The sequence below is a fragment of the Oncorhynchus nerka genome, linkage group LG27, assembly GCF_034236695.1.
Source record: "Oncorhynchus nerka isolate Pitt River linkage group LG27, Oner_Uvic_2.0, whole genome shotgun sequence".
NCBI lineage: Eukaryota > Metazoa > Chordata > Actinopteri > Salmoniformes > Salmonidae > Oncorhynchus > Oncorhynchus nerka.
Genome location: NC_088422.1, coordinates 23636683 through 23780861, shown reverse-complemented (window position 1 = coordinate 23780861; position 144179 = coordinate 23636683). Strand labels below are relative to the sequence as shown.

Here is a 144179-nt window from a genome sequence, read left to right as displayed (position 1 = left end):
GTGGGGAGGTTAAAGTCGCCCAGAACTGTGAGAGGTGAGCCGTCCTCAGGAAAGGAGCTTATCAAGGCATCAAGCTCATTGATGAACTCTCCGAGGGAACCTGGAGGGCGATAAATGATAAGGATGTTAAGCTTGAAAGGGCTGGTAACTGTGACAGCATGGAATTCAAAGGAGGCGATAGACAGATGGGTAAGGGGAGAAAGAGAGAATGACCACTTGGGAGAGATGAGGATCCCGGTGCCACCACCCCGCTGACCAGAAGCTCTCGGGGTGAGCGAGAACACGTGGGCGGACGAAGAGAGAGCAGTAGGAGTAGCGGTGTTGTCTGTGGTGATCCATGTTTCCGTCAGAGCCAAGAAGTCGAGGGACTGGAGGGAGGCATAGGCTGAGATGAACTCTGCCTTGTTGGCCGCAGATCGGCAGTTCCAGAGGCTACCGGAGACCTGGAACTCCACGTGGGTCGTGCGCGCTGGGACCACCAGATTAGGGTGGCTGCGGCCATGCGGTGTGGAGCGTTTGTGCAGAGAGGAGAGAACAGGGATAGACAGACACATAGTTGACAGGCTAGAGAAGAGGCTACGCTAATGCAGAGGAGATTGGAATGACAAGTGGACTACACGTCTCGAATGTTCAGAAAGTTAAGCTTACGTAGCAAGAATCTAATTGACTAAAATGATTAAAATGATAGAGTACTGCTGGGGTAGGCTAGCTGCGTTGTTGACACTACCCTAATCAAGTCGTACCGTTGAGTGTGAAGTTTCTACAATGCTGCTTATCGGGAGCTAGCTGGCTAGCTAGCAGTGTTGGTTACGTTACGTTGCGTTAGGAGAACGACAATAGCTGGCTAGCTAACCTAGAAAATCGCTCTAGACTACACAATTATCTTTGAAACAAAGACGGCTATGTAGCTAGCTATGTAGCTAGCTACGATCAAACAAATCACACCGTTGGGACTGTAATGAAATGAAATGAAAAAGTGATACTACCTGTGGAGCGACGCGGAATGCGACCGGAATGCGAAAGTTCTATTCAGTAGACGTTGGCTGGCTATTGGCTAGCTAGGAGTGTCTCCTACGTTAAGGACGACAAAATAGCTGGCTAGCTAACCTCGGTGAATTAAGATAATCACTCTAAGACTACACACTCTAAACTACACAATTATCTTGGATACGAAGACAGCAAAGACAACTATGTAGCTATCTAATACTACACTAATCAAGTCGTTCGGTTGAGTGTGATAGTTACTACAGTGCTATGGTAGACGGTGAACGTGTTGGACAGATAGGAGACGACAGATAGGAGACGACGAAATACGATAATTACGCAATTATCTTTGATACAACGACGACTATGTAGCTAGCTAAGAGGAAATTGCTAAGATTAGACAAGTCAGACCGTTGTACTATAATGAAATGTAATGAAATGTGATGAAAAAGTTATACAACCTGCAGACCGAAGCGCGGATGCGACCAGATCGCTCCAACCCGGAGGTTATTTCGCTGAACACTAGATGGTTTCATTTTATTTTTGGCAGTAAAATGAGGCTACTCAGGCAAGAAAAAAAACTCAACAAATGTATAGGCCCGTTGGAAAATTGTTGAATTTATTATGGATTTATTATGGATAAATGAATAAACAATATCCCCATTTTAAATAGAATTGTATCTAGGTAAACTTATACTCTGTATGTTTGATAGACAATATGAGTTTATAAGAGGGTTGTGGACTGTGTAAACACATAAGGTCGTTAGCCTATGGTTGACCCAACTCTAACTTAGCTCTGGGGTTTTTAGATAAGGCAGTGAGTGCATTCCTAGGGTTTCTGTTAATTAAAACTGTCAGTTCAGTGGTGATCGATAATGTTGAGGGGTCAAAAGTTATCTGGGAGTGTGTTAGTAAGTTAGTAAGTTGAAAAGTTCATTCTTTGTCCCAGGGGGTTCGGTTAAGGCAGTGAAATGACATCATGATCTGTATTTAAACTGATGCACGTGTTTGAGTGGTAGCGCGCTCCGAGAATAAATTCTATTACCTATTATTTAAAGACTGGTCTGCGTCTATTTTATGCAAACAAGAAATCTTACAAATTCTCATAAAATAGATGAAGGGCTTTCAATTGATGAAAGCACATTGGCATAATTAAATTATACTAACAAAAATATAAATGGAATGTTTTTAAATGTGAATCACATTTTTATTTGGCGTACCTCCGATGGCATTGCGCGTACCCCAGTTTGGGAATACCTGCCATAGGAGAACCGTTTTCGGTGCCAGGTAGAAACATTTTTGGTTTGATGTAGAACTCTCTGTGGAAAGGGATCTACGTGGAACCAAAAAGGGTTATTCAAATGGTTCTCCTATGGAGACAGCCAAAGAACCCATTTAGGTTTTAGATAGCACCTTTTTTCTAAGAGTGTGCAGCAGTGGCCCTGGGTCTGACTCATACACCAACAGACACAACCCAGCATTTTCAGCACTGGCTGTACCCAGTATATTATGGAGTGTGGGAAATGGCTGATATACACTGGCCCTGACTACTGTTTAAGAATAAACACAAGTCAATATTTGTGTGTGAGATGTACCAGAGCTAGCATAATGTGTGATGTGATTTCAGATAGCATTTTGTTTGTGGTTGTGTTTGTGCACTATGAAACCCTAGGGGATTGCAACCACTTGGAACATTATGTCTCAAAACGGACAATGTGTTTAAAGTGTGACATCTTATAATCTATTCTCATCTCTGGATGTTTGTTTGCTTGTGTTTGAGACCACTACATTCCCAGCTTGGCATATCCCCTGTTCTAATCATTGTTTTTTGTTGTTGAGCATTTTACCATGATTAATATGATGAGATTGCATCCATACAGGAGAGGGTATGACAAGGACAATCAGTGATACAGTCGTGCACCATGTTTACCAGCAATACTGCACAGCCAGCTGTTTTTCAGTGTGGTCCAACCCATCATTTCACATCTTGTTTTGATTTCACATTTTAAATAATGAATTGTTGCCACTTAGTAAAGTTTCTTAAACTATGGGTCAGGACCCAAAGTGGGCCTGTGAGAGGTTGGTTGAGAGTTATTATAATACATCGAAAATCACACGCTATTTCTTCTTCATTTGGGTCGTTTGAGTACAATTTGGTTCACAGGAGGACGGTGCATTTCTCATTCGAGTCTCGAGCTGAAAAAGTTTAAGAAAGCAATCAACTTGTCACTCCTTCCTCCTGTTACTCTGTGGCTGCTGCTGGGTTGGACTCCCATCACATGTGGGGTCACTGTTCCTCTTGACTGAACATTACTGCCCCAGTCCCTCTCGGGGGAAGGAGAGGGTGTGTGTGTGTTTGTGTGTGTGCGCGTACACGCGCAAGGACACCGAGACACTAAGTGACGATGACAGGCAATGACTTAGCATTACCCAAATGAAGCAACTCTGTGCTGTCTCCCCAGAACAAGCTGATGATTCCATTCCTGCCTTCATCTTATTGTATAATAATGAGAATGAAGAATCAGCATGAGCTTGTCATTTAGTTCATGTCTGTGCTGTGTGGACGGTCTGAATTCATGACAGCAACTGAAGATACAGCAATTGAATGGGAGAGTCAGTTGTCTTGCCGATGATATGGCTGTGTGTGTGTGTGTGTGTGTGTGTGTGTGTGTGTGTGTGTGTGTGTGTGTGTGTGAGTGTGTGTGTGTGTGTGTGTGTGTGTGTGTGTGTGTTTTTATCAGAGGGATTGTTGAAGGAAATTATAGATGAAATGATTAATAATGTATACATTTCAATTAAAACCATTTATTCTGAGACTATATGTTATGTTATGAAAATGTGCGGGCTCTTGGTTAAGCTGTTACTGAAAATGTAAGTAAAAACAAATTAATTGTCTGTACTTTGCAGAGTTTAAGGGGGAGAGATGAGATAGCTTTTCAGACAGATAAGAATGTTTTGGTTGGATTCCATTAGTGGAGAGAAGTATATCTTTTAGACAGGTTGGAATGTAGTTGTATGAGGGGAGTAGAAGATCTCCAGAACTGAATACTACGCTATTGTGAGGATGGGAGAGGGTGTGAAACTGATGACGTCATTTTATGTTCTCTTTCTTTAAAATGTAATGTTCTTTGTATTTTGGGGCAGTACTCTCTGGAATTAAACATTATTACCTTGGCTTTTAAGACTGGTCTCAATCTACTTCATGCATAATTAATGAACTTACAAATCATTAATGAATTAGAATTGAGTGCGAATTTGTTTTTGGCTACAAAACACATAGGAATTATAGAAATTCCACTATCAGGGATGCAGCAGAGTTCAACTCAGTGTTACTAAAGTAAACAGACAACCTAAAATAATATGTACACTGTTCACTCTTCCTGTATGTCTTCTGATCCATGAAGCATAAACCCTTGTGGTCAAACGCGCAAAGCTTTAATAAGGTCAAATATAAGGATGATTGATCATCTGATTTACTAAACCTATAGAATCAAAAAAGTGAACCTCTGTAACTAGCACTGTAGCTATAAACTATAAGCTATAACTACAGTACATACAAGCAATATTTGAGTGCCCCAACAGGCTTTACTTTTCTCCACCCTGCAGCCATCTCTGTAATGTTATATAGTATTACTGGTAGTACTACAGCTGTAGCTAGTGAATGAGTATGTGGTACAGCAAAGCAGATTAATCAAAAAGAAATTGACTGAGAATGTGTGTCATACAGTGCAATATCCCCTAACCCTAACTCTCCTCTCCTCTCCTCTCCTCTCCTCTCCTCTCCTCTCCTCTCCTCTCCTCTCCTCTCCTCTCCTCTCCCTCTTCTCTCCCCTCGCCTTTCCTCCCCTCCCCTCTCCCCCTCTTCTCTTCTCACCTCCCTCTCTCCTCCCTTCTCCGTCATCTCTCTTCTACTCTCCTCCCCCTCTTCTCTCCTCTCCTCCCCCTCTCTCCTTCTCCTCTCCTCTCCTTCCCCTCTCCTCTACCCCTCTCTCTCCTCTACTCTCATCCCCCTCCCCTCCCCTCCCCCTCTCTCCTCTCCTCTCCTCTCCTCTCCTCTCCTCTCTCCCTCTCCTCTCCTCTCCTCTCCTCTCCTCTCCTCTCCTCTCCTCTCCTCTCCACTCCTGCTATCCTCTCATTTTCATAAATACTTTTAATTCTCTTCTCATTTTACACTTCTATCCCACTCTCTTCCCTCCCCTGTCCGACACTACTCTCTTTCACTGTGACATCCTCCTCTTCTCTCATTCTCTGTTCCTTCCCTGTCTTCACTCATTCTCTGTTCCTTCCCTGCTGGGAACTTCAAAGGGGAGGAGGGGTTAGGGACTGGAGCGTAGTGAAGTGGAGGAGCCGTGGGATTGGCTGAGAGGCGGTTACTTTCTCAGCTCATTGGCTGAGAGTCTGAGCACTCTCTGAGTTGAGTTCCATCCTTGTTCCAGGCAGCATAAGCAGTGTGGGACTGCTCTGGTTAACGACCAACTGCTCAGGAGAACAGAAGCACAGAGTGGACACTTTTCTGTTTGTTTGGGGTTTTTTAGATTGCCAATTTCACAGTGAGGAAAATACATCGTGATGCAGCCAGCTGTAGAGTGACTTGCTCTATCACTCCCTCTCTCTTCCTCTCCAAAGGAAAAAAAGTATGTTGCTGTTTTGCCTTTTCTCTTTCCTCTTCCTTGTTCCCAAAGTGATGTATAGATGCATGCTGCCCATGCTGTGAGAGGGACAACTAGTGATTTGGAAACTACGCAATCATGTGCAATTCCTATCAATATTGATGTGTCATCTGTGATTGTGTTCTTGTGTGTGAGGTTGTGTGTATGTTTGTGTGTGTGTGTGTGTGTGTGTGTGCACGTGCGTTCGTCCATGTGGAAAGGACATATAGAATGCAGGTACTCTAGGGAAGGAAGAGATGCAGTGCGACTTCACATTGACCAAGCTCATCAGCAAACTAATCACTGCATCGAATTGCATTGACAGAGTAGCTGAAGGTCTCCCTCCCAAAATATCCTGATGTGACTTTCAGGCTGCAGGATGGCAAACACTATTAAAAAGTGTGTTGCAGTTATACTTTTATCCAGACAAACAGAAATGGACAGAGTTCTGTTTTGATTTAAAACACTTTGATATTTTCCAGAGCTGGAATTTCTTTAACGCAAACATCACCACCATGTTGTTAGTAATACATAAATACAGCTTACGGTCTAATAATGACTTTGGTGTTTATTCCTGTGTAGGAATAAACACTTTAGGTCACTTATACAGCAGGGTTTTAGGAAAGAGCTAGTGTGTTATAATTTTTCCTCAGTGTGTGTGTGTGTGTGTATATATATATAAATGTGTGTGTGTGTGTGTGTGTGTGTGTGTGAGAGAGAGAGTTACCCTTATTAAACTGAGCCATGTGTATGGAGTGATTTCAGTGCCGACATAAATTGTATTTGAATGACGTAATTTTGAATTTGTATTAGGATTTTGAATTTGAATGTAATATTTTAGATTTTTTTATGTACAAATTGAATCATTGAATTCATGATTTGAAATTGAATTGATTGAATATTGCATTCAGCTTAAAAGTTACATTTCTATTTAATTGAATATTCCAATTGAATATTTATATATTCAGTTTCAATATTGGAGATATTGCATTCATTTTCTGTTTGTCAAGTTTATAAACTGTAATTTCAAGTTAATCAAAGTTTCATATATTCAAACTCTCAGATGCTTTCAGATTCTGTTTCCCTCTATGATGATCAGAGGCTGCGTTAAGGCATCAGCATGCTTCAGTCCGGCAGGCACCTAGCCGAACTTGGCTAGCCAAACCAAACGAGTGTGCTTGCATGGAGTCTTAGCTTTCAGGAATTTGCGTAATTTATCCTCTAACTAAGATGTTTGGTGCAATATTTTTTAATAAACTAAATTGCATGGAAACGAGTCGTCTTTCATTGAATGACAAAAAAATACAAATTCCTACTGTTGACCAATCACCGACGAAGGGGCGTAGACTTCGGTTCCGAACTTTGGCCTGCCTCCAGAAAAAAATATATGTGCCCGAACACCCAGAAAAACCCTCACCGACGTCCAAAACGAACAAAAACATCACAAAATGTCATCATAATATATGCACAAACTCTACCAAACTGTTTCGGCTGAGAAGCATGCCAATTTGGCCCACATAAAAATATAGTTGAATAGCCCTGTCATAGCCCTTCTAAGGATAGCCGTTCCACTTCCTGTTTAATCTTGCTCTTGTGACTGACTGGGTTCGAACCAGATCTCCCGCATGTCACAAGATTGTGGTAGTAGAGCTGGGACGATAGACCGAAAACGATCCATACCGACCATACTTATAGCAGGCATTCTGCTAATATCATTCATATACAATAAGTAGCCTATACAAGAGAAAAGTTTGAAATTAAATAATTTTGCTAATATGGATGACTGTTAATGGGACAATTGATGGCTGCAACCATCAAACTAGTAATGGTAATTTAAAGGATAATACCAAAAACTGTGGTGCACATTAATGTTATAAACTTATCGTTCTATTTATCGTTATCGCATCAATTCAGGCAATTTATCGCAATATGGATTTTTGTCCATATCACCCTGCTCTTTGTGTTAGCCCACTTAGCTAATGTAACGGCGTTCGTCTGTTGAAAGAGAGTCGGACCGAAATGCAGCGTGGTGGTTACTCATGATCTTTAATAAAGGAAACAGCGATACATGAAATAACTGAGAGAAACAAAACAACAAACGGAACGTGAAACTATACAGCCTATCTGGTGAATACACAAAGACAGGTACAATCACCCACGAAATACAACGTGAACTCAGGCTACCTAAATACGGTTCCCAATCCGAGACAACGAGAAGCACCTGACTCTTAATTGAGAACCGCCTCAGGCAGCCAAGCCTAACAACACCCCTACTCAACCACAATCCCAATAATACAAAACCCCAATACGAAATACAACACATAAACCCATGTCACACCCTGGCCTGACCAACTATATAACAAAAACACAAAATATAATGACCAAGGCGTGACAGCTAAAACCAACCTATATAGATAAGTTCAGGAAGTTCATGTAAGGGATGACACATTGCTTGCTTAACGAGTACAGCTTCCCCCTGATTAACCCAGTCATGTTAACCTTATAATGACTACCCTTGCCAGAGACTTGAAACTAACACGTCTAACACAAACTAAAACATGTCAAACTAACACGTCTTCAGGTCTCAGGCAAGGTTCTCATCACATAAGCATGGATCACCAAACCACATTATTTTGATAAATAACCTTCCTGGATCTTGAAGACTTGTATTAGTGTAGCAGATAGGGATCTGTGAAACTCACTCCTCAGCCTGAAGGTCGCCCCTTTCGCAATTAAAGAAGGCCTTTTTTAAAAGGACGATGGGTTGGAATGCTTCAGGAGGGCGATCACGTGTGTTTTGGAGGCAGAAGTGCATATAAGTCTGCATATTATTCATGTATTATCCACAACATGGTGGTGATGTCTGCGTTAAAGAAATTCCAGCTCGGGAAAAGAGGAAAGTGTTTTGATTCAAAACAGAACTCTGTCCCTTTCTGTTCGTCTGGATAAACGTATAACTGCAACACACTTTTTAATAGCGTTTGCCATCCTGCAGCCTGAAAGTCACATCAGGATATTTTGGGAGGGAGACCTTCAGCTACTCTGTCAATGCAATTCAATGCAGTGATTAGTTTGCTGATGAGCTTGGTCAATGTGAAGTCGCACTGCACTTCTTCCTTCCCTAGAGTACCTACATTCTATATGTCCTTTCCACACGGACATACGCACGTGCACATAGACGTGTTCGTTTCAAGTCTCTGGCAAGGTTAGTCATTATATGTGTCTGACTGGGTTAAGGCTATGTTAGCCTGTTGAGCTAAAGCCTAGTCATTGGTCCTGTGACTTGGATTGATCTCTTCAAGGAGGCCAAAAGGGTGACCATGCTCATGTGATGAGTAACTCGTCTGAGACCTGAAAAGTTGCATTGTCTGGTGCACAGAAGACCTATGTTTAGAACCCCCATCACTCAAACTAGCACGTCTTCAGGTCTCAGGCAAGGTTGCTCATCACGCTAGCGTCCCACCTGGCCAACATCCAGTGAGATTGCAGAGTGACAAATTCAAATACAGAAATACTCATTATAATAATTCAGAAAATATACAACTATTTTACATAGGTTTAAAGATTCACTTCTTGTGAATCCAACCACTCTGTCAGATTTAAAAAATGTTTTACGGTGAAAGCATACCCTACGATTATTTGAGAACATAGCCCAGCAGACAAATCATTACAAACAGTAACCAGCCAAGTAGAAGAGTTACACAAGTCAGAAATGGAGATCAAATTAATAACAACCGGACAATAACGTTGTCAATATAAAAGGTAAACAGGTCTCAAGCATTAAAAAGCTCTGTGACACGGCAGGGTCCACTCATTCAGACTGCTCTTACTCCCTCATTTTTCAGAATACAAGCCTGAATCAATTTCTAAAGACTGTTGACATCTAGTGGAAGGCATAGGAACTGCAATTTGAGTTCTAAGTCAATGGATACTGTAATGTCATTGAATAGAAAACTACAACAACAACAAAAAATCCTCCTTCCTGAATGGATTTTTCTCAGATTTTCGCCTGTCAAATCAGTTCTGCTATACTCACAGACACAATTGAAACAGTTTTGGAAACCTTAGAGTGTTTTCTATCCAAATCTATCAATTATGCATCTGCTATCTTCTGGGCCTGAGTAGAAGGCAGTTTAATTTGGGCACGCTTTTCATAAAAAATTCCAAATACTGCCCACAACCCTAGAGAAGTTAAAGAACACCCTCTGTGTTCTGTTAGACAGGTAACTATTTATCGAAAGTACAGCAGTGGGGGTAACACATCAGTTTTTTCAGAAGCAGGCTGTGATCGACAATGTCAAAAGCCGCACTGAAGTCTAACAAAACAGCTCTTACAATCTTTTTATCATCAATTTCTCTCAGCCAATAGTCAGTCATTTGTGTAAGTGCCATGCTTGTTCAATGCCATCTGATTCAATAAATTATGGAGATGAGTTTGCCTATTTGCCCAAAATGTCATTTAAGGTGCTCCGAAGCTTTTACTGTTATTCTTTATATAATTTTTACTTTTCTTCATAGTATAGTATCTTTTTCTTTTTATTCAGTTTAGTCATGTGATTTCTCAATTTGCAGTACATTTGCCAATATATTGTGCAGTCAGACTTATTTGCCATTCCGTTTGCCTCATCCCACTCAACCATACAATTTTGACAGTCATTTTCTTAATGTGTCCATGCTCATTAGTAACTGGAATAATCCATTTAATAAATGTTTCAAGTGCAGCATCTGGTTGTTCCTCATTACACACCACAGACCAACAAATATTCTTTACATCAACAACATAGGAATCACTACAAAACGTGTTGTTTGGCCTCTGAAACACTATATTAGGCTGCTATATTGTGATCACTACAGCTGATGGATTTGGATACCGCTTTAACGATAATGTCTGCAGTATTAGTAAAGATGTGATCAATACATATTGATGATTCCATTTCTGTGCTGTTTGTAACTACCCTGGTAGGTTGACTGATAACCCGAACCTGGTTGCAGGCACTGGTTACAATTTGAAGCTTTTTCTTGAGTGGGCAGCTTGATGAAAACCAGTAAATATTTAAATCACCCAGAAAATATACCTCTCTGTTGATATCACATATATTATCAAGCATGTTATCTAGATAATGACTCTCAGCACTTGGTGGTCTTTTGCAGCTTCCTACAAGAATGGGCTATAGGTGAGGCAGATGAACCTGTAGCCATATTACTTCAACAGTATTTAACATGAGATCCTCTCTAAGCTTTACAGGAATGTGTTTCTGAATATAAACAGCAACACCTCCACCATTGACATTTCTGTGTTTTCTGTTGATGTTATAACCATGTATTGCACCCACTGCATCATCGAAGGTATTATCTAACACAATTTCTGTTGGCACTGAAATCGCTCCATACATGTGGAGCAGAGTATTGACCCTACTTTCATCGCATGGAGAAACAGCTCAGCAGCTATATTCTGGAATTACTCCCTGGAATTCCATGGGTGCTTGTTGAATAAGTATGCTTACATAGTAATTATTGCCTCGATTGTCTTGCTTGCCTTGCATTGCTTTTAGTGTTGGTGAGAACAGTGTATTAACATGGAAAAACATTGTGTGCTTTACAGGTCATATTCTCCACAACAAGTAGAAAGAGACTTTGTATGAATTGGCAATATTAAAAGTCAATCTATACTGTAGATGTAGATACCGTGGAGTCGTTTCCTAGTGTCTAGTCACTTCAGTGATGGAATGATTCCATGTTTCATTCAGCCGTAATCCTGTCCCTTTCTTTCTATACTTCTCTATTTTTGTGTTAAAAAATATATATAATATAGATCTGTCATTGTCACAGAGACAGGGTTAGGTGCCACATCCAGCAGATAAAATAATATATCAACTGTCAAAGACCCATAGCTGTGAAAATATGACTACACAACCCATATGAAGGTCTGAAAATCTCTGGTTCTCTCCCCTCTTTGTTTCTTTCTGTCCCCTCCATCCCTCTCTGACTTCTCTGCCCTCTCTGTCCTTCTGGGTCACCTCTTTCCCTCTCTGTCCTCTCTGTCCCCCCTTTCCCTCTCTGACTTCTCTGCCCTCTCTGTCCTTCTGGGTCACCTCTTTCCCTCTCTGTCCTCTCTGTCCCCCCTTTCCCTCTCTGTCCTCTGTCCTCTCTGTCCCCTCTATCCCTCTCTGTCCCCTCTATCACTCTCTGTTCTCTCCATCCCTCTCTGTCCTCTCTGTCCTCGCTGTCCTCTCCATCCCTCTCTGTCCCCTCTATCACTCTCTGTTCCCTCCATCCCCCTCTGACCTCTCTGTCCCCCTTTCACTCTCTCTGTCCTCTCTGTCCTCTCTGTGTGCAAACGCATGAGGAGGTAGGCAATAAATAGGCCATTGTAGCGAAGAATTACAATTTAGCAGATTAACACGAGTGATAAATGAGCAGATGATGATGTGCAAGTGGAGATACTGGTGTGCAAAAGAACCGAAAAATAAATAAAAACAGTATGGGGATGAGGTAGGTAGATTGGGTGGGCAATTTACAGATGGACTGTGTACAGCTGCAGCGATCAGTTAGCTGCTCAGATAGCTGATGTTTCAATTTGGTGAGGAAAATATAAGTCTCCAGCTTCAGCAATTTTTGCAATTCGTTCCTGTCACTGGCAGCAGAGAACTGGAAGGAAAGGCGGCCAAATGAGGTGTTGGCTTTGGGGATGATCAGTGAGATATACCTGCTGGAACGTGTGCTACGGGAGGGTGTTGTTATTGTGACCAGAGAGCTGAGATAAGGCGGAGCTTTACCTAGCACAGACTTATAGATGACCTAGAGCCAGTGGGTCTGGCGACGAATATGTAGCGAGAGCCAGCTGACTAGAGCATACAGGTCGCAGTGGTGGGTGGTATAAGGTGATTTGGTAATAAAACGGATGGCACTGTGATAGACTGCATCCAGTTTGCTGAGTAGAGTGTTGGAGGCTATTTTGTAAATGACATCGCCGAAGTCGAGGATCGGTAGGATAGACAGTTTTACTAGGGTAAGTTTGGCGGCGTGAGTGAAGGAGGCTTTGTTGCGAAATAGAAAGCCGATTCTAGAATTTATTTTGTATTGGAGATGTTTAATATGAGTCTGAAAGGAGAGATAACAGTCTAACCAGACACCTAGGTATTTATAGTTGTCCACATATTCTAGGTCAGAACCGTCCAGGGTGGTGATGCTAGTCGGGCGGGCAGGTGCGGGCAGCGAACGGTTGAAAAGCATGCATTTGGTTTTACTAGCATTTAAGAGCAGTTGGAGGCCACGGAAGGAGTGTTGTATGGCATTGAAGCTCGTTTGGAGGTTAGTTAGCACAATGTCCAAGGAGGGGCCAGAAGTATACAGAATGGTGTTGTCTACGTAGAGGTGGATCAGGGAATCACCCGCAGCAAGAGCAACATCATTGCTATATACAGAGAAAAGAGTTGGCCCGAGAATTTAACCCTGTGGTACCCCCACAGTGACTGCCAAAGGTCCGGACAACAGGCTCTCCGATTTGACACACTGAACTCTGTCTGCAAAGTAGTTGGTGAACCAGGCGAGGTAGTCATTAGAGAAACCAAGGCTATTGAGTCTGCCGATAAGAATACGGTGATTGACAGAGTCGAAAGCCTTGGCCAGGTCGATGAAGACGGCTGCACAGTACTGTCTTTTATCGATGGAGGTTACGATATCGTTTAGTACCTTTAGTGTGGCGGAGCTGCACCCGTGACCGGCTCAGAAACCGGATTGCACTGTGGAGAAGGTACGATTGAATGTACTGCATATTGTTTTTATCATTGTTCATGCCCTGTTGTCCTTGGGTCTACCGAGTCCAGGTTTAATGGCATTGACCATGGAATGAATCAATCCTGCTAGGTATAATTTGTAATAGTCACCTGTCGTACCCTCTCAAGGTCAAAAATGGGGTGCTTATATTTGTCATGTTTCACACGTGTAACCTGCACAAGTGTGTTGTATTCAATGGAAATGTGTTTTTTGCGTATCCCACTTCCCCTTAGACACCCTCGGAGAGTGGGGTCATGGCCAGGGATCAGCTATTATTGATGGTGACCCTGGAGCAATTAGGGTGAAGTGCCATGCTCAGATCTTTCACCTAGTTGGCTTGGGGATTTGTTTACTGGCTCAACACTCTAACCGCTATGCTACCTGCCGCCCCATTGTTGTGTGGAACACAGGCAGCCTTGTATGGTACTGACCTCTAGCATGCAAATGTCCCCCAGCCTTCTAGAACCCACTCAGATTACACACACAGGCAGGTGAGAGCACACAGTGTCTATTGTCTCACCGGAGATGACCAACTCACAGGGCCGACAGAGAATCAAGGCTTATCCACTACCGCACATATCACCTATTTCCCCTGAATAGGGATGTCCTTTCTCCCCTGTTTTACACTGGCTATCACAGGTTATGACGCACAGGCAGTATCTATAATACATGATAAAACATAATGCCCTCACAGCAGAGCAAGCCAGATAGCCTACATGAATGAATGTCTGTATTGACTCAAAGACTTCCCACTGGGCACATACACACTGGTTGAATCAACGTTGCTTCCACTCCATTTCAATGAAATTCTGTTGAACCAAAGTGGAATAGGAGTGCGTATACTATAGGAAGTGTGTATAATGTAGGAAGTGTGTATAATGTAGGAAGTGTGTATACAGTAGGAAGTGTGTATACTGTAGGAAGTCAGTTTACTGGAGGAAGTGTGTGTACTGTAGGAAGTATGTTTACTGTAGGAAGTGTGTATACTGTAAGACAGTAGTTCTCGACTGATTTTGCCTCGGGACCCAAATTGTACCAGGTTGTCTCAGTTGCGACCCAATATTCACAATGTGAAAAATAATTGCCAAAATACAATCTGGAAAACTATTTTTAATGCTATATAGATAGTAAATGTATCAATTAATTGACAAGGGAACAACATGCCCACCTATTTCATTGTCAATAACAACATTTCGCCCTTAATATTGATTAAAACACTCACTCGTTTGAGACCACAAAATCAATACTGTGATTTAAGAAATACATTTAAGGTATTAAATGATATATATTTTTTTTTACATAGTATTAACCTCTCTCAGTGTAGCCTTTCTCAGCAGATGTTTTATTAGAGTGTTAACTGGACTATGTTACTTTAAACCGACCCACTAGGAGGATTAACAACACTGGAGCTCAGAGGTAAAGGGCAGAGGGTGTACTTAGCTACAGCTTTGACGGAAGGAACTAATCGCTAATCATTGGTTCTTGACTTCCTGTTATGTTACTATCGCCAGCACTGGTTGACGCTAAAGGTAGTTGTTTCTGAGGATTATCTAATCCATACATAACCCTTTGTAGGTTGAGTCCCATCCTGAAGGATATAGCTTCCCTGTTGGAGATTAGCATACAGATGTAACTTCTGATGCTTCATGGGGACATCTTTGTCATCCGTTAAAGGCTGTTGTTGACAAGCCCTCCCCCTAAAGTTGAAACTATCCCATGAAGACACATAACGAGATCCACAGACACACGCATCCAGCACACAGCAGGCCAGCTGCAGGGGAAATGCACACAACTTCAAATACCTATTATGTACTGAGGAAACACTCCTAAACACATTGTGAACTTCAGCACAGATGGACACTATCATGGGGACAGCAACTTCTTACAGAGTATTACAATAAAGCAACAGGGATGCTCTTCATTGCGCCGCTAATTGTTTACATATATAGAAATAAACTGGGATGATATGCTTTGCTGATTCCGGTTGTAATTGATATATGGGACAATAGTCAGTTGGTTAAAGGAGCACAAACTGATCTGGGACCAGGCTAGAGATGAACAGGAATAGTATATTGATTACACTCCTAATGTATGACAGATATAGTAATAAACCGTGTATGATACTTGTCTGTGGTTCAGCAGCTGTGAGAGATGACAGTGTATGAGGGGCCGCAGTGATGTCATGCAGGAAGAATGACCTCTGAGGGGGTTGTCTCTAGTTACTACAGCCTCAAAGTCATAAACCCTGCCCATTTCTTCATTTTCTTTTCCTAAAATGTGATTTTAAATCTCACCCTAATCTTACATTTAACTCTAACCTTAATCACACTGCTAAATGTATGCCTAACTTTAACCTAACCTTAACCTTCATCCAATGGCATTGAGGAGTATACCACCTCAGTCACCGGCTTCATCAATAAGTGCATCGATGGCGTCCCCCCCACAGTGACCGTACGCACATATCCCAACCAGAAGCCATGGATTACAAGCAACATTCGCACCGCGCTAAAGGCTAGAGCTGCCGCTTTCAAGGAGCGGAACACTAATCTGGACGCTTATAAGAAATCTTGCTACGCCTTCTGATGAACCATCAAACAGGGAAAGCATCAATACAGGACTAAGATTGAATCCTACTACACCGGCTCTGACACTCGTCGGATGTGTTTGGGAAATATTACGGATTACAAAGGGAAACCCAGCAGCGAGCTTCCCAGTGACGCGAGCCTACCAGACAAGCTAAAGGCCTTTTATGCTCGCTTCGAGGCAAGCAACACTGAAACATTCATGAGAGCACCAGCTGTTCCAGACAACTGTGTGACCAAGCTCTCCGTAGCCGATGTGAGCAAGACCTTTAAACAGGTCAACATTCACAAGGCCGCGGGGCTAGACGGATTACCAGGACGTGTACTCAAATCATGCACAGACCAACTGGCAAGTGTCTTCACTGACATGTTCAACCTCCCCCTGACCGAGTCTTTAATACCTACATGTTTCAAACAGACCACCATAGTCCCTGTGCCCAAGAAAGCAAAGCTAACCTGCCTAAATGATTACCGCCCGTAGCACTCATGTTGGTAACTATAAAGTGCTTTGAAAGGCTGGTCACGACTCACATCATCCCCATCATGCCGGAAACCCTAGACCCACTCCAATCCGCATACAGGAGGGGACTAAACACCTCCCTCTGCAATTGGATCCTGGACTTCCTGAGGGGCCACCCACAGGTGGTGAGGGCAGGCAACAACACACCTGCCATGCTGATCCTCAACACACGGGCCCCTCAGGGGTGCGTGCTTAGTCCCCTCCTGTACTCCCTGTTCACCCATGACTGTGTGGCCAAGCACGACTTCAACACCATCATTAAGTTTGCAGAGGACACAGCAGTGGTAGGCCTGATCACCGACATCGATGAGACAACCTATAGGGAGGAGGTCAGAGCCATGGCAGTGTGGTGCCAGGACAACAAACTTTCCCTCAATGTGAGCAAGACAAAGGATCTGATCATGGACTATTGGAAAAGGAAGGCTGAACAGGCCCCCATTAACATTGGCGGGGCTGATGTTGAGCGGGTCAAGAGTTTCAAGTTCGTTGGTGTCCACATCACCAACAAACGATCATGGTCCATATACACCAAGGCAGTTGTGAAGAGGGCACCACAACACCTTTTCCCCTTCAGGAGACTGAAAATACTTGGCATGGGTCCCCAGATCCTCAAAAAGTTCTACAGCTGCACCATCAAGAGCATCCTGACCGGTTGCATCACCGCCTGGTATAGCAACTGCTCGGCATCAGACCGTAAAGCGCTACAGAGGGTAGTGCATATGGCCCTGTACATCACTGGGGCCAAGCTTCCTGCCATCCAGGACCTATATACTAGGCAGTGTCAGAAGAAGGCCCAAATAATTTTCAAAGACTCCAGTCACCCAAGTCATGGACTGTTCTCTCTGCTACCGCAAGGCAAGCGGTACCGGAGTGCCAAGTCTAGGACCAAAAGGCTCCTTAACAGCTTATTGCCATAAGACTGCTGAACAATTAATCAAATGGCCACCCAGACTATTTACGTTGACCCCCCATATAAAGCCTAGTTATTGTTATGTAATTTTCTTGTGTTACTTTTTTGATTACATTTTTATTTTTTATTTTTTCACTTTAGTTTATTTAGTAAATATTTGCTGAACTCTATTTACTGAACTGCATTGTTGGTTAAAGGCTTGTAAGCGAATGTGACAAATTCAGCGCATGTGACAAATCAAATTTGATTTGATAGACAAAAAGGTAATATTTTAATTGGATTTCTGTGGAAACCCTCTAAGGAGGAGAAACCAAGCTGGGGCTCCACTTCCCTTTCCTCTGAACTGGAACTCTTGTCATTTTCTCCTGTAATGAAGCTACAAAGGATTCGAGTGTTGTCTTTCTCGTTGTTGTCTTGAGTGTGCTGTATGGTATTCTCTGGATTGGGCATCCCCTCTTTCCCTCCCTGTTCTCTCTGTATAACAAATACAAAACTCATTGTTTTCTTAAACTTTAGAAACTTTGCGTATTAACTGTTGACATGTTCTATGTTTAAGATAGGGTTGCAGCACGTTGCTCTGAAAAACATTAGCTAGCTCTGGGACAAAATTATTCACTCTTCATATTGGGAATATTTTCCTGGTAACATGATGCTCTCTCGCTCTGACTGTCCTGAATTGCCCAAAACAAATCCTCTGTGCCCCACAACAGAGCTACTGCAATAGAGAAAACACAAGACTAAACATCAAACCAAAGACTGCCTCATTGATGAACACATTGATTGACACACATTGATGAACACACCCCAGTATCTCTACTTGCACATCATCATCTGCACATCTATCACTCCAGTGTTAATGCTAACTTGTAATTATTTAGCCTCTATGGCCTATTTATTGCCTTACCTCCCTACTCTTCTACATTTACACACACTGTACATAGATTTTTCTGTTGTGTTATTGACTGTACGTTTGTTTATGTGTAACTCTGTGTTGTTGTTTTTGTCGCACTGCTTTGATTTATCTTGGCCAGGTCCCAGTTGTTGATGAGAACTTGTTCTCAACTGACCTACCTGGTTAAATAAAGGTGAAATATATATATTTTTAAACTAGTCTATCCTATCCTATCCTAACCCTAACCTAACCCTAACCCTAACCTAACCCTAACTCATAAATATGTGTTTCTTTATTTAGACGAAGCATCTATTAGCCACAGTTTGTGGTAACATTTAAAAAATTAAAAAATAAATACGGTGTAGCTGGACTGTTTATAGAAGCATACGGTGCACGACTGTATTCACAGAGACTAATGTTCCCTTGTAATTATTTGGCTTCTTGACCCTCTGACTGTGCCAATTGGCCACTATAAGGTTTGCCGTCATCTTTCTTCAGTTTGTCTCTCTCTCTTTCTCTCACTCACTCTCACTCTCTCAGTTGTCACTAGTTACCACAGCTACAAAGTCAAAATTGGCTATCTCATGAAAAAAATTCATGAAAACAAAAAAATGCTTTTTGGTCCTAAGGTTAACAGTGTGGTTAAGGTTAAGGTTAGGATTAGCCACTTTGTGATTGTGGTAACTAGTGACACACAAAAACACACACACCACTTGCCAGTTGGCTTAATTCGAATTGAAGGCAGTGATTTGAACTTCAAATTCAGAAATGTAAAAACTTTTAACAGAATTAGCTTCTACCTTTCAGTTTATTGAGAAGTCATTAATAATAAAATCCCTTTTTTCTATTATTGAATTGTAATTTTAGTTAACTTCTTGAATTCACTGCCTAATTCAGAGGGGTTGGGTTAGATGTTGCAGACACACTTCAGTTGAATTCTCTCTCTCTCTCTCATTCTCTCTCTCTCTCTCTCTATTGACTGGTGGTAGGGGTAGCCGCTGAGACCTCTTAGCCTTATTCCATATGACCTTGTAGGGAAGTGCACTGAATGACCCCATTTAATATCTCATAACATTTTGATGCTCAACACAGAGATCCGTTTGCACTTGGTTGGAGATCATGAATCAGTCTTGCAGATGTTTGTGATAGTTGTTTCTGGGCCTCTGTTTATTGAAGGATAATACAGTCTCTTTGTGTTGAATAAAGATGGGAATAAAGATGGGATTATAATGCTGTAGGAGGCACACATTTGGATCTATTATCCACACTGTGTAGTAGGCAGAATAGTTCCATGTGATTAAGTCTGCGTTCCAAATAACACCCTATTCATATATAGCAGTGTTTCCCAACCTGGTCCTTGAGTACCCCCAACAGTACACATTTTCATTGTAACCCTGGACAAACACACCTCATTCAACTGATTGAGGGCTTGATGATTAATTTACAAGTTGATTCAGGTGTGCTTGTCCAGCGTTACAATAAATATGTGTACTATTGGGGGTACTGGAGGACAAGGGTTGGGAAACACTGCTATATAGTGTACTACTTTTGACCAGTGCCTATTCCCTATATAGTGCATTGCTTTTGACCAGAGCCCTATTGGCCACTGTCAAAGTAGTTCAATATTTAGTGAATAGATTACCATTTGGGGCGAATCCTAAGTAAGTTACAGTATTTGAAACACACTGCGGTCACAATGTTGACAGTTAACATTAGGAAATGTACATGTCCATGAAGTGTACATTCCCCTCTATTGCATAATCTAGAAATGTAAATGTGACTTGATCAGATCTGTTCCGGCCTGTCCTAGCCCTAGCATGGTGAGTCATGTTTGATATAGATTGGCTGTTCTGTCCTCCTCTGAGCTGACTGCTCAGTAAGGGTACACACTGTGTTATTATGCTGTGAATGGGAACCATGCTGGTTAGGGAGTCTACAACTGAACCCACATGGCCTCTATCATGTGGATATGCTTTTCTCTGTCCATCATAAAGGTGATCACTGATTAGAAGGGAAGGATAGAAACCATTGGTACTGCAGTGCAGATCTTGAGGCTCGGGTATTTGAATACGTGGCCGGTTCTAGAACTTTGTTTTGCTCTTGTGGTAGTTGATCAACGTTCCATTCCATTTCAGTCAGTCAAACCACTTGGCTGTTCCCTTCACTATGCTCCACCATGGTTCCACCTGAGCCAGCAGTGTGCATAGTCTCTTCTCTCTTCAGAGTATGTGTTCCTTTCTGTTCTGTTCAGGTGAGTTGAGGTCAAGCAGACCCTCCGTTGGGGCATTATTATATAACATGACAATAGGAAAACAATGGGGCGTAACCTCAGAGCAGAGTTTTGTTTGTTTACTTCCCTTGGTTGATATAGTTTGTCTCTGCTTGTTACCTCACACACTGACTGCCTAGGGAAGGGGCTCTGTGGGGAGTTCTCCTGAGGTAGGAATAGCTGCAGGACAAATACTCCACAGTCATTTTAGCATACAATATGTTTCAGGGCATGTATTTGGTATTTGGATTTTTACAAAACATGAAACAATACAGAATGACATAATACAGAACACCAATAGACAAGAACAGCTCAAAGACAGAACTACATACATTTTTTAAAGGTACACATAGCCTACATATCAATGCATACACACAAACTATCTAGCTCAAATAGGGGAGAGGCATTGTGACGCGAGGTCTTGCTTTATCTGTTTTTTTAAACCAGGTTTGCTGTTTATTTTAGAAATATGAGATGGAAGGAAGTTCCATGCAATTAGTGCTCCATATAATACTGTACGCTTTCTTGAATTTGTTCTGGATTTGGGGACTGTGAAAAGACCCCTGGTGGCATGTCTGGTGGGATAAGTATGTGTCTCAGAGCTGTGTGTGAGTTGACTGTGCAAACAATTTGGAATTTTTAACACATTGTGTCTTATAAAAATAACAAGTGATGCAGTCAGTCTCTTAGTCTCCTCAACTTGTTCAACAACCACACCATTCATTACCAGATTCAGAATAGTTAAGGAATGATTTGTACCAAATACAATGCCCTTAGTTGTAGAGATATTCAGGGCCAGTTTATTACTGGCCACCCATCACAAAACAGACTGCAACTCTTTGTTAATGGTTTCAGTGACTTCCTTAGCTGTGGTTGCTGATGCGTATATGGTTGAAACATCAGCATACATGGACACATATGCTTTGTTTAATGCCAATGGCAGGTCATTGGTAAAAATAGAAAATAGTTGAGGGCCTAGAGAGCTGCCTTGCGGTACACCACACTTTACATGTTTGACATTAGAGAAGCTTCCATTAAATTAAACCCTTTGAGTTCTATTAGATAGATAGCTCTGAATCCAAAATATGCCAGAGGTTGAAAAGCCATAACACATCAGTTTTTTCAACAACAAGTTATGGTCAATAATATCAAAGGCTGCACTGAACTGTAACAGTACAGCTCCCACAATATTCTTATTATCAATTTCTTTCAACCAATCATCAGACATTTGTGTCAGTGCAGTACATGTTGAGTGCCCTTCTCTATAAGCATGCTGAAAGTCTGTTGTTTATTTGTTTACAGAGAAATACCATTGTATTTGGTAAACACAATTTTTACAACAGTTTGCTAAGAGCTGGCAGTTCTGCTGTTAGAACCAGTAAAGGTCAACATACCACTCTTGGGTAGCGGAATTACTTTGGCTTCCCTCCAGCCAAAATACCAGCAACAGTGTGTGAAAACCTTGTGAAGACTTACAGAAAACGTTTGACCTCTGTCATTGCCAACAAAGGGTATATAACAAAGTATTGAGATAAACTTTTGTTATTGACCAAATACTTATTTTCCACCATAATTTGCAAATCAATTCATTAAAAATCCTACAATGTGATTTTCAGGATTTTTTTTCTCATTTTGTCTGTCATAGTTGAAGTGTACCTATGATGAAAATTACAGACCTCTCACATCTTTTTAAGTGGGGGAACTTGCACAATTGGTGGCTGACTAAATACTTTTTTGCCCCACTGTATGTAATGTTCCTCTTATTATATTTCTCTGATGGCCAACTGTACTGTATATGCAAATTGCCCATTGTTCAATGCTATATCATTGAGATTAGAGAAGAGTATTACACTAGAAGGGGGTTCATGACATTAAGCTGCGATGCTGGGGTGGTAGCTCCAGTCATTAGACTCAATGTTCAATCATGGTTGATCATCATGATGTCAGAGAGTTGCAGCTTGTTCTGCCTGCAGTACAGTGACTGTTCCCGATGACTCACTACCTTTCTGCCTCTCTGCAGGAACTATGGGGTCAGTGCTGTCATTAGTGTGTGTGCGTGTGTGTGTGTGTGTGTGTGTACAGTACAGTACAGAAGGTGAAATGAACAGCCAACTGGACAACTTCAGCAGAGGAGTTGGCAGGCTAATAGAGACCGTATGGAGTGCAGGAATGCATTTTTGATTTGTCTAGACTAGAGAGATCTTTAGGCCTAGCCTAGTGCCTAGCCTGGGCTTAGGCGTGTGGCATCATGTGTCTGTGGAGGGGAAGGGGGAAGTAGACATTGTGCTCTAATATCTACGTCCCAAATTACAGCCTATTCCCAATAGGTCAAAAGTAGTGCACTATGTAGGGAATACTGTAGGATATCATTTGGGATTGGGATGCACCATTTGCATTGATTGTAGGTATGCCGTGTGTCCTAATTTCACCATCTTCACTTGTCTATGATTTTCCATGTACTTCTCATGCACTTCATGCCCCTACTGGGGCTTGTGATGACCCTATAGGATGATATGGGTACAAGTGCATAGGGGCTAGGGCTCCGTTGTGATTGGATGGTAGTATGGCATCAGAGGAGTAGCAGTGAAAGCCATTGATTAGTGATACTGCAGCTTAGTGATGACATCTACTGTAAATCTAAAGTAGTGCAGCTCAGACTGGCCCCACATGTTTCACTGCATCAAATGACCATCATATTCACCCTGAGCTATTGGTTATTCTGTTCATGGAGGGTTTAGATGGATGTCAGGGCATTTTGTCTCGCTACTGTACTTAATCCTATGTCCCTGGAAGAAAGAACAGGGGGGTAGGTATTGTTGGAATGGTGAATTTGATAGCCTTTGAATGATTAGGGTTAGTAACTGTCTGCAATTTCTTTTTTTAGATATAATATAATAGTGTAAATGTTATATTGTTCCCAGACCTGGGCTCAGTTTTAATGGGTATATAATACCTGCAATGCTGTTCAAATCCCCATTAAAGCTGCAGTAACATTTAATGTATCCACTTTCACAGCATGAAATGCAAACATTACATTTGTGACTCATGTCTGTTAGTCGACCTGCTGCTCAATTTGAGAAGAAATTACTGCAGTTGACGGTGCCAGCTAATTTCCAAATCAAGTAATATTTTTGTATGTATGTCTTAGTTAGCTGTGGAACTGTTTCAAGAAGCTTCAAATAGCCCATCGTTGATTGATGTGTGATAACATCACGAAGAAAAACCAAAATAACCTGCATGGCCAGACAACGCTTGAATAGTCCTTGTCAATTACACAGGAGACAGTGTTGGTGAGTTGGATGAACAGTAAAAGTGTGTGTCTACATTGATATCTCTCTCCCTCTCTCTCTCTCTGATATTCTTGTCCTTCGTGTGAAACCAAGTGCTGTAGATGTCCTGGAGGGTGGGAAGTGTGCCCCCGGTGATGCGTTGGGCTGACCGCACCACCCCGCCTGTTGTTGCGGACGGTAAAATTGCCTTACCAGGCGGTGATACAGCCCAACAAGACACTCTCAATGGTGCATCTGTAGAAGTTCATGAGGGTCTTAGAAAACAAGACACATTTCGTCAGCCTCCTGAGATTGAAGAGGCGTTGTTGCACCTTCTTCACCACACTGTCTGTATGAATGGACCATTTCAGGTTGTCAGTGATGTGAGGAACTTGAAGATTTCCACCCTCTCCACTGCGGCCCCATCAATGTGGATGGGTGCTTGCCCTCTCTGCTGTCTCCAGAAGTCCACAATCAGCTCCTTCGTTGTGTTGATGTTGAGGGAGCGGACACTTTCCTGGCACCACTCCACCAGGGCCCTCTCATCATTGTTGGTAATCAGTACTACCACTGATGTGTCATCAATAAACTTGATGATTGAGTTGGAGACGTGCGTGGCCACGCAGCCATGGGTGAACAGGGAGTACAGGAGGAGGCTGAGCACACACCCGTGTATGTGTGTGTCTAGAGACCCCTGTTCTGGCTTATCCCATTACACTGAGTGTCACCTCTGGTCTGCTGTGATCTGACCTGGTTTATATGACAAATGAACAAAGGCCATAGATGGACACCCCACTGTTGGTGCGGCTGCAGGGAGAGACACAGCGCAGACTGTTACATTAGGAAGAAACAGTGCAGAATAGATAACCTATTCAGGAATACCTTTCTTTAATATTGAAGCCTAAGGAGGATGGTCCACGAAATAAATGTTTGCTGGCAATTTATCTCTTTCTTAAATAAAACAATAAAACAATTTGCATTTAATAACAACAATTGCAACTGTAAAAGCTATTTTGACCTTGTTAATTTGTACACTAGAACAGTGGTTCCTATACTGAGTCCCCCCACAAAAATTGAAAATAAAATAATATACACTACCAGTCAAAGATTTTAGAACACCTATCCATTCAAGGGTTTTTCTTTATATTTACTATTTTCTATATTGTAGAATAATAGTGAAGACATCAAAACTATGAAATAACACATATGGAATCATATAGTAACCAATAAAGGCTTTAACAAATAAAAATATATTTTATCTTTGAGATTATTCAATGTAGCCACCCTTCGCCTTGATGACAGCTTTGCACACTCTTGGCATTCTCTCAACCAGCTTCATGAGGTAGTCACCTGGAATGCATTTCAATTAACAGGTGTGCCTTCTTTAAAATGTATTTGTTTGAGCAAATCAGTTGTGTCATGACAAGGTAGGGGGGTATACGAAAAATAGCTCTATTTGGTAAAAGACCATGTCCATATTATGGCTAGACCAACTCAAATAGGCAAAGAGTAACGACAGTCCATCATTACTTTAAGACATGAAGGTCAGTCAAAAAAAATGTCAAGAACTTTTATAGTTTCTTCAAGTGCAATCAAGATGATGATGAATATGATGAAACTGGCTCTACCGCCATCAGAGTTACCAGCCTCAGAAATGGCAAATAAATGCTTCACAGAGTTAAAGTAACAGACACATCTCAACATCAACTGTTCAGAGGAGACTGTGTGAATCAGGCCTTCATGGTCAAATTGCTGCAAAGAAGTACCTACTAAAGGACACCAATAAGAAGAAGAGACTTGCTTGGGCCAAGAAACACGAGCAATGGACATTAGACAGGTGGAAATTTGTCCTTTGGTCTGATAAGTCCAAATTGGTGATTTTTGGTGCCATCTGCAGTGTCTTTGTGAGATGCGGTGAGGGTGAACGGATGATCTCTGCATGTGGGGTTCCCACTGTAAAGCATGGAGGAAGAGGTGTTATGGTGTGGGGGTGCTTTGCTGGTGACACTGTCTGTGATTTATTTTGAATTCAAGGCACTCTTACCCAGCATGGCTACCACAGCATTCTGCAGCGATATGCCATTCCATCTGATTTGGGCTTAGTGGGACTATCATTTGTTTTTCAATAGGACAATGACCAAACACACTTCCAGGCTGTGTAAGAGCTATTTGACCAAGAAGGAGAGTGGTGGAGTGCTGCATCAGATGACCTGGCCTTCACAATCACCCAACCTCAACCAAATTGAGATGGTTTTGGGTGAGTTGGATCGCAGAGTGAAGTAAAATCAGCCAACAAGTGCTCAGCATATGTGGGAAATCCTTCAAGACTGTTGGAAAAGCATTCCAGGTGAAGCTGGTTTAGAGAATACCAAGAGCGTGCAAAGCTGTCATCAAGGCAAAGGGTGGCTATTTCAAGAATCTCAAATGTAAAATATATTTTGATTCGTTTAACACTTATTTGGTTACTACGTGATTCCATATGTGTTATTTCATAGTTCTGATGTCTTCACTATTATTCTACAATGTAGAAAATAATACAACTAAAGAAAAACCCTTGAATGAGTAGGTGTCCTAAAGCTTTTGACCGGTAGTGTATATATATATTTTTTAAGGAACTCAGTCTGGTTTTAAACTTGCTCTTGAACTTTGTAAAAGTAGAATGCACAAGGTGTGATTTCGAAATTGGGTTGCGTTCATCAGTTCCTCTTGTCATGTTAGTCATTGCATACCTTAGAGAGCTATTCATAACTTTTCAGAAATGTACAGATCAATTAGCCCATGTCAGCTAACATTTGATGTTCCTCTAATGCTGAAAGGGGGACCTGAGTGAAAAAGTCTGGGAGCCCCTAAACTAGAAGGCACTGTATTGGTTAACACCTTGGAACTAATATAAGATACAGTATATACAATGCCTTCGGAAAGTATTCAGATCCCTTGAGTTTTGTTAGGTTACAAAATGATTACATTATTTTCACTTCTCATCAATCTACACACAATACCCCACAATGACAAATAAAATACTTTTTTTTTTTTTTTTTAATGTTTGCTAATTTCTAAAAAATAACAAAACGGAAATATCACAGTTAAAGTATTCAGACCCTTTACTCAGTACTTTGTTGATGCACCATTGGCATATATTACAGTCTCTAGTCTTCTTGGGTATAACGCTCAAGCTTGGCAAACCTGTATTAGGGAGTTTCTCGCATTCTTCTCTGACAGATTCTCTCAAGCTCTGTCAAGTTGGATGTGGAGCATTGCTGCACAGCTATTTTCAGATTAACCTTCACCCCAGTCTGAGGTCCTGAGCGCTCTGGAGCAGGTTTTCATCAAGGATCTCTCTGTTTTTGCTCCGTTCATCTTTGCCTCTATCCTGACTAGTCTCCCAGTCCCTGCCGCTGAGAAACACCACCACAGCAGGATGCTGCCACCACAATGCTTCACCATAGGGCAACACCCATCCGTAGCACGCGCTCCAGCAGGTGTATCTCACTGATCATCCCTAAAGCCAACACCTCATTTGGCCGCCTTTCGTTCCAGTTCTCTGCTGCCTGTGACTGGAACGAATTGCAAAAATCGCTGAAGTTGGAGACTTTTATCTCCCTCACCAACTTCAAACATCTGCTATCTGAGCAGCTAACCGATCGCTGCCGCTGTACATAGTCTATTGGTAAATAGCCCACCCATTTTCACCTACCTCATCCCCATACTGTTTTTATTTATTTACTTTTCTGCTCTTTTGCACACCAATATCTCTACCTGTACATAACCATCTGATCATTTATCACTCCAGTGTTAATCTGCATAATTGTAATTATTCGCCTACCTTCTCATGCCTTTTGCACACAATGTATATAGACTCCCCTTTTTTCTACTGTGTTATTGACTTGTTAATTGTTTACTCCATGTGTAACTCTGTGTTGTCTGTTCACACTGCTATGCTTTATCTTGGCCAGGTCGCAGTTGCAAATGAGAACTTGTTCTCAACTAGCCTACCTGGTTAAATAAAGGTGAAATAAAAAAAATAAAAAAATAGGGATGGTGCCAAGTATTCTCCAGACGTGACGCTTGGCATTCAGGCCAAAGAGTTCAATCTTGGTTTCATCAGACCAGAGAATCTTGTTTCTCACAGTCTGAGAGTCTTTAGGTACCTTTTGGCAAACTCTAAGCGGTCTGTCATGTGCCTTTTACCTCGACACAATCCTGTCTCGGAGCTCTAAGGACAATTCCTTCCACCTCATGGCTTGGCTTTTGCTCTGACATGCACTGTCAACTGTGACACCTTATATAGACAGGTGTGTGCCTTTCCAAATCATGTCCAATCAATTGAATTGACCACAGGTGGACTCCAATCAAGTTGTAGAAACATCTCAAGGATTACCAATGGAAACAGGATGCACCTGAGCTCAATTTCGAGTCTCATAGCTAAGGGCCTGAATACTTTTGTAAGTAAGGTATTTCTGTTTTAAATTGTTTATACATTTGCAAACATTTATAAAAACCTGTTTTTGTTTCGTCATTATGGGGTATGTGTGTAGATTGCTGATGATTTTGATCTATTTGATCAATTTTAGAACAAGGCTGTAATGTAACAAAATGTGGAAAAACTCAAGGGGTCTGAATACTTTCCGAAGACACTGTACCTTTGGTAATTACATCTGCAGGTATGGAATTTTTATACATTCATTTTATCTTGAGCATAATGAACATTTGGGATCCCACATGTTCTTAGAGTGGATGTCAGGAACTGCCTTATTGCTTGTCTGCCGTATTGCCTACACTGCAAAAAGTGAAATCTAAACAAGCCTAAATATCTTATACTGAGTCATATATGTTTTTTTAAGCTAATACATTTTTCCATATACAATGAGTGTACAAAACTTGCTCTTTCCATGACATAGACCAGGTGAATCCAGGTGAAAGCTATGATCCCTTATTGTTGTCACCTGTTAAATCCACTTCAATCAGTAGATGAAGGAGAGGAGACAGTTAAAGAAAGATTTTTAAGCCTTGAAACAATTATTATTGAGACATAGATTTTGTATGTGTGCCATTTAGAGGCTGAATGGGCAAGACAATATATTTAAGTGACTATGAACCGGATATGGTAGTTGGTGCCAGGCACACTGGTTTGAGTGTGTCAAGAACTGCAATGCATTTGGGTTTTTCACGCTCAACAGTTTCCCGTGTGTATCAAGAATGGTCCACCACCGAAAGGACATCCAGCCAACTTGACACAACTGTTGGAAGCATTGGAGTCAACATGGGCCAGCATCCGTGTGGAGTCCATGCCCAAGAATTGAGGCTGTTCAGAGGGCAAAAAAATTCAATATGTTCCTAATGTTTTGTACACTCAGTGTGTTTTACCTTAACAAGATGGTTAAGGTCAAATATATTGAAAAATATATTGAAATAAGATAAAATACTTGTATTAAGCCTTTTTTAGGTTAAAGTAAACAAAAGTATCTGCCAATGTCATTAAATAATTTAGCTTGGTAAGAAAAACAGGGAAAAACCACATTTTGAAGCTGCACTATGTAACTTTTTGGGCGACCTGACCAAATGCACATAGAAATGTGAGTTATATGTCTGTCATTCTCACTGAAAGCAAGTTTAAGAAGAGCTAGATTTGTTTATGTGCCTATGCTTCCCATCTTTTACTTTCAGTTTTGTACACCAGCTGAAAATACAATATTTTAGGTAAATGAAAATAGATTTCACAGCCAGGGCTGGATTAATAAATCACTGGCCCTAGGGCTTTGTTTTTTTTATGACCAGAGGTGTTTTTAGGATTTACACAATTTGGCCTTTTGAAAAATCTTTTTATGCAATTCGATGTCATTTACATGACAGAAGACATTAGCTGAATATTTTTTTATACCACACAAATGACCTAAATGAGTGGCTATTCTGACAAACTAAAATCAATCTGGGCTTAATTCAAACAAACAATAGCCCAGGCCAACGAAGCGACACACAGATATGTACAATATTAGGAAACAATATATTAGGAGGCAATTTTCAAGGCCGTGTTATGATATTGACTCAGAGACGGACCAAGCCCGGCTCAGGTAATAACTCCCATCCTTTCTAAGCGTTATCGTTGTACTGTTGTCTACAGTATACTGCCAGGAGCGTTGTCAGGTGTTATCGTGTACCCATTCATTTGACCTCCACTCTTAGATCTGCTATTAGATAGCTCAAAAGAGAAGCCCATTGCTTTTAGTTCAAATATGAATTCCATAAACTTGAATACCCCCTCTGTTTTCAAATCACGTAGAGGGCTTGGGCTGTTGCACGATAGCAACCAAAGCCCATGTAAGTCAGTTTATAACATTCCATCATTGGTTACTCGGAGAGTTCCTCATATTGACATTGGCTGCGGCCTCAGGCCCTATGGTGCTAACCTTGGAAAAGTAATTCACATTTCTACTCCTTCCTCTATTAATAATAGGGATAGACCAAATGGTGCAGTTCTATACAATCTTATAGCCATACCAACTATATCAACATCAACCATCAGACAAGGCCTGATGGAGACTCAGGAACTTGGGATGATGCATCAGAACATTAGGTGCTTACTTCCTTAACTGGATTACATCAAGATCTGGGCTATGCAGGGAATTCTGGTATTGACTGAAACTTGGATCTCTGGGGACGTTCTGGTCGCTGATATTAATATTGAGGGTTATAATGTGTTCAGAGCTGACAGACAGGTTAGAGGTGATGTCATCTACAAAATAGCTTCCAATACTCTACTCAGCAAACTGGATGCCGTTTATCACAGTGCCATCCGTTTTGTTACTAAAGCACCTTATACCACCCACCACTGCGACCTGTATGTTCTAGTCAGCTGGCTCTCGCTACATATTCGTCGCCAGACCCACTGGCTCCAGGTCATCTAAAAGTTTATGCTAGGTAAAGCTCCGCCTTATCTCAGTTCACTGGTCACGATAACAACACCCACCCGTAGCACACGTTCCAGCAGGTATATCTCACTGGTCATCCCCAAAGCCAACACATCCTTTGGCCGCCTTTCCTTCCAGTTCTCTGCTGCCAGTGACTGGAACGAATTGCAAAAATCGCTGAAGCTGGAGACTTTATATTTCCCTCACTAACTTTAAACATCAGCTGTCTGAGCAGCTAACCAATCAATGCAGCTGTACACAGCCCATCTGTAAATAGCCACCCCAATCTACCTACCTCATCCCAATATTGTTTTTATTTACTTTTCTGCTCTTTGCACACCAGTATTTCTACTTGCACATCATCATCTGCTCATCTATCACTCCGATGTTATTTTGCTAAATTGTAATTACTTCGCTACTATGGCCTATTTATTGCCTTACCTCCTCATGCCATTTGCACACACTTTATATAGACTTTTCTATTGTGTTATTGACTGTAAGCTTGCTTATTCCATGTGTAACTCTGTGTTGTTGTTTGTGTCACACTGCTTTGCTTTATCTTGGCTAGGAGAACTTGTTCTCAACTAGCTTACCTGGTTAAATAAAGTTGAAATCATTTTTTAAAGTTTAATTTTAAAAGGCTAATTGAGCATTAAGAAAACCCTTTTTGTACACAGCTGCAAACTGTTGTTCTGATTAAAGAAGCAATAAAACTGACCTTTAGACTAGTTGAGTATCTAGAGCATCAACATTTGTGGGTTTGATTACAGGCTCAAAATGGCCAAAAACAAAGCCCTTTCTTCTGAAACTCATCAGTCTATTCTTGTTCTGAGAAATGAAGGCTATTCCATGCAAGAAATTGCCAAGGGACTGAAGATCTCATACAACGCTGTGTTACTCCCTTCACAGAACAACGCAAACGGGCCCTAACCAGAATAGAGAGAGGAGTGGGAGGCCCCGGTGCACAACTGAGCAAGAGGACAAGTACATTTGAGTGTCTAGTTTGAGAAACAGCCGCCTTGCAAGTCCTCAACTGGCAGCTTCATTAAATAGAACCCGCAAAACACCAGTCTCAATGTCAACAGTGAAAAGGCGACTCCGAAATGCTGGCCTTCTAGGCAGAGTTTCAAAGAAAAAGCCATTTCCAGCTACAATAGTCATTTACAACATTAACAATGTCTACGCTGTATTTCTGATCAATTTGATGTTATTTTAATGTGAGCCCCAAACTTTTTAACGGTGGTGTAAGTTATTCCATAATGTTGATGTCTTCATTATTATTCTACAATGCATAAAAAAGTAAAAAATAAAGAAAAACCCTTGAATGAGTAGATGTGTCCAAACTTTTGACTGGTACTGTATATACATTTTTGAAATTTTTGCAAATGTTTTAAAATAGGAGAACTGAAATATCACCTTTATAGAAGTATTCCGACCCTTTACTCAGTACTTGAAGCACCTTTGTTGAAGCACCTTTGGCAGCGATTACAGCCTCGCGTCTTCTTGGGTATGACGCTACAAGCTTGGCACACTTGTATTTGGGGAGTTTCTCCCATTCTTCTTTGCAGATCCTCTCAAGCTCTGTCAGGTTGGATGGGGAGTGTCGCTGCACAGCTATTTTCAGGTCTCTCCAGAGATGTTTGATCGGGTTCATGTCCGGGCTCTAGCTGGGCCACTCCTGCGTTGTCTTGGCTGTGTGCTTAGGGTTGTTGTCCTGTTGGAAGGTGAACCTTCGCCCCAGTCTGAGGTCCTGAGCGCTCTGGAGCAGGTTTTCACCAGGGATCTCATTTTTACACTGACATGCACTGTCAACTCTGGGACCTTATATAGAAAGGTGTGTGCCTGTCAACCTGACAGAGCTTGAGAGGATCTGCAGAGAAGAATGGGAGAAACTCCCATTCAGGCATTAATCGCTGCCAGAGTACTTACTAAAGGGTCTGAATACTTATGTAAATGTTATATTTCTGCATTTTTTATAAACTGGTTTTTGCTTTGTGGGACAATCTTAGAATAGGGTTGTAACCCAACAGAATGTGGAAAAAGTCAAGGGGTCTGAATATTTTCCGAATGCGCTGTATATGTTGTTGGTGAGTAGGTGAACGGGCTTCAGCTCCGGTACGCTCCCGGCCATTTAGATGGTACAATGATTCTCTACACTTGCTTGTTTTGTTACATAAACTGAAATAAGGAGAACTATTAACATTTTAGCAACCAGGAAATGGCAGAGCATTTCTCCATGTTGCACCTATAAGTGAATTAGCCTATCACTCAATATAAGATATTTAGGATTTCTTAGATTTCACTTTTTGAAGTTTGTGTTTTCTTTGTCCTATTTTCTGATAGTCTGTTTTCTGCTGCTGCCACTTGGAGGAGCTGCAGTTTAATCACTTTCTTTGTTGTCATTTCAGCCAGTGGAGTAGCTGGAAAAGTAGCAAAGCCCATTCCTATTCCCAACACTACTCTCAGCTTGGCTTTACCTTTAGGCTAGTCTCCTGTCCTCTCCCCAGAATCCATTTAGTTTCAAGAATGGATCACCAGTTATCTTGGCAAGGCACTTAATGGACAAAACACAATTATTGAGTCAATAGTGTAAGAATATGTCGAAGATAAATACACAACGCAGAGACAGAGTACGAGAGGTCAAGAGGACTAGAACTAACGATCAATGGAAATAGTGTTTTTTCTGTAATAGGGAAATATTGATCAATGGTTCAGAGACATGGGGGGAATATGTCTTCTGAAATAGGTTACTTGTTATTTGACCATTGGCTAGTTTTATTGTAACACATTGTAATTTGTCAACAACAGGCTAGGGCTGGGTTAAAAAACGACATGCTGTCCCTTTGTTCTGGGGAGAGAACCACAGGAGAAAATCCCTGAAAGAGCATCACTGAGGACAGGGGAGAATGACCATCTACCTCCCTGTATGATTTGTCCTCTTCGAATAATCCGATTTTCCTCCCCTTGACTTGCTTTGGGGTTTGTGATATTGAAGAGTAACATAAATGGCTAACAACAGTATGATGATTTATTCTGACGTCTAGGTAAATTAAAGGACGCAGAGTAGATGAGCCTAATTTCTGCCCATATAAATGACATACATTGGAGAGGACAGGTAAAAATCTAAGAGGACAGCACAAAGAGAGCACAGCCAATCGATTTCCTAAGCAGTGTAATTTGGGATGGGTTGTAATTTCGTTCAAAATAAAAGCGTTGGAAAGAAGCATACCTATCTGTTGATAATACCAATTTTGTTCTGAGGAAAGTGGTCAGCCTATTATTATTTTCTCCGGTTTTGTATTGCGTCCATGGACTATAAATCTTCTGAAACTCTTTCCCACCCATAAAGGTTCAGTGATCTTATATGTGTTTAAAGACATATACAGGTTACTGCCAAAATAAAGGAAACACTTAAATAAATGAGGGATACAAAGTACAGTATATTAAAAGCTTACTGTTAACAGGCCAGTGCTGTTGTAACATCCATGAGACGCTGATATAATCTGTTGATGTCATCTCCCATTACAGTAACATGACAACATCACAGGCTGCGAGCACCCCACAGAGCAGCTTCTGTTTTGATTGGTCAATAAATGCTGTAGAATCAGCATTGTGTTACTGTAAGCTCTGTCAGATAGTTTACACAGTATATAAATGATACAGTACGAAGCCTAGCACCCTCTTCATTGTACTGTGTGCTCAGCTTCAACTCATTTGGCCTAATACAATGACTAGAGTAAGAGGATGTGATGGTCCTGAGGAATGATTCAATAACGGGGCAGAGGGAGTTCAATAATTGGAGAGGAGTCGTAGATGTCTAATAAAGTATTCTAGTAGCTGTTTGATGTGACACATATTACACATACTCCGTGACCTTTAGCAGTGGAGAGCCATATCTCAGCTCATTAATGTCCACACTTCTAATGTGATTCTACGGAAACATTCATCCCTCTCTCATCCCTCTCCAAAAGATGGCAGAAAGTTAATTGAAAAACGTAACAGAGAATGTATCAAAAGGACAGCCAGAGAAATGGTGGACTGTGGGCATAATTTAAGTTCCCTTCCCTTCTGTCCTTAGTCAATGGCCTGTAGATTGCAATCTACAATCTCCTCACTCTGTTTCAGACACAGTAGGATACAATTGGTGAGTCATTCAGAACTGATGCTAGACCTGACGAATCAACCCCCCATCGTCTCCCACATAAAGTCTGCCGCCTCCAGACCCCAATCCCCACCCCTACACACACACGCACACAACCACACACACTGCCAGTGGTTTTGCATGAGTGGGATAGGCGTGTGATGTGTGTCCACCCTGCAGTGTGTCCACCCTGCAGAGACCCTGAGTCTCAGCTCAAGTGAAGACAGCTCATTACAGAATGGTAGCTCTTCACAGCGAGGCCAGCTGAGTTTACGAGGCAGGCGTTGTTGTGATGTCACAAGGACTGAGACGTGAGTGTGCCATATGATAACTGGAGCATAGGAGACAGCTCACCTGTTTATTGTACTGTGTGTGTGTACGTGTGCACGCGCATGTGTGTTTAGTCTTGTATGATGTCAGCTTGAACTGCTAAGGTCATTCAGAATGCAGGGCTTTGTTGCAAACAGAAAGAATTATTGACAACATTTTTGTACAAATTTTGTTCATTCCCATATTAAGTTTGGTCACTTTAATTTGCACAAACAGGCACAGAGTTTTACCTTAGACAAGAACACTTCTATAACGAAATAAACAAACCCAACACCTGTGACAGCTGACTCTTGATTAACATACATTAACACCCATGGATATTTAATTTAATGTTTGCATGTAAAAAGGCTTTTGTCCTCTGTCTGAGCATGAATAACAGGTTGAATAATATATTGCATGAATAATGCTCTCCCCCCCCACTCTCTCGCTCTCCCTCTATGTATCCCAGAACTATCTCTCCTGCTCCAGACTCACTGTCCTACTTTCTTTTCACTTCATAGATTCATCTTCTGTATTGCTTTTTCCATTTCTACATCAGCATGTTTAATGTGGCATTGTTTAGAGAGTGCTGTTTGAAAATTAATTCATAACGGTATGTATGTAGCTTCTGAATAACCCCCAAAAAGTTCCAAGGTTAATTGAATCCTTGCTTTAGCTACAATACCAGTGCACTTTTAAATCCTGCCTGAAAAATACAGTTTCTTTACTGTGCTGTAATTGTTCAAAATGTCAGTCAATGACAAAGACTAGTAGTCAGTCAATCAGTAATTAATGAAGTTGGTCTGTAGTAGAAGCCTATTGCCTCATCTGGCTCACAGCAGAAGTCCTATTCTGCCTGGTATAACCTTGTTCACAAACAGTTCTCATGGGAATCCCTGGGGTTTGAGCCATCACTACTACACCAATATTATCAAGCTAATATTGTCAAGCTAAGCTCTGTCGGTTTTTGTGACCTTACAACAGCAACATTGCCACAACCCTGCATGTGCACTCATGGCACAAGACACTGTTTCAAAGTAACACAAATACAGGATCTGGCAGACAACAGTTCTCATGGAGCCTCAATTCAATCAATACAATCAATGCAACACACAGCAACGTTTCCCTTCCCCCTTCTTGGGTATCACAGCTTCAAACTGTGAGGTTGAATTATTTCAAAGAAAAAAAAAGTGTTTACCTTTGCACTCCTTGCCTGACAATAGCAACAAGGCTGAACTCACTGTGTGTTTGTGGCTCTTCAGTAATGTCCCACAGGGGCTCTGGCACCATGACCAATTATGCTGCGCTCTCCACAGTCAAATCGATGAGCAGGCAGCCACTGACCAAAGACTCTGTGATAATTGTGTGGGCGTCCTGTTGCTACGGCTGTATTTAGTGTAGATTGTCCAGAGGATAGGACTGGAGTGGAAGATATACTTTGTGTCGTGGCTCTCATTTAAAGTACATTCTCTCTGCTGATGAGAGCTAATGTCACGCTGGTATAAATTATTCGGGAGACAGGCGCAGGAATGCATAATACGTTTTTTTTATTAAGCACAAATTACGGCGTACCGTGTAGAGGCACAGAGATGAAGACCAAACAAACACGTAACAAATCAGGGTAGAAACCCAAAACAGAAGAGCGAGGAGCACCTCGAATAAATAACACATGCGCACAATGATTAACACACGGGATGGGACCGGTAATCATCTGCTCAATCCACAACGGCACGAAAGCCAAAACACACAGCACAGGTACTCACACGCACCAACAGACATAGTAACAATAATCGACAGCCCAATGGAAACCAAATGGCACATATTTACAAATACAATCTGTGGGAATAGGGGCCAGGTGTGCGTAAGGATAGTTCCGGAGGGACAGCTAACACATTGGAATGGCCTTGATTCAGTATTGTTGTTGACATTGACGGTGTAGACAGGTAGCGTAATATCCTTACATTTTCCTAGATCCATTGTTGTAGCCATTGTGGTACAATTAAGCCCAGTTTGAAGAAATATATACATTTTGCAGAGTAAAAACTACAGAGGATTTAAATCTATTGTCACAGTGTGGAGACCAAGGAGCAGAGTAGAGCAGAGACCTGGAGGATTAACTGTGCCTTCTGTGGACCGTCATTCAACTATTCTCAGGTAGATAACAGCAAGAAGCACAAGATTGAAATGTGTTTGGTTCTAATAAGGAAGAACATGTTTTTTTATTGAACTTTCCATTACACATAGAAAAACAAGTTGCTATCTAGAACCTAAAAGGGTTCTACGGCTGTCCACATAGGATAACCCTTTGAAGGATATGTTTTTATTACAGGTAGAACCCCTTTGGTTCTAGGCATAACCCTGTTGGGTTAAATGTAGAACCATTTCCACAGAGGGTTCTACATGGAACCCTACGGGGAGAGCCGAATAACCCATTTAGAACCCTTTTTTCTAAGAGTGTAGGTGTAAATATCAACAACAGGAAGATCCACTTTGCACTGATTATAACAAGTGGTGTATCTCTTTTGTGTGTAACCTCCTAAAAAAGACAATATACACTGTGTGTAATATACATATAAGCACTGGCCTGGTATGTATTTTTTTTTACATATAACCTGTTGTTAGTAGAAAGAGAAATTGGCATGCTCAGCTCAAATGTTTGTAGTCAACAAATATATTTGGGTGCCGGGTTCAACAGGCATATACTGGAAGAAAGGAAAAACCCTCACACACTGAAATATACTTAAAGTTTTAATGTCTTTTTTTTTAGCAGCAGAGGTAAAAACAAGTGGACAAGTTTCAGCTGCAGCCTTCATCAGCGTTTGGAGAACAATAGAGATCCACCCATACTTATAGATGACGTCACATTGTTGTTGCTAGTCGTACCAGTGCTTGTCTTGACCACAGTAGTTGGCCAGTACTCTGCTGTTGTTAACCTCCGTGCCACCTGAGGTTAATCCTAATCTGTTGTTTATTGTGGTTTTATATCTAGATTGAACCTATTAGTGCCCAGTAAAACAAACATGGATTATTATTTTCTCCAAGTCCACTTAGCGTAATAGGGACAGCAAAACAAACTAGTATTTGCTCACCTTGGTCCCTTGCCCTGTAATTGTGTGCATGGCTGGTGGAAATGGGGGTTATTACAGTAGGCTTTAGAAATAGAGTAGGCTTGAATACTGGCTGGTAATTTACAGACTTTTACCACCTGGGCTTTAATGCAGGCTAATGGGTCAGTGGAGTATAGCACAGCTCCTTACTCACAGGTAATATGCTGGTTTACACACACGCACGCACGCACGCACGCACGCACGCACGCACGCACGCACGCACACACACACACAACAAACCCAGTTTGGTTGCCGTGGAGACAAATGTACTCAGGTCAGATAACCCCCATGCGAACTGAATCAACTGATTTGTCTCAGTTGATTACTTGGTCTGCATCTACAATGACTGGATTAGGAAGAGATTAGATGAGGAAAAGTGTCATTTGAGATTTGCCCATGGCTGAAACTTTGGTGTAAACTACTTGCATACAGTGAGTGTCAAAACCAAAAAGATCATGACAAATTTTGCTTTTATTATTGACAGATTTCACCAAGGTTTTGTATACCACCGTACAGTATAGTCCCCAAAACAGTTGTGAAAAACAGACTACCTACTCTGCTACAGAAACAGTTCCTGAAAATTATCAGCAGCTAAAAGTCTACTTTCTTTTCAAAGTATTGTACCAGACAGCAGTAAGGTTAGACTTAATATTATACCTTTTCTGTGAATAACAATGCTGTATTATTCCTGGCCAAACATTACCTGAAGCAGAAGCATTGGAACTCAAGCTTATATGGTGAGATGTATATAATTATAGAAATGAATAAAGCATCTCTATGGGCCTTTCCTTTTCTCAACAGTCCCCTGTCTGTATTGCTCAGTGTGATCGAAGGCCCCAAGTCTGAGAGGCGGAACACACAATGCAAAAGAATGCCCGGGTCGGGGACAGCCAGAGGGACAACGTAAGTGCGCACGCACGCACACACACACACACACACACACACACACACACACACACACACACACACACACACACACACACACACACACACACACACACACACACACACACACACACACACACACACACACACACACACACACGTTTATACACGACACATAAGAGTGTAGTTGCTTGTGTACACGAGTCTTCAATCAAGTCCCAAAGAAATAATGGGCAAGTAAACACGAAACAGGAAGTCATAGGACACCTTAATTTCCCGTATGGAACTCTCCATCTTAGATGTAGTGAAGGTTTTTGAGCTCACATTGATTAATCATTATAGTAAATACTTTTGATAGTTGTTTGGAAGGTGGATAAGTAGTGAAGAAGGATATATTTCACTGAGGTACCATTTGTGAGTAATAACACAGTATACAGTATATTCTGCCACTTAAAAACAGATATTTACAGACTTAAACACACAAGTATACATAGTATATACATACAGTACCAGTCAAACGTTTGGACACACCTACTCATTCAAGGGTTTTTCTTTATTTTTACTATTTTCTACATTGTAGAATAATAGTGAAGACATCAAAACTATGAAATAACACATATGGAGTCATGTAGTAACCAAAAAAGTGTTAAACAAATCAACATATATTTTATCTTTGAGATCCTTCAAATTAGCCACCCTTTGCCTTGATGACAGCTTTGCACACTCTTGGCATTCTCTCAACCAGCTGCATGAGTTAGTCACCCGGAATGCATTTCAATTAACAGGTGTGCCTTGTTAGAAGTTAATTTGTGGAATTTCTTTCCTTCATAATTCATTTGAGCCAATCAGTTGTGTTGCGACATGGTAGGGGTGGTTTACAGAAGAGCCCAATATGGTAAAAGACCAAGTCCATATTATGTCAAGTAACAGCTGAAATAAGCAAAGAGAAATGACAGCCCATCATTACTTTAAGACATGAAGGTCAGTCAATCTGGAAAATTTCAGTCGCAAAAACCATCAAGCGCTATGATGAAACTGGCTCTCATGAGGACTGCCACAGGAAAGGAAGACCAAGAGTTACCTCTGCTGCAGAGCATAAGTTCATTAGAGATGCCAGCCTCAGAAATTGCAGCCCAAATTGCAGCCCAAATAAATGATACACAGAGTTCAAGTAACAGACACATCTCAACATCAACTGTTCAGAGGAGACTGTGTGAATCAGGCCATGGTCGAATTGCTGCGAAGAAACCACTACTAAGGACACTAATAAGAAGAAGACTTGTTTGGGCCAAGAAACACGAGCAATGGACATTAGACAGGTGGAAATCTGTCCTTTGGTCTGATGAGTCCAAATTTGAGTCTTTTGGTTCCGACCCGCTATGAACTGATGATCTCCACATGTGTGGAAGCATGGAGGAGGAGGTTTGATGGTGTGGGGGTGCTTTGCTGGTGACACTGTCTGTGATTTATTTAGAATTCAAGGCACACTTAACCAGCAGCGATAAGCTATCCCATCTGGTTTGCGCTTAGTGGGACTATCATTTGTTTTTCAACAGGACAATGACCCAGCACACCTCCAGGCTGTGTAAGGGCTATTTGACCAAGAAGGAGAGTTATGGAGTGCTGCAGCAGATGACCTGGCCTCCACAATCACCCAACCTCATCCCAGTTGAGATGGTTTTGGATGAGTTGGACCGCAGGGTGAAAGAAAAGCAGCCAACAAGTGCTTAGCATATGTGGGAACTCCTTCAAGGCTGTTGGAAAAGCATTCCAGGTGAAGCTGGTTGAGAGAATGCCAAGAGCGTGCAAAGCTGTCATCAAGGCAAAGGGTGGCTACTTTGAAGAATCTCAAATGTAAAATATATTTTGATTTATTTAACACTTTTTGGTTACGAAATGATTCAATGTTATTTCATAGTTTTGATGTCTTCACTGTTATTCTACAACGTTGAAAATAGTAAAAATAAAGAAAAACCCTTGAATGCGTAGGTGTGTCCAAACGTTTGACTGGTACTGTATACTGTATGAAGAATTCAAATCCCAAGTGCAACATTTTGCCTAAATGATCAAATTAATTTTGTCACAGTTAGTTTGTTTTTAAATGGAGGAGGTTGTGGGAAGTTTAGGTGTTTGTAGTACCATGAGATGACTGAATGCATGACTGTCTAAAATAATCTTAATACTTACTGAAGTTAAGCTGAAATCCTATAACGCAGTAAGTCTGTGTATACACTACAGTACTGTACTATCTGTTTAAATCTCTGCTTTGATGCCCATCCCCCGCAGCAGTAAATGGGACAGCTCTATCTGGCCCGCGTCATAGTACAGACGTCTGAAATGAGATTACTTGTCAAGTGTTGCCGTCTTCATATCTATCACATAGCCTCTTGTTGTTGTTGTTGTTGTAGATTTTCCCCCTGGAATGATTGGATTCACTGTCAGGTTGTTTTCAAGGTCACATGTTGTTCATTTTGTCCTTCATCGGTTTGTGTCTGTCTTTCAATTTAATAGGTGGCTGGCTGCATATAAATGCCACGTAAAAATAAACATTGACACAGTCCGAGATACAAAGCTATATGAAATTGGGGAAAAATGTAATTGCTTTCGCTGTATGAATAAGACCTTGCGTTCAAGTGTGGACGTACAGTATCCACATCCAACTATCCCAGAAGGATTCATGCAGGTGTTTTCACAATACCTATTTCCCCAGGTACAATGCAGTGCAAATATACACAAGATTGGTGATCACAGGGACAGGAAGTTATAGAAGGCCATTCAAGTCCCCTCCCAATGAAACAGAGGAGCAGGAAGTAATCCAGATCTTAGATTTCCCCACCATAGTTGGTAAACAAGACCAGATTCTGAATGAGTGTGGAATACACACAATACTCATGTGAACCAGCTCTATACATTTTCATACTCATTTGTGTCATCATTCTGTTAACTGGTATGTGTTTGTGGCTTTGCAATTGCTACGGACTCATTCTTCCCCCACTGAATTTGCATACTGCACCTCAGAGCTAAGTTTCCTTGGTGTAAGGCAGGGGTGTCAAAGTCAAATGGACGGAGGGCCAAATAAAAAAATCAGCTACAAGACGAGGGCCGGACTAATCGAATGTTCATTGAAAATTTTTTAAATGACGCATATAGTCTAGTGAACCTAATTGAACCTACTGAAAACCTAACAAATATATTACAATATGATCAGATAAATAAAGCAATATTTTCTTATGGCTCTGTCAGTAATCTTTAATTTTCAACAGACACAAAAGACAAATTTCCTTTATATAAATATCCCCATAACATGAACATTAAATGAAAGAAACCGGTATTCAAGGCACCATCAGTAGACTATATTTTCTATTTTAGCAAAAGTGGGCTAAATTTACTTCAAAGAAAAAACAATAATAGCAATTTTCTATCATCCACTCAACTGAAATATTTTAAAAATATAATTGGATTGAAATACAAAAAAATAAAGTGCAAAAATCTATTAATCAAAAACAACACTTTGTTTAAGGAGAAGTAACATGCAGTGAAAACAAATATTAAATTTTAACTTTTAAACTTGAACTGAGTAAAAACTCTAAATATGTGATTGCACAGTAATGTTCACTTGTTTGAGGTTGAGGGTGATACTTGGTGGTGTCCCATCTTTTCCACAAGTTCATCAATGTTCGGGGTAAGGCTCTGAGCTGAAGAAATCCTCAGAATTGAGTGGAGGTGTTCAGCAGTAAGTCGACTTCTGTGTGATGTTTTGTTCAGGTTCATCAAAGAAAACAGTTGTTCACACAGGTATGTGCTGCCAAACATAGACAACGTTTGAGCAGCCTGGATGCGCAGCTGGGGCATTGTGCCGGGAGGAACGGGCGAACTCCGCAGCACCCACTGCCGCATATTTTGCCCTCAGTGCATCATTGCATTGGAGGTCAATCAACTCCATTTGGAGGTTTGGTGGTGAGCTTTCCACGTCAACAGCAAATGGGTTACCGAGCAGTTCCAACCTGCTTTTTGTGCTTCAAAGTCAGCAAATCGGCGTCGAAAGTCAGCGGCAAGCATACCTATTTTATCAGCCAACTGTGTGCTCGGGAACGCACTGGTAGAGAGCTTCTCTTTCATGGTCTGGCAGCTGGGAAAGTGGCTCAAATTTTCTTTCCGCATCTGCGTCTCCCACAGAGTCAGTTTGGTTTTAAATGCCTTCACTGTACTGTACATATCAGAGATGACACGATCCCGACCCTGCAGCTGCAAGTTTATTGCATTCAGATGACTCGTAATGTCACACAGAAAAGCCATTTCACACAGAAACATTTCGTCTCGGAGTTGTGTTGTGTCTTTCCCTTTGCTGTCCAAGAACAGACAAATCTCCTCACGAAGCTCGAAACATCTTTGAAGCACCTTTCCCTGGCTTAGCCATCGCACCTCTGTGTGATAAGGCAAATCACCATGCTCCGTTTCTAACTCCGTCAGAAATGCCTTGAACTGGCGGTGATTCAAACCTTTGGCTCTGATAAAGTTAACTGTGCGCGTGATGATGCTCATTACATGCTCCATTTTCAAGGCTTTACCGCACAACGCTTCCTGGTGTATGATACAATGATAAGCTGTCAGCTCACCTGTCGCGTTTTCCTCTTGCATCTTTTCCCGTATCTTCTCGCCACCAGTCCGCTCCTGTGTCCACACATCGCAGGTGCTCCGTCGGTTGTCAAACCCACGAGTTTTTCCCAAGGCAGCTCCATCTCATTTACACATCTTGACACCTCTTCATACAAATCATGCCCCGTAGTTGTGCCATGCATAGGACGTAAAGCCAAAAACTCCTCTGTCACGCTTAGGTTGGAGTCCACTCCGCGGATGAAAATTGACAACTGGGCAATGTCAGAAATGTCGGTGCTCTCATCCACAGCCAAGGAATATGCAATAAAATCTTTTCCCTTTTTCACAAGCTGCTCTTTTAGATTGATGGACAACTGGTCTACTCTCTCGGCAATGGTGTTTCTGCTCAGACTCACATTTAAAAGAGTTGCCTTTTTCTGGGCAAACTTCGTCACAAACTTTAATCATGCAGTTTTTGATGAAATCCCCCTCCGTAAATGGCCGGGCTGATTTAGCGATCTCTTCTGCCAAAATAAAACTGGCCTTGACAGCAGCCTGGCCTTGTGATTTGGCTTTTTTGAACAGAGCCTGTCGAGATTTGAGGCCTCGTTTTAATTCCTCTGCCTTTTGTAGCCTTTGTTCCATGTCCATATTCTTGTTTTTGTCCGCGTGTTTCGTTTCATAATGTCGTCTCAGATTATACTCTTTCAGTACCGCCACACTTTCTCCACACAGAAGACACACAGGTTTTCCAGCTACCTTCGTGAACATATACTCCGACTCCCACCTTGTTTGAAACCCCCGGTTCTCAGTATCCACCTTCCGTTTTGCCATTTTTGATGGGTATCTGAAAGTTAATTTTACTGTGATGCTGACGACTGCTGTGCCAATAAATATTGAAATGAAGCAGCCTACTGCTCGGTGCGTCACCTTTGCATTGTGGGAAATGTAGTATTGGTGCGTGTAAAAGATCTGCGGGCTGCCGGCTTGCTGCGGGCCGGTTCTAATAATAAATCAAGATCATCCCAGGGGCCGTAAAAACCTTCTTGCGGGCCGGATGTGGCCCGCGGGCCTTGACTCTGACATATGTGGTGTAAGGTATTGGAATGCAAATGTATTACTATATCAAATCAAATCAAAAGTTATTGGTCACATACACATGGTTAGCAGATGTTAATGCGAGTGTAGCGAAGTGCTTGTACTTCTGGTTCTGACAGTGCAGTAATATCTAACAAGTATTCTAACAATTCCCCAACAACTACCTAATACACACAAATCTAAAAAGAGTGAATTAGAATATGTACATATAAATATATGGATGAGCAATGGCCGAGCGGCATAGGCAAGGTGCAATAGATGGTATAAAATACAGTATATACATATTGTAACGTCGTTCTTCGTTTGTGGAAAGAGAGTCGGACCGAAATGCAGCGTGTTGGTTACTCATGTTACTTTAATGAAAGAAAACGTGGTACATGAAATAACTCATACTATGAAAACAACAAACAGAACGTGAAACCTAAATACAGCCTATCTGGTGAACTACACAGAGACAGGAACAAACACCCACGAAATACCAAGCAAAACTCAGGCTGCCTAAATACGGTTCCCAATCAGAGACAACGAAAGCACCTGACTCTAATTGAGAATCGCCTCAGGCAGCCAAGCCTATACCACACCCCTAATCAGCCGCAATCCCAAATAATACAAACCCCAATACGAAACATAACATATAAACCCATGTCACACCCTGGCCTACCCAAACATATGACAAAAACACAAAATACAATGACCAAGGCGTGACAGAACCCCCCCCCCCTAAGGTGCGGACTCCCGGACGCACCTCAAGAGCATAGGGAGGGTCCGGGTGGGCGTCTGTCCATGGTGGCGGTTCTGGCTCGGGACGTGGACCCCACTCCATTAATGTCCTTGTTCCTCCCCTTCGCGTCCCGGGATAATCCACCCTCTCCGCCGACCATGGCCTAATAGTCCTCACCCAGATCCCCACATAACTGAGGAGCCGCTCGTAACAGAGGGGCAGCTCGGGACAGAGGGGCAGCTCGGGACAGAGGGGCAGCTCGGGACAGAGGGGCAGCTCGGGACAGAGGGGCAGCTCGGGACAGAGGGGCAGCTCGGAACCGAGGGGCAGCTCGGGACCGAGGGGATGCCCGGGACCGAGGGGATGCCCGGGACCGAGGGGATGCCCGGGACTGAGAGGAATCCCAGTACTGAGAGGAAGCTCAGTACTGAGATGAAGCTCAGACAGGTAGTAGGCTCCGGTAAATCCTGGCTGGCTGGCGGAACTGGAAGATTCTGGTTGTCTGGCAGATCTGGAAGAGACTGGTTGTCTGGCAGATCTGGAAGAGACTGGTTGTCTGGCAGATCTGGAAGAGACTGGTTGTCTGGCAGATCTGGTGGATCCTGGCAGACTGGCGGCGCTGGGCAGACTGGCGACGCTGGGCAGACTGGCGACGCTGGGCAGACTGGGAGCACTGGCGGCGCTGGGCAGACTGGGAGCACTGGCGGCGCTGGGCAGACAGGGAGCACTGGCGGCGCTGGGCAGACGGGGAGCACTGGCGGCGCTGGGCAGACGGGGAGCACTGGCGGCGCTGGGCAGACTGGGAGCACTGGCGGCGCTGGACAGACTGGGAGCACTGGCGGCGCTGGGCAGACGGGGAGCACTGGCGGCGCTGGGCAGACTGGGAGCACTGGCGGCGCTGGGCAGACTGGCGACGCTGGGCCGACTGGCGACGCTGGGCAGACTGGCGACGCTGGGCAGACTGGCGACGCTGGGCAGACTGGGAGCACTGGCGGCGCTGGGCAGACTAACAGATCTGGCTGCTTCATGCAGACTGACAGCACTTGGCAGACTGACAGATCTCTGCAGACTGGCAGCTCAGGCTGCTCCGAACAGGCAGGAGGCTCCGGCAGCGCAGGAGAGGATACAGGCTCTGGCTGCACTGAACAGGCGGGAGACTCCGACAGCGTAGAAGGGAAGGAAGGCTCTGGCTGTGCTGAACAGGCGGGAGACTCCGACAGCGTAGGAGGGAAGGAAGGCTCTGGCTGTGTTGAACAGGCGAGGCGCACTGAAGGCCTGGTGCGTGGTGCTGGAACTGGTGGTATTGGATCGAGGACACGCACAGGAAGCCTGGTGCAGGGAGCTGCTACCGGAGGACTGGTGTGTGGAGGTGGCTCTGGATAGACCGGACCGTGCAGGCGCACTGGAGCTCTTGAGCACCTAGCCTGCCCAAGATTACCTGGCTCGATGCCCACTCTAGCCCGGCCAATAGGAAGGGCTGGTATGTGCTGCACCTGGCTCTGCACCCGCACTGGAAACACCGTGCGCTCCATAGCATAACACGGTGCCTGCCCGGTCTCTCTAGCCCAACGGTGAGCACAGGGAGTTTGCGCAGGTCTCCTACCTGGCATAAACATACTCCCTTCTAGCCCCCCCCCAATAATTTTTTGGGGCTGCTTTTCCGGCTTCCAACCGCGTCGCCGTGCTGTCTCCTCATACCTGCGCCTCTCCGCTTTAGCCGCTTCTATTTCTTCCTTGGGACGGCGATATTCTCCAGGCTGCGCCCAGGGTCCTTTACCGTCTAATATCCTCTCCCAAGACCAGAAGTCCTTATATTGCTGCTCCTCACAATTTACAGGGAGAGTAGGCTCAGGTCTGACTCCTACCTCAGCCACTCTCTCTCTGCGCTCTCCCCCGTTACTTTCGGTTTTCGCTCTGCGTCATCGTGTTTTCCTCTTTGACTCCATTAGCCTGTAGCCCTCTTCGCACTGCTGAAGTGAATCCCAGGCGGGCTCCTGCACTCTCTCTGGGTCGGACGCCCACCTGTCGATTTCTTCCCACGTCGTATACTCCATGCCTCTACCGTCCATAACGTCCTCCTTTCGCTCCTGAAGCTGTCTACGTCGTTGCCAGTTTACACGCTGCTCGGTCCGTGAGTGGTGGGTGTTTCTGTAACGGCGTTCTTCGTTTGTGGAAAGAGAGTCGGACCGAAATGCAGCGTGTTGGTTACTCATGTTACTTTAATGAAAGAAAACGTGGTACATGAAATAACTCATACTATGAAAACAACAAACAGAACGTGAAACCTAAATACAGCCTATCTGGTGAACTACACAGAGACAGGAACAAACACCCACGAAATACCAAGCGAAACTCAGGCTGCCTAAATATGGTTCCCAATCAGAGACAACGAAAGCACCTGACTCTAATTGAGAATCGCCTCAGGCAGCCAAGCCTATACCACACCCCTAATCAGCCGCAATCCCAAATAATACAAACCCCAATACGAAACATAACATATAAACCCATGTCACACCCTGGCCTACCCAAACATATGACAAAAACACAAAATACAATGACCAAGGCGTGACACATATAATATGAGTAATGTAAGACATGTAAACATTATTCAAGTGGTACTATTTAAAGTGGCATTATTTAAAGTGACTAGTGATCCATTTGTTAAAGTGGCCAGTGATTGGGTCTCCATGTAGGCTGCAACCTCTCTGAGCTAGTGATTGCTTTTTAGCAGTCTGAGGGCCTTGAGATAAAAGCTGTTCTTCAGTCTCTCTGTCAAAGCTTTGATGCACCTGTACTGACTTCGCCTTCTGGATGGTAGCGGTGTGAACAGGCAGTGACTCGGGTGGTTGTCTTTGATAATCTTTTTTGCCTTCCTGTGACATTGGGCCTGTAGGTGTCATGCAGGGCAGGTAGTTTGCCCCCAGTGATGCGTTGTGCAGACCGCACCACCCTCTGGAGAGCCTTGCTGTTGAGGGAGGAGCAGTAGCTGTACCACAATGTGATAAAGCCAGACAGGATGATATCGATTGTGGATCTGTAAAAGTTAGTCAGGGTTTTGGGTGACAAGCCAAATTTCTTCAGCCTTCTGAGGTTGAAGAGGCGCTGTTATGCCTTCTTCACCACACTGTCTGTGTAGGTGGACCATTTTAGTTTGTCGTTGATGTGTATGCCGAGGAACTTAAACTTTCCACTTTCTCCACTGCTGTCCCTTCGATGTGGATAGGGGGGTGCTCCCTCTGCGGTTTCCTGAAGTCCACAATCATCTCCTTTGTTTTGTTGATGTTGAGTGAGAGGTTGTTTTCCTGACACCACACTCCGAGTGCCCTCACCTCCCTCTAGGCTGTCTCGTCATTGTTGGTTATCAAGCCCACTACTGTTGTGTAGTCTGCAAACTTGATGATTGAGTTGGAGGCGTGCATGGCCACAGTCGTGGTTGAACAGGGAGTACAGGAGGGGGGTGAGCACGCAACATTGTAGGACCCCAGTGTTGAGGGTCAGCAAGGTGGACATGTTGTTTCCTACTTTCATCACCTTGGGGGCGGACCGTCAGAAAGTCCAGGAACCAATTACATAGGGCGGGGTTGAGGCCCAGGGCCTCCAGCTTGATGATGAGCTTGAAAGGTACTATGGTGTTGAATGCTGAGCTGTAGTCAATGAACAGCATTCTTACATAGGTATTCCTCTTATCCAAATGGGATAGGGCAGTGTGCAGTGTGATGGCGATTGCATCGTCTGTGGACCTGTTGGGGCGGTTTGCAAACTGAAGTGGGTCTAGGGTGACCTGCAAGGTGGAAGTGATATGATCCTTGACTAGTCTCTCAAAGCACTTTATGATGACAGAAGTGAGTGCTACGGGGCGGTAGTAATTTAGCTCAGTTATCTTTGCCTTCTTGGGTACAGGAACAATGGTGGCCATCTTGAAGCATGTGAGGACAGCAAACTGGGATAGCGAGTCATTGAATATGTCCATAAATACACCAGCCAGCTGGTCTGCGCATGCTCAGAGAACGCAGCTAGGGATGCCGTCTGGGCCAGCAGCCTTGCGAGAGTTAACACATTTAAACGTTTTACTCACGTCGCCCACGGAGAAGGAGATAAGGGGGGGGGTGCAGTTATTGTTAGCGGGCTGCAACGGTGGCACTATATTATCCTCAAAGCGGGCAAAGAAAGTGTTCAGTTTGTCTGGAAGTGTGACGTCGATGTCCATGACGTGGCTGGTTTTCTTTCTGAGGTCCGTGATTTCCTGTAGACCCTGCCACATACGTCTCATGTCTGAGCCATTGAATTGCGACTACACTTTGTCCCTGAACCGGAATTTCACTTGTTTGATTGCCTTGCAGAGGGAATAACTACTATTCAGCCATTTTCCCAGACCTCTTTCCATGGTTAAATGCGGTGGTTTGCACTTTCAGTTTTGCGTGAAAGCCGCCATCCATCCACGGTTTAGTTAGAGTAGCAGTGGTCAAGTGTATTACCCCGCGCGTAGTGCATTCAATATGCTGATATAATTTAGGTAGCCTTGTTCTCAACTTTGCTTTGTTAAAATCCCCAGCTACAGCTACAGGATATATGGTTTCCAGTTTCCAGTCCAGTGAAGTTCCTTGAGGGCCATCTTGGTGTCTTCTTGAGGGGGAATGTACACAGCTGTGATGATAACTGACGAGAATTCTCTTGGTAGGTAATATGGCCTGCATTTGATTGTGAGGAATTCTAGGTCGGGTGGACAGAAGGACTTGAGTTCCTGTATGTTGTTATGATAACACCATGAGCTGTTAATCATGAAGCATACACCCCCGCCCTTCCTCTTCCCAGAGAGGTGTTTATCTCTGTCGGCGCGATGCATGGAGAAGCCCGGTGGCTGAACCGATTCAAATTTAGTCTACCTTGTTGTCAAGAGACTGAACATTGGCGAGCAGTATACTTGGGAGCAGCGGGCGATGTGCACGTCTACGGAGTCTGACCAGGAGGCCGCTCCATCTGCCCCTTCTGCAGTGCCATTGTCTTGGGTCGGCTTCTGGGATTAGATCCATTGTCCTGGGTGGTGGTCCAAACCGAGGACCCGCTTTGGAATGTCGTATTCCTGGTCATAATATTGGTAAGTTGACGTCGCTCTATATCCAATAGTTCTTCCCGGCTGTATGTATATTAAGCACAGCTACCGGCCTGGGCAATTTTCACATCTGGAAAAGTCCTGATTATGATTCTAACCATAAGGAAATCATGCACTGTCTGTGATGATGCTTATGACCTGGCGGTGTGATGCATCTGTGAGCTATCTACCGTCTTAGAGGGAGGAAGACAGAGACGATTGGCTGCGAAAGGAGAGCAGACGAGAAAGGGTCTAGAAGATGAGTGCTAAGCGTTGCAGTGTTCTACCCCAGAAGGCATTGCAGATTAGTGAAAGATGGGGATGAATAAGAAAGAGAGACAGATAGGAGAAGGAAGGCGATAGCATTAGAGCAAGAGAGGGGGTGAGAGGAAGGAAAGGAAGAAATAGACATGTGTCCTTCCTGCACCAGGAGGGAGGCAGCAGTGGGGTAGAGTGGGGACACATTTCAGACTAATGAATACCTAACATAGGAACTAACGGGCCGGACAATTAGGGCCTTGTGTTGATGAAAAGTCATGAGTCTCCTTATGTACATTGCCATGGCTACGCAGACGCAACAGTGGCCAGACTGAATGTAATGAGAGAATAGAGATGGACCAGACACAGCTCCAAATCCCCCTGGATGGATCCCGATCTCCTATTAGGGCCACATCAGGGGATCAAGCGCACTGTTTGTTTGGAACTATGAGGGCTAGGAAGGGAGGAGAGAAGGGATGAGAGGAACAGGGAGAAGTGTTGAGTGTTGTATAGGAGCTGAGGGCTTTACTCCGTATGGGTGGGGGGTGGCACTGGCCAAATTGGCACCTCCCCATTCTCATTGGATCAGAGCGCTGTCAATCTGGCTCAGATTGAAAATAAAAGGAGGTGGGTTTGTTCTGGCAGTTCAGTGGCTGACTTTAGGACCATGCGAACGCCTTTGAGCAGGCGAAGGCTGTGATTGGCTAGCTGGCTTTAGGACTATGCAGAGCGCAGCTGCAGTAAGTGACACTGAACAGCGTGATTTCTCTCTCAGTTGAGTTGACGAAAGCAGTGGAAAATGACTAGTAAACTATTGTTTGACTTGATAGGAAACTAAACTAGAGTTTTTAATTATGGTGCTTGCAGCTCATTGCTCTATGGCATGTGTTTGTCCTAGAATGTTATGTACAGTATGTCCCTTATCGACTGAGGTGAATGAAGCTACAGCAGCCAAGGTGATAATAGAATTTTAGAGCTTTTAAATTGTGTAGAAGTACAGTAGGCCTAAATCCGCTTTCAAAATAATTATTGGAGGGGGAAAAAATTACATGGAGGGGGTGTTAATACTGAACATGATGTATCTAACTTGAATATTTTCCCTATTTTAATTTTTAAATGAATTTACTTGAAGAGATTAGGGCAGATACAAAATAACAGTTGAAACAGTTATTCAAGATAATGCATCATAGTTTAAGCCACTTTTGAATGCTATTTGTGATAACAATTTCCGATTTCCCATGGCCACCTATGACTGGTTCTTGATCCCCGACTAAAAACAAAAGTTTATGGTCCCTATAGATCTGAAAGAACTGGATGGGAATTAACAATATAATGGCGACTCCGTCTAGTTTAATAGAGGGCTAAGTGGAGCTAGTACACCTTAAATTGGATCTGATCCACAAATATCGTCTTCTTTTTCATCCACCTCTGTATGTCCACGTTTCAATCACAATGACAAAAACAACGGTGGGCTCTGTGATGGCAGATGTGATAATTGCTGTGTTTGTATCACTGACACACCGGCAGAATGTAAACAAGCTTAATTGTTTATTTGATTCTGTTCATTGACCTCCTTATGTATTTATGAGCAAGCGATGCGATCAACTGCATTTTTCACACAGGTAATTAGATTAGCAGGCATCTGAATAAAAGGCCCGGCACCCTGCGAACTTAATTCATTTTTTAACCAGAGCTCAGTGTAGCATGACTGGGATTGTTGCTGTTGTGTCTGTCTGTCTGTCCATCTGTTTGCTCTGTCTGGCTGTCCGTCTGTCTGTCTGTCTGGGAACGTAGGTGTCTCATCTCTCTGATCGGTTGTACACCTTGTGTAAATAAACATTATCTTCTGATCCCAGCTCTCATTTCACAGCCTGTTGACTATGATTACAGTGCAATTAACCTTTGTTTGGCAGTGGTAGCAGAGCTGTACAGTAGAAGTGACATATGTAGAGGAGAGTGTGAACCAACACTGTAGCTCACAGTTAGTTCTACGAAAGACATGGAAAGGCCACCAGAGTCCACAGTTTTTTAAAATAAGTTATATTTAACCTCTGCTTAACCTGGGAATTCCCAGTGGATAGTGTTCAGACCCCTTGACTTTTTCCACATTTTGTAATGTTACACCCTTATTCTAAAATAGACAAAATACACATTTCCCTCACCAATCTACATATAATACCCCACAATGACAAACAAAAACAGGTAATATTTTTTAAAGGAAATACCTTATTTATATAAGTATCCCTTTGAAATGAGACTCAAAATTGAACTCAGGTGCGTCCTGTTTCCATTGATTATCCTTGAGATGTTTCTACAACTTAATTTAATTCCACCTCTGGTAAATTCAATTAATTGGACATAATTTGGAAAGGCCCATACCTGTCTATATAAGATCCCATGGTTGACAGTGCATGTCAGAGCAAAAACCAAGCCATGAAGTCAAAGGAATTGTCCGTAGAGCTCTGAGACAGGATTGTGTTGAGACACAGATCTGGGGAAGGGTACCAAAACATTTCTGCAGCAATGAAGGTCCCCAAGAACACAGTGGCCTCCATAATTCTCAAATTGAAGAAGTTTGGAATCACCAAGACTCTTCCTAGAGTCAGCCGCACGTCAAAACTGAGCAATCGGGGAAGAATGGCCTTGGTCAGGGAGGTGACCAAGAACCCGATGGTCACTCTAACAGAGCTCCAGAGTTCCTCTGTGGAGATGGGAGAACTTTCCCGAAGGACAACCATCTCTGCAGCACTCCACCAATCAGGCCTTTATGGTAGAGTGGCCAGACAGAAGACACTCCTCAGTAAACGGCACATGACAGCCCTCTTGGAGTTTGCCAAAAGGCACCTAAAGACTCTCAGACCATGATAAACAAGATTCTCTGGTCTGATGAAACCAAGATTGAACTCTTTGGCCTGAATTCCAAGTGTCAGGTCTGGATGAAACCTGGCACCATCCCTATTGTGAAGCATGGTGGTGGCAGCATCATGCTGTGGGGATGTTTTTCAATGGCAGGGACTGGGAGTCTAGTCAGGATCAAGGGAAAGATGAATGGAGCAATGTACAGAGAGATCCTTAATGAAAGCCTGCTCCAGAGGGCTCGGGACCTCAGACTGGGCAATGGTTCACCTTCCAACAGGACAACGACCCTAAGCACACAGCCAAGACAATGCACGAGTGGCTTCGGGACAGGATAGCATTGGACAATAACATTGATGTATACGTTGATTAGGTGTGCGAGTTCATTAGCAAGTGCATCGGTGAAGTGGTACCCACGGTGACCATTAAATCCTTCCCCAACCAGAAACCGTGGATTGATGGCTGCATTCTTGCAAAACTGAAAGCACGAACCACTGCTTTTAATCATGACAATGCGGCAAGGCGGCAAGGCGACCGTAAACATGACCGAATACAAACAGTGTAGCTATTCCCTCCGCAAGGCAATCAAACAAGCTAAGCGTCATTATAGAGACAAAGTAGAGTCGCAGTTCAACGGCCCAGACACGAGACGTATGTGGCAGGGTCTACAGTCAATCACGGACTACAAAAAGAAAACCAGACCCAGACAAACTAAACAACTTCTTTGCTCACTTTGAGGACAATACAGTGCCACTGACACGGCTCGCTATCAAAACCTGCGGGCTCTCCTTCACCACAGCCAACATGAGTAAAATATTTCAACGTGTTATCCCTAACAAGGCTGCCGGCCCAGACGGCATCCCTAGCCGCATCCTCAGAGCATGCGCAGACCAGCTGGCTGGTGTGTTTATGGACATATTCAATCAACCTCTATCCCAGTCTGCTGTTCCCACATGCTTCAAGAGGGCCACCATTGTTCCTGTTCCCAAAAAAGCTAAGGTAACTGAGCTAAACGACTATCGCCCCGTAGCACTCACTTCCATCATCATAAAGTGCTTTGAGAGACTAGTCAGGGTTTCATATCACCTCCACCCTACCTGACACCCTAGACCCAATCCAATTTGCTTACCGCCCCAATAGGTCCACAGACGACGCAATCGCAACCACACTGCACACTGCCCTAACCCATCTGGACAAGAGGAATACCAATGTAAGAATGCTGTTCATTGATTACAGCTCAGTATTTAACACCATAGTACCCTCCAAACTCGTCATTAAGCCCTGTGCAGCTGCGTCCTGGACTTCCTGACGGGCCGCCCCCAGGTGGTGAGGGTAGAAAACAACATCTCCACCCTGCTGATCCTCAACACTGGGGCCCCACAAGGGTGTGTTCTCAGCCCTCTCCTGTACTCCCTGTTCACCCATGACTGCGTGGCCATGCACGCCTCCAACTCAATCATCAAGTTTGCAGACGACACTACAGTGGTAGGCTTGTTTACCAACAACGACGAGACGGCCTACAGGGAGGAGGTGAGGGCCCTCGGAGTGTGGGGTCAGGAAAATAACTTCACACTTAATGTCAACAAAACAAAGGAGATGATCGTGAACTTCAGGAAACAGCAGAGAGAGCACCCACCTATTCACATCAGTGGGACAGTAGTGGAGAAGGTGGAAAGTTCCTTTTAAGTTCCTCAGCCTACACATCACGGACAAACTGAAATGGTCACCCACACAGACAACGTGGTCAAGAAGGCGCAACAGCGCCTCTTCAACCTCAGGAGGCTGAAGAAATTTGGCTTGTCACCAAAAACACTCACAAACTTTTACAGATGCACAATCGAGAGCATCCCGTCGGGCTGTATCACCGCCTGGAACGGCAACTGCTCCGCCCACAACCGTAAGGCTCTCCAGAGGGTAGTGAGGTCTGCACAACACATCACTGGGGGCAAACTACCTGCCTGACACTTACACCACCTGATGTCACAGGAAGGCCAAAAAGATCATCAAGGACAACAACCACCCGAGCCACTGCCTGTTCACCCCGCTATCATCCAGAAGGCGAGGTCAGTACAGGTGCATTAAAGCTGGGACCGAGAGACTGAAGAACAGCTTCTATCTCAAGGCCATCAGACTGTTAAACAGCCATCACTAACATTGAGTATCTTCTGCCAACATACAGACTCAATCTCTAGCCACTTTAATAATGAATAATTGGATGTAATAAAGCTATCACTAGTCACTTAAACAATGCCACTTTGTGTAATGATTACATACCCTACATTACTCATCTCATATGTATATACTGTACTCTATACTATCTACTGCATCTTGCCTATGCCGTTCGGCCATCACTCATCCATATATTTATATGTACATATTCTTAATCATTCCTTTACACTTGTGTGTATAAGGTAATTGTTGTAAAATTGATAGATTACTTGTTAGATATTACTGCACGGTTGGAACTAGAAGCACAAGCATTTCGCTACACTCGCATTTACATCTGCTAACCATATGTATGTGACCAATAAAATTTGATTTGATTTGATTTGAAGTCTCTGAATGTTTTTGAGTGGCCCAGCCAGAGGCCGGACTTGAACCCAATCGAACATCTCTGGAGAGATCTGAAAATAGCTGTGTAGCAACACTCTCCATCCATCCTTACAGAGTTTGAGTGGATCTGCAGAGAAGAATAGGAGAAACTCGCCAAATACAGGTGTGCTAACATTGTATTGTCAAACACAAGAAGATACAAGGCTGTAATCGCTGCCAAAGGTGCTTCAACAAAGTGCTGAGTAAAGGATCTGAATACTTATATCAATGTGATATTTCAGTTTTTTAATACATTTGCAAAAATGTCTAAACCTGTTTTTGCTTTGTCATTATGGGGTATTTTGTGTAGCTTGATGAGGGGAAAAACAATTTAATTAATTTTAGAATAAGGCTGTAACATAACAAATTGTGGAAAAAGTCAAGGGGACTGAATACTTTTGAAAGTGCTGTAAGTAGGGGAAAAGTGACTAGGCAAAAGGATAGACAATAAACTATAGCAGTAGCATATGTGATGAGTCAAAATAGTTAGTGCAAAAAGGATCAATGCAGATAGTCTGGGTAACTAATTGGTTAACTATTTAGCAGTCTTATGACTTGGGTGTAGAACCTGTTTAGGGTCCTATTGGTTTCAGGCCTGGTGCATTGGTACCTCTTGCGGTGCAGTGGCACAGAGAGCCATCTATGACTTGGGAGCTGGAGTCTTCCACAATTTCATATCATATCAAATTTGATCTGTCACATGCGCCGAATACAACAGGTGTAGACCTTACCGTGAAATGCTTACTTACAAGCCCTTAATCAACAATACAGTTTTCTGAAAATAGAGTTAAGAAAATATTTACAAAAAACACAAAAAACAATCAAATAAAATAAAATGTATTTATATAGCCCTTCGTACATCAGCTGATATCTCAAAGTGCTGTACAGAAACCCAGCCTAAAACCCCAAACAGCAAGCAATGCAGGTGTAGAAGCACGGTGGCTAGGAAAAACTCCCTAGAAAGGCCAAAACCTAGGAAGAAACCTAGAGAGGAACCAGGCTATGTGGGGTGGCCAGTCCTCTTCTGGCTGTGCTTGGGTGGAGATTATAACAGAACATGGCCAAGATGTTCAAATGTTCATAAATGACCAGCATGGTCCAATAATAATAAGGCAGAACAGTTGAAACTGGAGCAGCAGCACGGCCAGGTGGACTGGGGACAGCAAGGAGTCATCATGTCAGGTAGTCCTGAGGCATGGTCCTAGGGCTCAGGTCCTCCGAGAGAGAGAAAGAAAGAGAGAAAGAGAGAATTAGAAAGAGCACACTTAAATTCACACAGGACACCGAATAGGACAGGAGAAGTACTCCAGATATAACAAACTGACCCTAGCCCCCCGACACAAACTACTGCAGCATAAATACTGGAGGCTGAGACAGGAGGGGTCAGGAGACACTGTGGCCCCATCCGAGGACACCCCCGGACAGGGCCAAACAGGAAGGATATAACCCCACCCAAAGCACAGCCCCCACACCACTAGAGGGATATCTTCAACCACCAACTTACCATCCCGAGACAAGGCTAGAGTATAGCCCACAAAGATCTCCGCCACGGCACAACCCAAGGGGGGGGGGTGCCAATCCAGACAGGATGATCACATCAGTTACTCAACCCACTCAGGTGACGCACCCCTCCCAGGGACGGTATGAAAGAGCCCCAGTAAGCCAGTGACTCAGCCCCTGTAATAGGGTTAGAGGCAGAGAATCCCAGTGGAAAGAGGGGAACCGGCCAGGCAGAGACAGCAAGGGCGGTTCGTTGCTCCAGAGCCTTTCCGTTCACCTTCCCACTCCTGGGCCAGACTACACTCAATCATATGACCCACTGAAGAGATTAGTCTTCAGTAAAGACTGAAAGGTTGAGACCGAGTTTGCATCTCTGACATGGGTAGGCAGACCGTTCCATAAAAATGGAGCTCTATAGGAGAAAGCCCTGCTTTCAGGGGGTATCCAGGGGGTACCGGTAAGGAGTCAATGTGTGTGGGTACAGGTTAGTCGAGGTAAATTGTACATGTATGTAGGGATAAAGTGACATATATAATAAACAGCATGATTAATGAGTAGCAGCAGTGTAGGGGGGGGGGGGGGTGTTAATGCAAATAGTCCGGGTGGCCATTTGATGAATTGTTCAGCAGTCTTATGGCTTGGGGGCAGAAGCTGTTAAGGATGCTTTTGGACCGAGACTTGGTGCTCCAGTACCGCTTGCCGTGTGGTAGCAGAGAGAACAGCCTATGACTTGGATGACTGGAATCTTTAAGAATTTTTTGGGCCTTCCTCTGACACTGCCCAGTATATACAGTACCAGTCAAAAGTTTGGACATGCCTACTCATTCAAGGGTTTTTCTTTATTTGTACTATTATTCTACATTGTACTATTAAATAACACATATGGAATAATGTAGTAAACAAACAAGTGCTAAACAAATAAAAATATATTATACATATTTGAGATTCTTCAAAGAAGCCACCCTTTGCCTTAATGATAGCTTTAAACACTCTTGGCATTCTCTCAACCAGCTTTATTAGGTAGTCACTTGGAATGCATTTCACTTAACATGTGTGCCTTGTCAAAAGTTGTGGAATTTATTTCCTTCTTAATGCGTTCGGTTTAATGCGTGAGCCAATCAGTTGTGTTGTGACAAGGTAAGGGGGGTATACAGAAGACAGCTCTATTTAGTAAAAGTCCATTTAAGACATGAAGGTCAGTCAATCCGCAAATTTTGAAGAACTTTTAAAGATTCTTCAAGCGCAGTTCTATAACCCATCAAGCGCTATGATGATAAAGGCTCTCATGAGTACCGCCACAGGAAAGGAAGACCCAGAGTTACCTCTTCTGCAGAGGATAAGTTCATTAGAGTTCACTGCACCTCAGATTGCAGCACAAATAAATGCTTCAGAGAGATCAAGTAACAGACACATCTCAACATCAACTGTTCAGAGGAGACTTCGTGAACCAGGCCTCGTGGTCAAATTGCTGCAAAGTTTGGGCCAAGAGACACGAGCAATGGACATTAGACCAGTGGAAATCTGTCCTTTGGTCTGATGAGTCCAAATGTGACATTTTTGGTTCCAACCGCTGTGTCTTTGTGAGACGTAGACCAGGTGAACTGATGATCTCTGCATGTGTGGTTCCCACCGTGAATCATGGAAGAGGAGGTGTGATGGTGTGGGGTGCTTTGTTGGTGACACTGTCTGTGATTTATTTGGAATTCAAGGCACACTAAATCAGCATGGCTACCACAGCATTCTGCAGCCATACGCCATCCCACCATCCCGCGCTTAGTTGGACTATCAAGGCTGTGTAAGGGCTATTTGACCAAGAAGGAGAGTGATGGAGTACTGCATCAGATGACCTGACCTCCACAATCACCTGACCTCAACTCAATTGAGATGGTTTGGGATGAGTTGGACCACAGAGTGAAGGAAAAGCAACCAACAAGTGCTCAGCATATGTGGGAAAAGCATTCCAGGTGAAACTGGTTGAGAGAATGCCAAGCGTGTGCAAAGCTGTCATCAAGGCAAAGGGTGGCTACTTTGAACAATCTAAAATAGAAAATATATTTTGATTTAACACTTTTTGGACTACTGCAGTACATGATTCCATATGTGTTATTTCGTTCTGATGTTTTCACTGTTATTCTACAATGCAGAAAATAGTAGAAATAAAGAAAGACCCTTGAATGAGTTGGTGTGTCCAAACTTTTTACTGTAGGTCCCGGATGGCAGGAAGCTTGGCCCCAGTAATGTACTGGGCCGTACGCATTACTTTCTGTAGCAACTTATGGTCGGATCCCGAGCAGTTGCCATACCAGGCGGTGATGCAACCAGATCCTCTCGATGGTGCAGCTGTAGAACTTTTTGAGGATCTGGGGGGGAAAATGCGTTGTCGTGCCCTCTTCACGACTGTCGTGGTCTGTTTGGACCATGATTGTTTGTTGGTGATATGGACACCAAGGAACCTGAAACTCTTGACCCACTCCACTTAAGCCCCGCCGGTGTTAATGGGGGCCTGTTCGGCATTCCTTTTCCAATTGTCCACGATCAGCTCCTTTGTCTTGCTCACGTTGAGGTAAAGGTTGTTGTCCTGGCACCACACTGCCAGGGCTCTGACCTCCTCCCTATAAGCTGTATGATCGTTGTCGCTGATCAGGCCTACCACTGTTGTGTCGTCAGTTGGAGTAGTGCTTGGTCATGCAGTCTTGGGTGAACAGGGAGTACAGGAGTGGACTTAGCGCACACCCTTGAGGGGCCCCCAGTGTTGTGGATCAGCTTGGCAGATGTGTTGTTATCACTTTGAGGCGGCCCATCATGAAGTCCCGGATCCAGTTGCAGAGTGAGGTCTTTAGTCCCAGGGTCCTTAGCTTGTTGATGACCTTTGTGGGCACTATGTGTTGAACACTGAGCTGTAGTCAATGAACAGCATTCTCACATAGGTGTTCCTTTTGCCCAGGTGGGAATGGTCCGTGTGGAATGCGATTGAAATTGCATCATCTGTGGATCTGTTGGGATAGTATGCGATTTGGAGAGGGTCTATGGTTTCCAGGATGATGGCGTTGATGTGAGCCATGGTTAATCTGAGGGCATAGCATGATTTCTTATAAGCGTCCAGATTAGTGTCCCGCTCCTTAAAAGTGGCAGCTCTAGCCTTTAAATCAGTGTGGATGTTGCCTGCAATCCGTGTCTTCTGGTTGGGATTTGTACGTATGGTCACTTTGGGGACAACGTCGTCAATGCACTTATTGATGAAGCCGGTGACTGAGGTGGTATACTCCTCAATGCCATTGGATGAATACCGGATCATATTCCCGTCTGTGCTAGTAAAACAGCCCTGTAGCGTAGCATTCACATCATCTGACCACTTCTGTATTGATTGAGTCACTGGTACTTCCTGCTTTAGTTTTTACTTGTAAGCAAGAATCAGGAGGATTGAATTATGGTAAGATTTGCCAAATGGATGGCGAGGGGCAGCTTTATATGCGTCTCTGTGTGTGGAGTAAAGGTGGTCTAGAGTTTTTTTTCCCTCTGGTTACACATGTGACATGCTGGAAGAAATCTGGTCAAATGGATTTAAGTTTGCCAGCGTTAAGGTCCCCGGCCACTAGGAGCACCGCTTCTGGATGAGCATTCACTTGTTTGCTTGTGGCCGGCTCGTTGAGTGTGGTGTTAGTGGCAGCATCAGTTTGTGGTGGTAAATAGATGGCTACGACAAATATAGATGAAAACTCTACTGGTAAATAGTGGGGCCTACAGATTATAATAAGGTACTCTACCTCAGGCGAGCAATACCTTGAGACTTCCTCAATATTAGACCTCACACACCAGCTGTTATTGACAAATAGACACACACCACCACCCCTCGTCTTACCATACATAGCTGTTCTGTCAGGGGATGCACGGAAAACCAAACCAACTGTATATTATCCGTGTTGTTCAGCTAACACTCGGTGAAACATTACAGCTAACACTCGGTGAAAGATATTACAGTTTTTAATGTCCCGTTGGTAGGATAGTCTCGAACAGAGCTCCAGTTTATTTTCCAGTGATTGCACCTTGGCTAATAGAACGGATGGAAGAGGCGGGTAACCCACTCGCCGACGAATTATCACAAGGCACCCGAATCTCCGTCCCCTGTAGCTCCGTCTTTTTTTCATGCGAATGGCGGGGATTTGGGCCTGGTCCGTGAGAAACAGTATATCCTTCTCGTCAGACTCATTAAAGAAAAATGCTTCGTCCAGTTTGAGGTGTGTAATCGCTGTTCTGATATCCATAATTATTTTACGTACTATGTAGAACCCTTCTACAGAGAGTTCTACATGGAATCCAAAAGGGTTCTCCTATGGGGACAGCCAAAGACCCCTTTTGGAACCCTTTTCTTCTAAGAGTGGACTACACCACTGGCGACTGCATTGAAGCCCAGAGGCCTCTTTTTCAACACATTTTGGGGCAGAATAACCCCCCCCCCCCCTCTCTCTCTCTCTCTCTCTCTCTCTCTCTCTCTCTCTTTCTCTCTCTCTCTCTCTCTCTCTCTCGCTCTCTCACTCTTTCTCTCGCTCTGTCCCTCTCTCCTCCCTGCATGCTACTCTTGGATTTGTTGTTGTTGATAGAAGGAGCCTTTTCCAGTTTATGTTTTGTATGAGTCAAGAGAGAGGCTGACTGAAGGGTTTGGGGGTTTAAAGAGCTGGCTAAAAGAGGGCCACATATTCTAATCCTGCGGGGCTGCAGCAGGCTACATCAGCAGTGTGTTCTGGACACATTAAGCTTCCTCTGTCTTCTCTCCATGCTCCTGTTATGGGGAATCAGCATGCTTGTTTTCTTTTTGTATGCTCACTGTTTTACTCCCTACTGTCTGTCTCTAACTTGACAAGCTGTTTTTGGAAACATAACACGACCAAATAAACCCAAATCAATATTCTAAAGCTATGGAGCATGGTGCTTCTTCAATGCCCTCAGACAATTGTTGCCAGGATATAATTATCTTGCATATATTCTATTGTAGGCAGTGATGGAAAAGTACCCAATTGTCATACTTGAGCAACAAACAGTAAAGTAAAAGTAAAGATACCCTAATAGAAAATGACTCAAGTAAAAGTGAAAGCCAGCCAGTAAATTATTGCTTGAGTAAAAATCTGAAAGTATTTGGTTTTAAATTGACTTAAGTATCAAATGTAAATGTAATCTCATTGCAACTCCCCTCCAAGTCTCCGACCACTACCTTGTATCCTTCTCCCTCTCGCTCTCATCCAACACTTCCCACACTGCCCCTACTCGGATGGTATCGCGCCGTCCCAACCTTCGCTCTCTCTCCCCCGCTACTCTCTCCTCTTCCATCCTATCATCTCTTCCCTCTGCTCAAACCTTCTCCAACCTATCTCCTGATTCTGCCTCCTCAACCCTCCTCTCCTCCCTTTCTGCATCCTTTGACTCTCTATGTCCCCTATCCTCCTGGCCGGCTCGGTCCTCCCCTCCCGCTCCGTGGCTCAACGACTCATTGCGAGCTCACAGAACAGGGCTCCGGGCAGCCGAGCGGAAATGGAGGAAAACTCGCCTCCCTGCGGACCTGACATCCTTTCACTCCCTCCTCTCTACATTTTCCTCTTCTCTCTCTGCTGCTAAAGACTCTTTCTACCACTCTAAATTCCAAGCATCTGCCTCTAACCCTAGGAAGCTCTTTGCAACCTTCTCCTCCCTCCTGAATCCTCCCCCCTCCTCCCTCTCTGCAGATGACTTCGTCAACCATTTTGAAAAGAAGGTCGACGACATCCGATCCTCGTTTGCTAAGTCAAACGACACCGCTGGTTCTGCTCATACTGCCCTACCCTGTGCTCTGACCTCTTTCTCCCCCTCTCTCCAGATGAAATCTCGCGTCTTGTGACGGCCGGCCGCCCAACAACCTGCCCGCTGACCCTATCCCCTCCTCTCTTCTCCAGACCATTTCCGGAGACCTTCTCCCTTACCTCACCTCGCTCATCAACTCATCCCTGACCGCTGGCTACGTCCCTTCCGTCTTCAAGAGAGCGAGAGTTGCACCCCTTCTGAAAAAACCTACACTCGATCCCTCCGATGTCAACAACTACAGACCAGTATCCCTTCTTTCTTTTCTCTCCAAAACTCTTGAACGTGCCGTCCTTGGCCAGCTCTCCCGCTATCTCTCTCAGAATGACCTTCTTGATCCAAATCAGTCAGGTTTCAAGACTAGTCATTCAACTGAGACTGCTCTTCTCTGTATCACGGAGGCGCTCCGCACTGCTAAAGCTAACTCTCTCTCCTCTGCTCTCATCCTTCTAGACCTATCGGCTGCCTTCGATACTGTGAACCATCAGATCCTCCTCTCCACCCTCTCCGAGTTGGGCATCTCCGGCGCGGCCCACGCTTGGATTGCGTCCTACCTGACAGGTCGCTCCTACCAGGTGGCGTGGCGAGAATCCTTCTCCACACCACGTGCTCTCACCACTGGTGTCCCCCAGGGCTCTGTTCTAGGCCCTCTCCTATTCTCGCTATACACCAAGTCACTTGGCTCTGTCATAACCTCACATGGTCTCTCCTATCATTGCTATGCAGACGACACACAATTAATCTTCTCCTTTCCCCCTTCTGATGATCAGGTGGCGAATCGCATCTCTGCATGTCTGGCAGACATATCAGTGTGGATGACGGATCACCACCTCAAGCTGAACCTCGGCAAGACGGAGCTGCTCTTCCTCCCGGGAAGGACTGCCCGTTCCATGATCTCGCCATCACGGTTGACAACTCCATTGTGTCCTCCTCCCAGAGCGCTAAGAACCTTGGCGTGATCCTGGACAACACCCTGTCGTTCTCAACTAACATCAAGGCGGTGGCCCGTTCCTGTAGGTTCATGCTCTACAACATCCGCAGAGTACGACCCTGCCTCACACAGGAAGCGGCGCAGGTCCTAATCCAGGCACTCGTCATCTCCCGTCTGGATTACTGCAACTCGCTGTTGGCTGGGCTCCCTGCCTGTGCCATTAAACCCCTACAACTCATCCAGAACGCCGCAGCCCGTCTGGTGTTCAACCTTCCCAAGTTCTCTCACGTCACCCCGCTCCTCCGCTCTCTCCACTGGCTTCCAGTTGAAGCTCGCATCCGCTACAAGACCATGGTGCTTGCCTACGGAGCTGTGAGGGGAACGGCACCTCAGTACCTCCAGGCTCTGATCAGGCCCTACACCCAAACAAGGGCACTGCGTTCATCCACCTCTGGCCTGCTCGCCTCCCTACCACTGAGGAAGTACAGTTCCCGCTCAGCCCAGTCAAAACTGTTCGCTGCTCTGGCCCCCCAATGGTGGAACAAACTCCCTCACGACGCCAGGACAGCGGAGTCAATCACCACCTTCCGGAGACACCTGAAACCCCACCTCTTTAAGGAATACCTAGGATAGGATAAAGTAATATCTCTCACCCCCCCCCCCCCTTAAAAGATTTAGATGCACTACTGTTCCACTGGAGGTCATAAGGTGAATGCACCAATTTGTAAGTCGCTCTGGATAAGAGCGTCTGCTAAATGACTTAAATGTAAATGTAAATGTAATCGCTAAAATATACTTAAGTATCAAAAGTATAAATCATTTCTAATTCCTTATATTAAGCAAACCAGATGTCAACATTTTCTTGTTTTTAAAATGTATGTATAGCAAGGGCTAAACACCAACACTCAGACAAAACTTACAAATAAAGTATATGCATTTAGTGAGTCCGCCAGATCAGAGCCAGTAGCGATGTTCTCTTGATAAGTGTGTTAATTGGAGCACGTTCCTGTCCTGCTAAGCATTCAAAATGTGACAAGAACTTTGGGTGTCAGGGAAAATGTATGGAGTAGAAAGTACATTCCTGTCTTTAGGAATGTAGTGAAGTAAAATAAAATACAATTTTAATAGTAAAGTAAAGTATAGATACAAAAAAACGACTTACCTTTAAAGTATTTTTTACTTTACACCACTGGTGGTAGGAGGGGCATATGGACATTCAAATTATTCAAATTGAGTCAGGAGTATTGTAAACATGACTAATATCTAAGACACGTTTCATCTTACATGGGGAAAAAGTATTGTGGTTTAAAGTGGTGCAAATATCTGTGAATATAAAGTGACAATTTGCATATAATAGTTGTTGAGGTTGTGCTGATGGGAAAGTGAATGTGAACCAAAACACTTGCAGTTCAATAAATTAAATGCTTGTTATATTTTACCAGAAAGTCATAACTGGATAAACATATTATACTGGATTACTGGAAGCACAGGCTGGCCATAGTCTGGGATGACTCTCAGGGGGTTCCAAGATGGGCTTTTGCAAATAAAGAACAATGACTTGTTTTAGTTTTTATTTATTCACACAAAGGAAGACAAAACAGTGCTGTAAAAACAAGGTAAAAAAAGGTGTGCAGGTGAGGTTGGAAACACAAGAAGGCTTATATGAAAACCACACCCAAAAACTAACACATATACAATAGGTATGTACAAAACAGTTTGTTCAATCAATTAAACAAAGCATCCTAATTGCAACTACAACTACAAAAATACTGACTACACTGTCAGGAGGTGGTTGAAGGCCCTGTTGGCCTTTGTACAGGGTAATCACTCCATGCACTTCACAATAAGGTGTCCACAGATCCTCTTAGTGATCACAATGCATCTGCTCCTCTGCTTCCTTCAAAGACTGGTATAGACTGGTGTTCCTATGCATGGAAATCAATGGGCTTCTAATTAATGCCCACATTCTTTGATCCAAACTGATCAATGGTGGTTGAATGGGAGAACAAGCCGCATAAATGACGCTCAAATATAGCATCCAAATGACACATGTGGCTGTAGAATACTGTCAACACAGTGACCAGATTCAGGTCAACCTCACTGGCCATGCTGTTGTTGACTTTACCCTCATGTACGCAGAACTACACACGTACAGAGGCTCTGAGGTTGCTGGGCTTCTTTCCTGTTCAACCGTAGTGTCGGCATGAAACGATTACCCATCTGGATCAGTCAGAGGACTGAGAGGTGAATACTTGAAAACCGAAGTCAACAGATAGTGTATGTTGTGGTCCCACCAGAATGAGGAGCAAGCAATCAGGGGAACAAACAATTAGCTACCAAGCAGATTTTGTCCTAACCTCAATTAGAAACGGCTATTCTTTTTTACCCTGCAATATTATGTGTATAGGACGCATGAGGATACGACCTGAATGTGAAATATGTGAAAGATCTATATTGATATGTGGATGTAAGTTCCCTGCATTTGAACCGGCTGTCTGATTACTTTTTTGTATAGCTGTAAGCTGGCCAGAGTTTTGAATACACAATCAATATTTAGTTGTTAGGATGGTAGACACACCAAATGCTGATGATTATGTTAATTTAATCCAGAGTACATTGCATTTTATGTGTTCATAGGGTAAATTGTGTCATCGTTTACAAACACCCAGAACACACTAAAGTTTCCAAGTCTATGGAACTGAAGACCTCATCTAAACAGAGTTTCAGGGTGGCTGGGAGTAGAGAGGAAGACAGACAGAGAGAGAGATCTCCTAGCTGTAGCACAGAACTGCTCAACAGTGGCGGTTTAACTGAAATGTGCTACAGTGTAATAAAACACATTTATGATGAGTCCTTCCTTGGCGAGTAAAGTTTGTATTTACAGCTGCAGTCTGGTTTTTACTGCTCGTTCCTGCCTCGTTCACTCTTTAACGCTAGACTCTCAAAACCCTAAAATACTGTCCCATTATCAGCTATGAAGGTAAGACCCAGAAGCAGACAACGTCAAATTAATAATGGTTTAATTATCCAACAGGGGCAGGCAATAGACAGGTCACGGCAGGTAGGGGTCAGTAAACCAGAGGTGGGGCAATGGTACCGGACTGCAGGCAGGCCCAGGGTCAGGGGCAGGCAGAGTGGTCAGGCAGGCGGGCTCAGAGTCAAGACAGGCAAGGGTCAAAACCAGGAGGGCGAGAAAAAGAGAGACTGGGAAAATCGGGAGCTGAGAACAAAAATGCTAGTTGTCTTGACAAACAAGACGAACTGCCAACAGACAAACAGAAAACATAGCTATAAATACACAGGGAATAATGGGGAAATGGGTGACACCTAGAGGGGGGTGGAGACAATCACAAAGACAGGTGAAACAGAACAGGGTGTGACACCTGTAGGTACAGCCAATAAACTTTCAGCATATCTCATAAAGTGCATTTCGTACACCATAGAGAAAACATCTACAAAGGGATGGATAGTGGATGCCCTCCTGTTCTATGCAGTTATGAATCCCTCAGCAGTACACGTTATATCCAACGCATAATTCAGCCAATGCTTATCAACTTGACATGGATCATACCACTGGGCACAAACGTCAATTCAACATTTATTCCACATTGATTCAATGTCATTTCATTATGTGGGATGCTTCTCATGGTAATGGTTTAAATGAACGTGGTACAGTACATTCTGTGTGGAGTAGATAGGGGAGGGGCACTGAACCCCAGATGGGCAAACCACTTGTCCATGTCTAAAATGGAATTTAAAAAAAGGTTATTCACCTTAATTTTAGATTTACTAACCTTCACTCATTACATTAATGTAGATTTTTTGCAACCAGGAAAGTAATTGAGAACACAAACATTTCAGGTCTATGCACCATAATGCAAGTTTTTACCTCTCTTCAGGTAAGGGTAATCATAGAGACAGCTGGCTAATACGGCTAAACCACAGGTGCCAGTGTCTTGTTAAATCAACTTCAATCACTGTAGATGAAGGGGATTAGACATTTATTGAGACATGAATTGTGTACATGTGCCATTCAGAGGGTGAATGGGCAAGACAAAAGATTTAAGTGCCTTTGAACAGGGTATGGTAGTAGGTGCCAGGCGCACCAGTTTGTGTCAAGAACTGAGTTTTTCCACTCTAAACAGTTTCCCGTGTATATCAAGAATGGTCCACCACCCAAAGGACAACCGCTGATTGAAGTGGATTTAAAAAGTGACATCAAGAAGGGATCATAGCTTCACCTGGATCCAACTAATCAGTCTATGTCATGGAAAGAGCAGGTGTTCTTAATGTTTTGTACACTCAGTGTATATTCCAGAAGCAAGATAAACCACCATGCCCCTCCTCTCATAATGTCATGTCAGCCAGTTAATTATATTACAGGAACACTTCATTTTCATTTCCAGGTTAAAATTAATTATGTGCACCGTTCATGAAGGGATGCCATGTCATTAATTGAACAGCAGCTGGCATCCCTCCATTTAGTTTGAAGTGCAAATTAGAGGCAACAATCTGATAAAGGCCCCAATGAAAAAAAGGTCTATTATCATGTACAGTCAGGTGAAAAATTACTGGCACCCTCGACAAAGATGAGCAAAAAAAAATGTGATAATACAAATACTGAGCTACATTGAATGCTCAAAATGTTTTGACAATTAGATTATTTATACTAATACAATTTCTCAGAGAAAGAGATTTTGTTTAGCAAGTAATAATAAAAACAACGTATGTGTCACAGTGAATGGCACCCCTGTTTTCAATACTCTATTTCAAGTTTGAAGTTTCAGGTATCAAGTTGCAAGTTTTCATGTCACGTGGACAAGTACAGTGAAATTCCCTTCTTGCAAGCTTTAAACCCAACAATGCAGTAATCAATATCAATGTAGTTCTAAAAATAACATAAGGTAGAACACACAAGAAATAAAAATAAGAAATAAGAAGAACAGGAGAAAGTAAGAAGCTATATAGCGGATCAGTTTCAATACTATATTTACAATGTGCAGGGATACTGGAGTTGTAGAGGTAGATATGCGTAGGGGTAAGGTGACTAGGCATCAGGATGTATGATAAACAGTGTAGCAGCAGCGTAAATGAAGATTGTATTTTGAGTGTGTGTGCGTGTGCGTAGTCACTATAAATGTGTGAGCATGTTATATGTGTGTTGGACTGTCAGCGTGCGTGAGTATGTAGAGTCTTGTCAGTGTGCATAGAGACCTCAAAAATATAAATAATACAAGGGTCAACTCAGAAAGTCTGTGTAGACATTTTATTAGCTATTTAGCAGTCTTATTGCTTGTGGATAGAAAATGTTCAGGAGCCTGTTGGTGTCAGACTTGATGCTCCGGTGCTGCTTGCCATGCAGAAGCCGAGATAATCAAATGAAATTTTATTAGTCACACGCGCCGAATACACCTTACAGTGAAATGCTTACTGTAGAGCCCCTAACCAAGAATGCAGTTTAGTAATAAGAAATAAAAGTAACAAGTAATTAAAGAGCAGCAGTAAAATAACAATAGCGAGACAATATACAGGGGGGTACCAGTACAGTCAATGTGCAGGGGCTCTGGTTAGTTGAGGTAATATGTACATGTAGGTAGAGTTATTAAGTGACCATGCATAGATGATAACAGAGAGTAGCAACGGTGTAAAAGAGGGGGAGGGGGGGCAATGCAAATAGTCTGGGTAGCCATTTGATTAGATGTTCAGGAGTCTTATGGCTTGGGGGTAGAAGCTGTTTAGAAGCCTCTTGGACCTAGAATTGGCGATCCGGTAACGCTTGCCATGTGGTAGCAGAAAGAACAGTCTATGACTTGGGTGGCTGGAGTGTTTGAACATTTTTAGGACCTTCCTCTGACACCACCTGGTACAGAGGTCCTGGATGGCAGGAAGCTTGGCCCCAGTGATGTACTAGGCCGTACGCACTACCATCTGTAGTGCCTTGCGATCGGAGGCCGAGCAGTTGCCATACCAGGCAGTGATGCAACCAGTCAGGATGCTCTCGATGGTGCAACTGTAAAACCTTTTGAGGATCTGAGGACCCATGCCAAATCTTTTCAGTCCTCCTGCTGGGGGATAGGTTTTGTTGTGCCCTCTTCATGACTGTCTTGGTGTGCTTGGACCATGTTAGTTTGTTGGTGATGTGGACACCAAGGAACTTGAAGCTCTCAACCTTCTCCACTTCAGCCCTGTCGATGAGAACGGGGGTGTGTGCAGTCCTCTTTTTCCTGTAGTCCACAATCATCTCTTTTGTCTTGATCACATTGAGGGAGAGGTTATTGTCCTGGCACCACATGGCCAGGTCTCTGACCTCCTCCCTATAGGCTGTCTCATCGTTGTCGGCAAACTTAATGATGGTGTTGGAGTCGTGCCTGGCCGTGCAGTCGTGAGTGTACAGGGAGTACAGGAGGGGACTGAGCACGCACCCCTGAGGGGCCCCCGTGTTGAGGATCAGCATGGCGGATGTGTTGTTACCTACCCTTACCACCTGGGAGTGGCCCATCAGGAAGTCCAGGATTAGTTGCAAAGGGAGGTGTTTAGTCCCAGGGTCCTTAGCTTATTGATGAGCTTTGAGGACACTATGGTGTTGAACACTGAGCTTTAGTCAATGAATAGCATTCTCACATAGGTGTTCCATTTGTCCAGGTTAGAGAGGGCAGTGTGGAGTGCAATACAGATTGCATCATCTGTGGATCTGTTGGTGCGGTATGCAAATTGGAGTGGGTCTAGGATTTCTGGGATAATGGTGTTGATGTGAGTCATGACCAGCCTTTCAAAGCACTTCATGGCTACAGATGTGAGTGCTATAGGTCAGTAGTCATTTAGGCAGGTTACCTTAGTGTTCTTGGGTACAGGGACCATGGTGGTCTGCTTAAAATATGTTGGTATTACAGACTCGGACAGGGAGAGGTTGAAAATGTCAGTCAAGACACTTGCCAGTTGGTCAGCACATACTCACAGTACATGTCCTGGTAATCCGTCTGGCCCTGTGGCCTTGTGAATTTTGACCTGTTTAAAGGTCTTACTCACATCGGCTGCGGAAAGTGTGATCACACTGTCTTCCAGAACAGCTGGAGCTCTCTTGCACTTTTCAGTGTTATTTGCCTTGAAGCGAGCATAGAAGTAGTTTAGCTCGTCAGGTAGGCTCGTCTCACTGAGCAGCTCTCGGCTGTGCTCCCCTTTGTGGTCTGTATGGGTTTGCAAGCCCTGACACAGCCGACGAGTGTCAGAGCCGGTGTAATACAATTCGATCTTAGTCCTGTACTGACAATTAGCCTGTTTGATGGTCCGTCGGAGGGCATAGCAGGATTTCTTATAAGTTTCCGGGTTAGAGTCCCGCTCTTTGAAAGTGTCAGCTCTAGCATTTAGCTCAGTTGCGGATGTTGCCTGTAATCCATGGCTTCTGCTTGGGGTATGTACGTACGGTCACTGTGGGGACGACATCATTGATGCACTTATTGATGAAGCCAATGACTGATGTGTTGTACTCCTCAATGCCATCGGACAAATCACAGAACAAATTCCAATCTGTGCTAGCAAAACGGTCCTGTAGCTAAGCATCTGCTTCATCTGACCACTTTTTTATTGATCAAGTCACTGATGCTTCCTGCTTTAATTTAGCTTGTAAGCAGGAATCAGGAGGATAGATTTATGGTCAGATTTACCAAATGGAGGGCGAGGGAGAGCTTGTATACGTCTCTGTGTGTGGAGTAAAGGTGGTCCAGAGTTGTTATTCCCTCTAGTTGCACATTTAACATGCTGATAGAAATTTGGTAACACTGATTTAAGTTTCCCTGCATTAAAGTCCCTGGCCACTAGGAGCGCCGTCTCTAGGTTAGCATTTTTCTGTTTGCTTATGGCGGAATACAGCTCATTCAGTGCGGTCTTGGTGCCAGCGTCAGTCTGTGGTGGTATGTAGACAGCTACGAAAAATATAGATGTAAACTCTCTAGGTATAAATTGTGGTCTACAGCTTATCATGAGATACTCTACCTCAGGCGAGCAAAACCTCAAGACTTCCTTAGATATCGTGCACCAGCTGTTATTTACAAAAATGCAGAGACCGCCGCCCCTTGTCTTACCAGCTTATGCTGTTCTGTCCTGCCGATACAGAGTATAACCAGCTAGTCTATGGCTTGAATGGCTGGAGTCTTTAAACAAAACAAAACGTATTTTAGATTTTAGATTTTTCAAAGTAGCCACCCTTTGTCTTGATGACAGCTTTTCACGCTTGGCATTCTCTCAACCAGCTTCACCTGGAATGCTTTTCCAACAGTCTTGAAGGAGTTGCCACACATGCTGAGCACTTGTTGGTTGCTTTTTCTTCACTCTGCGGTCCAACTCATCCCAAACCATCTCAATTGGGTTGAGGTCAGGTGATTGTGGAGGCCAGGTCATCTGATGCAGCACCATCACTCTCCTTCTTGGTCAAATAGCCTTTACACAGCCTGGAGGTGTGTTGGGTCATTGTACTGTTGAAAAAAAAGATAGTCCCACTAAGCGCAAACCAGATGGGATGGCGTATCACTGCAGAATGCTGTGGTAGCCATGCTGGTTAAGTGTGTATTGAATTCGAAATAAATCCCAGACAGTGTCACCAGCAAAGCACCCCCACAACCATCACACCTCCTCCTCTATGCTTCACGATGGGAACCACACATCATTCACCTCTTCTGCGTCTCACAAAGACACAGCGGTTGGAACCAAAAATGGCCAATTTGGACTAATCAGACAGAAGGACAGATTTCCACTGGTCTAATGTGCATTGGTCATGTTTTTTGGCCCAAGCAAGTCTCTTCTTCTTATTGGTGTCATTTAGTAGTGGTTTCTTTGCAGAAATTCCATCATGAAGGACTGATACACGCATTCTCCTCTGAACAGTGGATGTTGAGATGTATCTGTTACTTGAACTCTGTAAAACATTTATTTGGGCTGAAATTTCTGAGGCTGGCAACTCTAATGAACTTATACTCTGTAGCAGAGGTAACTCTGGTTCTTCCTTTCCTGTGGCGGTCCTCATGATAGCCAGTTTCATCAGGGCATTTGATGGTTTTAGCAACTGCACTTGACGAAACTTTAAAAGTTCTTGACATTTTGCGGATTGACTGACCTTCATGTCTTAAAGTAATGATGGATTCTCGTTTCTCTTTGCTTATTTGAGCTGTTCTTGCCATCATATGGACTTGGTCTTTTACCAAATAGGGCTATATTCTGTACACTACCTTGTCACAACACAATTGATTGGCTTAAACACATAAGGAAGGAAAGAAATTCCAAAATGTTTTACTTTTAACATGGCACATCTGTTAATAGAAATGCATTCCCGGTGACTACCTCGGATGCTGGTTGAGAGAATACAAAGAGTGTGCAAAGCTGTCATCAAGGCAAAGGGTGGCTACTTTGAAGAATCTCAAATGTAAAATATATTTTGATTTGTTTTAGACTTTTTTTGTTTACTACATGATTCTGTATGTGTTATTTCATAGTTTTGATGTCTTCACTATTATTCTACAATGTAGAAAATATTAAAAATAAAGAAAATCCCTTGAATGAGTAGCTATGTCCAAACTTTTGACTGGTACTGTAATTCCATTTTATTCCTATATTGTCCTTTTTCTTGTTTAATGACTCTGCAGAGGTTGTAGAGGGACTTCTTGTACTTGTTTTCCTCATCCGTAGCCTCAGGGTTGTCTTTTATGGACCTATGTGTGGGAGCCCTGTACTTAGCTTAGCACCAGCCTCAGTGTTAATCCAGGGCTTTTGTTTGGGGAAGCAGCGAACATTCACGTCGCCGATGCATTTCCTTATGAAGTCAGTGACGGAGGTTATCGGTGGAATCTCGGAACATCATTCCAATCAGTGCTATCAAAGCAGTCCTGTCGCATAATCTCTGATTCTGATGACCATTTCTCAGCGGAGCGAGTCACGGGTACTTCTTGTTTGAGCTTCTGCTTGTAAACAGGAAGCAGGAGTATGGAGTCATGATCTGATTTGCCAATTGTCGGACAAGGGAAGGTCTTGTATGCTTGCTTGTGGGTAGAGTAAAAGTGGTGAAGAACTATATCGCCCCTAGTGGCGAAGGAGACGTGTTGATGGAAGTTGGGCATCATGTCTCTTAATGATGCAGAATTAAAATCGACAGCGACACAGAAAGCACAAGAAAGGCCTGAGGTGGAATGTAGACAACAGTCACGATAACAGCCGAAAACTCCCTTGGGAGTTAGAAGGGTCGGCATTTGACGATCAGGTATTCCAAGACAGGGGAACAATGGCTTGAGACTACCATTGTGCTCGAGTCAGAACACCATTTGTTGTTGATGAAGAGGCGCACCCCTCCCCCTTTTGTTTTCCCTGACTCTACTGTCCTGTAGTCTCGGTGAATGGAGAATCCGTCGAGATGCATATCAATAGAGTTGGATAGCCATGAGGGGCATCTTATCCGAAAGCCATCTTGTAGAAAATCTGAGAATATTGCAGTTATGAGAGTCCCGTTTGTTCCAAATCCGTGATCGGAGGTCATCCATCTTATTATCAAGTGTCTGATTGGCCAATAGAATGGAGAGAAGAGGTCGCCGGATTTCCTTCCTGAACCATCTTCCTCACTGTGCATGAGGACAAGATACTTGCATCCAATACCAGGTAAGTTAGCCAATGTTCCAGCGTTTTAAACTTGTTAATTGCATCCCTAATAGCGGAAAGTGGTATATATATATTTTTTTTTGCTATTTGTTTTGTACCCATTGCCTGATTTCTGAAGGTCAAAAATCTTTTGCCTCTTTTCATTTGTGAGATCTTGACAAAAGAGATTGTACATGTGTGTTACCTCATTTTTATACCCCAGTGAAACAGGAAACCATGGAAGGCCACAATACAGTTGTGATTACCTTAAAGGCCAAGTGCAGTTAAAAATATGATTTTGTCACGGTCGTCCTCCTCTTCATCTGAAGAGGAGAGGCGAGAAGGATCGGAGGACCAATATGCAGCGTGATATGTGTTCATGTTGAATGTTTAATTAAAGAAAGAATGGAACACTGAAACACTATACAAAAAACAGTAAACAAAATAACAACCGTGAAGCTAATGTGAGCTGCGCTGAAACAAGCCATCAATATAGAAAATCACCCACAAACAAACTCACGCCCTGACCATACTAAATAAATACAAAACAAAGGAAATAAAAGGTCAGAATGTGACAGTACCTCCCCCCAAAGGTGCGGACTCCGGCCGCAAAACCTTGACCTATAGGGGAGGGTCTGGGTGGGCGTCTGTCCGCGGTGGCGGCTCTGGCGCGGGATGCGGACCCCACTTCACCATTGTCTTAGTCCGCTTTATTGTCCGCCTCCGTGGCTTACTAACCATGGCAACCCCTCTCAATGACCCCACTGGACAGAGGGGCAGCTCGGGACAGAGGGGCAGAAGCTCTGGACAGAGGGGCAGGGCTCTGGCGCCTCAGACAGCAGCGCCGGACAGGCGGGAGACTCCGGCAGCAGCGCCGGACAGGCGGGAGACTCCGGCAGCAGCGCCGGACAGGCGGGAGACTCCGGCAGCAGCGCTGGACAGGCGGGACCACCTGCAGGGAGGAGACAGAGAGACAGCCTGGTGCGTGGGGCTGCCACAGGAACCACCAGGCTGGGGAGACCTTCAGGAGGCTTGGTGTTAGGAGGAGCCTGAAGGACCGGGCTGTGGGGGAGCACTGGAGCTCTGGTGTGCAGCCTTGGCACCACTTCCCCAGGCTGGACACCTACTCTAGCCCGGACCCTCCAGATTGCAGGCACAGGTTGAACCGGGCTGTGGGTAAGCACGGGAGATCTAGTGCTCACTACATGCACCTCTCCCTTAGGCTCCACTCCCACATTTGCCCAGCACGAGCGGAGCGCAGGCAGAGGACGCACTGCACCCTCCCAGCGCCACGGAGACACAGTACGCAGAGCCGGCGCAGGATACCCTGGACCAAAACTGCGTACCGGCGACCAGACCCGCTGAGCAGGCACCATACGCCCTGGCTCGATGCCCACACTCGCATGGCACTTTCGGGGGGCTGCCCTATAGCGCACCGGGCTATGGGCACGTACTGGCGACACCGTGCGCTTAACCGCATAACACGGTGCCTGACCAGTCATGCGCTGCTTATAATAAGCACAAGGAGTGAGCTCAGGTCTGCTACCTGGCTTAGTACCACACCTCGTCTGCCCCCCCCAAAACATTTTTGGGGCTGCCTCTCGTACCTGTCGCGCTGCCGTGCTGCCTCCTCATATCGCCGCCGCTCAGCTTTCGCTGCCTCCAGCTCTGCTTTGGGGCGGCGATATTCCCCAGCCTGTGCCCAGGGTCCCTCTCCGTTCAATATCTCCTCCCATGTCCAGGAGTCCTGTGATGCTGGCCTCTGTTGTTGATGCTGCTGCTGCTGTCGTCGCTGTCTTTTACCACGCTGCTCGGTCCTTGGTTGGTGGGTGATTCTGTCACGGTCGTCCTCCTCTTCATCTGAAGAGGAGAGGCGAGAAGGATCGGAGGACCAATATGCAGCGTGATATGTGTTCATGTTGAATGTTTAATTAAAGAAACGGAACACTGAAACACTATACAAAAAACAGTAAACAAAATAACAACCGTGAAGCTAATGTGAGCTGCGCTGAAACAAGCCATCAACATAGACAATCACCCACAATCAAACAGTGCAACCCAGGCTACCTAAGTATGATTCTCAATCAGAGACAACTAATGACACCTGCCTCTGATTGAGAACCATACTAGGCCGAAACATAGAAATACCCAAATCATAGAAAAACAAACATAGACTGCCCACCCAACTCACGCCCTGACCATACTAACTAAATACAAAACAAAGGAAATAAAGGTCAGAACGTGACAGATTTACTTGTGTTTTATATATTTTTCCACACTGACAATTATCATAATGCCCCTTTAAAGAGCTGTTTGAAAATACTGTCAGAAATTTCTGCCTGCTTTGGTGGGATTAAGATTTAGCCTGCCTGGTGACATCACCAAGCGGAAAATTAGTTAATAGACCCGTAAGAAAGAAAGTTCCAAACCTCTCTGCCAATAACAGATAGTTTTCAGTTTTCCCCTCCCCACTCAGATCACTCCGGGACAGTCCTTGCAAAATTCTTTCTTGAGGAATTGCTCTTTGCTAAGAAGCAATTTTTGTTTATTTTTGATGATTTTAATTGAAAAGAATCACAATAAGGTACTTAATTGTACTCAGAAATAATTTTGTATTGAGATAAAAACGGCTGCATGTTAATGCTGATGTAATTTTATTTATAAGAATCTTTAGGCGTGCCAATAATTTTGAGACTTATCTTTTTGAGAAAAAGTATAATTACTTGTTAAACAAAATATATTTATCTGAGCAATTGTACTAGTTTAAAATAAATATAATAAACTTTTTCATCTTCATCAAGGGTGTCTATAATTTGGACCTGACAGTATATATATTTATACGGTGCCTTCAGAAAGCATTCACACCTCTTGACTTTTTCCACATTTTGTTGTTACAGCCTGAATAAAAAATGGAGTCACTGAGCTACACAATACCCCATAATGTCAAAGCGGAATTATGTTTTAATAAGTGTATACAAGCCTCCCGTGTGGCACAGCGGTCTAGGGCACTACATCACAGTGTTGTGGGGCTGTTATTACAGCCTGGGGTTCGATCCCAGGCTTTGTCACAACTGGCTGTGACCGGGGGTCCCATATGGTGGTGCACAATTGGCCCAGCGTCGTCTGGGTTAGGGGAGGGTTTGGCCAGGGGGAGGCGACTTCATTCATCAGTTGAACAGTGTTTCCTCCGACACATTGGTGCAGCTGGCTTCCGGGTTAAGCGAGTGAGCGGGTGTTAAGAAGCGTGGCTTGGCTGGTCATGTTTCGGAGGACGTATCACTTGACCTTTGCCTCTCCCGAGCCCGTTGGGGAGTTGCAGTAATGAGACAAGATTGTAATCACGAAATTGAGGAGAAAAAGGTGGAAAATTATTTTTACAAAAATGTATGTTTACAAATTAATAAAAAATGAAATCAATATGTATTCAACCCCTTTGTTACGGCAAGCCTAAATAAGTTCAGGTGTAAATATTTGCTTAACAAGTCACATAATAAGTTGCATGGACTCCCTCTGTGTACAATAATGGTGTTTAACATGATTTTTTTATGACTAACTCATCTCTGTACCCCATACATACAATTAACTGTAAACAGTGAATTTAAAACACAGATTCAACCACAAAGACCAGGGAGGTTTTCCAATGCCTGTCACGCCCTTATCTGTTTCACCTGTCCTTGTGCTTGTGTCCACCCCCCTCCAGGTGTCGCCCATTTCCCCCATTATCCCCTGGGTACTTATACCTGTGTTCTCTGTTTGTCTGTTGCCTGTTCATTTTGTTTCATCAAGCCTACCAGCGGTTTTCCCTCTGTTCCTGTTTTTCCCGGTTTTGACCTTTTCTGCTCGCCCTGACCCTGAGCCTGCCTGATGTCCTGTACCGTTGCCCCACTACTCTGCCTTGGCCTGTCATTTGCCTGCCCCTGTTGCTGTAATAAACATTGTTACTTCAACACAATCTGCATTTGGGTCTTACCTGAAATGTGACAGTACGAACTGGCCATGACTGACCCCGCAGACTTGGACCAGCCATCTCCTCCCAAGGAGCCACCATTGGTAGGCACAAGGAGTTGCTTCGCGGTCTGATGGAGGGGTTCCAGGTCATGGCTGATCGTCACGACCAAGCATTGGACATTTTAAAGGAGAAAGTCTGTGGGTTGCCTACTAGGCAGCCTACCACAACAATAACCTCTCAGCCCCTCAGTAACCCGGATGGTAGCTGCGGCGTCACCCCGGTTTCCCGGGTACCCCGCTTACCTCCCCCGGAGCGTTTCGATGGTGAATCGGGCACCTGTCTATCTCGCTCAGTGTTCCCTCGTCATGGAGCTGCAGCCTTCCTCCTTCCCCTCGGACCGCTCTAAGATAGCGTACCTCATCACGCTGATGTTCAGGAGGGCTCTCGCCCTGGATTATTGACCCCTGCATGCCCCTGTTGCTGTAATAAACATTGTTACTTCAACACAATCTGCATTTGGGTTTTACCTGAAACGTGATAATGCCTCTCAAAGAAAGGCACCTATTGGTACATGGGTAAAAATAAATAAAAAACATGGTATATCCCTTTGAAGTTATTAATGACACTTTGGATGGTGTATCAATACACCCAGTCACTACAAAGATATGCAGGCATCTTTCCTAACTCAGTTGCCGGAGAGAAAATAAACCGCTCAGGTATTTCACCATGAGTGCCAATAGTGACTTTAAAACAGTTACAGAGTTGAATGGCTGTGATAGAAGAATTGAGGATGGATCAACTTCATTGTAGTTACTACACAATACTAAGCTAAATGACAGAGTGAAAAGAAGGAAGCATGTACAGAATTTTTTTTTCTCCAAAACATGCATCCTGTTTGTCACGACTTCTACCGAAGTAGGTTCCTCTCCTTGTTCGGGCGGCGTTCGGTGGTCAACGTGACCGGTCTTCTTGCCATCGCCGATCCACTTTTGTTTTGTCTTGTTTTCCTGCACACCTGTTTTACATCTCTTCATCATTTCTATGTGTATTTAGCCCTCTGTTCCCTCCATGTTTGTGTGGGGTATTGTTTATTTTGTCAAGGTTGGCACGCTTCCGGCTGGTTTGCGCTGGGTTTTGTTTTATGCCTGTGCTTTGTGGCAGCCGGTACTTTGTACTTGGGTTTTGTACTTTGTGCTGCCTCACTTGTTCCTTGGGCATTTGTTTTGTGACGCGGTTGCGTTCTGTATTATAATTGCCTAAGTAAAGTGCTTTGTCCACTCATCTCTGCTCTCCTGCGCCTGACTTCCATGCACCAGCTACACCCACCAATGACAGTTTGCAATAAGGCACTAAAGTAAAACTGCAAAAAAAGGGGCAATTTTTTAAAACTTTGTCCTGAATACAAAGTGTTATGTTTGGGGCAAATCCAGTACAACACATCACTGTGTACCACACTATCGTATTTTCAAACATGGCGATGGCTGCATCATGTTATGGGTATTCATGTCATCGGCATGGACTAGGGAGTTTTTGAGGATAAAAATAAACAGAGTAGAGCTAAGCACAGGCAAAATCCTAGAGGAAAACCTGGTTCAGTCTGCTAACCAACAGACACTGGAAGACAGTATTCTACTTTCTGTAGGACAGTATTGTAAAACACAAGGCCAAATATACACTGGAGTTGGTCACCAAGACGACATTGAATGTTCCTGAGTGGCCTAGATACAGTTTGACTTAAATCGGCTTGAAAATATGTCAAGACTTGAAAATGGCTGTCTAGCAATGGTCAACAACATATTTTACAGACCTTAAAGAATATTGTACAATCCAAGTGTGTAAAGCTCTTAGAGACTTACCCAGAAAGACAGCTGTAATCGCTGCCCAAGGTGATTCTAACATGTATTTGTCACGCCTACTCCCGTACCCCCGCTCCAGCACTCGATGTCGCCGGTCTACTAACCATCGGCCCTGGGTATCATCACTACGCACACCTGCTCCCCATCATTATGCACACCTGGACTTCATCGCCCTGATTGCTCTCCTTTGATTTAGCCCTCTGTAGCCTAAGTCAACAGGCAGTATTGGTTTTTGTTCGCATTCTGTACTCATCTCTTGTCTTGCTTATCTTCATGATTCTTATTATTAAACTCACCATCTGCATCTGCTTCTTGACTCCCAGCGTATACGTTACAGAATATTGCCTCCACAAGAAAATAGAAGCAGCAGCAGAAGGACATCTCCCAGACAGTCGACGAACAAGGACAACCCGCCAACCCCAGGATCAGCTGGCACAACTGGGTATGGCTAAGGATAAGGTCTTCCGTATTCTCCACTGCCTTGACACCACCCAAGAGAATTCAAATACAAGCGGGGGTCCTCCTACCACAAGTCGTCCCAGCAAGGCAGTCCCCCAGCCTATCCAGCCGTCTGCCCACTTCAGCGATGCCCGACTCTCCTTCAAATGCCGTGGCATCCTACTCCAATGATCCCTCTATTTTGCCAAACAGACTGGAGCCCCCACCACCGAGAGGTCCAAGGTTCCCATGGTCATTTCCCTGCTAACTGCGCTGGCGTTGGAGTGGGCTATGGCCATCTGGGAGAGAGGAAGAGCTGGGTTCCTACTAGAGGTTCATTTCTCTATTCAGGGCAGTCTTTGACTATCCATCAGAGGGCAGAGAGAGAGTATGCCCTCACCTTCCAAACCGTGGCAGTCTCCAGCGGACGGAGCTGGTGTGCCGGGACAATAACCTTTCTTGGACGCGCTCATAGCAATGGCCATCAGTCTGGACACCCTTCTTTGGGAGTGCTGGCACCTCCATCACCTCTCGCCTTCCTCCTTTGGCCCCTCCTTTTGCCATCCTGAGCCAGAGCCTGAAGCCATGGAGGTAGGGGCCACACACCTCTCAATGGCAGAGTGGCGTTGCCGAAGATGGCTGGGGCTGTGTTCCAATTGCGGCCAGGAGGGGCATCAGCTTCAGCGGTGTCCTGGGGCGTCCTAACCCGGGGTTCCCCAGGGACAGAGGGACAGAGGGACGGCCCAGTGATCATCCGTCTCCCGTGGTAGGCGTAAGTATTTCATCATCGCTTTCCGCCAAACCCTTCCTGGTTTCCATTTCACTGGCTGGCTGTCCCTCATGTATTGTCTTTACAGCTCTGGAGAGGGAACACATATCTGCTACCTGCCCTCTGGAGCACACCTACCTTCCCACAGAGGTAAGGGATCAGCTGTTGACATGGGCGCACATATCCCTTGCCCACTGGATATCCAGGCATCACCCACCATTCAATCCATCTCCGCTAAGTACTGGTGGCCCACCTTGGTGCAGGACGTTGCCCGCTACGTCAACTCCTCCTCCATATGTGCCCAAACCAAATCTTCCCAGCACGCTCCATCAGGGACACTCCTTCCCATGCTTCAGCATCCTTGGTCCCATCTGTCCATAGATTTTGTTACTGATCTTCCCCTGTCGGATAGTTTCACCACTGTTATGGTTGTTGTGGACAGATTCTCAATATCTTGCCGTCTTATCCCTCTCGCTGGTCTCCCTACTGCACCCCAGGTTGCTGAGGCACTGTTTCAGCAGGTCTTCTGACACTATGGCCTTCTGAAGGACATAATTTCCGTCTGTGGCTCCCAATTCATGTCGAGGGTATGGAGAGCCTTCATGGAGAAGCTGGGGGCAATGGCCAGCCTCACATCCGGGTACCGGCCTAAGTTCAACAGGCAGGTGGAGAGGACCAACCAGGAGCTGGGTAGGTTCCTTAGAAGTCACTGTCAGGACCGGCAGGGGGAGTGGGCCCATTTCCTTCCCTGGTCGGAGTTCTCCCAGAACTCACTTCGTCACTCCTCCACCGGGTTGACTCCCTTCCAGTGCATCCTGGGGTGTCAGCTGGCACTGGCCCCGTGGAGACAGACCGAGGCCCCCTGCGGTGGATGAGGGGTTCCGGCACACAGAGGAGGTTTGGACCGCTACCGCAGTGAGGCTCCCGTGTTCCATCCTGGTGATCGCGTCTGGCTCTCCACCAAGAACCTCCCGCTTCGCCTGCCCTGCTGGAAGCTGTGTGGGCTTTCAAAGTCCTCCGGAGGGTCAGTGAGATAACATACTGAGTACAACTCCCCATCAACTACCGGATCGCACCCTCATTTCATGTTTCCCTCAGGCCAGTGGTTCCTGGTCTCCTGGCTGGTGTCGTTCCTCACAACACCCCTCTGCCTGGACTGCCGACGTTGTGGGGGTCGGCTCCAGTACCTGATGGACTGGGAGGGGTACGGTCCCGAGGAGCACTGTTGGGTCCCGGCGGCGGACATCCCGGACCCCAACATCGCCTGGGATTTCCATCTCCGCCGTCCGGACCGGCCCGCTCCTCACCGTCAATAAATGTGCAAACCCTTCTAAAATTATGTTTTCACTTCGTCATTATGGGGCATTGTCAAGTGTTAGTTGTGCATAGGTGAGAACGGAGTCAGGCGCAGGACACTGAACTGAGTAAAAATAACAAACTTTACTCTGGAAAATAATCAGGAGAAATAAATCCACGCAGGGATCACAATCCCTAACACAAAAGACTAACATAAACCAGGAACAATCACGCACAAAACATAATGGGAACCAGAGGGTTAAATAGGGAAATAATAATAACTTAATGGGAACCAGGTGTGTACACTCAAGACATAACAAATGGAAAACAGAAACATGGATCGGTGGAAGCTAGAAAGCCTGTGACGATGAGCGCCGAACGCTGCCCCGAACAAGGAGAGGCACCAATTTCGGCGGAAGTCGTGACAGGCATTGTGTGTAGATGGGTGAAAAAATAAATAATTTTGAATTTAGATATTAACACAACAAAATGTGGAATAAGTCAAGGAGTATGAAAACTTTCTTGAGGCACTGTATGTATTAAGTCAATAAAGGCAAAAGAAGGAGAGTTGCACCTCTCTTTTCAAATGCAGGTTTTGATTATTTTTAGTCAATACAGAGGCTTCCCCATAGATAGCTTAACAATGTGATCTGGCTAAAGGTCAAGGGGAAAAACACTCATGAAATATTCTGTTTGTTAAAGAGGGCATCCTGTTTGGCAGATAGAATAATCTAATTAAAATGAATTACTCTATGAATAATGTATGAGAGGATGACTTTTAAGTGCTGAATGAGGATCCCTTGAGAACGAGTCAACACCAAAAGGGAAAAACGGGGACAAATGCAGAAAATGTCAACGTTTTGACAGTGAAAGAAAGAAGTGCATGGGGTCTGAAAGTGCAAGGAGTTTAGTTCCTTCAGGTTGAGGGGAAACATCTACTAGAGAAGAGGGAATAGTGGGAATGAAGGGGTTTCAGACTGGTTATACAGTATGAAGAGTCAAGGAAAACATATTGGCCTACTGTCACTATACCTGGCAGTCCAACCACGGGCCATGAATTGAGGAACAAACTACATGTGTGAGAAGTACTGCATTCAGCCACTCTTGGAGGATAATTGAAGTTGAATGGTAATGCTTTGTTATTTCTTAAAACAGTTTAGCATTACAGCCTTCATCAGGGCTCTGCAATGCTTCAATGTCCTTTCAATCGAAAAGACATATCTCCTTATATGTTTCAGAGCAGTGAGAACCAAGACACTCCTGCTTCGAGGGCTATAATCCAGGCAGCAGAGGAGGGAATGACAATCCTGTGCAAAATAAAATATACATTGTTCTCTATACAGTCTTCAAGGTGTATTTTTTAAATGTACATGTCTGTCTCGGAGTTGGCAAATATTGTACCTGAACACTGTCAAATAGAAAATGCTACTATTTGGGGTCTGTAGTTCTGATTTGTTTATTTTGTTAAGGTAACTAAACTCTAAGAGTTGTCCATGTCAAATTTGGATTGAGGAATTAACCATCCACACTATAAAAAATGACCCACAGGCTTAGTAAATATTGCAAATAGCAACTCAGGAAATTATCTTTAATAAATCTGCTTTATTATAAATGCCAAACTGGTCCCAAAAATCCCGTTCACATGAGTAAAACATCATACTTGATAATGATGGCATTTAGATACAAAAAGTTATTTCGGGTAACCTTTGTGTTGTGTCTGCAAGTCTCTGGGCTGCCCCGGCCTATGTAACAAGAAATAAGATTAGTCCTTGTGAAAATCAGCTGGTGATATTGTTCAACTGTTCCAAGGCTGTTTAGTTGTGTTGATCTCTCTCTCTCTCTCTCTCTCTCTCATTTTTTTTATCAATTCAAGGGGCTTTATTGGCATGGGAAACATGTTTACATTGCTCTCTCTCTCCCTCTCATGTCTCTCTCACTCTCTCTTTCTCTCTCTCAATTAAATGAAATTCAAAGGGCTGTATTGGCATGGGAAACATGTTTACATTGCCAAAGCAAGTGTGATAGATAATAAAAATAATAGATAATAAACTAAAGTTAAATAAACAATAAAAAATGTACAGTAAACCTTACACTCACAAATGTTTCAAATGTTATATTATGGCTATATACAGTGTTGTAACGATGTGCAAATAGTTAAACTACAAAAGGGAAAATAAATAAACATAAATATGGGTTGTATTTACAATGGTGTTTGTTCTTGACTGGTTGCCCTTTTCTAGTGGCAACAGGTCACAAATCTTGCTGCTGTGATTGCACACTGTGGTATTTCACCCAGTAGATATGGGATTTGGATTTGTTTTAAAATTCTTTGTGGGTCTGTATAATCTTAGGGAAATATGTGTCTCTAATATGGTCATACATTTAACAGGAGGTTAGGAAGTGCAGCTCAGTTTCCAGTTCGTTTAGTGGGAAGTGTGCACATAGCCTGTCTTCTCTTGAGAGCCAGGTCTGTCTACGGTGACCTCTCTCAAAAGCAAGGCTATGTTCACTGAGTCTGTACATAATCAAAGCTTTCTTTAATTTTGGGCCAGTCACAGTTGTCAGGTGTTCTGCACTGTGTGCTGTCTGTTTAGGGCCAAATAGAATTCTAGTTAGCTCTGTTTTTTTGTTAATCTTTCCAATGTGTCAAGTAATTATCTTTTTGTTTTCTCATGATTTGGTTGGATCTAATTGTGTTGCTGTCCTGGAGCTCTGTGGGGTCTGTTTGTGTTTGTGAGCAGGGCCCCAGGACCAGCTTGCCTAGGGCTCTTCTCTAGGTTAATCTCTCTGTAGGTGATGGCTTTGTTATGGAAGGTTTGGTAATCGCTTCTTTTTAGGTGGTTGTAGAATTGAGCGTCTCTTTTCTGGATTTTTATCATTAGCAGGTATCGGCCTAATTCTGCTCTGCATGCATTATTTTGAGTTTGACGTTGTACACGGTGGCTATTTTTGCAGAATTCTCAATTTGTGTTTGTCCCACTTTGTGAATTCTTGGTTGGTGAGCAGACCCCAGACCTCACAATCATGAAGGGCAATGGGTTCTTTGACTGATTCAAGTACTTTTAGCCAGATCCTAATTGGTAGGTCGAATTTTATGTTCCTTTTGATGGCATAGAAGGCCCTTCTTGCCTTGTCTCTCAGATCGTTCAGAGCTTTGTGGAAGTTACCTGTGGCGATGATGTTTAGGCCGGGTATGTTTCGTTTTTGTGTGCTCTGGGCAACGGTGTCTAGATGGAATTTGTATTTGTATCTCTCTCTCTCTCTCCCCCTCACTCTCCTGTCACGTTCTCTTTCTTTCTCCTGCTCTCTTTTTTTCCCTCTTTCAGTCAGTTTCTCTCACACTTGTCCCCCTCCTCCCTCCTTCTGTCCCTCTCTGCCTCCTCAGGGAGATCAATATCTCCTTATATGTTTCAGAGCAGTGAGAACCAAGACTCTCCTGCTATGAGGGCTATAATCCAGGCAGCAGAGGAGGGAATGACAATCCTGTGCAAAATAAAATATATATTGTTCTCTATACAGTCTTCAAGGCTGTATTCTTTTTTTTTATGTACATGTCTGTCTCGGAGTTGGCAAATATTGTACCTGAACACTGTCAAATAGAAAATGCTACTATTTGGGGTCTGTAGTTCTGATTTGTTTATTTTTGTTAAGGTAACTAAACTCTAAGAGTCAGTTAAGAACAAATTATTATTTTCAATGATGGCCTAGGAACAGTGGGTTAACTGCCTGTTCAGGGGCAAAACGACAGATATGTACCTTGTTAGCTCGGGGGTTTGAACTTGCAACCTTCCGGTTACTAGGCCAACGCTCTAACCACTAGGCTAGCAACTGGAAGGTTGCAAGTTCAAATCCCCGAGCTGACAAGGTACAAATCTGTCGTTCTGCCCCGAAACAGGCAGTTAACTCACTATTCCTAGGCCATCATTGAAAATAAGAATTTGTTCTTAACTGACTTGCCTAGTTAAATAAAGGTTAAACAAATATAGCTATCTGAACTTGGTTATCTGGTGCATCTAATGCTATTAGCACTCACGTGGGTTACCCTATCTGAAAGTGTAGAATTTAAAAAATGTAATATCATTTGGGATGGACAATAAATAATTCAGCTGATTCAGTGTGATATCTCTTTCTTTGGAGACCCTGCTGTGTGTGTAACTCAAGGCAACATCTGATAATAAACACTTCATTATAGGTGAGGGTTTACACACTTTTCTGTTATAGAGAATGGAAAAAGAGTAATGATGAGGCTGTAGAGTCTGTAGAGGCACAACTTTTCAGAATGCTACACACAGTTATTTAAATACCTACTGAACTCATCCAAATTAAATGGCTACAAACCAGGTTTTTAAATTTATCAAATAAAAAAAACGTAAAATCACATTTACATAAGTATTCATACCCTTTACTCCGTACTTTGCTGAAGCACCTTTGGCAGCGATTACAGCCTTAAGTCTTCTTGGTAATGATGCTACAAGCTTGGTACACCTGTATTTGGGGAGTTTCTCCCATTCTTCTCTGCAGATCCTCTCAAGCTCTGTCAGGTTGGATGGGGAGCGTTGCTGCACAGCTATTACCTGGTCTCTGTTTGATCGGGTTCAAGTCTGGGCTCTGGCTGGGCCACCCAAGGACATTCAGAGACTTGTCCTGAAGCCACTACTGTGTTATTTTGGCTGTGTGCTTAGGGGCATTGTCCTGTTGGAAGGTGAACCTTCGCCCCAGTCTGAGGTCCTGAGCACTCTGGAGCAGGTTTTCATCAAGGATCTCTCTGTACTTTTTCCATTCCTCTTTCCCACGATCCTGACTAGTCTCTCAGTCCTCCCACCACGATCTCAGATGCTCCAACCATCATCATGCTTCACTGTAGGGATTGGTGCCAAGTTTCCTCCCGACGTGACGCTTGGCATTCAGACCAAAGAGTTCAATCTTGGTTTCATCAGACCAGAGAATCTTGTTTCTTCTGGTCTGAGAGTCCTTTAGGTGCCGTTTGGCAAAGTCCAAGCTGACTGTCATGTGCCTTTTACTGAGTAGTGGCTTCCTTCTGGCCACTCAACCCTAAATGCCTGATTGGTGGAGTGCTGCAGAAATACTTTTCCTTCTGGAAGGTTCTCCCATCTCCTCAGAGGAACTCTGGAGCTCTGTCAGAGTGACCATCGTGTTCCTCCCTGACCAAGGCCCTTCTCCCCCGATTGCTCATTTTGGCCAGGTGGACAGCTCTAGGAAGAGTCTTGGTGGTTCCAAACTTCTGCCTTTTATGGATGATGGAGGCCACTGTGTTCTTGGGGACCTTCAATGCTACACAAATGTTTTGCTACCCTTCCCCAGATCTGTGCCTCGACACAATCCTGTCTCAGAGCTTTATGGACAATTCCTTTGACCTCATGGCTTGGTTTTTGCTCTGACATGCACTGTCATCTGTAGGACCTTATATAGACAGGTTGTGTGCCTTTCAAAATCATGTTGAATCATTTGAATTTACCACAGGTGGACTCCAATCATGTTGTAGAAACATCTCAATGATGATCAATGGAAACAGTATGCACCTGAGCTCAATTTTGAATCTTACAGGAAAAGGTCTGAATACTTATGTAATTAAGGTATTTCTGTTTTTTAGTTGTTTTACATTTGCAAAAATGTCAAACCTATTTTCGCTTTGTAATAATGGGGACATTTTTTTTATTTGATCCATTTTAGAGTAAGGCTGTAACTTAACAAAATGTCAAGGGATCTGAATACTTTCTGAATGCACTGTAATCGAGCACAGACACCTAGACCTGGGGAGACCAGGAATGAGGGCAGTAATGTAATGTACTGTAATGACATTATCCTCCCTCTCCCACTGTAATGTGCTGTCAATTGCACTGCCTGCCTACCACAGGTACAAGCAATTATAGAGGAATGAAGGCTGTTGATTTGTTGAATGAGGATTGACATGATGATGCAGGTTGGGTTGGACTTTAATAGGCTGAGAATGACAGGGTGAGCTTCCCTGTGACAACAATGTTTTATTGAAGTCTAGAGATTTCCATAATCTATCCCCCAGCTTAACTAAAATACATTTTTCCAAAAACATTTGCGTATTCTTATTTTAGTTAGCCATCAAAACTTTCCATCTTTCAAGAATGATCCAATGAGTGGCACATTTATTGTGTCCCCTTTTAGTCATAGGTAATGGCAAACTCAATGTACCATCTATGCTTTGTTCAAACTCCGCAAAGTGTTTGTGTTTGGAGAATCTCTGTAAATAGAGTGTTCAACATCAGTTTAGGAGTCAGGCAGTACACCTACAGTAGCTAACCACCTGTATAATTCATGGGGGTGGGCTGGATGAATAGCTTGTTTTTACAGCAGACTGCCTCAGGCCAAGGCTACTCACACCATTAAACAACACAGTTTCACACACTGAAAATCAAAGAAACGCACACACATACACATTACAAATCAAAGCACGCTGGGAGGGAAGGAAAACAGCAGGAAATCTCACTCCATTTTTAGCACCCCCAACAATAAGGCTGCTTGAGCTGAAATGCTGAAAGGCTGAAAAGCCTTGGACAAAGTGGTTATTTTTTTGGAGTCAAACACTTATTAAGTATGATGGGAAAAAACATTCAGGGTAAAAACATTCAGGTAACACTCTTGCTCCTCCAAACCTTCCCCTTATATCTACATCATATTTGATGATTCAACCTGAAATAGCTAATAAAAACAGTTTTGAATTGTTAACGAGCTGCGTAATGCTCTTATTTGGTGGCACCTTCTACTCCCCTCCCATTATTCTATATAAAACAACAGTTACAGTGCCTTGCGAAAGTATTCGGCCCCCTTGAACTTTGCGACCTTTTGCCACATTTCAGGCTTCAAACATAAAGATATAAAACTGTATTTTTTTGTGAAGAATCAACAACAAGTGGGACACAATCATGAAGTGGAACGACATTTATTGGATATTTCAAACCTTTTTAACAAATCAAAAACTGAAAAATTGGGCGTGCAAAATTATTCAGCCCCTTTACTTTCAGTGCAGCAAACTCTCCAGAAGTTCAGTGAGGATCTCTGAATGATCCAATGTTGACCTAAATGACTAATGATGATAAATACAATCCACCTGTGTGTAATCAAGTCTCCGTATAAATGCACAAGCACTGTGCAGAGGTCCGTTAAAAGCGCAGAGAGCATCATGAAGAACAAGGAACACACCAGGCAGGTCCGAGATACTGTTGTGAAGAAGTTTAAAGCCGGATTTGGATACAAAAAGATTTCCCAAGCTTTAAACATCCCAAGGAGCACTGTGCAAGCGATAATATTGAAATGGAAGGAGTATCAGACCACTGCAAATCTACCAAGACCTGGCCGTCCCTCTAAACTTTCAGCTCATACAAGGAGAAGACTGATCAGAGATGCAGCCAAGAGGCCCATGATCACTCTGGATGAACTGCAGAGATCTACAGCTGAGGTGGGAGACTCTGTCCATAGGACAACAATCAGTCGTATATTGCACAAATCTGGCCTTTATGGAAGAGTGGCAAGAAGAAAGCCATTTCTTAAAGATATTCATAAAAAGTGTCGTTTAAAGTTTGCCACAAGCCACCTGGGAGACACACCAAACATGTGGAAGAAGGTGCTCTGGTCAGATGAAACCAAAATTGAACTTTTTGGCAACAATGCAAAACGTTATGTTTGGCGTAAAAGCAACACAACTCATCACCCTGAACACACCATCCCCACTGTCAAACATGGTGGTGGCAGCATCATGGTTTGGGCCTGCTTTTCTTCAGCAGGGACAGGGAAGATGGTTAAAATTGATAGGAAGATGGATGGAGCCAAATACAGGACCATTCTGGAAGAAAACCTGATGGAGTCTGCAAAAGACCTGAGACTGGGACGGAGATTTGTCTTCCAACAAGACAATGATCCAAAACATAAAGCAAAATCTACAATGGAATGGTTCAAAAATAAACATATCCAGGTGTTAGAATGGCCAAGTCAAAGTCCAGACCTGAATCCAATCGAGAATCTGTGGAAAGAACTGAAAACTGCTGTTCACAAATGCTCTCCATCCAACCTCACTGAGCTCGAGCTGTTTTGCAAGGAGGAATGGGGAAAAAATTCAGTCTCTCGATGTGCAAAACTGATAGAGACATACCCCAAGCGACTTACAGCTGTAATCGCAGCAAAAGGTGGCGCTACAACGTATTAACTTAAGGGGGCTGAATAATTTTGCACGGACAATTTTTCAGTTTTTGATTTGTTAAAAAAGTTTGAAATATCCTATAAATGTCGTTCCACTTCATGATTGTGTCCCACTTGATGTTGATTCTTCATAAAAAAATACAGTTTTATATCTTTATGTTTGAAGCCTGAAATGTGGCAAAAGGTCGCAAAGTTCAAGGGGCCGAATACTTTCGCAAGGCACTGTATATGTGGAGGTCACAGGAGGTTGGTGGCATCTTTAATTGGGGAGGACGGACTCGTGGTAATGGCTGGAGTGGAAGTGTTGGAATTGTATCAAATACATCAACCATGGTTTCCATGTGTTTGATGCCTTTCCATTCGCCAACCTCCCCTCAGCAGCCTCCACTGGTGGAGTTATTGAAGTTGATGAAAGGTCATCAAGCTCTATGTATAACGAAAACTTATTTTCCAAAATGTTGTTTTCATTTTCATTATCCACATGGCCAAGCTGGTCAATGTGGAGGGTCCAGCTGGTCTCAGTGGTTAATCGGTGTAATGTGGAAGAATGACCTGTAAATTAGCTATGTGGGCTGAATATGTTAATGGTTGACCCTTACTTAATGGGAAAGTCTTGTTAATCATGCAGAACTAATGAAAACGACTCATGGTTAACCAGAAGATTAATGGCACAGACTTTTTCATCATGCTGTCTCACCAGTCTCCAACTGTGTGTGTATACAGTATATTTGTGAGTGGACCTGGCTCATATAGGTACACACACACACTCCCACATTCACTCACTCACTCACGCACAAACACACATTCTACTTGATACACTGACGAAACATGCAGCTGATTTAGTTTCCATCAGCTATGATACCCTTTAAAGACACAAAATGCTGCTTTAGTAGCACTTTGAAAACCATTCCCAGAGGAGGTTCCGTAGAAGTATATCAAAAGTTGTTGTGTAAGCTATTTTCATACTAGTGTTACATGGCTATATGTCGCACTAGTATGACTAGTATATGACTAGACTTGTACACAGAGTGTACAAAACATTATGAACATAACATAGACTGCTCTTTCCATGACATGGGTAAATACAGGTGAAAGCTATGATCCCTTATAGATGTCACTTGTTAAATCCACTTCAATCAGTTTAGATGAGTGTACAAAACATTAGGGACATCTTCCTAATATTGAGGTGCCTTTGAACGGGATTTGGTTGTACAGTAGGCGCACCAGTTTGTTTCAAGAACTGCAACGCTGCTGGGTTTTTCACACTCAACAGTTTCTCCTGTGTATCAAGAATGATATGAGTAGGACATCCAGCCAACTTGACATAACTGTGAGAAGCACTGGAGGTAACATGGGCCAGCATCCCTGTGGAATGCTTTTGACACCTTGTGGATTCCATGCCCCAATGAATTGGGGCTGTTTTGAGGGATAAAAGGGGTGTATCTCAATATTAGGAAGGTGTCCCTAATGTTTTGTACATTCAGTGCAGGTTAGTGCAAAGAATGGGCTTCAATCCTAATTCTATGTTGTGGATCAGAACCATATGTACTGTCGGCTCTGACATGAACTAGTGTGGACCAAATAGAGCACTGTCTAATTCTATTCATTCTATTCTCTGTTATGGACAGGGTTGGGTAATTGAAGACACTCCTGATCGGTAAAGCTTTACATAATGGCACTAGTGCAAAAGTTTGAATTGAGAGCCTCCATGATTTGAGAGCCTCCATCGACTTCACACTGTGTATCAAGAAACTGCTGATAATTGTAATGGTTTGCAAGCATATGTATGCAGGATTGGGTTATTTCTTTCTGCTCTGCATCCGTATCTGCTGAGCATCTATCCTCTCCTTGTCTCTCTCTCCTCCTGACCAGCTCTATCTTTCAGATGGCATATCTCCTCTTCTCCCATCAGGTACCTCTTGGTGTCTGTTTATTTATCTCAGTATCAGGTATATCACCATTCTATCTGTAACTCCTCTCTTCTCTCTCAGGTATATCACCATCCTGTCTGTCTGTCTGTCTGTCTGTCTGTCTGTCTGTCTGTCTGTCTGTCTGTCTGTCTGTCTGTCTGTCTGTCTGTCTGTCTGTCTGTCTGTCTGTCTGTCTGTCTGTCTGTCTGTCTGTCTGTCTCTGTCTCTCTCTCTCTCTCTCTCTCTCCTCTTCTCTCTCTCAAGTGTATCACCATCCTGTCTCTCTCCTCTCTTCTCTCTCAGGTATTTCACCATCCTGCCTGTCTGTCTCTCCTCTTCTCTCTCAGGTATGTCACCATCCTGTCTCTCTTCTCTCTTCTCTCTCTCAAGTATATCACCATCATGTCTCTCCTCTCTTCTCTCTCAGGTATATCACCATCATGTCTCTCTCCTCTTTTCTCTCTCAGGTATATCACCATCATGTCTCTCTCCTCTCTTCTCTCTCAAGTATATCACCATCATGTCTCTCTCCTCTCTTCTCTCTCAGGTATATCACCATCATGTCTCTCTCCTCTCTTCTCTCTCAGGTATATATATCACCATCATGTCTCTCTCCTCTCCTCTCTCTCAGGTATATGTCCATCCTGACTGTCTCCTCTCTCTCAGGTATATCTCCATACTGTCTGTCTTTCCTCTCTCTCTCAGGTATATCTCCATCCTGTCTTTCTCTCCTCTCTCTCAGGTATATCCCCATCCTGTCTGCCTCATCCCTCTCAGGTATATCTCCACCCTGACTGTCTGTCTCTGCTCTCCTCTGTCCCAGGTGTCAGATGATTCGTCAGACTCTCCAGAGTCGGGGCCAATGTCCTGTATGGAGCCCTTCCTGGTCCGGAGGCTGTCATGTCGCACTGTCCAGCTGCCTCCTCTGGCCTTCAGGCAGGCTGAGCAGTACTACTACAACCACAAACCTGAACCAGACACTATCACAGTCCCACCGCGACCGACCACACTGCCCCTACGCACCCCTCCACTTATCGCCATCACCTCAGCCGACACCAGCAGGTGAGGTGTGTGTATGTGTGTGTGTGTGTTGACTTGCTAGTTTTGTACAAAATAAATTACCATAAGGGATGTTTAGACTGTCAGGTAGTCTGGAAAGAGTGCTTTCTTTTTGGATGTAGCCCTTCATTTTCTGTGTATATTTGGCACTTATTGAAGTGAACTCTGACTCACTTGTCTACTGAAGTCTGACTCATCCGTGTATTTCTAGCATTGTAATTGACTGATTTCAACATACAGATCTGGGAAATATTTAGGCTCCATTTCTTCTGAAAAGGAATGATTTAACTAAACAAAACAACTCGATAGTAACAAACAAGGCAGCATATGGTATCCATCTTGCAAATCAACATAATTTCACAGAATTGTGTTTTTACGCTATTTTGGCCCTTTGGTGGAGCAGAGGTTTCAACAGGTAGTAGAGTGCAGTCATTCAACCAAAACCCCTTGAGGCACCAGTCCAAAATATGGCAAACTTTCAGTATGTCATATACAGCCTCCCTAGATCCTATAAGAAAACCACTTGGGGAACACTGTCATAATACAGGCTAACATGCTGACCAGACCGGACACGTCGCGTGTGCGAGTGCCACAAAGTAAATTTAGAAATCCATGTTATTCAATTATTGCACCCACACTGCTCGTGCGCGCCAACGAGCGTCTGCGATTCCAAGGGCTAAAATAGAACTCCTTTCTATTTCTGATGCAGATTGCACTGAAAGTCCTGCATCTCCCATCTCCTCATTGGTTTATAGAAGCAGGTACCCACGTGCCAAATCCTCATTGGTTAAACCCATGTGGGTGATTGAAAGACAAACTGTTTTGCTGGTCGTCATGGTAATACTATGAAAGTTTACATGCCGATCACCATATAAGTTCAAAGATGAAAAAGCCTGGAAGGACGAGAGATGACTAAAAACGATTCGGTTGGCCGTTTTATGTATGGATTAATTGTCGGAGTAGAGGACCTTGTGCATTTCAGGTAAAATAACAACCTAATGTTTATATCCCAGGACAAATTAGCTAGCAACAGCAAACTAGCTAAATAGAACAAATTAGCTAGCAAGTGCAAGCTAACTAGCTAAATTGCCATACATGTTTAATGCTTTTCGACCTGTCCCCAAATTAATGTCATTGGTTCAGAGTTTGTTTTGATATTTTAACCTGCGTGTCGTGATCACGTTTGGTGTAGGGGGACAAAAAAAAATGTATGTATGGGATTCAAAGCACACGGCCATAACCACCATACAATCAAACAGTCTAAACAAAGTTAGAGCAGGGTATTAAGAAAGGTTTGGGGAAGCTAAGCCCTCTGCAGTCTGCAGTGCACAACGTACAGTACCATCTGCTATGAGGTTAGTTGAGAGTTGCCAGAGCTTCACAAGGTGAGAGATTTGCTTTCACAAGTAGCCCATGTCTGAGAAAAATTCTCAGGGACCACAAATTGTAAGGGGAAAAACAGTAGCTCATTGTAGCCTTATATCCCATAGGTGATGAGTAAGTAAGTGTAAGTAAGGGGAAAAAACAAACCTAAAGTACAGCCAAAAGAATATCAACAAAGAAGACCCCCCAGCCCCAGCTCCTGCAGATGAAAGTAATCCCCAGTGCATCTGAGAACACATCAAGTTTGGCAGGTGCTCTGTGGCCAGGCAATGTGTTTGTAATATGAGACAAAGAGAAGATGTAGGACCATGTAATTAGAATTCATAGAATGGACAGTGTCCCTGGGATTTAGAACGCCTCACTCCACTGATCATGAAGATTTGCATTGGAGAGCAGTGTCTTCTTCATCAACAACAAGCTACGTACATACATTACACTGTCCAATGGCTTGACACAATGGTTCTCCATCCGAACCAGCGCCTGTCATGTCACTTTCTTCCTCTGCTGAAGACAATGATGTTGTTTGTACCAATGTTCCAGCATGTCAAAATGCATTCATACAGATAGATACTATATAATGTTGTGGTATACTGTAGAATACTATAGTAAAAACAACATTGTTATCCACAACAACAAAAAAACACAGTACTAAATACTACAGTAATGTCTGGAAAAACACTACAGTCCACAGAAACACAACACATTTTAAACTATGGTAAATACTACAGTATTCCATTTGCATATACCCTGCCCATTCCCCTCCTCCATATCGTAATTTGTTCCACCCATAAGTGAGAATGGGTATTGTGTTCCGTACAGGTTATAGAAGAGTGCAGAAACTCTGAACTATCCGTTCAGACCTCAGTCCTACCGACCGATAGATAGATAGATAGATAGATAGATAGATAGATAGATAGATAGATAGATAGATAGATAGACTATGGAAAATTAGCTATTTTAGTATTTCTCTAGTAGGTTTCCTGAAGGACAAAGCCTCCACTTCTATGACAGAGATAATAAAACAAAAACACTATAGAAAACACTACAATAATGTCTGCAAAAACACTATAGTAAATACTGCAACACACAGTGAACACTACAGTATTCTACAGTGCAAAAACACTACTTTAATTACTATAGTATATACTACAGTTTTCTTTTACTAGTGTTTATACCCTGTAAATACTACCATAAACTACAGCACACTACAGTGAATGCTACAGTTTTTATAACATAGTATACTTTAGTATTTTTTTCATGTGGGCATGCAGCAGTATTATTTTTATTTTCTAAAGCAGCTATTCTGTAACTTTTAAGGAAGTAGGGTAGACCGTGTCACCACCTGTAAGAACACAAATACAGGAAAGAGCTGTCATCCTATAGTCTATTTCAATATCCTATGGATTCTATTTATGACAATGATGTCAATGCTGTTTCCTCAAACCCCACTTGGTTGATTCAATGCCCTTAGCTTGATCATCAATAAGACTGCTGTCTACAATCCAATAATAAAACAATAGGACACCAAGGGTGTGTTTTATGGGGATTTTAGCACAGCTGTGATTTTTTTTATTTTTAAGATTAGATTATGTTGTGATGTCATCATATATTTTTTCAAGAATTGATTAATATACGTAAGTAAGGCAAAGCCCTTTGTAATATAATTATTAATTGCTATGCCTTCTATACACTTCACTATGGACAACATGGGAGAAAATGATTGAGAATTCTAACAAAGACCATACTGTACAACGTCTTAGCTCAGTTTAAGGCTTGGTTAATTTATAGTAAAAGGGCTTTTATGTACTCTGCGCCATCATCTTGGAACGCCTTACAAAATAACTTGTCCCGATATCACTGATGAATGATCTTGAGACTGATTCCCTGGCCTGTCAATGTTTTCAATTTGCTGTTTTTGATTTTTTGCAGTGTTAATCTGCAAAATTGTAATTATTCGCCTACCTCATGCTTTTTGCACACAATGTATATAGACTCTTTTTTTCCCTACTGTGTTATTGACTTGTTAATTGTTTACTCCATGTGTAACTCTGTGTTGTCTGTTCACTCTGCTTTGCTTTATCTTGGCCAGGTCGCAGTTGTAAATAAGAACTTGTTCTCAACTAGCCTACCTGGTTAAATAAAGGTGAAAAAATATATTTTAAAAATACTCTTGTGAATTCTATGGTTTTTACTAGATTACTTGTTTTTCATGTTGTTTGTCTGTAATTTTTGTAATGACTTGGTGCTGCCTGTCTTGGCCAGGACGCTCTTGAAAAAGAGATTTTAAATCTCAATGAGCCCTTCCTGGTTAAATAAAGGTTAAATAAAATAAAGATCATCAGGGTTGAAGAAAACTGGAAGGCAGACAACTTACTGCTTCCAAGTTCAAGTTAAGGGTCATTTGAACAATGAAAGAGTGAAGTTTCTGAACTGGGATAGGTTACAGCTAGCCTACCATACCAGGACTGGAAAAATAAAAAGAAGTGGAGGAAGGAACCGGTCACTTCAGGGGAGATGGATAGACAAGATTGGGACAGATGGAGTCAGATCAAACACTTTTTATAGTGCCTTCAGAAAGTATTCACACACCTTGACTTTTTCCACATTTTGTTATGATACAGCCTGAATTAAAAATGTATTAAATTGAGATTTTCTGTCACTGATCTACACACAATACCCCATAACGTTAAAGCGGAACTATGTGTCTCGAAATGTTTACAAATGTATTAAAATGAAAAACTAAAATGTCTTGAGTGAATAAGTATTCAACCCTTTTGTTATGGCAAGCCTAAATAAGTTCAGGAGTACAACTGTGCTTAACAAGTCACATGAATTGCATTGACTCCCTCTGTGTGCAATAAGAGTGTTTAACATTATTTTTTAACTATCCCATCTCTGTACCCAACACATACAGTTGAAGTCAGAAGTTTACATACACCTTGGCCAAATACATTTAAACTCAGTTTTTCACAATTCCTGACATATAATCAGAGAAAAGATTCCCTGTCTTAGGTCAGTTAGGATCACCACTTCATTTTAAGAATGTGAAATGTCAGAATAATAGTAGTGAGAATGATTTATTTCAGCTTTTATTTCTTTCATCACATTCCCAGTGAGTCAGATGTTTCCATACTCTCAATTAGTATTTGATAGCATTGCCTTTAAATTGTTTAACTTGGGTCAAACGTTTTGGGTAGCCGTCCACAAGCTTCCCACAATAAGTTGGGTGAACTTTGGCCCATTCCTCCTGACAGAGCTGGTGTAACTGAGTCAGGTTTGTAGGCCTCCTTGCTCGCACACGCTTTTTCGGTCCTGCCCACTAATGTTCTATGGGATTGAGGTCAGGGCTTTGTGATGGCCACTCCAATTTCTTGACTTTGTTGTCCTTAAGCCATTTTTCTTTGGAAGTATGCTTGGGGTCATTGTCCATTTGGAAGACCCATTTGCGACCAAGTTTTAACTTCCTGACTGATGTCATTTTTCTACCTCATGATGCCATCTATTTTATGAAGTGCACCAGTCCTTTTTGCAGCAAAGCACCCCGACAACATGATGCTGCCACCCCTGTGCTTCACTGTTGGGATGGTGTTCTTCGGCTTGCAAGCCTCCCCCTTTTTCCTCCAAACATAACGATGGTGATTATGGCCAAACAGTTCTATTTTTGTTTCATCAGACCAGAGGACATTTCTCCAAAAGAACGATCTTTGTCCCCATGTGCAGTAGCAAACCGCAGTCTGGCTTTTTTATGGTGGTTTTGAAGCAGTGGCTTCTTCCTTGCTGAGCAGCCTTTCAGGTTATGTTGATTATAGGACTCGTTTGACTTTGCATATAAATACTTTTGTACCGGTTTCCTCTAGCATCTTCAAAAGGTCCTTTGCTTCTGGAATTTATATGCACTTTGTGCACCAAAATACGTTAATCTCTAGGAGACAGAACGCGTCTCCTTTCTGAGCGGTATGACAGCTGAGTGGTCCCATGGTGTTTATACTTGCGTACTATTGTTTGTACAGATGAACGTGGTACATTCAGGCATTTGGAAATTGCTCCCAAGGATGAACCAGACTTGTGAAGGTCTACAATCTGAGGTCTTGGCTGATTTATTTGGATTTTCCCATGATGTCAAGCAAAGAGGCACTGAGTTTGAAGGTAGGCCTTAAAATACATCCACAGGTACACCTCCAATTGACTCAAATTATGTCAATTAGCCTATCAGAAGATTCTAAACAATTACATAATCTCTGGAATTTTCCAAGCTGTTTAAAGGCACAGTCAATTTAGTGTATGTAATCTTCTGACCCACTGGAATTGTGATACAGTGAATTGTAAGTGAAATAATCTGTAAACAATTGTTGGAAAAATGACTTGTGTCATGCACAAAGTAATGTCCTAACCGACTTGCCAAAACTGGTTTGTTAACAAGAAATTTGTGGAGTGGTTGAAAAACAAGTTTTAATGACTCCAACCTAAATGTATGTAAACTTCCGACTGCAACTGTAGACACAACAGTAGCTAGGATGGGGAGAAGTCTGTCCATAATAAAGCGCTCCTTTATGACAATTATATCCATTTCAATCCCACTTTGTAACACAACAAAAAGTGGAAAAAGGTGTGTGAATACTTCCTGAAGGCACTGTATAGGGGAGTGTTCTTTTCTCTTTGGCCCACTGTCATACCCCTCTCCTCAACAACAATGTGTGCAAAGCAACCACTGCTCTGTCAAGAGCCTATTTCTGAGGAGATTGCTCCTGGCATTTAAGAAATTGAAGTCCCAGGCCAGTTAGTTTGCAATGTAGTGGGCTCGAACCAAGCAGTGGGAGAGGAGGAAGAAGAACGCACTGCGATTTGACCAAAAGTCCTCTCTTGGGTTTAAAGGAAATAAAGAACAAAGAAATGGAAAATTGAAAATGTGCCTAAAGCAATTTCATGGTGGCGAACTGCCTGTAGTGGTAGAAGGAGCTGGATGGTCATGCTTTCTCCTCTCTGGAGACGAGTCCGAATCACAATCTAGGTCCCATCCACTCCGTGTGAAGGAATGACACTGGACACCTCAAATGTGAAACTGAATGAAACAAATTTAATTTGTCTGCCCTAAAAAATACAACCATATTTAAAGTAGATGGCATTAACCATCTGTATTAGTGTTTACTTGTTTTGGTGGGAAATTACATAATCCTCATCTAAGTTTGAATACATTTTGTTTGTACTGTCTGCATTTAAAATAAGTGAAGAATAAAATAATATTTTATCTTATTACTAGAGAAATCTATTGAATGTAGCATTCTATTAGTTGCATTTAGGGTATCCTCCCCCCAAAACTGCAATGCATACGTAGCAATATATTATTTTACACAAATATAGAAGACTCATTTAGACACTCTTGTTGTGGTCATGGTTTTGATTCCATGAACAAGGATCAACGAGTGAACACTTTTTTCACATTCTAATCTTACTTTATTATATTATGATACTTCCATACCTTAATTCCATTAAGAAGGATCTGAGAAGCAAAATGTGGATTGATTCCCACTTTAGCCATAACATTACCTATTCCTCTGGACTGCATTTGTGTTGTGGTCAAAGGGAGGTGGCTAAGGTCTCATGTTTTATGTATGCTGTGACAGCTTTCCTCTTCCATTGTTAACAAGGACTGCATATGGGGGATGAACAGTGAAATGTGGTTGTTTCGGCTGCCTACTGCATGGATGTTTTCATGCATTGAGTGCGTAAAGTTATAACAGCCGGCTTTTGGAACAAATGATTTCGGAAACATATTAAAGGTCATTCATGGATTTTTAATTTAGGCTCAAGGTAGTTTATCCACGTACCACGTAAGCCTATTGGGGAGCACGGATAAGGAATCGTCACCAGAACCTTGCTGAAATAGGCGTGTACGCATAGACAGTGGAGCACTTGGAATTCGACTACAGCCAGGTTCTTATCTGAGCGACAGGAAGAGAGTAACGTTGGACGGGACGTTATAATAACACAAAATTAAATGTTAATTAAAAAACAAATCTTAGCACAGTAGGCCTATAGATGGCAATAGTGTTTGGAGTGTGTGGTGGCGTATTAAGATGACAAAGTAGACTAGTCACCAAATGGATGTTTTGTTGGATAGTCTACTACTGTATTTTGGAGAATGAGGCAATGCACATTATTTAATTGCTTTACTTCAGATAGCTCTGTCCTGGTAATTCAGAGAAGTGCCTGGATCTGCAGATTTCAAGTAACTTTTCAAACTAACCGAAAACCTGTGTTGAAAGTAACAAATGTAGAAATAATTTAGGTCTCCAGCAGAATAAAGTTTTAGAAAACATCTTGGCAGCAACAGCCCCGAGACAAGGCGCCGAAAAAGTCCCGAGGCTTCACTTTGCATGTTTTAATCCAGACTGCGAGTCTAATAAAAACCTTGGCAAACTAGGATGGATACCGCCGGCGGGAATGTGACAGCATCCCTTGTCTCTGGCAGTGGTAGCTTCGGAAGCAGCAGTAGCTGCACTGGTGGAAACGCGAATGCGCCTAAACATTTGTGGAGGCAACAGAACCAAGCAGTGCTCTCTCCGCTCCACCACGCGCTCGGAGTACGGACGAACAACCGGGTGAGAAGAGGATTTTCGGACACCGAGAAATACCTCAGCCCTAAGACCATGGACCGAACTTATGCAGTGGACACCGGGCACCGACCCTGTTTGAAGAAATCGCGGATGTCATGGCCATCCTCGTTCCAAGGACTTCGACGGTAAGGACAGCTTTATCTCTGTCTCAAAGGAGAATGACAAGGGCGTGTGTGAACAATGGAAAGCGAAAAAGTAGGGTCAGTAGGCTACCAAAGGTGTAAAATATGTCGGAACTTTGGACAAGCTTTAGTTTTCATTCCGTAGCCTAAATATTCGCCTTTTAGGTAGATGTGAAAAATATCCCAACCCGGTACTCGAGAATTGTTATTAATCTAATCGACAAGACAAAGGGATTTGTAAATTATGTAAAAACAAATGATGAATTTGCTCATTCGTTTTTAGATTGGACGTTTGCGCATCAATAGTTTCTGTTATTAATGATATGGATATCTTGATTGATGTCTGTTAAAAAAAAAAGACGCCCATGATTTAAAGGTGCTGTGCCTGGGAGTAAAATAAATCGATACATTAATTTAAGGTAGACGTGGACCAAGTAGGCATAGGGAGGACACAAAGTTAAATAGACCTACCCTACAGGAAATAAAGTGAGGGGCACAATTATAAGGTTCATCTCTCAAATGATGAGCAGGCATAACACATTGCACATTTCAGTCCATGTATTCGCTTGTACGCCCTTTTTTTTACCCAACACATCCCATACTAGTAGATACATTAAAGCTTTTTATATCAGCTATAGGCCTAATTAGCCAATTGTAAGCATCTCTTACCACATAATTACAGTTAATTTCTGACAAGGGCAGACTGCAGTGCAGTTCACCAGTCCAATACAAAAATATCCTATTTCCACTGTCATGCTGACCCACACATACTGCCTCTGATATTTTCTTTTTACATCGTCCAATCCAGCTAAGCAGTGTTAAAAGGATTATAGGCCTACCATACATTATTTTCACTAGTCTCTCCTACTTGCATTCATTGGTTTAATCCACATATTCACAACAGTCTCGAGCCATTCTATATACCAGGAGTTGACTCTAGATGCTTTTTAGGTGGTGGTGGAGCCCAGAAGGCTGCTACATATTCAGACTGAGTACTGGGGATTCTTCTTCTCTAATTATCTACTTTAGCTGCAAAGTAAAGAGAGAAAGACCTCTAATATTAGGTCACCTCCGTTTCCTGTCGGAAGTTCTGGAGCTTCCATAATATCTGTCCCTGGACTAATATTCTCTTCAGTTATGACTGCCATCTCACCTCAGGGCTATGGAGAATATTGACCGAGCTGTGCTTGGAATGGTCTAACATGTATCCAGACCTGGTATTCAGAGTCTAGACAGAAAGAAAAGCATGATTACTGTTTGAGATTGTTTACAATCTGAAGAAATCATACTTGGGACAGAGGAAGACTTAAGTTCTTTATAGAAGGTATAATTATATTTTTTAATATTTCAGGGGGGGTGAAGAAAGATGTGTAGTATTGCATTGTTTTACTCATGGCCGATAATCTATGGGGCAATACTGTCCAGGGCCCATTTCCCAAAAGCATCTTAAGGCTAAGATCAACAGTAGAACCTTCGTAAGAGCATCATTAATATCTCCAAGCTGTTTCCCAAAACCATCGTTATTAACGGTGCACTTGAAAATGCTCGTAATATAAAGATGCCTCAGGCCAATCGTAGAACAGCTAAGTGCATCGTTAGTTCCTTTTTTGCCATCCTGTGGCACTTTATACACAGATCTCTGTTGAACATAGATTCAAATGGTCTATCCGTTTCCCTGTGACTGCTGATAAACTTCAGACCAAAGTTGACTAGAAATACAAAGTTGCCAATGTCTTTGCAATTGATACAAGCAACATATAAAAAGATGCTTCAATTGAAAACAGAGATGACCGCATTAAAATAAACAGTAGGCTATAGGCCTTTTGCAATCATATTGAAGTCATTTCATGTTTAATCATTTGAGTTCTATTTTTCAACTTCTAATTTGTTGAATATACACTGAGCGTACAAAACATTAAAAACACCATCCTAATATTAAGTTGCACCCCCAACCCCCTTTTGCCCTCAGAACCGCCTCACTTCATCGGGGCATGGACTCCACAAGGTGTTGAAAGCTTTCCACAGGGATGCTGGCCCATGTTGACTCCAATGCTTCCCACAGTTGTCAAGTTGACTGGATGTCTGTGTGGTGGACCATTCTTGATACACACGGGTGTAAAAAAAACCAGCAGCGTTGCAGTTATTGACACACACTACTACCATACCCCGTTCAAAGACACTTAAATATTTTGTCTTAACCATTTACCCTCTGAATGGCACACATACACAATTCATGTCTCAATTGTCTCAAGGTTTATATTTGAACCTATCACCTCCCCTTCATCTACACTGATTGAAGTGGATTTAACAAGTAACATCAACAAGTCTATCATGGCATTCACCTGGTCAGTCTGTCATGGAAAGAGCAGGTGTTCTTAATGTTTTGTAGACTCAGTGTATTTCATAGCCTAACTTGTGTGCAATGATGTGCCCGACTGGGCAATTTAGTGCATTTTTATTGGGTAAGCATTAGAGTTTAACCTGGTTACTGAGTTTTGCTGGGATTTACCACCCAAAATCACTCTATTTTCCAAGGATAAATAACTGAGAGAAACTGGTAAATTATAATAAATTACTTATATGAACAGCATGGTGTGAAATGGAACTGTTAAATTATATGCATGTTTAAATCTGACTTCTCTATGGCCTCTGCGTGAAGAATCTTCAATGCTCAGGGTGGGTACAGACAGCCCATCTCAGTATTGAGCACAGTTCACAATGTATGTAGACCTATACTGTCATCTCATCATCGTAACTTTTTTTCTTGTGATAGCTAGGCCTGCATTTGCTACAGCATAGTCTATGCTACAGTAAAATAAAGACCGAATGCCCGTCTAATTGACCCATCTCCATCTGGCTTTCGGGGTCACCTTATTTTTTAATTGTAATTTTTATTTTGTGTCATTTGTGCTCCTTCTGGCCTCTAGGTCACCAGGCTGCTCGTTAGGACGCACACCTGTCACCAACGTTACACGCATAATGACACACCTGGATTCCATCACCTCATTTATTACCTGCCCTTTATATGTCACTCCCTTTGGTTTCTTCCCCAGTCGTCATTGTTGCTAGTTTGTGTTTCTTGTTTTGTTAATTAATTAAATGTATTCACTCCCTGAACTTGCTTCCCGACTTTCAGCGTACATCGTTACATATTGCAGCTGCAGAGTTTTAAAACAGCCTATCACTCAAAAATCGTTGCTTTAAACGAGTGCATGCGCAAGCAGTCTTTCTCTCTCCATCAACTGTAAGTACCGACGGTGGAGAAGAAAGCAGGAATGGGGAGTCTAACATCTAATATGGAACAGACATCAAACAGGACAGGGACAGCAATAGAACCGGGTATGCAAAGACAAACAAACATTAATCCTGAAGCAGGGAACAGAGCTTGGGAACAGACCGCTATTCCAATAATCGCTGATGCGCATGACTGGGGAAGACAGGTGTGCGTACTGATGGTGGCAGGAGAGCGTAATGTTGGGGAGCCTGTCTCCTTCGAGCTCCGGGGAGCGGGAGCAGGCGTGACATCAACTCCATTGAAATGAGATTATCCGGTTCTAGTTTGACATATAGCCCTAGACTCCTTCCCTTTTTCCACACTTTGTTACATTACAGCCTTATTCTAAATAGGATTACACACTAATGAGAAAGCAACAACTGTTTTTTAGAAACGTTTGCAAATTTGTTACAAATTTTAAAAACTGAAATAGCTTATTTACATGATTATTCAGACCCTTTGCTATGAGACTCGAAATTGAGCTCAGGTGCATCCTGTTTCCATTGATCATCCTTGAGATGTTTCTACAACCTGATTGGAGTCCACCTGTGGTACATTCAATTGATTGGACATGATTTGGAAAGGTAGATACAGTTGAAGTTGGAAGTTTACATACACCTTAGCCAAATACATTTAAACTCAGTTTTTCACCATTCCTGACATTTAATCCTAGTAAAATTCCCTGTCTTAGGTCAGTTAGGATCACCACTTTATTTTAAGAATGTGAAATGTCAGAATAATAGTAGAGAATGATTTATTTCAGCTTATTTCTTTCATCACATTCCCAGTGGGTCAGGAGTTTAAATAGACTCAATTAGTATTTGAAAGCATTGCCTTTAAATTGTTTAACATGGGTCAAATGTTTCGAGTAGCCTTCCACAAGCTTCCCACAATAAGTTGGGTGAGTTTTGGCCCATTCCTCCTGACAGAACTGGTGTAACTGAGTTAGATTTGTAGGCCTCCTTGTTCGCACACACTTTTTCAGTCCTGCCCACACATTTTCTATAGATTTGAGGTCAGGGCTTTGTGATGGCCACTCCAATACCTTGACTTTGTTGTCCTTAAGCCATTTTGCCACATCTTTGGAAGTATGCTTGGGGTCATTGTCCATTTGGAAGACCCATTTGCGACAAGCTTTAACTTCCTGACTGATGTCTGAGAGCGTCTGCTAAATGACTTAAATGTAAATGTAAATGTTGATGTTGCTTCAATATATCCACATAATTTTCCTACCTCATGATGCCATCTATTGTGTGATGTGCACCAGTCCCTCCTGCAGCAAAGCACCCCCACAACATGATGCTGCCACCCCCATGCTTCACGGTTGGAATGGTGTTCTTTGGCTTGCAAGCCTCCCCCCTTTTCCTCTAAACATAACGATGGTCATTATGACCAAACAGTTCTATTTTTGTTTCATCAGACCAGAGGACATTTCTCCAAAAAGTACAATCTTTGTCCCCATGTACAGTTGCAAACCGTAGTCTGGCTTTTTTATGGCGGTTTTGAAGCAGTGGCTTCTTCCTTGCTGAGCGGCCTTTCAGGTTATGTCGATATAGGACTCGTTTTACTGTGGATATAGATACCTTTGTACCTGTTTCCTCCAGCATCTTCACAAGGTCCTTTGCTGTTGTTCTGGGATTGATTTGCACTTTTCGCACCAAAATACGTTCATCTCTAGGAGACAGAATGCGTCTCCTTCCTGAGCGGTATGACAGCTGTGTGGTCCCATGGTGTTTATACTTGCGTACTATTGTTTGTTCAGATGAACGTGGTACCTTCAGGCATTTGGAAATTGCTCCCAAGGATAAATCAGACATGTGGTCTACAATTTATTACTGAGATCTTGGCTGATTTCTTTTAATTTTCCAATAATGTCAAAATACATCCACAGGTGCACCTCCAATTGACTCAAATGCTGTCAATTAGCTTATCAGAAGATTCTAAAGCCATGACATAATTTTCTGGAATTTTCCAAGCTGTTTAAAGGCACATTAAGTTGACTATGTAAACTAACGACCCACTGGAATTGTGATGCAGTGAATTATAAGTGACATAATCTGTCTGTAAACAATTGTTGGAAAAATTACTTGTCATGCACAAAGTAGATGTCCTAACCGACTTGCCAAAACTGGTTTGTTAACAAGAAATTTGTGGAGTGGTTGAAAAACAAGTTTTAATGACTCCAACCTAAGTGGATGTAAACTTCCGACTTCAACTGTGTGTGTGTGTATATATACATATATATATATATATATATATATATATATATGTGTATATATACATATATATATATATATATATATATATATATTTTTTTTTATCCCAGCCCCGTCCCTGCAGAAGGCCTTTTGGTAGGCCGTCATTGTAAAGAAGAATTTGTTCTTAACTGACTTGCCTAGTTAAATCATTGTAAAGAAGAATTTGTTCTTAACTGACTTGCCTAGTTAAATGAAATAACATTTAACTGTTGACAGCAATCGAGGAATGAAGGAACAATAGAGCGAGAAAGAGGTAGGCTAATAACATTTGGGGAAATATTATGAAAGGTAGGCCTATATACACATCAGCCTACTAATTATACAAATAACACCGATTTTAGATTTCAAAATTTAAAATCAAATTTGCTAACCTAAACTTTCTTGGCCACGTGCTGCACCAGAATCACATTTTCTCTCCCTGCTTTGTCATGGTTTGAACGATGTGTTTAAATCCAGTCAGTATAATACAGTACAGTAATACAGCCTACTGGAGCTAGTTTCATTTATTTTCCCAAGATAACATATACTGTAGCTAGTATCATCTATGGGATTTTATGTTTTTCTGTCGTACATAATGTGCAGTAGCCTATATCATACAGTGCATTCGGAAAGTATTCAGACCCAAATACAGGTCTGCCAAGCTTATAGCTTTATACACAAGACTCAAGGCTGTAATCGCTGCCAAAGCTGCTTCAACAAAGTACTGAGTAAAGGGTCTGAATACTTATTTATTTTGTATTTTTCTGCTTTGTCATTATGGGTTATTGTGTGTAGATTGTTACTTTACAGCCTTATTCTAAATCAATGTGGGAAAAAATCAAGGGTTCTGAATACTTTTCTGAATGCACTGTATATGTAGCCTACTGGGTAACGGCACAAGCTTTTGGGCTCGGGCTAATTAAATGTCTTTAAATTTAGATAGGCCTATTTATATGCTTTTGAATGACCCTTACGGTTTTGGCAGGAAATGCCAGGATACCCGGGAGAATTAAGTAAAACATTTCTAAAATACCAGGAAAATATGCAACCCTAGTAAGCATTACAAATAAGCTGCCTCAATATTTGCAACTTTAAGTGGTAATATCTCTCTAGGAGCTGATCTGTCAGTATTGCTAAATAATTATACTGTTAAGTTAAGATTTGGATGGAGAAAGTATCGAAAGCGTTCTCCATCAGCTATCAGTATTGACACATGTTCCAATGATGCACTTTGCGACCGTTCTCTCTGAGTGGTGTTTTTGGAAATGCATATTCGGCCGTTGTAGGAAAGTTGCATCGTTAAAATACACGTAAGTCTAAGTTCCGTCGCTATCGGGAAACTGGGCCCAGCTCACTATTAAAGGTCATTAGATAAAATCATTTAGACTATCAAGTGATACTAAAGTCCCTCATTCAACCGAAACCACTATCCAGAAGTGTGGTCTGAGCAAAACCACCTACAAGGCTGTGAAAAGCAGGTTTGAAATAAGGCAACAGTAAACATGTCATCCGCCATGAATGATGCAGTGCCCCCTTGGGCCAATCAATGCCATAGATTTCTATGGCAGGACGTGTCATTCACCCAAGTTTTGTCAAAATCATCCGGTGGTGTCAGATATTGTGTAGGTTAGCCAAAATCATATCCCTGAGCACATGTGCCAAATTGTATCACTCCGAGTCAAACAGATCAAGAGATATAAACGTGACTCTTATAGTGCGACCGTGTTGTTGTTATGAATGTTCTTGTATATGTTGAGTCTTAAGTGTTTATGTGCCAAACCATGCCCACGTGAATGTATATTGGTCATGTTGTTTTAGGTACTAGTCTAGAAAGTATTGCGTAGAGAGACCTTTGTCCATAGATGCCACATATCATGTTTCGTGCAGATTGGTCATTCGGTGCCAGATAACTAACTTGAAGTGTTTTTCACAAAATTCTAAATGTTGGACTTTATGGGTACCTGAGGCAAAAGAAAAATCCTTACGAGGGTTTTCCACTAGTTACCACAGGCACAAAGACAACTTTGGCAATATTGTAAACATGTATGAAAACAAAAATGTGCTTTTTGGTATTAATTTAAGGTTCCAGTGTTTCACTTGCTATATTGTGTTTACTTTGCCACCATGGCCTTTTTTTTGCCTTTACCTCCCTTATTATCACACCTCATTTGCTCACATCGTATATAGACTTATTTTTCTACTGTATTATTGACTGTATGTTTGTTTTACTCCATGTGTAACTCTGTTGTTGTATGTGTCGAACTGCTTTGCTTTATCTTGGCCAGGTCGCAATTGTAAACGAGAACTTGTTCTCAATTTGCCTACCTGGTTAAATAAAGGTGAAATAAAATAAATAAAAATGGCAAATTGCATTATATTAGGAGAGCCAGCCATCCAATTTCCGGTATGAGGGAAATTAATCATGAGTGGTACAGAGATTCTTATCATTGTTGCCTAAAAGACAAGATGTCAAAACAGTTATGATGGCAAAATTAAGCAATTGCAATGGGAGGCAGCTCTGAGGTTATGCAAAGAGATTTGCAGTGATCCTGAAACTAAGACAAAGCAATGCAGATTCATACATTCATTGATATGCGCCCCACATCCATAGCTCTATGCACTCATCAAATATGCAGACATTGTGAGACAGACATAACATTGGATACATTACCAACTTTTGATTTGATTGAGATATATTGCTATATCTGTTCTCCTGTAGAGTAATCCCACAGTGCTGTGCCCATGTAATACTGTAAGCATTAATGCTGTGAGTGTGACTGTTGATAGCCTCATGCCCAGTGATGATGGCCAGCCTGTTCACCAGGGATCTAATGATACAGCTAAACGGTTAGACCACATGCTTTAAAAGCTGGGGATGAGGGCTGAGCCACAGAGACAAGATGGGCCCTAATGAAGACTACTTTGTGTGACTGCAGACAAGTCACATTTTATATTGAATTGAACCTAAAAAGGTTTAATAAAGGAAGAAGTATTTCAGCCTTTTCCGCATCCCATTGGACACAAGTGAACATTGTTGGTCATTGTTGGTCTTGGTCACCGGCAGGCTCCACAAGTGGAATGACATCATGACAAAATTTTCCGGATTCTGCTGTTGCAGTGTCCGAAATCTGGCTTGCCTACTACTTACTTAACTATATACTGTGTACTAATCGTACTACGTACTATTTAGCAAAATGTATGCAGTATGCCAAAATACTACTTTTGGTGCGTTCAAGACAACTGGGAACTCAGAAACAAAATGAGCTCCGACTGGGAAAAATCATGACGTCAGTGATCTTCAGGTCGGAGAAGTCAGGGCCCTAGGATGATGCCTGAGTTTACGACTTGTAATTCCGAGTTGGATGATCGTTCAAAAATATTTTTCCCAGTCAGAGCATGTTCCTTGTTGTCTTGAATGCACCATCAGTTACGGCATCGCAGATTAATCAGAAAGGATCGTCTGTAGCCCCAGTCAGTGACCTTTCACTACAGCGGGAGTGTTGTTGTTTTGGGTTAATGTTAGTTAAGTAGCTAGCTTTGGAGTAAACTTGAGTTAACAGTAGGGTAAGCATGAATAGTGCCTTCAGAAAGTATTCATACCCTTTGACTTATTCCACATTTTGTTGTTACAGCCTAATATCTCACCCATCTTCACAAAAGGCCCCATAATGACAAGGTGAAAACATGTTATTAAACAATTGTGCAAATGTATTGAAATTGAAATACAGAAATCTTATTTACATAAGTAATTACACCCCTCAGTCAATACACCTTTGGCGGTGATTACAGCTGTGACACTTTCTGGGTAAGTCTCTTAAGAGCTTTGCACACCTGGATAGTACAATATTTGCACATGATTCTTTCAAAAAAATGTTAAGCTCTGTCAAGTTGCTTGTTGATCAGTCTTGCCATAGACTTTCAAGATGATTTAAGTCAAAACGGTACCTAGACCATTCTGGAACATTTCAGTGTCATCTTGGTAAGCAGCTCCAGTGTATATTTGGCCTTGTGTTTTTCCTCTGATTTTTGCCTGTTTTTCACTCTATTCTGTTTATTTTTATCTGAAAAAAACTCCCTAGTCCTTGCAGATGACAAGCATACCCATAACATGACGCAGCCACGGACATGTTTGAAAATATGAAGTGGTACTCAGTGATGTATTGGATTTGCCACAAACATAATGCTTTTAATTCAGGACATAAAGTACATTTCTTTGCCACATTTTTTGCAGTTTTATTTTAGTGCCTTATTGTAAACATGATGCATGTTCTAGGCTTCCTTCTTTTCACTCTGTGAAAAGGTTAGTATTGTGGAGTAACTACAATGTTGTTGATCCATCCTCAGTTTTCTCCTATCACAGCCATTAAACTCTTTTAAAAAGTTAGTCTTAATTGGCCTCATAGTGAAATCCCTGAGCGGTTTCCTTCCTCTCCTGTGACTGAGTTGGGAAGGACGCCTGTATCTTTATAATGACTGGGTGTATTGATACACCATCCAAAGTGTAATTCATAACTTCACCATGCTCAAAGGGATATTCAATATCTGCTTTTCCTTTTTTTATCAATGGGCACCCTTTGCGAGTCATTGGAAAACCTCCCAGGTCTTTGTGGTTGAATCTTTGTTTGAAGTTCACTACTCGACTGAGCAACGTTAAGGATTTATGTGTGGGGTACAGAGATGAGGTAGTCATTCAAAAATCATGTTAAACACTATTGCACACAGAGAGAGTCCAGGCAAAGGGCTCGTAATGAGGACGACTTTTCTACTACTCTGAACTGTGTGTGGTGATCTTTCTGGCATCCAGAGCTGCTGAGGCATCACCCAAGTGGGTGCCATACATTGTGAAGGCGAAGTCCAGTGGCTACACGACTCAGGCTGGTTCCCAGAGTAGCTAGCCCTCTACAAGATCATCACCAGACTCCATCAACATCTCCCTTACCATCTTCCTCTGATCAAGCAATGAACTGTCTCATCTTTGGAGGACGCATGCATTCAAAGACTTGGCCTCTATTGGTTGACCTAGCCAACTATAGCTAGGCTACTCATGCTTTTGATGCACTTTGAGATTATGACATTTAAATTATTTATTTATTTATTATTATTATACCAAAGATGGTTTGTTTAGTAGAGCAAAATGCTCTGACGAAGGCCAAGAGACCGACATGTAAACTTCAATAAAAAGTTATACTCTTTTCTTTTAAGTTATTTAATTGTTAGCATGCAACTGCAACAAGATAATTCAGATGTGCATGTTGAAAGTAAAACACACCAACAGTAGATGTACCAATATGCCAAAATATTTTGTTTTATTTTATTTGTATTGACTAACCAGAAACACTTTCCAATGAGAACAGAAATCCACTTGGTGTTCAAAAAAGGACCTTACCAAAAAAATTACAAAATAAACAATGCTATAAATAAAATGCACAATAGTACTTCTTAATCATGGCCTTTAAAATGGCCATAAAGCATGCCTATCTGGCAGTCACCTTTTCCAGCATCCACATTTGGAAGGGAAAGGAGCCTACAGCACCTCATTCCACTTTCAGGATGTGGATGTGGCCACCCCTCCCTCTGTGCTGACTGGAAAAGGATAGCTTTTCGCGTCAAAAATGCTATTTGCAGTACATTTCTCTGGGAAAACTTGCACCTTTCTAACATGTATATCTTCACACTTACATGAATATCCACTGGGCACACGTCATTTCAACGTGGACATTTGGGTAATGTTTGGTTGAGAAGTTGATCAATGAAATGAACCTTTTCACCCACTTAAAGACAGCCAACAGTTATTTAATTTTGGTACTATAGAGTTTGAAAACTATACTAATAATCCACTGGATTTTAAATAACTATTGAAGTGAGGTGTGTTGGTGTTTTGGTAAAATAGGTCAATGTGTGTCAACCTCACTTCAATAGTGCACAGATGTCAGTTCAACATCTAGTTTTGAGTTCCATTTGGTGGAGTTGTCAACATTAATTCAAGACATTTCACCACATCATTGGATATATAAAAAATAAAAAGTCTAAATGTCCTTATGTTGATGACTTTTTCAAAATCCAATCAGTTTTCCACGTTGATTCAAAGTCATTGTTCAAATTGCATGGAAACATTGATTCAATCACTTTTTGCCCAATGGGTAATCCATGAAGTGTTATTAGATGTTTTAGTAGTAGTTTATTTTTATTTCACCTTTATTTAACCAGGTAGGCTAGTTGAGAACACCTTTATTTAACCAGGTAGGCTAGTTGAGAACAAGTTCTCATTTGCAACTGCTACCTGGCCAAGATAAAGCAAAGCAGTGTGACACAGACAACAACACAGAGTTACACATTGAATAAACAATAAACAAGCCAATAACACAATAAACAAATCAATGACGCACTAGAAAACAGAAAGTCAATATACAGTGTGTGCAAAAGGCATGAGGTAGGCAATAAATAGGCCATAGGAGCGAATAATTACAATTTAGCCGATTAACACTGGAGTGATAAATGAGCAGATGATGATGATGTGCAAGTAGAGACACTGGTGTGCAGAAAAGTAAATAAAATAAAAACAGTATGGGGATGAGGTAGGCAGATTGTGTGGGCTATTTACAGATGGACTATGTACAGCTGCAGTGATCGGTTAACTGCTCAGATAGTTGATGTTAAAAGTTGGTGAGGGAAATAAGTCTCCAACTTCAGCGAATATATATTTATTTATTTATTTATTTATTTATTTAATTTTTGTGTGTGTTTTTTTGTGTGTTTTTTGCAATTCGTTCCTGTTACTGGCAGCAGAGAACTGGAAGGAAAGGCAGCCAAATGAGGTGTTGGATTTGGGGATGATCAGTGAGATATACCTGCTGGAACGTGTGCTACGGGTGGGTGTTGTTATCGTGACCAGTGAACTGAGATAAGGCGGAGCTTTACCTAGCATAGACTTATAGATGACCTGGAGCCAGTGGGTCTGGCGACGAATATGTAGCGAGGGCCAGCCGAATAGAGCATACAGGTCGCAGTGGTGGCTGGTATAAGGTGATTTGGTAACAAAACGAATGGCACTGTGATAGACTGCATCCAGTTTGCTGAGTAGAGTGTTGGAAGCTATTTTGTAGATGACCTCGCCGAAGTCTAGGATCGGTAGGATAGTCAGTTTTACTAGGGTAAGTTTGGCGGCGTGCGTGAAGGAGGCTTTGTTACGAAATAGAAAGCCGATTCTAGATTTGATTTTGTATTGGAGATGTTTAATATGAGTCTGGAAGGAGAGTTTACAGTCTAGCCAGACGCCTAGGTATTTATAGTTGTCCACATATTCTAGGTCGGAACCGTCCAGGGTGGTGATGCTAGTTGGGTGGGCGGGTGCGGGCAGCGAACGGTTGAAAAGCATGCATTTGGTTTTTCTAGCGTTTAACAGCAGTTGGAGGCCACGGAAGGAGTGTTGTATGGCATTGAAGCTCGCTTGGAGGTTAGTTAGCACAGTTGCCATTGTGATGTATGCTTCTTTACATTAAAATAAGGATCAGCGCCTGAGCTAAGATTAAGAAAACAAACTGTCACCGAGAACATTTCTGATGCTGCACACGCTTGACCCTGATATGTATAATACATTTTGCACCATGAGTATAATTGCATCTTCCAGATTTAGGGTCTAAACTACCGTTGGCTATTGTCTTTCTGTGGAACAATAAAAACAAATGCTTTTCTGGCATAGGCCTCTGGAAACAAAGACTTACAATAAACCAAAAACATGCACTGTTGGAACAGGCTTTGCTGCTTTAACTCAAGAACTTTCATCCGCTTACTCATTTGCCGTTGCAGGTAGGTTGACATTGCCTGTAGTATTGCCTGTAGTATTTCTGCCATTGTAGCCTTTCAGTCGTCAATACTCACAGCTGCTGTAAAGGGGGAAAACAAATATTCGCTAGAGAAGGTATACAAATGTGTACAATTTCTTGATTTGGACTCCACTGTTCCTATAATGAGGCTGCAAAGGTTGGAGTCCTCAAAGGCCTCATTTCCTTTGTTTTCCATTCATATTAAATTGTTGACTGTATCGAATACTATGTACTTTCAAAACACTTCCGGGTTGGAGCGAGCAGTCGCATACGCACTTCGGTCTGCAGGTAGTATAACTTTTCATTACATTTCATTATAGTACAACGGTTTGATTTGTCTAATCTTAGCAATTTCTTCTTAGCTAGCTACATAGCCGTCTTTGTATCAAAGATAATTGCGTAATTATCGTATTTCGTCGTCCTAACGTAGCCTACACTGCTATCTGCCCAGCAGCTAGCCAGCTAGCTAACGTCCACCGTCTACCGTATAGCAGCACTGTAGTAACTATTACCCTCAACTGAACGACTTGATTAGTGTAGTGTTAGCTTGCTACATAGTTGTCTTTGCTGTCTTCGTATCCAAGATAATTGTGTAGTTTAGAGTGTGTAGTCTTAGAGTGATTATCTTAATTTACCGAGGTTAGCTAGCCAGCTATTTGTCGTCCTTAATGTAGGAGACACTGCTAGCTAGCCAACAGCTAGCCAACGTCTACCGAATAGAACTTAACAACCCGGTCGCATTCCGCCTCGCTCCACAGGTAGTATCACATTTTCATTTCATTTCATTACAGTACAACGGTTTGATTTGTTTGATCGTAGCTAGCTACATAGCTAGCTACATAGCCGTCTCTGTATCAAAGATAATTGTGTAGTCTAGAGCGATTTTCTAGGTTACCTAGCCAGCTATTGTCGTTCTTTTAACGCAACGTAACGTAATCAACACTGCTAGCTAGCCAGCTAGCCCCCGAATCAACAACGCAGCCACTGCCAGCTAGCCTACAAAGTCAACAACGCAGCCACTGCCAGCTAGCCTACTTCAGCAGTACTGTATCATTTTTTTATCATTTTAGTCAATAAGATTCTTGCTACGTAAGCTCAAATTTCTGAACATTCGAGACGTGTAGTCCACTTGTCATTCCAATCTCCTTTGCACTAGCGTAGCCTCTTCTGTAGCCTGTCAACTATGTGCCTGTCTATCCCTGTTCTCTCCTCTCTGCACAGACCATACAAACGCTCCACACCGCGTGGCCGCGGCCACCCTAATCTGGTGGTCCCAGCGCGCACGACCCACGTGGAGTTCCAGGTCTCCGGTAGCCTCTGGAACTGCCGATCTGCGGCCAACAAGGCAGAGTTCATCTCAGCCTATGCCTCCCTCCAGTCCCTCGACTTCTTGGCACTGACGGAAACATGGATCACCACAGATAACACTGCTACTCCTACTGCTCTCTCTTCGTCTGCCCACGTGTTCTCGCACACCCCGAGAGCTTCTGGTCAGCGGGGTGGTGGCACCGGGATCCTCATCTCTCCCAAGTGGTCATTCTCTCTTTCTCCCCTTACCCATCTGTCTATCACCTCCTTTGAATTCCATGCTGTCACAGTTACCAGCCCTTTCAAGCTTAACATCCTTATCATTTATCGCCCTCCAGGTTCCCTCGGAGAGTTCATCAATGAGCTTGATGCCTTGATAAGCTCCTTTCCTGAGGACGGCTCACCTCTCACAGTTCTGGGCGACTTTAACCTCCCCACGTCTACCTTTGACTCATTCCTCTCTGCCTCCTTCTTTCCACTCCTCTCCTCTTTTGACCTCTCCCTCTCACCTTCCCCCCCTACTCACAAGGCAGGCAATACGCTCGACCTCATCTTTACTAGATGCTGTTCTTCCACTAACGTCATTGCAACTCCCCTCCAAGTCTCCGACCACTACCTTGTATCCTTTTCCCTCTCGCTCTCATCCAACACTTCCCACACTGCCCCTACTCGGATGGTATCGCGCCGTCCCAACCTTCGCTCTCTCTCCCCCGCTACTCTCTCCTCTTCCATCCTATCATCTCTTCCCTCTGCTCAAACCTTCTCCAACCTATCTCCTGATTCTGCCTCCTCAACCCTCCTCTCCTCCCTTTCTGCATCCTTTGACTCTCTATGTCCCCTATCCTCCAGGCCGGCTCGGTCCTCCCCTCCCGCTCCGTGGCTCGACGACTCATTGCGAGCTCACAGAACAGGGCTCCGGGCAGCCGAGAGGAAATGGAGGAAAACTCGCCTCCCTGCGGACCTGGCATCCTTTCACTCCCTCCTCTCTACATTTTCCTCTTCTGTCGCTGCTGCTAAAGCCACTTTCTACCACTCTAAATTCCAAGCATCTGCCTCTAACCCTAGGAAGCTCTTTGCCACCTTCTCCTCCCTCCTGAATCCTCCTCCCCCCTCCCTCTCTGCAGACTTCGTCAACCATTTTGAAAAGAAGGTCGACGACATCCGATCCTCGTTTGCTAAGTCAAACGACACCGCTGGTTCTGCTCACACTGCCCTACCCTGTGCTCTGACCTCTTTCTCCCCTCTCTCTCCAGATGAAATCTCGCGTCTTGTGACGGCCGGCCGCCCAACAACCTGCCCGCTTGACCCTATCCCCTCCTCTCTTCTCCAGACCATTTCCGGAGACCTTCTCCCTTACCTCACCTCGCTCATCAACTCATCCCTGACCGCTGGCTACGTCCCTTCCGTCTTCAAGAGAGCGAGAGTTGCACCCCTTCTGAAAAAACCTACACTCGATCCCTCCGATGTCAACAACTACAGACCAGTATCCCTTCTTTCTTTTCTCTCCAAAACTCTTGAACGTGCCGTCCTTGGCCAGCTCTCCCGCTATCTCTCTCAGAATGACCTTCTTGATCCAAATCAGTCAGGTTTCAAGACTAGTCATTCAACTGAGACTGCTCTTCTCTGTATCACGGAGGCGCTCCGCACTGCTAAAGCTAACTCTCTCTCCTCTGCTCTCATCCTTCTAGACCTATCGGCTGCCTTCGATACTGTGAACCATCAGATCCTCCTCTCCACCCTCTCCGAGTTGGGCATCTCCGGCGCGGCCCACGCTTGGATTGCGTCCTACCTGACAGGTCGCTCCTACCAGGTGGCGTGGCGAGAATCCGTCTCCTCATCACGTGCTCTCACCACTGGTGTCCCCCAGGGCTCTGTTCTAGGCCCTCTCCTATTCTCGCTATACACCAAGTCACTTGGCTCTGTCATAACCTCACATGGTCTCTCCTATCATTGCTATGCAGACGACACACAATTAATCTTCTCCTTTCCCCCTTCTGATGACCAGGTGGCGAATCGCATCTCTGCATGTCTGGCAGACATATCAGTGTGGATGACGGATCACCACCTCAAGCTGAACCTCGGCAAGACGGAGCTGCTCTTCCTCCCGGGGAAGGACTGCCCGTTCCATGATCTCGCCATCACGGTTGACAACTCCACTGTGTCCTCCTCCCAGAGCGCTAAGAACCTTGGCGTGATCCTGGACAACACCCTGTCGTTCTCAACTAACATCAAGGCGGTGGCCCGTTCCTGTAGGTTCATGCTCTACAACATCCGCAGAGTACGACCCTGCCTCACACAGGAAGCGGCGCAGGTCCTAATCCAGGCACTTGTCATCTCCCGTCTGGATTACTGCAACTCGCTGTTGGCTGGGCTCCCTGCCTGTGCCATTAAACCCCTACAGCTCATCCAGAACGCCGCAGCCCGTCTGGTGTTCAACCTTCCCAAGTTCTCTCACGTCACCCCGCTCCTCCGCTCTCTCCACTGGCTTCCAGTTGAAGCTCGCATCCGCTACAAGACCATGGTGCTTGCCTACGGAGCTGTGAGGGGAACGGCACCTCAGTACCTCCAGGCTCTGATCAGGCCCTACACCCAAACAAGGGCACTGCGTTCATCCACCTCTGGCCTGCTCGCCTCCCTACCACTGAGGAAGTCCAGTTCCCGCTCAGCCCAGTCAAAACTGTTCGCTGCTTTGGCCCCCCAATGGTGGAACAAACTCCCTCACGACGCCAGGACAGCGGAGTCAATCACCACCTTCCGGAGACACCTGAAACCCCACCTCTTTAAGGAATACCTAGGATAGGATAAAGTAATCCTTCTCACCCCCCTTAAAAGATTTAGATGCACTATTGTAAAGTGGCTGCTCCACTGGATGTCATAAGGTAAATGCACCAATTTGTAAGTCGCTCTGGATAAGAGCGTCTGCTAAATGACTTAAATGTAAATGTAAATGTACTTTACAAGCAACACGCCGTGACCTAATTTAAATGGGAAACTTATGAAAAAATATATTCTAATAAAAATGAAACAAAAGTAGTTTGATTACTTCCAAATATAAACAGCTTAATTTCAATATAATAAAAATTGTTTAAAAATAAATGTCATTCTTGCTTCGGGCATAGGAAAATGGTAGGAGCTTTTGCAGCGCTTTGGTGAGGGGGCTTTTTGGAATTTTATTAAGATCCCCATTAGCTGTTGCAAAAGCTATGACATAATACAGAACATTAATAGACGAGAAAAGTTCCAGGACAGAAATACATACATTTTAAAAAGGCACATGTAGCCTACATATCAATATATACATACAAACTATTTCGGTAAAATAGGGGAGAGGCGTTGTGGCGTGAGGTGTTGCTTTGTTTTTTTAAAACCAGGTTTGCTGTTCATTTGAGCAATATTAGATGGAATGGAGTTCCATGCAACAATAGCTCTATATAATACTGTACGCTTTCTTGAATTTGTTCTGGATTTGTGGACTGTGAAAAGACCCCAGGTGGCATGTCTGGTGGGGTAAGTGTGTGTGTAAGTTGACTATGCAAACAATTTGGTATGGAAAGCTACCACAATGTTTCTTGTAAAAAGAAGTCATGCAGTCAGTCTCTGAACTCGTAGCCAAGAGAGACTGGCATGCATAGAATTTATATCGGCCCTCTGATTACAATGAATAGCCAGACGTGCCTCTCTGTTCTGGGCCAGCTGCAGGCTTAACTCGGTCTTTCCTTGCAGCAGTCGACAACACGATTGGATAATAATCAAGACAAAACTAGAGCCTGCAGGACTTGCTTTTTAGAGTGTGGTGTAAAAAAAGCAGAGGATCTCTTTATTACGGACAGACCTCTCCTCATCTTTACAACCATTGAATGTTTTGACCATGACAGTTTACAATCTAAGGTAACGCCAAGTAATTTAGTCTCCTCAACTTGTTCAACAGCCACACCATTCATTACCAGATTCAGCTGAGGTCTAGAACTGAAGGAATGATCTGTACCAAATGCAATGCTCTTAGTTTTAGAGATGTTCAGGCCAGTTTATTACTGGCCACCCATTCCGAAACAGACCTGCAACTCTTTGTTAAGGGTTTCAGTGACTTCATTAGCTGTAGTTGCTGATGCCTGTATGGTTGAATCATCAGCATACATGGACACACATGCTTTGTTTAATGCCAGAGGCAGGTCATTGGCAAAAATTGAAAAGAGTAGGGGGCCTGGAGAGCTGCCCTGTGGTACACCATACTAACATGTTTGACATCGGAGAAGCTCCATTGAAAAGAAAACAGTACAGCTCCAATCTTATCAATTTGTTTCACCCAATCATCAGTCATTTGTGTCAGTGCAGTACATGTTGAGTACCCTTCTCTATAAGCATGCTGAATGTCTGTTAATTCGTTTACAGATAAATTATTTGGTCAAACACTATTTTTTCCAACTGTTTGTTAACAGCTGGCAGCAAGCTGACAGGTCTGCTGTTAGAACCAGTAAAGGCTGCTTTACCACTCTTGGGTAGCGTAATTACTTTGGCTTCCCTCCATGCCTGAGGACAAAGACTTTCCTCTAGGCTCAGATTTAAGATATGACCGATAGGAGTGGCTATAGAGTCAGCTACCATCCTTAGTAGCTTTCCATCTGTTGTCCAAACCAGGAGGTTTGTCATTATTGATCGAATACAGTAATTTTTCCACCTCTCCCAAACTAACTTTACAAAATTCAAACTTTCAATACTTTTTAATAATTTTTTAACCAGGCTAGTGAGTTAAGAACAAATTCTTATTTACAATGACGGCCTACCCCGGCGATGCTGGGCCCATTGTGCACCGCCCTATGGCACTCCCAATCACAGCCAGATGTGATACAGCCTAGATTTGAGCCAGGGACTGTAGTGACACCTCTTGCAATGAGATGCAGTGCCTTAGACCGCTGCCCCACTCGGGAGCCCTTTTCTTTCATTACTTTTTTAATGCATGAATACGATGGCTCACTGTTTGTTGTTGGCATTTCCTGCCTAAGTTTACCCATTTTGCCAATGAAGTAATCATTAAAATAATTGGCAACATCAAATGCTTTTGTAAGAATACGCCATCTGATTTGATTAATTTGTAGTAAATCAGCCAGTCAGATGTACAGCCAGACTTATTAGCCACTCCTTTTGCCCCATCTCTTTCAACCATACAGTTTTTCAATTCCACATCAATCCATGGAGCCTTAACAGGTGCACGTTTTAAATAATCGGAAGAAGCACTTTCATAAATTCATCAAGTGCAGTGTCTGGATGCTCCTTATTAATCACATCAAACCAACAAATATTTTTAACATCATCCACATAACTCACATCAACATCTATTGTATGATCTCTTATATACTATTTTAGGCCAAGCTTTTGGAACTTTGGCTTTCCCAGATATAGCCTCTATATTGTGATCACTCCATCCAATTGGTACGGATACAGCTTTAGAACAAAGTTCTACAATATTAGTAAAAATGTGGTCAACTCATGTGGTTGATCTTGTTCCTGTAGTGTTTGTAAACTCCCTGGTAAGTTGATTATTAACCTAAACCAGATTACAGGCACTGGTGAGAAGCTTCCTCTTGAGCAGACAGCTTGATGAAAACCAGTCAATATTCAGGTCCCCAAGAAAGTAGACCTCTGTTTACATCACATACACTAGCAAGCATTTCACACATTATTTAGATACTAACTGTTAGCACTTGGTGGCCTATAGCAACACCCCAAAAGAAAAGGCTTTAGATGTGCCAAGTGAACCTGCGATTACAACACTTCAATAACACTTGACATATGATCTTCTCTAAGCATTACAGGGATATGGCTCTGAATATATACAGCAACACCTCCCCCATAAGCATTTGTCTCTTCTATAGATATTATATCCTTGTATTGCTACTGCTGTATCATCAAATGAATGATCTAAGTGAGTCTCAGAAGTGGCTAATATATAAATGTTAGCAAGTTATTGACTGCATGAAGCTTATGTGTAAGGCTACATGTGTTAATATGGGCTATTTTCAGCCCTTTCCTGGGTAACTTATCAGAGATAGACATAATGTGGAAAAGAGCTAACACAGCAAAATAAAACAAATATATACTTTCAGCACTCCATTCATCAATTGGTGTGTGTGTGTGCTGCGGGGTTGAAGCTACGAACCCATAGGCTTGGCTCCCTTATCTGAAGAGGCAGAAAGAGAACTGTCTTCCTCATCACTTATCCCTCGAACATGAAGGTTCAAGATTCTCTGCAGTAAAATATTAATAACAATAATATCACCACCAATACTTTGTGACTTGCGGGGCATTTTAGCCTTTTGCTTAGTGACATTGACTTTCTGGCGCTTTGGAGTGGATTTTAGTGGCTTGCCTGGGTCGGCTTAAAATAACATGTAAGTGTAAAATAACATCCAGCATTTTTCTACACACATTTGTAAGGCAACCTAAAGAGTATCATTTCTACCAAACTTTAAACCAAAATTCTAAATGGAGATTGTCACAGGAAAAGAGACTGATCCTTTGCAGCGATTTGGTGAGGGTATATCACAATTAAGGCAGGAGATGTCAAGCCCTCATGCTCCAGGGTTAAGGCTAAGTTCATAGTTAGAACCATAGGCTCTAGGCCCAATATGATTCTCTGCGATAAAAGATTGACAACATGCCAAATATTTTTACACTTAGAATACCTTTCTTAGATACAATCAAAAATGAGTTGCCTACATTGTGAAGGGTCAACTTCAGTCATTACTTGGTGGCATGTGCAGCGTTTCAGCCTTTTACTTTTGGTAGCAGTGGCACAGGTGCTGGGGCTTGGGTGCTTGAAAATAAACATGAAAGTGTAAAAATAACATGCAGCCTTTTTCTACACACATTTGTCATTTGTTTAAATTTAATTGAAGTGGAAGAAGACTTAGTCAACCTTAACACATTATGAAACTTTAATCCAAAAATCTACAACATGCCAAATTTGACCTCCCTTGCCCCTACCTTAGCCACACGCTTCTAGATTTTGAAAGGATCAGTAATACTTTAAAATGTCTTCCCAGTATCAAAAGACGAGGTGGTTCAGTGGCTAGGGTTTAGGGACAATTGGTTGATTACTAATCTGTATTGCAGGCTACCATACTTCCATAACTTGGAGGCAGTAGTGGCTGGAGATGGGAGATTACATTAATGTGATTCTAAAACAATACAGAATAAACCATGCCAAGCAAATTGAATGTACAAACTGTGAATGTGTTTTTAAATATACCAGTGATACATTTTTTTAATGTTGTTCTTTCGTTTTCTCTTGGAGATCTCCACTTCACATTGCGGTTTTGATTCTGATTTGTATGGTGAGGGTTCAAACAATTTAAGTCATTTTTAAGAACCAGCAGTTTTTACTTATTGCATTTAAGTATAATGTATCTGCTATTTACCTGATTTCAGTTTTATCCTCAGAATAATATCCTTCAGAGAGGGTGTAGACCAATCCTTTATTGCCTTGTCATATTGATTTGGGGGCCATCACAGTTTGATGTTTGATCCAGCGCTCTGGAATAACAGCTACTTCCTTCTCATTTTCCATCCACACTGCTCTGGCCCACCTGGGGAAATAGACCGACTATAACCAAACTATTCTAATACATCTGACCTTACTTGGTAAAACTGTGCAACAGAGGGATCACTATGTATTTCCTCTGAAAGGGCAGATAGCCTTGCTGATGAGGTTATCGGGGAGAAATCCTTTCTCTTTTGCATTTGTGGATATTTGAGAATAGCGAAGTTGAACCCTTGAGGCACATGGTTTTTTGGAAAGCCTTTCCATTGCTACCAGAAGGTTATCATTAGCATCATCGCTAACATACAGTGGGGCAAAAAAGTATTTAGTCAGCCACCAATTGTGCAAGTTCTCCCACTTAAAAAGATGAGAGGCCTGTAATTTTCATCAAAGGTACACTTCAACTGGGGCGGCAGGGTAGCCTAGTGGTTAGAGCATTGGACTAGTAACCGGAAGGTTGCAAGTTCAAACCCTCGAGCTGACAAGGTACAAATCTGTCGTTCTGCCCCTGAACAGGCAGTTAACCCACTGTTCATAGGCCGTTATTGAAAATAAGAATTTGTTCTTAACTGACTTGCCAAGTTAAATAAAGGTAAAATAAAAATAAAAAACTATGACAGACAAAATGAGAAAAAAAAATCCAGAAAATCACAAGATTTCTGGCTCTCACAGACCTGTAACTTCTTCTCTTCTTCTCTGTCCTCCACTCGTTACCTGTATTAATGGCACCTGTTTGAACTTGTTATCAGTAAAAAAGACACCTGTCCACAATCTCAAACAGTCACACTCCAAACTCCACTATGGCCACTGTCAAAGGACCAGAAGACTGAATCTGCAATAGGTAAACAGCTTGGTTTGAAGAAATCAACTGTGGGAGCAATTATTAGGAAATGGAAGACATACAAGACCACTGATAATCTCCCTCGATCTGGGGCTCCACGCAAGATCTCACCCCGTGGGGTCAAAATGATCACAAGAACGGTGAGCAAAATCCCAGAACCACACGGGGGGGACCTAGTGAATGACCTGCAGAGAGCTGGGACCAAAGTAACAAAGCCTACCATCAGTAACACACTACGCCGCCAGGGACTCAAATCCTGCAGTGCCAGACGTGTCCCCCTGCTTAAGCCAGTACATGTCCAGGCCTGTCTGAAGTTTGCTAGAGAGCATTTGAATGATCCAGAAGAAGATTGGGAGAATGTCATATGGTCTGATGAAACCAAAACAGAATTTTTCGTAAAAACTCAACTCGTCGTGTTTGGAGGACAAAGAATGCTGAGTTGCATCCAAAGAACACCATACCTACTATGAAGCATGGGGGTGGAAACATCATGCTTTGGGGCTGTTTTTCTCCAAAGGGACCAGGACGACTGATCCGTGTAAAGGAAAGAATGAATGGGGCCATGTATCGTGAGATTTTGAGTGAAAACCTCCTTCCATCAGCAAGGGCATTGAAAATGAAACGTGGCTGGGTCTTTTAGCATGACAATGATCCCAAACACACTGCCCGGGCAACGAAGGAGTGGCTTTGTAAGAAGCATTTCAAGGTCCTGGAGTGGCCTAGCCAGTCTCCAGATCTCAACCCCATAGAAAATCTTTGGAGGGAGTTGAAAGTCCGTGTTGCCCAGCAACAGCCCCAAAACATCACTGCTCTAGAGGAGATCTGCATGGAGGAATGGGCCAAAATACCAGCAACAGTGTGTGAAAACCTTGTGAAGCTTACATAAAACGTTTGTCTTCTGTCATTGCCAACAATGGGTATATAACAAAGTATTGAGATAAACTTTTGTTATTGACCAAATACTCATTTTCCACCATAATTTGCAAATAAATTCATTAAAAATCCTACAATGTGATTTTGTCTGTCATAGTTGAAGTGTACCTATGATGAAAATTACAGGCCTCTCATCTTTTTAAGTGGGGGAACTTGCACAATTGGTGGCTGACTAAATAATTTTTTGCTCCACTGTGCGCTTGCACACACAGGCATTCCTGTGCAGTTTTTAAGAAAGTTGCAGGAAAATATGAACCACTGATGCATTTTGGTAATGTCTTATGATTCACTTGGGCAAATGAAGTTCAATAGATTTAGTTGATTTTTTACTAAATTCAATATATTTTGTAATATTGTTGAATTCTGTTTTAATATCTGGATTCCCTGATTCCATCTGCAATGCGGTCCAACACAGGCACTGGCTTAGCCACTCAAATGGATGGAAATCGTTAAAACTGCATAAAATAGGCCAAAGTCAGCCTCGTCTCAAACTAGACATAAAATAGTAATTGTAAATCCAAGACGCTAAAATTAGTATGGTATGTTACATTTGGTATGGTTACATAAGACAGAAGGTTCCTTAAGGCAAAAACAAAAGTAGGGTGATTGGTCAGGGTGGATGGGCAAAGGTCTTGTAACCCAAAGGTTGCGTGTTGAAATCTCATCACGGACATCTTTAGCAACTACTTAGCGAACCCCAACCCTTTAACCTAACTCCTAACCTTACCCCCTAGCTAACGTTAGGCGCCTAGGATAGGGGGCAGCATTTTCACTTTTGGATGTATAGCGTGCCCAGAGTGAACTGCCTCCTACTCTGTCCCAGATGCTAATATAAGCATATTATTATTAGTATTGGATAGAAAACACTGAAGTTTCTAAAACTGTTTGAATGATGTCTGTGAGTATAACAGAACTCATATGGCAGGTGAAAACCTGAGAAAAATCCAACCAGGAAGTGGGAAATCTGAGGTTTGTAGTTTTTCAAAGCTTGGCCTACCGAATACATAGTGTCTATAGAGTCAAGTTGCACTTTCTACGGCTTCCACTAGATGTCAACCGTCTTTTAGAAACTGGTTTGAGGATTCTACTATAAAGGAAGGGCTCATGAGGCCTCTTTGAGTCAGTGGTCTGGCAGTGTGGGGCGGCAGGGTAGCCTAGTGGTTAGAGCATTGGACTAGTAAAATAAAGGTAAAATAAAAAATTGTCTCAGGCTTGTGACGCGCCCTCCCGACAGAGTTAGCTCTCGTTCCAGTGCTTTTCTTCAGACATAGGAATTCTCCAGTTGGAAGCTTATTGATGATTTATGTTAAAAACATCCTAAAGATTGATTCCATACTTGTTTCTACATCCTGTAACGGAACTTTTTGAGTTTTTGTCTGGACGAAGTACTCGCGCCTCGTGAAGATGAATTACTGGGCTGAACACGCTAACAACAAGTGGCTATTTGGACATAAATGATGGACTTTTTGGAACTTTATGGAACAAATCAGTCATTTATTGTCGAACTGGAATTCCTGGGAGTGCCTTCTGATGAATATCATCAAAGGTAAGTGAATATTTAGTGTTATTTTTAACTTCTGTTGACTCCAACATGGCGGATATTTCTCTGGCTGGATTGGGCTCTGAGCGCCGTTCTCAGATTATGCTTTTTCCGTTAAAAAATGTTGTGATCTGACACAGTGGTTGCATTAAGGAGAAGTCTATCTTTAATTCTGTGAATAACACTTGTATCTTTTATCAATGTTTATTATGAGTATTTCTGCAAAATCACCGGATGTTTTGGAATCAGAACATTACTGCACGTAACGCGCCAATGTAAACTGAGATTTTTGGATATAAATATGCACATTATCGAACAAAACATACATGTATTGTGTAACGTGTTATATGAGTGTCATCTGATGAAGATCATCAAAGGTTAGTGATTCATTTGATCTATATTTCTGCTTTTTGTGACTCCTATCTTTGGTTGGAAAAATGGCAGTGTTTTTCTTGTCTTGGCTATGACCTAACATAATCATATGTTGTGCTTTTTTTTCACGCACCGCCTTTTCAGGGGAATGTTGTCGAGGGGTTCCGCTAGCGGAACACCTGCCCTAGAAAGACTAGCTAACGTTAGCCGCCTAGCTAACGTTAGCCACAACAAATTGCATTTCGTAACATACAAAATTGATGTACATCCACAAATTAATACATAACATTTACTAAGAGTGTCCCGGATTTATATTTACTCCTACCTAAGAGTCCATTTTGCCAAAGTTGGCAGCTTGAGGATTTGAAGCGGAACACCAACGTTTATTTTCAAATCTATTGAATCCTCAATGAAATCTGGTCGGTCAACCTGATTCTTCACTATACCCCGCTCAACACAAAAGTATGCATAGTTACCTTCACAAATCTCAATATTGTTGTACTAATCTTTTGGAACATTTAAGCCCCTCTGAAAATAAACTACTGACTGCACCCCTGGTGAGGTTGTTTTCATTAGCCCAAGATGCCAGCTTTACACAAATAACACCCTTTGTTGTAGTTTGAGAATATGCTGCTTCACACACTATCAGACAACCTCTCAATCTCATCACTATCAAACATCCTTTCAGTGTGATCACTTGTTTTAACACTGGAGGAGGTTTCACTGAATTTACCATCTACATTAGTTTCAGTAGAAATGTCAGCTGTTCCATTATCGACTCCACTCTGCCAGAGCTATAACATCCGCATGGAATTTACACAACCGGTGTAGTCTAATAAACAATCAAACTAAATCCCGTTTGCATTTATAGGTTACAAAATGTATTTCTCCACAGGGCTTGATTAGCTTGAAATTGGTTGTGCTCGGTGTTAATTATTGTAGGCTACCCATACTAATAAGGCAATCGGGTGCAGCTGTTAGATGACGTCGCAAACCGGTTGAGACACCTTTTTTACTTGTGTGGCAACACAATGTGAATCACCTAACATCATATCAACTTAGCACTATAAATAGAATGCCAAATTCATTATATTAATATAATAAACATTTACATTTGGATATTGTCTTAGCCATACATGTTATGAATAACATATTTATAAAATACAATATCCAAAGGTATTCTTTTTATTATCATGAATTTGTCATCCTATTTATAGGCCTAATGGCAACTACTTCTAAAGATCAATCATGAATGAATGGTAGCATACCTAGCGACATGTTGAAATGATGGTGTCAGTTGGGCAAATCAGTTGTCAATGTGACAAATTCATAATTCATTAAAAACTCATCCGCTTTTGAGTGAGTGCTGTGTGATGGTAAAACCCAACTTCACTCCGAAAACCCAACCTCACTCTGAATGTACTTTCACATAGCTTGTGACAAACAAGTTAGAGGAGTTACTTTCAACTCTTCAATGTTATTAAGGCAGAGCATAGCTACGCAAATGAGTATGGAAGCTGATCAGTAGCTGTATGTATTGACATGATAGCTCAGCAGAAATGAGCAGAACTAAGCAGGGTACATGGAATTAGGCATCTGGATGGTAGACTCATCCTCACTGAAGTACATTACTGCTCATAAACCAGTAGGAGTCACTGTTCAGGCAGGAGTTGTTAGACTATGGTTTTAATTTTATTTCATTATAGGTGTCTCGTTATTTAGGTTGATGGCATGACAATGAAACAATGACATTGATTCAAACAACCTGACAAAAAAAAGACAAAAAAGTCATTGTATTTAAGTTGAAGTTTTACCATAACTTCAATGTTTGCAACGCTGGTTGAAATGTATATGGAAACAGTACTGGTTGATTTTTTGCAAATCCAAATGTGTTTCAATCATTGATTCAATGTCACAATATGTTGACAAATTACATTGAAACAACACTTATTCAACCAGTTTGTGCCAAGTGGGTAGGAAATAAATGGAAGTGTTGTTGCTCACAGAGAAAAGGGGAACTTTATTAGCAAAGTACAGCACAGCAATGAATTACAAGATAACAAGGTAACAGAGTGTATTTTTGCTTCTGGTTTCACTTCTTTTTCACCCATGCAGGTGACCGCTGCCCCTCCAGCTCACACTCCTTCATGTAGATTGTGAAAAGGCATTAGAAGAAGTACAAAATTAACTAAAACATTAGCAAGTACAGTTGCTAAACTTTCTGTAGATAGCTAGACTGCCATATACTTTATCAAATTGGAGTGCCAAGGTGAAACAGTAACGATTGCAGCTTACCATTACTTTCACCATAACAGGTTATGTGCCATGAACTTGCTAGACTCATTCAGGCTGGAGACATTAAGGTAGAAACAAATTTAGCATAGCATGAAGATTAAAATCAACAACACAGATAAACTGACGTGACAAATCAGGAGAACTAAAAGAGTTGGAACCAGCACCGCTGTGGAAAATAGGAATGTAGGCTCCCACATTACTAACATTAGCTATAGTTAGTGGCAGTGGCAAGAGAGCTAACTATAGCCACATGACTTTCTCAGAATTATTTTTGGGGGCCATTTCTCCTGCTGTGTTCACCACTGAATGAAATGCTTGGTATTGCAACAGACCCTACAACAGTTTGAACACAAGCCCTGGTATTTACAACAACTTTACAACAACTTACTAGGCTAATGTTGAATATGAAGTTGTCGCTCAGCAAGCAAGTAACCCTGTAGCTAAAGTTACTGTTCGAACAGTTAACTTCTAGTCCTACTAAAGCACGTAGCTAGCTAAAGGCACGGCAAGCAGCAGGCTTGCAGATCTGTTTTCAAAGATGCAACGTTACAATAAAATGGCCGTGATAATTTTAATGATAATAAAAATGACATACATTTGAGCACCACTTCAGAAACTTTGCTGTTTGCCATCTTCCAAGTTGTTTTGTTGTTTACTTGAGGAGATTTTGCTATCAAACTCACAGCAACCCTCTTCCAATGCATTGTGGCTGTGAAATTCCCGAAAAGCTCATTCTACTAAATGAAAAGCCGAAATGAGTTTAACATCCTGGCATTTAAAGCATACTCGATTTTTGAAAATGTACATGCTATAAAACGTTCTATTTGTTTTTGCATACTGAGAATCCGTCATGTGCTATTGCGTTGTTTACCGCTATTCGTTGATTTCGGTAGCGCATCCCCATATCTAATCAGTCAGCTTTTGTCAAAGACAAAATGATTATGACATCCAGGAATTTAGATTTTTTTAAATGTCACATACTATAAAACTTTATTTTTTCGCATACTCAGATGGCCTACTATTTAGGACGCAAGTATGGGTATTCGGACACGGCCAGTGACTTTGTAAGAGGGGTCTCAAAGGAGCATAGGGGGTTTAAAGGGTGTGTGTGTGTGTGTCACCATATCTCAACCCAATTGAACACTTATGGGAGATTCTGGAGCGGTAGCCGAGATAGCGTTTTCCACCACCATCAACAAAACACCAAATGATGGAAATTTACGTGGAAGAATGGTGTTGCATCCCTCCAATAGAGTTCTAGACACTTGTACAATCAATTCCAAGGTGCATTGACACTTTTATTGCGGCTCGTGGTGCCCCAACACCATATTAAGACACTTTGTTGGTGTTTCCTTTATTTTGGCAGTTAGCTGTACATGTCCTTGTACTGTCATAAAACACTATCTTTAAGAATGGTGCCATTAACTTACTATGACAATGGGTAGGTGTGATGAGAGAGAGAAGATGCCTTGTTGGGTCGACAGGACATACAGTATAGACTTATTCTGTGAGGCTGAATTTGAAGATTTTATCAGACGGAGCCTGTTGAATTGCAACAGTGCCTTGAAGTGTGAGCATTAACATTGAGAAGCTACTGCCAGAGAAATGGAGCTGGCGAGTGAGTGTGTGGCAGAGGAAGCCATACCTGCTTAAAGGTTCATCCCCAAAATCAAGCTCAAGGTTTATTACATTAATGTGTGCCCCAGTTTCTATCCCTTAAGCTACTACTACTAGTTTGATGTTTGTAGCCATCAATTGGCTCATTAACAATCACCCATATTAGCAAAAATGTCACATTTTTCTATTATAAGCTATTTATCGTAATGAATGATATCAGCAAAATGTCTGCAATAAGTGATTGTTATGGTCGGTGTCGATAATTTTCGGTTTATTGTCCCAGCTCTACTCTATACTCTAGTGCTACTGATGTGTAAAGGAAGTGAATTTTACGACTAAGTCATGTGACTCCATTGAAGTGGATGGAAAAGAACCACAAAAAAAATCCATATCCCCTTGACAGCCAGTCATAATCCATTGCCAGGTCGATACAATGTTAATGCCAATATCACTTTTTATTGGACACGTATGAAAAATATTTCCTTGAAGGATCTACTTTGATGCCACTAATGTTCTCTCTTGGGGTGGTAGGCTGCCTAGCAGGGACAATATGTAGCACAGCAGCTAAGGAGTTAAACCTGTAGCCAAAAGGTCGCCTGTTTGTTTCCCAGGCCGGGCGCTTCAGGAAAAGGTGGAAATTGATTTGACAACTGGAGGGCTGCTATGTTCATATCCTAACAACAATCTCCTACTGTTGGGCCCTTGAGCAAGGCCCTTAACCCTACAATGTGCTCTCCATTCACTGCAGTTTGACCCTGTGCTCCTCTTGTCTGTGTGGGGGGTTGATCAAATAATTTCCTTTGTTCGCTGTAACTATGGACAATAAAGTTGTAAAGGTACCCTCTGAAGTTGTCCTCACAGACAGACAGGGCCTGTAGGTGTTACTGGGGATGGGCAATCGAATCCTGGAGGGCCGCAAGGGTGCAGGCATTTGTACCAACCTAGCACTAACACACCTGACTCAAATAATCAACTAATCATAGTCTCAAATTTGGAGGGGTCACAGTCATTTCTGGGCATATTGGCAAACAGCTAGTACTGGTCTCGAACAAACACAGAGTGTACAAAACATTAGGAACAACCTCAATTTATCAGGGCACGGACTCTACAAGGGTGTCGAAAGCATTCCACATGGATGACTGCCGATGTCGACTCCAATGCTTCTCACAGTTGTCCGGGTGTCCTTTGGGTGGTGGATAATTTTTGATACATACAGGAAACTATTGAGCATGAAAACCCCAGCAACGTTGCAGTTCTTGACACACTCAAACCTGTGTGCCTGGCACCTACTACTATACCCCATTCAAAGGCACTTGCATTTTCTGTCTTGCCCATTCACCATCTGAATGGAACACATACACAATCCATGTCTCAATTGTCTCAAGGCTTAGAAATCCTTCCTTCCTCCCCTTCATCTACACTTATTTGAAGTGGATTTAGCAAGTGACGTCAATAAAGGATCATAGCTTTTACCTGGATTCACCTTGGCAGTCTGTCATGGAAAGAGTTCTTAATGTTTTGTACACTCAGTGTATGGTGGTAGTATTAAGAAATTGGTTCTGAAAAATAACTAGTACAATTTAAAACAGAGCAGCTACTTTGATTACACTGCTGTTTTCAGTTGCGGTTAAAGTCATTAATATATTCTTGTGGTTACAGGAAGGCCACCTAGTGTCACAGGCCAAAAAGATCATCAAGAACCTCAGCCACCTGAACATCGCCTTTTCACCCTGCTACTATTTTAGAAGGTGGAGACAGTACAGGTGCATCAAAGCTGGGGCCGAGAGACTGAAAAACAGCTTCAATCTCCAGGCCATCAGACTGTTAAATAGTCGCTATTTGCCGACCTCCACCCAGTACTAGCCGGCTACTAGTGATGCGCGGGTCGACACCTAACCCATAACCGCAGGGCGGGCGGTTTATGTTCATGTAATATTGTGTTGATGAAGGGCGGGTGTGTGGTGGGCAGGTTGAATACAGAGAAAACAATATCTTAAAAATTGCATGAATGTATCATTCTCATGCAATCTATATCTATAGGCTACATTTAGTTTTTTTTTTTCATTATTTTAAGCTTTCCGGCATTAGTGCTTAGCCTAAGTTTTAGGTTCTAACTGTAGCGCGGGACATAGGACTTCAAATAGGTCTATGTCACATCAAGGGAACTGTAGCCTAACTGCTCAGATGGGTTAAATGTAAACTGAAATCTGGACACTGACTATATGTCTATAATCTCACTGAGCCTAATAGATTATGAACTTCTGCACAATTGAGCATTTCTTGCAGTAAAATTATACACCAAAAGTAGGCTAGATTTTTACTCAGGAAATAGGATTTCTTTCTTTCATCTTGAGATAATGCGCAGTTAGCACCTCTACAGACCATATCTATCTTTAACAGCATCATAAAAGCTGATAGTATTTTAAACACACAAAATATGCATCCAAGCTGAACTGAAATCTTATCGGAAACATTTTGGGTCGTTTTCACAGCTTTCTATTTCCTTGGAACCGGTCAAAGGGATGTCTTTGCTCCGCGAAAGAAGCAGAGATGACAGAGAACTTTGTCAATTAGATTGAAGCATTCATTCAATCATTTATGATATCATTCTGGTGAGAAAGGGTTTGTTTAGTCTTCTAGGGAAACATTTGACAGAAGAAAAGCTTAATGTATCGAATTACAGACAAGCTAACTAACAAATAGCTTACCAAAATGTTGGAAATTATAAGCAGATATGTATTAAAATCTTTCCACTATCTCTGACTGTAGTTTACAGTGCATTTTCTATATTAGCAGGTTAGCATCAGATTTTCACTTTATCACATATAGTCAGGTGGTTGCAGATGGCTTATTAGCAATTGCGGTCGGGTATGGGGGAAGAAACAGCTGACCCACGCACCACTACCAGCTACCTCCGGTACTCTACCCTCCACGTTAGAGACTGCTGCCCTATGTACAGTTGAAGTCGGAAGTTTACATACACTTAGGTTGGAGTCATTAAAACTAGTTTTTAAACCACTCCACAAATGTCTTGTTAACAAACTATAGTTTTGGAAAGTTGGTTGGGACATCTACTTTGTGCATGACACAAGTAATTTTTCCAACAATTGTTTACAGACAGATTATTTCACTTATAATTCACTGTATCACAATTCCAGTGGGTCAGAAGTTTACATACACTAATTTGACTGTGCCTTTTAAATAGTTTGGAAAATTCCAGAAAATTATGTCATGGCTTTAGAAGCTTCTGATAGGCTAATTGACATAATTTGAGTCAATTGGAGGTGTACCTGTGGATGTATTTCAAGGCCTACCTTCAAACTATATCCACAGTAAAACGAGTCCTATATCGACATAACCTGAAAGGCCACTTAGCAAGGAAGAAGCCACTGCTCCAAAACCGCCATAAAAAAGCCAGACTACGGTTTGCAACTGCACATGGGGACAAATATGGTACTTTTTGGAGAAATGTCCTCTGATCTGATGAGACAAAAATAGAACTGATTGGCCATAATGACCATCGTTATGTTTGGAGGAAAAAGGGGGAGGCTTGCAAGCCGAAGAACACCATCCCAACTTTGCTGCAGGAGGGACTGGTGCACTTCACAAAATAGATGGCATCATGAGGCGGGAAAATTATGTGGATGTATTGAAGCAACATTTCAAAACATCAGCGAATGGGTCTTCCAAATGGACAATGACCCCAAGCATACTTCCAAAGATGTGGCAAAATGGCTTAAGGACAACAAAGTCAAGGTATTGGAGTGGCCATCACAAAGCCCTGACCTCAATCATATAGAACATTTGTGGGCAGGACTGAAAGTGTGTGCGAGCAAGGAGGCCTACAAAACCTGACTCACTTACACCAGCTCTGTCAGGAGGAATGGGCCAAAATTCACCCAACTTATTGTGGGAAGCTTGTGGAAGGCTACCCGAAACATTTGACCCAAGTTAAACAATTTAAAGGCAATGCTATCAAATACTAATAGAGTGTATGTAAACTTCTGACCCACTGGGAATGTGATGAAAGAAATAAAGCTGAAATAAATCATTCTCTACTATTATTCTGACATTTCACATTCTTAACGTAAGGTGGTGATCCTAACTGACCTAAGACAGGGAATTTTTACAATAAATAAATGTCAGGAATTGTGAAAAACTGAGTTTAAATGTATTTGGCTAAGTTGTATGTAAACTTCCGACTTCAACTGTACATAATCATTGAACACTGGTCACTTCAATAATGTTTACATACTGTTTTACCCACTTCATATGTTTCTAATTTAAAACCACAGGGATTTATCACTTGGGTGCATTGGTCTCTTTCCTCTATGATAGATGCACCACATACCCAGGCTACCACTCACTCTCTGTTGGGAAATAAGACCAGCATGAAGAAAAAACATACTGTAACCTGGCTGTCAGTTTGAGATACGTTTCACTCCACCTTGTCTGAAAGACCGTACCTTCAAATTAGTCATTTGTACTGTGTACAACCATGTAATTGTATGATATCATTGCAAATGGTATTCGGCCTAATGGGAAGTGCAACTAGCATTCCCAAAAAAGACAATATCACTCTAACGAGTCTAGAGATATGAAACACTGAAACTAGGCCACTATGGACAGTTTCATAGCAGGCTGAGAACCAGAGAACATCCTCTCATCCAAATCTCTGCAAAGCAACGGTTTTTATTTCCCTCCCTCCCTTCTTCCATCCCTCCTCACTCTGTTCAATGGTCTAATGAGATGGTTGAAAGACATTTTGAAGGACAGCCACCGTTTGAAGAGCTGACAGCCAAAGCCCTGGTGGCGACTGTGCTGGTTATTATGGGTGGGGGGCATCTGATGGTTGGCTTCGCTACAGTGATCCCTGTTTCAGCCACTGGGAGTTAAAGGCTCTCCAGCTGGGCATACCAGTACTGGTCCTAGGTCTGTTCTTACAGCTGTAGAGTAGAGTAGGGAGACCTTGGAGACAGAGACCATGAATAATGCATGGTTCCGGCTGTTAAATGGACATCTGCATGAAGGCATTGGGGAAGGTTATTAAACAGAAAGTCTAACTGCATCCTGGTTTTAAACACATCTGTTGGGTTTAGTGACAGGCAGCCTAGAGCTAGAGAGTCATTAGCCACTGCCTCCTCTAGACTAACACTACCACAAACAACCTGAAAGCATGCAGTGCCAGCCAGCCATGCTCTGGGCAGCCAACCAGAACAGGGGAGCCAGGGGTAAAGATGGGAGTCTGGCTATAGGGGTATCTGTCAATCAGAAAATTTCTGCCTCTGTTATGTTCCTTGTCTGACTAATACATTACATCACCAGAAGTATGTGGACTCCCCTTCAAATTAGTGGATTCAGCTATTTCAGCCACACCCGTTGCTGGCACGTTTATAAAATCAAGCACACAGCCATGCAATCTCCATAGACAAACATTGGCAGTAGAATGGCCTTACTGAACAGCTCAGTGACGTTCAACATAGCACCGTCATAGGATTCCAATAAGTCAGTTTGTCAAATTTCACATTTCTAGCCCTGCTAGAGCTGCCCCGTCTCAACTGTAAGTGCTGCTATTGTGAAGTGGAAACGTCTAGAAGCAGCAATGGCTCAGCCGCAAAGTGGTATGCCACATAAGCTCATAGAATGGGACCACCGAGTGCTGAGCACGTAGCGCATAAAAATCATTTGTCCTTGGCTTTCCATGGCCGAGCAGCCACACAAGCCACACAAGCCTAAGATCAACATGCGCAATGCTAGGCATTGGCAGGAGTGGTGTAAAGCTCGCCGTCATTGGACTCTGGAGCAGTGAAAACATTCTCTGGAGTGATGAATCACGCATCACCATATGGTGCAAGAAGAATGCTACCTGCCCCAATGCATAGTGCCAACTGTGAGGTTTGGTGGAAGAGAAATAATGGTCTGGGGCTGTTTTTTTCATGGTTCTGGCAAGGCTCCTTCATTCAAGTGAAGGGAAATCTTAACGCTACAGCATACAATGACATTCTAGACTATTCTGTGCTTCCAACTTTGTGGCAACAGTTTCGGGAAGGCCCTTTCCTGTTTCTCCATGACAATGCCCCCGTGCACAAAGCAAGATCCATACAGAAATGATTTGTTTGTGTGGGACCGTTGTGGAAGAATTTGACTGGCCTGCACAGAGCCCTGACCTCAATCCCATCCAACACCTTTGGGATGGATTGGAACGCTGACTGCGAGCCAGGCCTAATCACCCAACATCAGTGCCCGACCTCACTAATGCTTTTGTGGCTGAATGGAAGCAAGTCCCTGCAGCAGTGTTCCAACATCTAGTGGAAAGCCTTCCCAGAAGAGTGGAGACTGTTGTAGTGGGAAAGGGGGGACCAACTCCATATTAATACCCATGATTTTGGAATGAGATGTTCGACGAGCAGGTGTCTACATAGTTTTGGTCATATAGTGTCGTTTTCTGGCCTCACTTCTCTACTTTAATTTCCTTCTCCTTCATTAGGCAAGGGGCTAGATTATATCAGATCTGCACTAGCTGACACCGGCATAGTGGTTGTTTTGGTTGTCAGAGTTGGAATTACATTAGAGCTGTCAAATCCACAAGTGGCTTCTTGCGTTAGCTTAGTACGGACACTGCCAGTGGATGCAACGAAATCACCCGACTTTATAATCAGGTAAATCCCATGATACCTTGATTAGACTTGCGATAAATTCCCCCATCCAAATGAACATAAAACATGCATTAGCCGGCATTTTCTGTTGCCATTTTAACTTCTACCCTTTAGGGATAATAAGGGAGTGGTTTGTGACACGCAAGAGCAGTTGCTCACCTATTGTACCGCCAAAACATCTGCTATGTGGATGTCCGCTAACACGGGTTAATAGTTTATCTGATTGAATAGACACATTTCCTACTTCCTGTTTTCTTCCCACATGTCTGAGGCTACTGGTGCTGGGTCCTGAGTGATAGACTTTCAGGCCCACATGTCTCCGGCCTCTACTGTCAGCCATGATCTAAGACCTGTCACACACTACCAACAGCACACGCTGCTCATGACACATGAAAGGATGTTTGTCAGGGCACCCCCACCACTTGAACTGCACTTCCAACTCTCCCTCTACAGTCTGCACATTTGGCATATAGAGGCTGCTTAGAGGAAGAAAATGACACGGATGGCAAGGAGTTACTATATTATACAGCATGCTGATTTGTAAACAGCATTGCATGGTTTAAGGGGTTTGGGGAGATTGATCCAAGAAATTTCTTCCCTATAGAACCACAGTCATCGATTAGTGTAGATACTGTATCTGGCTGGCCTGCAGACATTTTATTTCTGTACATGGGGGGGTTAAGACAGATAAAGCCTGAGCTCTAATATAGAAGAAGCTGCATTATACTGTAGATGGTGGGGTTGTGGCGGTGGAGAGTTCAGTCTATGAACAAGGCAGATAATATGAGACTCTTCTGATGTGGTGCAGGGTAGAGTCAGCCACTATCTTAACTTTATAGATTGGTGGTCCTCGCCCTGGTGGTGCAGGGTAAAGTCAGCCACTATCTTAACTTTATAGATTGGTGGTCCTCGCCCTGGTGGTGCAGGGTAAAGTCAGTCACTATAGTAACTTTATAGATTGGTGGTCCTCACCCTGGTGGTGCAGGGTAAAGTCAGTCACTATAGTAACTTTATAGATTGGTGGTCCTCGCCCTGGTGGTGCAGGGTAAAGTCAGTCACTATAGTAACTTTATAGATTGGTGGTCCTCACCCTGGTGGTGCAGGGTAAAGTCAGTCACTATAGTAACTTTATTGCAGTTCCGTTACTTAAGTGGTTCTACTAGATTGTTCTTTACACTTCCAGTTTTATCTGACCTAGCAGCACATAGTACAATAACTGAATGGTCTAGGGTGACCAGACGTCCCCATTTTCCTGGCATGTCCCCAGCCAGAGTTGTCCCCAAAAATGAGAAAAAATCTACTAAATTGAGGATGATATTTCAATAATCTAACACTGTATCCAATCAGATTTTCATGTAAAAAGGATGCGTATCCCTGTACCAATCTCATTTGCTCCTTTTAAGAGAACGCATTATCAGCTATACGTTGTAACCACCACATGAACAACCATGCCCATGTGCTCTTCTATCACGCACACAATGATGTCCAAGGGGGAAAAACTGTTTGTTTGCAGTAACTTCTTTGTTTTTGTATTATAGTTTTGTCTATTTTTTATTTTAGCCCCCCCCCCTTCCCAGATATTGATACTGTCTGTGTGTGGATCATACAAGTCTGTGGGCATGAATCATAAGTTAATTTGGTGTCGTTAGGACTGTGATTGCCTAATAAATCCAGTCCATTAGTTCATTAGGAGGAGATGGGTTTCATAGGAGAGGCTTGGGGAGAGACGGGTCTTGATGGCTCCCATTTCAGACCCATTAACAAAACATTCCAGATAGTTTAGGCTGGTGCTCATCTGAGTTAGGTCAACAGTGAGGAGGTCTACTGTACAGCGGGGTCTCTATCTGTTGTGTTCAGTAAGGTTTACCCCCGGAACCTGGTGAAACCACAGCCTCAGTAGTTTTAGGGGCTCTCAAGTGATATGAATTGCAGTACGTTTAAGGGATTCTTTCTTCTTCACTTTACCTAATAGCTTGATGCAGTGACTGGTCTCTCGTATGTTTTTCATTGTTGGGATTTTGTTTAATTCAAGGCTAAATTTGTCAGTTGGGCGAATGCTTAAATTAATCCCTGTATCTAATTAACTTATATTTAAGTTAACTAACATAGATAAATCATGCATGAATATCGCGCCATCTTTGACACAATCATACTTTCAAATGAGATCCCACTAGTTTAACCTGACACACAGTGTCTTAAGTTTTATTTTAAATAATAAGCTGCAGCTTGTCAACTGCCGTGATTCCATCTCCCTAAACACATGCCTCGAAGGTCAGCTCTCTCATTTGGTAAATAGTCTCCATGACTACATTAGTGGAAGGCTCTGTTGATTGAATTAGGGATGAAATCTCACTGGGATGTTCTGGAGACAGAGGAGGGGAGAGGACAGGGAGGTCTTGTTTAAAAAAGGATCATATGATCTGCTTGACATGCTGTGGGAAGGACAGACTGCCTAGTATGAGAGAACTCTGTGGAGCTAAGGCAAGAACAGGTTGAATTAAGGTCCTACCATTTGTTTTTCTCCTACCAGGCAGTTCCCCATCCATGTCAAAGAGATCCTGTGTTTTGAACACTGCCTTGTAGAGGAGCATCAACTGAGTTCAGGTTTCCAGTCAACTCCCTCACTCAGCAGAGCTTTTACTAATCCTACCTAAACCTGGCCTAGGACACTCTATGCCTCTCCATCTATTTGACCTGCTCTAAAGCCTTCCAGAATCTAGCTAGTATTATATTATACTATAGTACCTACCAGGTAGGTGTAAGCCTTAGACTGCTCTATGAGTCAGAAACAGGACACCCTACTACTTCTCACAATGTTCCCTGTGACAGTGAACATGCACAAGCTGAACTGCCGTTTAATAACCCAAGCACGTCTGTGCAGAAACTAGTGAAGGCCGTTTTGAAGGAGGCCCAGAGTCACTCAGAGACAGTTGTTAAGAGAATTGAGGATGGAATGAGCAGAGAGTGAAAAAGGCACAGACAAAAGCCGGTTAGATGGTCAAATTGATGTTGCCCAATGTTTGAGAAGCATCAAGCTGCAGATTAGAGGTCGACCGATTAATCGGAATGGCCGATTTAATTAGGGCCGATTTCAAGTTTTCATAACAATCGGAAATCGGTATTTTTGGACACCGATTTAGCCGGAAAAAAAGAGAAAAAATTAATAAATATATATATATATTTTTTTACACCTTTATTTATCCTTTATTTAACTAGGCAAGTCAGTTAAGAACACATTCTTATTTTCAATGACGGCCCAGGAACGGTGGGTTAACTGCCTTGTTCAGGGGCAGAATGACAGATTTTTACCTTGTTAGCTCGGGGATTCAATCTTGCAACATTACAGTTAACTAGTCTAACGCTCTAACCACCTGATTACATTGCACTCCACGAGGGGAATGCCTGTTACATGAATGCAGTAAGAATCCAAGGTGTGTTGCTAGCTAGCATTAAACTTATCTTATAAAAAACAATTAATCAATCATAATCACTAGTTAACTACACATGGTTGATGATATTACTAGTTTATCTAGCGTGTCCTGCTTTGCATTTAATCGATACGGTGCGTATTCGGAAAAAGGACTGTCATTGCTCCAATGTGTACCTAACCAAAAACATCAATGCCTTTCTTAAAATCAATACACATGTATATATTTTTAAACCTGCATATTTAGTGAATATTGCCTGCTAACATGACTCGTTGCAAACTGTGAAGACTATTTCTTCCTAACAAAGACAGCCAACTTCGCCAAACGGGGGATGATTTAACAAAAGCTGATTTGCGATAAAAGCAGAACCGTTGCACGACTGTACCTAACCATATGCATCAATGCATTTCTTAAAATCAATACACAGAAGTATATATTTTTAAACCTGCATATTTAGCTAAAATAAATCTAAGTTAGCAGGCAATATTAACCAGGTGAAATTGTGTCACTTCTCTTGCGTTCATTGCACGCAGAGTTGGTGTATATGCAACAGTTTGAGCCGCCTAATTTGCCAGAATTTTATGTAATTATAACTTAACATTGAAGGTTGTGCAATGTAACAGGAATATTTATACATAGGGATGCCACCCGTTAGATAAAATACAGAAGGGTTCCATATTTCACTCAAAGAATAAACGTCTTCTTTTCCGTATTTCACTCAAAGAATAAACGTCTTCTTTTCGAGATGATAGTTTCCGGATTCGACAATATTAATGACTAAAGGCTCATATTTCTGTGTGTTATGTTATAATTAAGTCTATGATTTGATAGAGCAATCTGACTGGTTCCTACCACCGCTCAGTCAGACTGCTCTATCAAAGCATTCATTCAAACAGCACTTTCGTGCGTTTTGCCAGCAGCTCTTCACTGTGCTTCAAGCATTGAGCTGTTTATGACTTCAAGCATATCAACCCCCGAGATTAGGCTGGTGTAACCGATGTGAAATGGCTAGCTAGTTAGCGAGGTGCACGCTAATAGCGTTTCAAACGTCACTCGCTCTGAGACTTGGAGTGGTTGTTCCCGTTGCTCTGCATGGGTAACGCTGCTGTTGTCTGTGTTCCTGGTTCAATCCCAGGTAGGGGCGAGGAGAGGGACGGAAGCTATACTGTTACACTGGCAATACTAAAGTGCCTATAAGAACATCCAATAGTCAAAGGTATATGAAATACAAATCGTATAGAGAGAAATAGTCCTATAATTCTTATAACAACTACAACCTAAAACTTCTTACCTGGGAATATTGAAGACTCATGTTAAAAGGAACCACCAGCTTTCATATGTTCTCATGTTCTGAGCAAGGAACTTAAACGTTAGCTTTTTTACATGGCACATATTGGACTTTTACTTTCTTCTCCAAGACTTTGTTTTTGCATTATTTAAACCAAATTGAACATGT

General features: G+C 42.8%; 1 protein-coding gene and 1 pseudogene across 1 annotated transcript; one reads left to right on the top strand and one right to left on the bottom strand.

The window, feature by feature from the left end:
* Nucleotides 1-39117: 39117 nt before the first annotated feature.
* On the top strand, nt 39118-94750 carry LOC115111177 (3',5'-cyclic-AMP phosphodiesterase 4D). Its single transcript, XM_029637042.2, has 2 exons — nt 39118-39216; nt 94508-94750. Exons 1-2 carry the CDS (start codon nt 39175-39177, stop codon nt 94748-94750), a joined length of 285 nt encoding a protein of 94 aa, XP_029492902.1. The 5' UTR covers nt 39118-39174.
* On the bottom strand, nt 42363-44851 carry LOC135565194 (general transcription factor II-I repeat domain-containing protein 2-like; annotated as a pseudogene).
* Nucleotides 94751-144179: the final 49429 nt, after the last annotated feature.

Excerpts from the sequence above, each read along its gene's own strand:
- LOC115111177 (XM_029637042.2), top strand. The coding sequence starts at position 39,175 with ATGCAAAAGAATGCCCGGGTCGGGGACAGCCAGAGGGACAAC. Across the intron at positions 39,217-94,507 it reads GGGACAGCCAGAGGGACAAC|GTGTCAGATGATTCGTCAGA; the intron begins GTAAGTGCGCAC and ends CCTCTGTCCCAG.